The 143,192-nt window shown below is 34.5% G+C and overlaps 13 protein-coding genes and 1 long non-coding RNA gene across 36 annotated transcripts in view; 9 read left to right on the top strand and 5 right to left on the bottom strand.

Annotated features, from left to right (window-relative positions):
* The window catches only part of LOC147390468 (uncharacterized), an 8,008-nt gene extending 4,917 nt beyond the window's left edge, over nt 1–3,091 (bottom strand). The window contains exons 1-2 of the mRNA XM_086459594.1: nt 2,784–3,091; nt 927–964 (exon numbers count right to left, since the gene is read on the bottom strand). Of these exons, the coding sequence (XP_086315720.1) occupies nt 927–964; nt 2,784–2,850 (105 nt within the window). The 5' untranslated portion in view covers nt 2,851–3,091. The remainder of the gene's footprint in view (nt 1–926; nt 965–2,783) is intronic.
* Nucleotides 3,092–23,318: 20,227 nt separating this feature from the next.
* LOC147390466 (deneddylase) lies at nt 23,319–57,507 on the bottom strand. Of its 3 annotated transcripts, none has more exons than XM_086459723.1 (8): nt 56,824–57,507; nt 27,301–27,504; nt 26,670–27,161; nt 25,930–26,040; nt 25,640–25,828; nt 24,025–24,321; nt 23,643–23,763; nt 23,319–23,563 (listed from the first exon to the last, which is right to left on the bottom strand). In XM_086459723.1, the coding sequence occupies exons 1-8, from the start codon at nt 56,995–56,997 to the stop codon at nt 23,451–23,453; spliced, it is 1,701 nt and encodes a 566-aa protein (XP_086315849.1). In that variant the 5' UTR covers nt 56,998–57,507; the 3' UTR covers nt 23,319–23,450. The 3 variants fall into 3 exon arrangements, with proteins under 3 accessions (XP_086315849.1, XP_086315847.1, XP_086315848.1); XM_086459721.1 differs by lacking the exon at nt 56,824–57,507 and adding an exon at nt 29,470–30,112; XM_086459722.1 differs by lacking the exon at nt 56,824–57,507 and adding an exon at nt 29,470–30,112 and having other exon boundaries at nt 26,670–27,158.
* LOC147390467 (uncharacterized) lies at nt 35,112–40,819 on the top strand. The gene is made up of 3 exons (XM_086460088.1): nt 35,112–35,935; nt 38,951–39,084; nt 39,158–40,819. Exons 1-3 carry the CDS (start codon nt 35,112–35,114, stop codon nt 40,690–40,692), a joined length of 2,493 nt encoding a protein of 830 aa, XP_086316214.1. The 3' UTR covers nt 40,693–40,819.
* A 6,739-nt stretch (nt 57,508–64,246) lies between the features above and the next one.
* On the top strand, nt 64,247–67,301 carry LOC147390465 (uncharacterized). Its single transcript, XM_086459720.1, has 2 exons — nt 64,247–65,465; nt 65,540–67,301. The coding sequence occupies exons 1-2, from the start codon at nt 64,397–64,399 to the stop codon at nt 67,066–67,068; spliced, it is 2,598 nt and encodes an 865-aa protein (XP_086315846.1). The 5' UTR covers nt 64,247–64,396; the 3' UTR covers nt 67,069–67,301.
* A 2,034-nt stretch (nt 67,302–69,335) lies between these two features.
* On the bottom strand, nt 69,336–107,002 carry LOC147390460 (uncharacterized). 5 transcript variants are annotated; one of them, XR_015183154.1, is made up of 3 exons: nt 106,396–107,002; nt 70,116–70,318; nt 69,336–70,025 (listed from the first exon to the last, which is right to left on the bottom strand). XR_015183154.1 is itself a non-coding variant. In XM_086459724.1 (3 exons), exons 1-3 carry the CDS (start codon nt 106,567–106,569, stop codon nt 103,640–103,642), a joined length of 963 nt encoding a protein of 320 aa, XP_086315850.1. In that variant the 5' UTR covers nt 106,570–107,002; the 3' UTR covers nt 103,532–103,639. The 5 variants fall into 5 exon arrangements, 3 of the variants coding, with proteins under 3 accessions (XP_086315850.1, XP_086315851.1, XP_086315852.1); XR_015183153.1 differs by lacking the exon at nt 106,396–107,002 and adding an exon at nt 72,180–72,753 and having other exon boundaries at nt 69,337–70,025; XM_086459724.1 differs by lacking the exons at nt 69,336–70,025; nt 70,116–70,318 and adding exons at nt 103,532–104,225; nt 104,316–104,518.
* Nucleotides 73,253–81,529, top strand: LOC147390464 (heme A synthase COX15-like). 4 transcript variants are annotated; one of them, XM_086457271.1, is made up of 5 exons: nt 73,253–73,706; nt 80,096–80,134; nt 80,217–80,462; nt 81,028–81,159; nt 81,264–81,529. In XM_086457271.1, the coding sequence occupies exons 1-5, from the start codon at nt 73,608–73,610 to the stop codon at nt 81,324–81,326; spliced, it is 579 nt and encodes a 192-aa protein (XP_086313397.1). In that variant the 5' UTR covers nt 73,253–73,607; the 3' UTR covers nt 81,327–81,529. The 4 variants fall into 4 exon arrangements, with proteins under 4 accessions (XP_086313397.1, XP_086313395.1, XP_086313398.1 ...); XM_086457269.1 differs by having other exon boundaries at nt 81,028–81,177; XM_086457272.1 differs by lacking the exon at nt 80,096–80,134 and having other exon boundaries at nt 81,028–81,177.
* On the bottom strand, nt 82,644–84,989 carry LOC147390463 (uncharacterized). The gene is made up of 2 exons (XR_015183186.1): nt 84,536–84,989; nt 82,644–82,979 (listed from the first exon to the last, which is right to left on the bottom strand). It is a non-coding gene; the product is annotated as an uncharacterized LOC147390463 (long non-coding RNA).
* On the top strand, nt 96,160–99,361 carry LOC147390462 (heme A synthase COX15-like). 5 transcript variants are annotated; one of them, XM_086458889.1, is made up of 5 exons: nt 96,180–96,615; nt 97,741–97,973; nt 98,056–98,295; nt 98,861–99,010; nt 99,097–99,361. In XM_086458889.1, the coding sequence occupies exons 2-5, from the start codon at nt 97,953–97,955 to the stop codon at nt 99,157–99,159; spliced, it is 474 nt and encodes a 157-aa protein (XP_086315015.1). In that variant the 5' UTR covers nt 96,180–96,615; nt 97,741–97,952; the 3' UTR covers nt 99,160–99,361. The 5 variants fall into 5 exon arrangements, with proteins under 5 accessions (XP_086315014.1, XP_086315013.1, XP_086315012.1 ...); XM_086458888.1 differs by lacking the exon at nt 97,741–97,973 and having other exon boundaries at nt 96,160–96,615; nt 98,056–98,269; nt 98,861–98,992; XM_086458887.1 differs by lacking the exon at nt 97,741–97,973 and having other exon boundaries at nt 96,160–96,615; nt 98,056–98,269.
* LOC147390461 (uncharacterized) lies at nt 100,022–103,143 on the bottom strand. Of its 9 annotated transcripts, none has more exons than XR_015182939.1 (4): nt 102,572–103,140; nt 101,663–101,716; nt 101,393–101,493; nt 100,022–100,801 (listed from the first exon to the last, which is right to left on the bottom strand). XR_015182939.1 is itself a non-coding variant. In XM_086458890.1 (4 exons), the coding sequence occupies exons 2-4, from the start codon at nt 101,779–101,781 to the stop codon at nt 100,623–100,625; spliced, it is 327 nt and encodes a 108-aa protein (XP_086315016.1). In that variant the 5' UTR covers nt 101,782–101,859; nt 102,572–103,143; the 3' UTR covers nt 100,022–100,622. The 9 variants fall into 9 exon arrangements, 1 of the variants encoding a protein (XP_086315016.1); XM_086458890.1 differs by having other exon boundaries at nt 101,465–101,493; nt 101,663–101,859; nt 102,572–103,143; XR_015182937.1 differs by lacking the exon at nt 101,393–101,493 and adding an exon at nt 101,494–101,544 and having other exon boundaries at nt 100,024–100,801; nt 101,663–101,774; nt 102,572–103,142.
* Nucleotides 107,003–113,647: 6,645 nt separating the features above from the next.
* On the top strand, nt 113,648–116,434 carry LOC147390459 (uncharacterized). Of its 2 annotated transcripts, none has more exons than XM_086417373.1 (2): nt 113,648–114,528; nt 114,674–116,434. In XM_086417373.1, exons 1-2 carry the CDS (start codon nt 113,652–113,654, stop codon nt 116,206–116,208), a joined length of 2,412 nt encoding a protein of 803 aa, XP_086273499.1. In that variant the 5' UTR covers nt 113,648–113,651; the 3' UTR covers nt 116,209–116,434. The 2 variants fall into 2 exon arrangements, with proteins under 2 accessions (XP_086273499.1, XP_086273498.1); XM_086417372.1 differs by having other exon boundaries at nt 113,648–114,600; nt 114,674–116,433.
* Nucleotides 116,435–118,618: 2,184 nt separating this feature from the next.
* Nucleotides 118,619–121,875, top strand: LOC147390458 (transcription elongation factor 1 homolog). Its single transcript, XM_086458271.1, has 4 exons — nt 118,619–118,776; nt 120,577–120,720; nt 120,957–121,027; nt 121,364–121,875. Exons 2-4 carry the CDS (start codon nt 120,608–120,610, stop codon nt 121,447–121,449), a joined length of 270 nt encoding a protein of 89 aa, XP_086314397.1. The 5' UTR covers nt 118,619–118,776; nt 120,577–120,607; the 3' UTR covers nt 121,450–121,875.
* A 715-nt stretch (nt 121,876–122,590) lies between these two features.
* On the top strand, nt 122,591–127,874 carry LOC147390457 (GroES-like zinc-binding alcohol dehydrogenase family protein). Its single transcript, XM_086458270.1, has 7 exons — nt 122,591–123,006; nt 124,127–124,354; nt 126,010–126,083; nt 126,300–126,459; nt 126,560–126,679; nt 126,799–126,907; nt 127,471–127,874. Exons 1-7 carry the CDS (start codon nt 122,767–122,769, stop codon nt 127,650–127,652), a joined length of 1,113 nt encoding a protein of 370 aa, XP_086314396.1. The 5' UTR covers nt 122,591–122,766; the 3' UTR covers nt 127,653–127,874.
* A 1,527-nt stretch (nt 127,875–129,401) lies between these two features.
* Nucleotides 129,402–130,042, top strand: LOC147390456 (histone H3.2). The gene has a single exon (XM_086458746.1). It carries the CDS (start codon nt 129,465–129,467, stop codon nt 129,873–129,875), a length of 411 nt encoding a protein of 136 aa, XP_086314872.1. The 5' UTR covers nt 129,402–129,464; the 3' UTR covers nt 129,876–130,042.
* Nucleotides 130,043–137,357: 7,315 nt separating this feature from the next.
* On the top strand, nt 137,358–139,376 carry LOC147390455 (uncharacterized). The gene is made up of 2 exons (XM_086457888.1): nt 137,358–138,555; nt 138,643–139,376. Exons 1-2 carry the CDS (start codon nt 137,358–137,360, stop codon nt 139,374–139,376), a joined length of 1,932 nt encoding a protein of 643 aa, XP_086314014.1.
* Nucleotides 139,377–143,192: the final 3,816 nt, after the last annotated feature.

The following is a 143,192-nucleotide window of genomic DNA, read 5'->3' as shown; positions in this document are numbered from 1 at the left end:
TATCTCTAATTCTTTTGATTATACATACATGACACTTTCGGTTTATATTCATCTTTGTGTCTATGTGATTGACTCAATTTACCTCTAGTTGTTTTTTATGATACATGCATGACATCATTGTGGATCCATTTGTGTACTTACGTCGTCGTTTCTAGATTCTTAGGGGAAGGGGGGGGGGGGCTTCTATGCTTGACAATTTTTATCTGTGTGACACATGCCCATGTCTACATATAAACGAAAAAGAGAAAAAGAACATGATACCGAAGTCATCCTTCAGAATTCACCCCTGCCTTCAGATTCAAAGTCAATATATGAGTTTTCTCAACGCATTGTGCAATCAATGATTTTGGCTTGTCATGAATAGGAACAGTCAACAACAGTGAACCAAAAAAATCAATTTGACGAAAACTAGGATTTTGTTGCACATTCCTCACCCTAAATTTAAGGGCTATAACATTATTATTTAAAATGACAATCTTTCCAACATGCCATCAAGTCACACCAATTCATTCAAATTTTCCAATTGTTCAGTTTCATTTGCCAACACAATAATTTTGCCTTCATTTTTGGTATGTTCAAACAAGCTGTAAACTAATTATGATCCTCACATTCGAGGTTAAGGAAAAGCTTCTTCTCAATGCTAACAAGAGAGGGAATTCAAAAGTTCTGCAAAAGAAATAGATACCATAGACAAAAATTTAAAGGTAAAAAATAAAACAACTAGTGGCACTAAATCGTCATTAATCCTGCACCTTGGATATTGTAAGAAAAATCATTTGTAATTGGATATCAAAATAGAAGAATGCAATAGAGAGGTCTAAATGCCAAGATCAAAAACACATCAGACACATCAAACTATTGAAATGAGCAACCCAAAAGGTAATATTTTTAAAGAATAATTTTATTTATTTATTATTAAGGCATACCTGTCTAAAAGTACGAGGGCGAGCAGAGGTACCAGCAACTGCAATTATTTAAGGCATGAAAAAAAAAAGAGATTAAGTCAGCCATTACTTCATATCATCTATCATAGCATATGTTTGATAAGCTGACTTCAAGAAATACAACATCAACTGCAAACTACAACTTAAAGATGCAAATCAAATGAGGATTCCACATACTATGATTTAATTATAGTACTAAACATTCAGAAAAATGAAAAGCCACGACATAAAATTCAAACAATAAAATAATAAGGAATTAGCGTATGCTAAAAACATATATATATATATATATATATATATATATATATATATATATATATATATATATATATTATATATATATATATCTTTTCTTTCCCTCTTCAAGAAAGTCGATGGAACACCCATAGATCCTGCCTCATTCCTGTATTAATGTTGTAAGTTCAATACTTATCGAAAAAAACAAAAAAGTTGTAAGTTTAAGTATGCTATCTTTCTTTTTTCTTTTCTTTTCTTAAGTATGCTATCTAGCTCTGCACAAAGACAACTTCATATATTTTTAATGGAAGAAGTGCCTACTAGTTTACGGTGTAGGTGCTGTCAATTTTGGATCCTTGAAGACTGAATTGCTGAATCTAACAATCTAAACCTACTCGTGCTCAAAGTCATATCATGTTCTAAATATCATTTTCTTCTTACAACTTCTATTTTTATTTCTTCTGTTTTTTTATAGGTGAAGATTTATTATATTAAGAGAACAAAAATAGGGAAACACCTCTAGTTACAAAAGCATATAGCTACAAATGATGTACAAAAAAGCTACAAAGTCTACAGGGCCATGAAGGCACCTAAAAGAACATTTCCCACGTACAAAACCAACTCCTCACAAGGAAAACCTTTTTAGGATCCATATCTAGTTTTTTTGAATAAAAGTTCAGGATTTTTTTACAAAAGCATACTATTAGGCTATGTTTGGAAACACTTCTAAAGTCTGAAGTCTGGAAACTAGAAATCAGACTTCAGAAGTTTCATCCAGTGTCCCCCCCCCCCAATCGTTGGTTCAAAACTTCTGAATTTCGGTTTTGAAATCTTGAACCAAAATTCTAAATTTAAAAGGTAAACCACCTCCATTCAGACTACAGAAGTGTTACCAAACACACACTTAGTGTCAGGTCATAGTAATGAGTTTCTCATGTGATTTGCAAATCCTGATAGTGTGTTGAACTTGTGTGACTCGCATTATCACATAATAAGCTAGGGATAATACCTAACATATGTTACCTATGTAATATATACATAGTCATACACAAGGTTATAAAAACCAGACCAATAACCAAACAGAAATTTTGCTCAACTAGTCGGAACCTAATTCAATCGGTCGGACAGATTTCTATTTATTAAACAGTATATATACATATATATGAACAAGCAAACAAAACTAGCGAATTGAACCTAAATGGACCAAGAAACAATTTATCTCTGCCTACCCCCCTACAAACCGTGAACTGCAAACCCAAATTCAAACCGAGTGAACCGAACGAACCAGTTAACAATACATGAGTACATCTTAGTAAGAAGTCTACTGGATTCGTAATTTCCGTATTAAATCAAATCCCAATTGTTCAAGTTTCATAGAATTTCTTGATTCCTAGATGACTCAGATAAAAACTCAATTTAATTCAAGGTTGTTGAGTTTGAATATTTAGTTCAACTCAGATTACTTCAACAGAATTTAAAAAAATTAAACAGAATTAAAAAACAGTCATCAATTTAGATCTAAAAGTACACCAGAACTCAAATTAAAAAAGAAAAACCTAAAAATCTCAATCGAAGAAACAATGAGAGAGAGAAAGATCTTACGCATCTCTTCGGGAGTTGAGAAGTGCCTTCGACCCGTAGGTTTTCCCTTGAATTTCCCCCTTCCCATTGTCGAACACGAAAGATTTGAACTCCGGTTCTGAAATCGATCAAAAGAAAGAAGAGATTATATTTTCTTTCGAGCAATCTTTCTTCCTCACTGATTCTCTCTCCACTGTCTCAGTTTGATTCGAGAACCCTAAGCTTTTTCTTTTCTTTTTCGAAATGTCTTTCAGCTTTTCGAAAGTTAGAAAAAGATACGGTCAAATAATGCAGAAAGAGTCGCGATACTTGGCACCCACTGTTTGAGACATCTTCGTAGTTGCACCCCCGGAATTTATAACGAATTTGTCAATATACCCACGTGATATATTATATGCACCGATCAAACGCCGTTTTTGTCAGTCAGGCTCGAACTTCTTTTTCACCAATCAAACACGTTTCGTCCCACAAAGAGTTTCATCTTTGGTTAGGAGTTGTTATGAATCTTGCTAAGCATCAAACTTAAATTCTTTTTTATTTATTTATCATCTTTACTTTGTAATATATTTGTAACTCGAAAAATAAGACAAATGGTAAGAATTGATTTATGTTAGGGTTAAAACTCTAATTAACATTTGAATGTTTAAAAACATTGACAAATATTTCTAGAAAGTATTGATAACAAGAACTTATTGATAATTTATTCGATTTGTAAAAAAAAAAAAAAAAAAATTTATTTGCTTATGCCGATTATGAAAGATCAACATATGTTAAGTCATGTCAATAGGACATGAGTGACATAGCTTAAGCCATGTCGACAAAACATGAGTGACATTAAATAAGTCATGTCAGATGTGTCTTTTCGACATTTTTTTTTTTGTGTACCTAAAAACTTTGTTAACATGGAGTTTTTTTTGTAAAATGTAAAACATGAAAATAAAGATCGATAATACATGGATAGATACAAGTTTTATTTACAACTTTTGAATTATCATATTCATTGTAATTGTGGTCATTTGATTGAGTTATTTTCTTTTTATATTGAGTTCTTGAGAATCATTCATTTGAGTTCAAACAAATGAAATAAATAATAAGAAAATAAAAAAATAGAATGAAATTCAACAATAATCATCTTTTATTACAGTAATCCTCCGTTGAAATAATGATTTTTATTGAACCTTAAAATTAATAGAAAATGGAAGAACTAAGAAGAGTTATCTTCATCCTACCCAATGGCATGAGCAGAAATTTAGGATTTTAGATTTCAAATGTTTAATTATTATTGTGGGTTCAAGTACTAATAGGAATGAAACTCATTCATCATATTTTTAAGTAGGTGCCAATGTCGCGACTCGTGCAGAAAAGTCCACTTGAACAATAGCTATCATCACCCAACTCATGTTAACAATGTAAAATATGACAAAAATTCGATATGTGAAAAATTCGAGTTTTATTCAATTTTGGGTTGTAAAAAGAGTCGAGATACTGGGACCCACTTTTTTAGGCATCTACACCACTTGAAAAAAAGAAAATGACGAATGGGTTTCATTCATATTCGTACTTGGACCCGTCATAATAACTAAGCATTTGAAATCTAAAACCCTAAATTTCTACGCATGCCATTGGGAAAGATGAAGATAACTCCTCTTAGTTCTTCCATTTTCTATTGATTATAGGGTTCAAAAGATTCTAAAAACCATTATTTTGATGGATCAAGATAGTGAAAGATGATTACTATTGAAATCTCATTCTATTATTAGGTTTTCACATTATTTATTTCATTTGTTTGAATTCAAGTGAATGATTCCCAATAACTCAATATAAAAAAGAAATAACTCAATCAAATTATCACAATTACAATGAATATGATAGTTCAAAAATTGTAGATAAAACTTGTATCTTTCTATGTATTTATCGATCTTCGTTTTCAAATTTTACAGAAAAATCTTTGTGACAAATAGGATGTTGTGGTTTGTGGAGCCTGATAGTACTGGTCAACAAGGGTATTTTTGTAATTTTACTAATAATATGTAAAATCCTAGTTAGGTTTCCTGGGGTGTTTATATTTCTCGTTTAGGTAAAAGAGTGTAATTTGTAACTACGAGTTTTTTCTTCATAATGGAAACGATGTGATTCATGCACATACTTCAATCTTGAGAGAACCATGTAAAATCTCTGTGTTTCTATATGTGATTGCATCTTGTATTTATTTTTCGATTTGTTTTCTTGTTTTGATTATACTTATTTTCTTGACACAAGACTCGTCTGACATGGCTTAATTCATGTCAACATTGATTAAGTTATGTTTCTCGTGTCTTATCAACACAGAGATTTTAGGTACAAAAAAAATATGTCGAAAAGACATATCTGACACTACATGAAAACTGGAAAATTCTATAGAAAAAATTGACGGGCCAAGGCCCACTAATTTTAGAAACTAAATTTTGACGATATAGGACCATCGAAATTCTTGATGTTCCTAGATTTAACGACTGAGAGTTGTTGAATTTCTCTCATCCTTCATTAATTTGACAGATTCAACCCATAGAAAAACAAAATTTGACAATGAAAAATTCAATTCTAATTCGACCTCTTGATCCGTCGAATTTTATGAAATTTGACAGCCCAAGGCTGTCAAACTTGGGCTTTTTTCTCATTGTGTGACATGGCTTATTCCATTTCGCTTGTGTCTTATCAATATGACTTAACACATGTCGACCATTCAAGGTCGACATAAGCAAACAAAAAATGACCTTTTTTTTTTGCAAATTTAATGCATTATCAATAAGTTATTGTCATCAACGTTTTCTAAAAATACTTGTCAACGTTTTTAAGCATTCAAATGTTGTACATTAGAGTCTTAATCCTAATCTAAATCAATTCATATAATTTACCCTAATTTTTCTATTATTTTCCCTTATTACAAAGTAGAGATGATAAACAAATAAAAAAAGAACTTAAGTTTGATGCCTTGCAAGCTTCAAAGCAACTCTTAATCAAAGATGAAGTTCTTTGTGGGGCGACAACGTTGTGAGGAAGAAGTTCGAGCGTAATCAAGGAAAATGTGTTGGTTGTTGCATATACTATGTCGGTCTATTGATAAATTCATTATAAATTTTGGGGGTGCAACTACTAAGTGGGTGTAGATGTCTCAAAAGGTGGGTGCTAATATCATGATTCTTGCAAAATTCCAATAAAACATTCACTACATGTTTTACATCAAAAATTCAAAAACAAATAATTCAGTATATTTTGAAAGGGAGTCATTCTATATGTAATATAATTACCATAATCCAATAGTTTTCAAGTTAAGAAATTTTCAATCATGTGAGGTATGAGTCTAAAATCTAAGATAAACGACATACATATAATAAATTATAATTCAAAAAATAAATAATTCATCCTTCACTTAGGCAATTAAGCAAATAATTATGATGATTGTTGTTAAGGAGATTCAAGGCTCGCCACTTGGTGCGGATGTGGCAGGCCATGCGGTGGCGCAAAGCTGGGTGATATAGTCGACATGGAAGACAGCCTCATCGGCAGCTAAAATCACTGGGTATGAAGATGTTCCAACCAATAGCGAGAAGGCCCTATTGAAGGCCATGGCAAATCAGCCTGTGTCTGTGGCTATCGATGCTAGTGGATTTGACTTTCAATTCTACTCGAGCGGTGTTTTCACTGGACAATGTGGCAGTGATCTAGACCATGGTGTCACTGTTGTTGGTTACGGGATGAGTGATGATGGGACCAAATATTGGTAGGTGAAGAATTCGTGGGGCTTGGGATGGGGAGAGGAAGGATACATAAGAATGCAAAGAGATATTGATGCCAAGGAAGGGTTGTGTGGTATTGCCATGGAATCTTCTTACCCTACGGCATGAAAGTAATCGATAAGTACGATGGAAAGAAGATGATTTGAATTCTCAGCTTGTTAATCCCTCCCTCCTAAGTTTCTCCTATATATGTATGACTAATATGTGTGTTAAGAGGCTTACATGTATATTAATTTTGGGTTATTTAGTTTAATTTGCAGCTTGTTTTATTATTATTTTTTTCCTGATTTTTTTAATTATTATTTCGTTTATTGTGATTGGTGAATTAGAGGACTGTGCTATTATTTGTTAAACCTCCAAATTCGACGGTCATACTCTATGGATTTTTTTTAAAATTTTTTTTGAAGCCCATTATTTAATAATTTGATAGTCCACGGCCGTAAAAAAAAAAAAAAAAAAAAAAAAATCTACAAGAGAATATTTGACGGTCATATTTGACAGGAGGTTTGTCAAATTTTGAGAAATTTGACAGGTTAAGACCGTCAAATATGGGCCTTTTTCACATAATGTAAGAAGCTTCTAGATGTAAAGGAAGGTGATAAAAAGAGATAGCAGACTTGTTCGTATGCACTAAAGAGATGAGAGTTGGGAACTTTCATTGAAAATGATGAAAGTTGAAAAAGTCTTTTTTTACACTTAGGATGAGAGTGGGCAAATTGGAACTCGCGAGTGTCGACTCGTCCAAACACACAAAATAACGCAACTCCCCTTAATTTGTTACTCTCACATCGAACTATCGCTTATCAAAGACACCCTAAGAGAGAGAGAGAGAGAGAAGAGAGGAGGGAGAATTGCACATTCTTGTTGTTAAGAGAAAGAAAATGTAAAAAAGAGAATCTATTGAGTTTAGTCCTACATCGGACACAAATTGTCTTATCTCTCTCCTTATAAGCTCTTGAGACTCTCCACTCATTTTCAATTAGTTTTAAATTGGACCCCAAATTTATAATAGTATAAGAGCGGACATTTCTCTCTTCCATATCAATCATTTCATATCTATACGTACTTTGGCCCAGTTTGACTCACATGTGCAGGGGGTGTGTTAAGTTTAGTCTGACATCAGACACAAATTGCCTTGTTTCTAAGAATCGTAGATTTGTACATCTCGAAATACACGATTGCACTTAAATAGAATTTGTGTTTGTAGACAGCCCATAAAAGACTCTTAACATATTGTTTTTTATTATAATGCTTTTCCACCAAATGCCTTTAACATATTGTTTCATTGAACTATATTTAATTTTTGTAGTTGCAGCATCTATTGACTTAAATTAGAGAGATTTACCGGGCAGACCTAGCTGTTAAAATTTTATATTACAAAAACTCCCTTACTTTATTGAGTTTGTAACGGAACAAACCTCACTTTAGGAATCAGGCTAGCATGACTAAATTAGTAAGATTTCAAATCTTACTAAGATTTGTTGGGCCCACATGGATTATCAAATTGGTATTCCAACATCACAGACTTCTGATTTCATGAAAAAAAAAAACTCATATTTAATAGGAAAAAATTCAAAAAACAATACTTTTTGAGCTTGATCAAATGTCTTGAAAATTGATGGCTACCGAACTCTCAAATTTAAAATTGAAATATCATGATGAAAATAATAATAATAATTATTATTATTATTATTTTCAAATTTCTTAGAATTCTTACCTTTATAACCCTGGGCATCATATCAAATTTTTGGATGCCACAAATTGATGCGGTTAGGATCCACTCCAAGGTATGTTAAGTAATAAAATAACCGCATCAGCTTGAATTTTATGACGTTGCTCCGCATTCCAAAGTTGGCTGGGTAAAAACTTGATAAAGAAGTTCATTTGGATTTGTCAGAACTCTAAGGGCGTTTTTTAATAAAATAATAATAATTTTTTTTTTTAAATATATCCTTTCATGCCACACTTGCAATGTAATAGTGTTTGACACAAATTCTGCTTAGTTTCTTTCATGATACACTTGCAATGTTGAAAAACTAGAGAAATTATTTGAAGGAAACCACCCAACCCAACTATGACTTTGACTATGAGTCAATCACTCAATGCATCTTTGAAAATGTAATTAGAGTGGTGAGTAGTACATAACTATATATGGGGGAATGGAAGTTGTAGCCTCTCTAACCGAAGTAGATCAAAAAAAAACCATCAACCATGGCCAAATCACAAACACAACTCCATTTCTCTTCTTCTTACTTGAACATCTTTTTATTCTTCTTTTTCTTCTTCATAAGTACTCTATGTCAATGCTGTCCTGAAGATCATAAACAAGCCCTCCTCCAATTCAAATCCATATTACTTGCAAATCATAAGTACTCCTCCTTCGAATTAGACTCTTGGGTCTCCAATTCCGATTGTTGTAAATGGGAGCGAGTAAAATGCTCCACTCTCTTTTCTTCAAGGCCAGTCGAAGGCCTTGATCTCTCCTTCATTGTTGAGAATTTGACTTCCGCAGCTTTGACACCACTCTTCCATATAAGAAGCTTGATCGATCTAAATATAGTTGGGAATGGAATGTATGGTGAACTTCCCACAAACGGCTTCCTCAATCTGTCCAGGTTGGTTTTTCTCAGGTTGGCCTTTAATAGATTTAAGGGCTCGATTCCATCTCAAATATTTGGCCTTAAAAATCTAGAATTCCTTGATCTAGGATCAAATTCGCTAAGTGGAAATCTAATTAGTGAAGTGGGAGATCTTTCAAACTTGAGAGAGTTGGATGTGTCCTATAACCAACTATTTGGAAAGATCCCTACGGAGATCGGAAACCTCAACCAATTGCAGAAGTTGGACCTCCAAAAGAATGACTTTTCTGGTGGAATCCCAATGTCATTTGGCAACTTTTCGAAACTTGTTTACTTGGACCTCGGTAGCAATAGAATCATAGATGGAATCCCAAAACAAATTGGGCATCTGAGGGAACTGAAGGTCTTGAGCCTTCAAAACAATTCTCTTTCATCGGATATTCCAACAGAAATCGGCAACTTGTCCAACCTTACTAAGTTAGACCTCAGGGACAACAACTTAACTGGTGAAATTCCAACATCATTTGGGAATTTGTCTAACCTTATCGAATTACTCCTCAACGGCAACAAATTATCAGGTAAAATTTCAGTAACTCTTTATTAACTTAACAATCGCATTCTTGATTTAGTAAAAAAAATATTGTTTAACCTTCCAAAAAAAATAAATTATTTTTACAGGTGGAATTCCAATGGAGTTGTTTGAAATTGAGCGATTGGAGGAACTGTCTCTTGGAAGAAACAAACTGAATTTTAGTGGCAACTCAAAGATCAACGTCAAATTTTCGTTGAAGGGATTATACTTGAGATCCTGCGGTATCATAAAAAACTTTCCCAATTGGCTATCGAACCAGAAAGATCTTTCTTGGCTAGATCTAAGTGATAATGAATTGGAAGGGACAATCCCTCAATGGCTTATTGATTTTAATCTCTCGGCGATTTATCTCTACAACAATAAACTCACAGGTTCCCTCCCACCTCGTCTTTTCCAACCTCACCTGGATACGATTGATCTTTCAAACAATAGTTTTATCGGCCAACTTCCAAAGAACATCGGTGATGCAACCAATCTTCAACTCCTTTGGCTAGGTCAAAATAATTTTTTTGGTTCATTGCCACATTCGATGACAAGGATGCAACACTTAGAATATCTAGACTTGTCCAATAACAACTTTTCAGGTGACAAAATTCCTAAATTCCCTTCTTTGAGGTACATAGACCTCTCCTCCAACAAATTCATTGGTGAAGTTCCATTGAATTTTGGAAGGTATCTATCTACACTCAAGTTTGGCGAAAACAGATTCTCAGGCCGCCTACCAGAGAATTTGACGACATTAGAAAACCTCGAATATCTTGATCTCCATAGCAATGAAATTTCAGGTGAGGTACCAAACTTCCTCTCTCGAATCTCAAACTTAAAAATTCTAATCTTAAGGGAAAATTTCTTGCATGGGTCAATCCCCCATCTTCTATCCAATCTAACTTACCTTCAAATCCTCGACCTTTCTGGTAATAATCTCAATGGAGAAATTCCACGGATGTTTGGAAATATCACCGGGATGATTAAAGCCCTTGCCACTTCTGATCCTGTAGTAGGTGCCACTTTTGACTCAAGCTTAATATATTTTATGACGGGAAGTGGAATGAACGTTAATTGGAAGAGCATGGTTCAAAGCCTACCTAGCAAGAGTCTAAGAATGTATAGCTTGCTAGACTTGTCCAGAAATCAGTTGTCCGGTGAGATCCCATCTTCTTTAGGTTTTCTTAGAGGTCTTAAATCACTCAACATTTCATATAACAAACTTTTCGGGAGCATCCCTGCGAGCTTTGGAGAACTTGAAAATCTGGAGAGTTTAGACTTATCGCATAATGAGCTTTATGGTTTAATTCCACAAACATTCAAAAATCTCAAACAGCTTACTAAACTAGATGTTAGCAATAATGAATTTGAGGGTCAAATTCCGGAGGGTGGTCAGATGGACACAATGAACGATCTCAGTTCCTATGCCAACAATAAGGGGTTGTGTGGGAAACAAATCCAGGTCCCATGTCACACAATGAGTCCACCAGCTTATGGAGCAAAGGAGTTGGAGAATGAGCCATGGTTTTTGTGGGAAGGTGCATGGATTGGATTTCTAGTTGGATTCTTTTGGGCAATATTAATCTTCCAGTTACTCAGAATTCTCACCCAAAATCCACGGAGGCGTCGACTGGGCAACCGATGCTTCTAGCAAAAAAAATGAAGGGTTTTTGCAAATCTGTTTAGTGAGTATGAACTATAACATCCTTGTTAATATTACAATGAACGACAAACCGTGACCTTGTGTTGTGTTTGCTACATGTTATAGTACATATATATTGAGATTTGATTGTTATCTTATAATGCAAAAAGTAAAGGGTGGGGTTCCATAGACACATAAAGTTACAATGTTTTTGTCTTATATGGTTAAAAAGGTTTGAAATAGGCTGATTTTTTATGAGGATGATCTCTGTGGTGAGGGTATCATCATTGCAAAAAATCATTACATTCCAAAACTTCTAACCCCATCAAAAGTGATTTACAAAAATTGGACGGCCTAAAATTTTTTAACTTGTAAACATGGGGCTAGAAGTTTTATAATCGGCTGATTTTTGGCAATGATGATCTCCTTACCATAGAGATCATCTTCACAAAAAATCAGCCCAGTCCAAACATTTTTGCCCATATAAGACAAAACACATTATTGCTTTATGAGTAGCTTTATCTGTATACGGATCCTAATCCAAAAGTAAATATAGTGGTCTGTATGCCAAGTTGTGACACTGTCTGCACTATGTGAATGAGGGATCGCAAAAAAAAAAAGTTGTTCTTGTTTTATTATTTGGACTATTCAATTACTCATTCAAATTTAGCAATCAAATAAAGGTTTTTCATAGAACTTATAAATCTCAATATGAGTAAAAAGGGTTTGAAAGTGAGGAACACCAGAGTTGTTGGGAGAATATGCTTTGGTGGGAAGCGAAATATTGTAGGAAATAAACAGTGCAAAATCTACACCATTTAGGTTAACATCGTTCACCGAATGACCATTAATAGGGATGATACATTTCCCTAGACAATAAGGGTTCTTAAACACGTGTCCTTTTGATCATATAGAGTCTTGATTGGGAATTTGATTCACTGATATTTCTAATGCAACCCAACTAAAAAAAATTAATACATAATTGAAGGTTGTATGATCAGTCAGAGATCAATTAAAAATTTTAATTAATTAATATTTTACAATCTCTTTAGTTTTATAAATGAAGGGAAGGAAAATACAAGAGGTAGATCGAGATGACTTACAAAAGACAAAACAAGCAAAAGCAAAAGAAAAAACAAAAGAAAACAAAAAACTACAATAGCGCTAATGCCTAAGATATTACAAACTAACTCCCACCGAACATGGAAGGCTCATTGAAAATCTTACTCCCATGAAAGAGGAGCCCAAGATCGACAAAAATAACTCTTGGGTAGAAGGCTTCCCTTCAAACAATTTCACATTTTTTTCAGCCAAAGACCTCAAGATATTGCGAACGGAGTTAGACACCAACGCAACCTCTTCGATTGGCGGAAGCTCCTCCCCTCCACTCAATTGGGACCATTCGCTAAAATATCTTTCATGATACCTAGCATACAACACTCCACACTGAACAAAAGCAAAAAAGGTGTGGGAAAGTGATCCCACACCTCCTTTGCCACCAAGCAATGCACGAGAAGGTGATTAATCGACTCCTCATTAGCGTAAGAATCATTTCCTTCACTATTGTGCACACAAGAAAAGTCACCTTAGATGGCACCCTTGGACCCACACTGCCACATGGGGAAATGAAGGTTCCCCACTCCTATAATAATCATTATAGAACTTTCTAACAAAGATCAACCCTTTCTTATTAGCCACCCATAATCTTACATCATTTTCCACCAACCCTCCAAAAAAAGTATCAAGACACTCTAACAGCTGTGAAACATCCAGCAACTCTCAATCATTCAACAACGTCCTGAAGCCCAAGGTCACAAAAAGGACCTTTGACACCATGTGAAAGTTAGCAATTGGAAGGTTTCTTTTCCTTGAAATGGCGAACAATGAAGAAATATCTCCTTCAAAGGCCCCTCGTTACACCACGAATCCTCCGAAAACCTTATTTTTACACCCCCTTCCTACCTTAAAAGAAACCCTCTTTTTAAATTAAGGGAGAACCTTCAAGATACATTTCCAAACCCCACATCCAAAAGGATTCTTAGCATCGCCGCTCTCCCACCCAAAGGAATCTTCCTCAAACTTATCTACTATCACCTTATACCACAAACCTTCCTGCTCACCACTGAACCTCCAAAGCCACTTCCCTAACAAAACTTCATTCAATGAGCCCAACTTCCTGAACCCCGGGCCCCCCAAACTCTTAACCGTACAAACATTTCTCCAACTCACCAAGTGAAGCTTATTTTTCCCTTTCCTATCGTGCCACAAAAAGTCTCTAAAGAATTTATCAAATCGCAATTTTTACTTTTAGGAAGTGAGAAAAGAGGGAGTACATTGGAATATTGAAAAGCACACTTTTGATAAGAGTTAGCTTATAGAGAGATACCTTGCTTGCCAAATTATTAAAAGAATACATATATTAATTAATCAATAATATTCACTAAACTTTTATATTAAATTTCTCAACTATTCAATTTCATAAAGTTCGAAAACAATACCAATAATATAACAATACAAATAGTCAAATACTCATTATTTATTCTCAATTTCTTATGGTCTAAAAATTAGAGTTATATATAATTTCAACAATTGGCATAATCACACTAATAATCAAGATTCATGCAAATAAAAAATAAAAAATTAAAAATATTTTCGGTACAAGATAGGTTTGGCTTGACATCCAATTAATCCAATTGGTATTCTCCTTTTTAATTTTTCAAGGTTAAGAATAGCAAATTGAGAATGATCCAAAAATCTGGAGAAAGAAAAAATTGTTATTTTTTTGGATAAACCCATAAATCTGAAAATCTCAATTTGGGTGAAACCTCATAATCTGAAAATCGTTAATTTTGAGTGAAAACCCATAAATATGAATATCATAATTTTTTTCAAGAAAACCTATAAATCTTAAATCGCGATTTTGCATGAAAACTCAATGAGCAATTATGGGTTTAATTTCATATTAATATGCAATAAAATGGTGACTTCTATCAAATCGAAAAGGTTAAATATTATGCATAAATATTTAAGCAAGAGGGCACAACCAAGGAATCATTAAATCCAAGATATATAGATTCTTTAACCTATGCTTTGATACCACATGTTATATATTTCGTTATATACAAAATATCCATGAACATACAAAAAATCTTTGATAGTTTTATCTAAACATATATCTCAAGAATCTTTATCATTGTCATGCTCGTACTATTAAAAGATATTAGAAAGCATACCTTGCGACATTGCAATCCGATATGAACTTGATGACTTGTTATGCAAGTGAATGAGATTCCCCTTTAATGATTCTTCTCTTCTATGACTACTAGACTCACCTTCTCCTCTTTCTCTACCATTTGGATCAATCAATAGTTGTCGTTCTTGATGGATTATCCCAATAACCTAAAGAGTGTCTTCTTGTTTTTGTTTCTTTGATGATTGTTATTGATACCTAATAGGGGTGTTAATCCATTCTTACATAGTAAAGAGTAAAGGGACAAGAGTTCCTCTTTTAGTATGATTCCTTACCATCAATGTTTCCTATTAAAACCCAATATTGAGGATTCTTTCTAATTCCAAAGACTTGTGGGTTTCCATAATATTTGACAACTCTTTAATTAGAATCCAATTTAATTTGTATAAAACATCTAAAATGTTTAGGCCGATTGGGTCACTCTTTAAAGTAAGTCTAACAGAGCGCAACAAAGCAAGTTAATAACACGAGAAAGATAATACAAGCAAAATTATCAACAGAAAAAAAATTAGTACATGATCACTACATCCTTCTATGATAAATTTTGTCAATATAATTTGGAGCAATAGAATTAGATTGAAACAACTTGATATACTTGATAGTATAGTCAAAAAAAGAAAAAGAAAAAAAGTTTTGTTTGTTCCAAAAATATAATTTGAAGGAGAAAAGTTTTCAACATTAGCAGTTCATCCAACTCTGACCAAGCATGTAAGATAATCTATTTCATTATTTACTTCACCATAAATATGAAACAGAAAATGAAAACTACTGCTTGGTAAATATGAAACCAATGTGTAATTAAGAAAAAATGTTTTTCTTTTTTTTCCTTTTTCTGGAAACCACTCAACCAATTTCAGTCAAACACTCCATGCATCTTTTTCTTCTTTATTTTCCTTTTTGAAATTGAAACAAATTGGCCCAAGACGACTTAACTTACCGAAGAAGAAGAAAAAACAAAGAAAATATACGTGGATTCATGTGTTTGTTGGAAGTCAAGCAAGTAAGGGTAATTTTGTAAATTAGGGATGCCATTCAATACACGTGGATACATATAATTGGCGTTACCCGGACTTTTGTAAGCTGTGAGCAAAAAAGAACTTCCCCTTAGGGTTAGTGAGATATCCATGGCCAAGCGAAAGTTTTGAATTCGAATCCACACTAGGAGCCATCTTAGATATTTATCTCAAAAATTACTTCGAGTCCCATGGTCCAAGTATTAATTCTAAGAAAAAAAAAAGAAGAATAAAAAGATTGGGTATAGAAAGGATTTTTATTTGAAGATGCATAAAATAAAATTTTAATATCTTTTTTAAGGTTAAAATGATAAACTAAAATAAAATTTACATGGTCTAGCAAGCAGGGAGTTTGGAGCATCCTGAAGTGATTGTCCATTTTCTAAGCCTCTGATCAAGTATATGTGTTTTTCTTTTCTACAAATTTGATCTAGATCATGAACGTTAGAGGCTTGATGTATTATTTTGCTTTCAACATAACTATATCTCAACCATTAATTAAGCACTATAGAGTATTACATGAAATAACTACTACAAATCGAGGATCCTCTCATCATTGTGTTGACCTTGCAATGTGCAGAGGATCATAAATATTTTTCCTCGTGATACAATGAGGAAAATATATAGTTCTTTGCACACTTCCACGTTTGCACAATATTGAAAGTAGTGTCCAAGGAAGCCAGTTTAGCATTTTTCTTTGGAAAAATGAGTTTTCAACTCAAACGTGATCGAAATTGTATTCTATAAAATTAAATTAAATTAAATTTATTAAAAAAATTGAGTCTATCTAATTTTTTAATTAATTAAAATAGTATTTTTATTAATTAAGAAATTGTAGGAAAGAGAAAAAAATAGTTATATTAAAGTATATAAAAAAAATTAATATAATAAATAAGTATTTTAGTAACTAATAAATTCTGTACAAAGTATATTAATTTATTAAAAAACAAACAAACACTACGTGAAAAATGAATAATTCGACAGAAAAAATTGACAGGCCAAGGCTCACGAATTTTAGAAATCTAATTTTGACGGTTTAGGACCGTCGAAATTCTTGATGTTTTCAAATTTGACGGCTTAAAGTTGTCGAATTTCTCCCATCCTTCACTAATTTGACAGTTTCGACCCGCCGAAAAAAAAAATTGACAATGAAAAATTCGACACCAATTCGACCTTTTGGTCCATCGAATTTTATGAAATTTGACAGTCCAAAGCCATCAAATTTGAGCCTTTTTCACATTGTGCAAGAAACTCTATCAAAAGGAAATAAAATTATTACAATGATTTTAATTTTACTAATATTGATTATTGAATAATTACGAAGCAAACCCCAAATCCAAGTATTATTTACGTAAACTCCTCTAAATTGAACAAACCCAAGATAGGCTAATTTGTTCGTTTTCTTTAACATCAGATTAATATCAAGAAGTTCACGACAAGAAAAATTAATATTTAAGTTAAAAATTATCTCCAATTGCTACCAAACAAATAATTTTGAATAATAATAAAAAAGATCTTAAGACGTACTAAATATACTTACAAGTTGGATAAAAAGATATACATTTCAAAGGTTAGAATAAATATCGTCATTGGAAACTAATCAGAAAAGAATTTCCCTACTTAGGTAAAAAGTTTAATGTAATTTTTAAAGAGTATTGAACAATCCATGTGAATCGCATGTGCATGGGAAAACTATCAGGAAGGGTAGAAATTTTGTCAAATTCCTGTTTCAGTGCACTAATCACTTTAATTTCAAAAATGATAAATTAATATTTTTAAAATTAAAATATTTCACTCGAGGGCAAGAAATTAATATTTTATACAACATTAAATATTTACCATGCTTTAGATCTAGTAAACGGTTAAAAAAATCACTTTATAAAACTCGAATTTTTCCCCACCTTAAGTGAAATATTATAGTTCTAAAAAGGTAATTTATCTTTGGGATATTTATGAAAAAGTGATCAACTTTTGACGAATTTACGATTTTAGCTCACTATTCATTTTAATTACCAAAACGTGAACGATAATGAATTCAAAGGTTTTTATAGTGACTATTTAACAGGTTTAAAGTGACTAATTGGAATAGTTATTTTAAACGTAAAAAATTGTCACTTTAAATCTGTGAAATAGTCACTTTTAAAACCATCAAATTCGTTATCATTCTGAATTTTTTTTTTTTTTTTTTTAACAAAAACATGATCCTCGACGTTTTGATAATTAAAAGGAATAATGAGTCGGAATCGTAAATAACTCATTTTCATATCTCAAAATGGTAATTTACCCTTTATCTTTTGTGAAAATAAAATGAATAGTACGGTGAAATGAGAATTTCACAATTTTCAATGCTTGTTTGATAAGTAAGTCTATTTATTATTATGTATTTTTTTTTCCCACCAAAATGCCAACATTTTTTTCATTAGATTATATTTGATACTAAAATTTCAAGATGAGATTTTATGGTGGTAGCATCTATTATTTTAAACTTTCACTGTTACATTAAGAGAAGCTAGAGTGAAGTGGTTAGCCATCAAAATTTGGAAGACCTAAAATGCCACCACATTTGCATTTAATTTCATTATTATCAACTAGAATGTGGCATGTGCAAAGGACCATGTATTAGAAGGGCTTATTTGTAATTTAAAAATATTAATTAAAAGATAGTAAGAATGATATTTTTGTAATTTTAAAAATAAATACACATATGCTTATAAGACTGATTCCAATTTTCTTTGTTTTTTTTTTACCAAAATAACCATAATTATATCAACTTTAAATGTAAAGTTAGGGATAGTTCTGAAATCCAAATCTTGGTGTCGAATCACTCAGGGGTGGAGCCAAGATTTAGCTCATGTGGGAGCAACCATGAGTAGAAATTTTTTTGTGGGGACAATTAAGATTGAGTGAAACAAAAAAGTTGTTAGGATAATTAAAAGTGAAAAAAAAAAATTGTGAGGACAATCGTGATAGATTTTTTTATCTCTTAAAATCTATCATAATAGCTCGCAAATTCAGACTTTGAAAATTCTTGTGGGGGCAAGTGCCTCCATTATAAATCCGCCTCTGGAACCACTTCTACACCGCCTTCTCTCATTATGAGAGTAAAGACGTCGTTTCTATCAAAACAAATAAAATTATCATCTCACGATTAGTGGAATTACTTTGGTTAATTTTTAACTTTTTTAAAATTACATAAATATCTCTTTTATTATGTTATCTACAAAGTACAAAGTTGCCTTGGAAAATATTTTGTTAAATTAAAAAAAAATCCTTATAATGCAATATATTAAATGATACAAAATTATATTAAAATTTTTAAAATAATTACACAAAATTTAGATCATACATTAATCGTTATAGTTGTAATATATGCCCGTTTGAACTTTGAACATTGATGCCATCTACTATTTATAAATAAAAAAATTATTATTATTATTATTATATTTGAAATATATTTTCAATTGATCATGCAATCGTTGTGTGAACCGATCTCAAAGACACACTTTGCAACGTGGGAAGATGACAGAAATTAATTATTTAAAGTAAAGCCATGCACCCATGCATCTTTCTTTCTTTTTTTCCCTTGTTTGAAATTGAAATTGAAATTTGAAACACATTGACCCAAGGCGACTCGGACTTGTTGAAGAAAAATAGAGAGTGAAAGAAAATGTAGTTCTATAAGAGGGGTGTGGAAACTGTATCCTCTCTTGCCAAAGCAAAAGAGATCAAAAGAAACCCATCAATCAATCCATGGCCAAATCACAACCATCATTATTGCTCTTCTTCTTCTTCTTACTTGGACCTCTCCTCCAACAATTTCTCTGGTGATGTTCCAGTAAATTTTGGAAGGTATGTACATACAGTTAAGTTTGGCAAAAACAGATTCTCAGGCCGCCTACCACAGAATTTGACTACAATGGAAAAACTCCAATATCTTGATCTCCATGACAATGAAATTTCGGGTGAGGTACCAAACTTCATCTCTCGAATCTCGGGTTTAAAAGTTCTAATCTTAAGGGAAAATTACTTGCATGGATCAATATCCCATCTTCTATCCAATCTAATTAATCATCAATACTTGATCTTTCTGGCAACAATCTCCACGGAAAAATCCCACGGACGTTTGGAAATCTTACCGGGATGAAAAAGGCCCTTGATAATTTTGATCCTATGGAAGGATCCTTCATCGACAAGACATTTGAAACATATTTTTTTGGAGTAAGTGGCACAAACATGAATTGAAAGAGCATGTTTCAAAATCTATCTAGCAAGAGCCTAAATTTGTAAAGCTTGCTCGACTTGTCAAGAAATCAATTGTTTGGTGAGATCCCATCTTCTTTAGGTTGTCTTAGAGGTCTTAAATCACTCAACATTTCATATAACAAACTCTCTGGGAGAATCCCCGAGAGCTTTGGAGGCCAGGATTTGAAAATATAGAGCGTTTAGACTTATCAAATAACAAGCTTTATTGTGTAATTCCACAAACATTCAAGGATCTCACACAACTTACTACACTGAATGTAAGCAATAATGGACTTGATGGTCATATTCCGGAGGGTTATCAAATGGATATAATGAACGATATCAATTCTTCTACCAATAACAAGGGGTTGTGTGGGAAACAAATTCATGTTCCATGTCACATACTAAGTCCACCAAATTATATAATGAAGGAGGAGGAGGAACCATGGATTTTGTGGGAAGGCGCATGGATCGGATTTGTAGTTGGGTTCTTTTGAACAAAATCGATCTTCAACTTAATCAAAATTTTCCCCCAAAATCCAAAATCGATCTTCAACTTAGTCAATGTTTCTAGTAACAAAATGAGGTAAGGATTTTCACCAATGTGTTTAGTGAGTGAAGAATAATCTCCATGTTAATGTTATAATGACCTACGAACTGTGAACTTGTGTTTTGTTTGGTATATGATATAAAATTGGCCCGGGGGGGGGGGGGGGGGGGGGGGGGGGGGTCGGATTTTATCCGAAATCCAAAATGATCCGAATCCAATTTTTAGAGGGTTTGGTTCCTTCAAATATATCCGAATGAAAATATGGTTTGATGTCCTTTAACCTGAGACGGATACAAGTCAGATATGGATCCATTCTTATATCCGCTTACCTCCAAATGATATATTATTTTGTTTGTTGTATGTTATATTTTTATATTTTTTAATTTATCATTCATCAACAAATGAGTATTTATGTAGTTGTCAAAGTTTTTTTTTCAAAAGAGGAGAGGTCTTGAATTCAAATCACTTTAAGTCACATTTTTGGATAAATTACTTTAAAATGATTTGAAACTATTCGACAGGACCGACCCGAATCAATTATTTTGATTGGATCAGATCCAGATATGGGTTTTGATGAAGTTAAAAAAAAAAAAAAATTGGATATGGCTTACACTAGTAGGTTCCTAGTCGTATCTGAATATGGGTAGACACATATCTGGCCTGAACCCTACCCGTTTTAAATCCTATGTGTGTGTGTGTGTGTGTAGATTTGAATGTTTTTATCTTATGATCCAAAAATATATTAAGTGGTCCCTATGCCATGGTGTGACGTTGCTTGAGCTACGTGAATGATGGATGACCGAACAAATTTTCTTTTCTTTAGTTTATTAATCACTCATTAAAATTTAACAACCAATTAAAGGTTTTTAGAAAAATTACACTTGAGACATCTTGCAATCTCCCTTTCACACATATATAGGGTTTTATTTTTGGGTCAGGTTCAGGGGACACATGAGAAAACATAGTAAAAATAATGTACACATTAATAAATTTTCAAAATATAGGTTAGATGTTTCGGATTGAGCTGATTTTTTTGTGAGGATGATCTTATGATGGGAAGATCATCTGAAAAAAAAAATCAGTCCAAGCTGAAACTTCTAACCCCATTAAAAAAGTAATTTAGAATGTGGACCGTCGATTTTTTGTTAATTTTTGTTAATAATTTATAATCAGTTTTGATGGATTTAGAAGTTTCTGATTGAGCTGATTTTTTGCGAGGATGATCTTCTCATCATAGTGACCATCCTCGCAAAAAATCAGCTCAATCCAAAACCTCTAACCCATATTTTGAAAAACCATTGTTTTTACATATGCCCTTGACCTGCCCCCTATATTTTTTGCGCTGTTTATGAGTGCTTTAAGATTGAATTGCCAACTCCCTTTCTATCAATTTTTATTTTTTAATAAAAATCGATGTAAAAATATTTTTAAAAAAATTCTATTAGCTTTTTTGAGAAATAATTAAACCTTCTATCAATCAATAATAATTTTTTTGTTTTGTCTTTTCTATGATGTCCAGATAAATACTATAGTTTGATTAAGATTGAAATTAAGCTTTTCTCTAAATTACCTTATTCTATTTATAATAGAAAAAAGTTTAGATCAATACATGAATATATGATTATAAATACTCTTCTCAGGGATTTATATATTGTCTTTCTCAAAATTTCTATCTTAAAAAGTTAAATTTACCAAAAGAATTCCATTTTAAAGTTATTGCCTAATATCTACCTATATTATGGAATGAAGTAGTTTAGTCAGGACAGGTGAGAAGTAGGATAATTAATTACCTAAGAATTTGGTTTAAGTGGGAACATGGTTTTAAAACTTGTCCGAGACCAAGACATATCGCCCAAGTTAACTCGATATCGGAACTGAACAAGAACAACTCACAAGTCACTTTTTTTTACCGAGATTTAATACCTCACGTTCAATTTTTTGATTTTTTTAACGAGACGTCTTAAAAAACTCGTCCTAAACAACTCGGTATTAGGCCTAGAGGAGACGAGATGCGAAACCAAGTTTTAAAACCATGAGTGGGAAAGGTGGGAGATAGGTGTCTTGTACCTGGAATGTGAGTAATTTGGTGGTTTGAGAACTAATTCCTATTTAGTAGGATATTAAATTGTAATGTATAATTAGAACTTTATGCTATTTATCTCTCCAAATTTATATGAGAAAACATTAAGAGAAAGATGACTAGAATCCTATTGGATTTTGGAGGACTAACCATCTTGAATTGATTAATTTAAGTCTGATATCTCTTGAATAAGATCTTTCTGAATATTCTTCCTCTTTTTATTGTTCTCCGCAATATGATCTAGTAGGTATGTATCATTGTCGTTCAAGGAAAATCCATGAGGCTTTCAAGTATAGTACAATTCTATTAGAAGCAAACATACTTCTTGGGAAATACGATCGTTGACAAAATGACTGCAAAAAAATGTATTCATCTTTTGTTATCCTTAGATGCAAATCTCTAATTGAGAAAATATGTGTTAGAGATCTCATGGATCTCCCCCATTTCCTACTCCCTCGTGCAAATAGAGAAATTCACCATCGTGTAAATTTGTAGGGTATGTTTCTCAAACACAAGCACATTTGCACACATATACAAATATATAAAAATTGAGCTATTTTACTCCAATTGTCGCATTTGTTATTATAAGTGATCAAAATTCTCTTTGTTTCATCCACCACTACTCCCTCTCTTTGTGGAATTAAAGCCGTGTATGTGTTTTTGTGTGTTTGATCCCAGTTCATGCTATGAAAACATTCTAGACTCCAAATATAACTAAATACTAGTTACATTGATGTATTTTTCTTGACTTTGTGTAACAACTGCATAAAACTACTCATCAAAATTAAGAAAAAAAAAAACAACTCTCAACACCCTTGGCAAATTGCATGGCAATCATAAGCGTGCATTAGAAAGGCAAACGACCTAAATATGATAAAAATAGCAATATAAAAAGGAAAAAAAACGATGTGGGTAAAAAAAAAAAAAATTGGTATCTACAATAACCATTGTAGTTCATGTTGGCACTATCTCAACATGATCACTGAAATGGCCTAGCCAATACGAACCACGAATCAGGGTTTAACGACATCAACAACTCTACTACAACAATCTCTTCCGGACGAGGGATCTTGAGACCAGGTTCTATAAGACCTGCAGGGGAGAATCTAGTAAATACATCAAGAAACACCAAGTCCTAACCAACAGATTGTGGGAGGCATTTAGGTCTTACCAGGGGAAAGCTTTCGCCCATCGTATAACTCCTTTGCTAAGGGATTGCTTGCCCAATGGTTAACGGCAATACGGCTTGTGGGCTGAAACCCAATTATATTACCGCCCTTCGACAAAACCACCTTAATTTCAATGTGGAACGCAACAAAGCAAGTTAATAACATGAGAAAGGTCATAAATGAAAAATTATCAACGAAAAAAAGTAGTGCATAACTACAACCTTCTATGATAAATTTTGTCAATGTAGAACAATACAATTAAATTGAAACAACTTGACAGGATAGTCAAAAAAAGAAAAAATGTTTTGTTTGATCCAAAAAAATAATCTGGACACATACGTGTATATGTTCGTCCAGAAGTAAATGCACTTTATTTGAATGTACCTGGTAACTAGCTATATCCTGTGCAGATGTTTTCATGTCAGTATTGCTTTCATCTGATACAGACCCAACAAAACTAGAAAAATCTGTTGAAGTTGGTGCATTTCCATCACAGTGTGTTGCAGTATCTTCTCTATGGCTGGAAATGACATCAGGGACTAGATTTGTGTCATGCGACCTCCTCAAGTAATTTGGGAGCTCCCCAGCCCAGGCGCCAAAATCTGATTCTGTTGTTATCTCCCCAGGCCAACCAACCCCATCCTTGATCTTTTTGACAATCGAGATGCACAAATCTTCTAACTATCCACAAACTCTAATATTAGATGACAAAAGATGGTGAAATCAAAACAATGGCAATAACAATAACAATAATAATAATAATGGAGGAAGCTCTAATAGCTAATAACTGCTTTTCATTGGAAGATATGCCCAAAACCCTATGAAGATTCTTCTTCATTCCATTTCCGGGGATTTGTCAATTGATTAGTTTATGATGGAATGACCAAATGAGCAATCATTTTAAAAGAATTCCAAGATATTAATGGAAGACTTTACTAGAAATATGGAATTTGTTATTGATGAGGCTTATAGCTGATATCCAACCTTTAGTCTATTCATGTATGTTTTTGTTTTTTTCATTTTTCAGAAACCACCTTCTTCCATAAATTCACAAGTTTAATTATATTTTGATATAATGTAGTAATTCCACTTTCAATAAAGAAGAAGAAGAGAACTGCTAAAAAGGATGTCAGAAGTTATTTTAACAACTAGTTACAGGTAGAGCGGTAGGGCTGCAAGCTGGGGGAGGGTTAGGCCCAGGCCCAAATCAAGTGGCAGAGCCCTCAAACTGAGCTCAACTCAACCCAAGCATTGAGCTCCTTAACCCGAGTTTGAGCTTAGGTGGTTTTGGGTGGGTTGGACTCAATGAATAAGCCTAATTTTGTTTTGATTGCAAAGCAATTTTATATCTTAAATAAGAAATACAATTAATAAATATAAAAAAAAAATTATATCTTAAACAAGAAAAAATTAAAGATAATATAAAAATATATAATTAATATAAAATATTTATATATTAATATATAGTCTCGGGTTCGGGTTGTGATGGGTTGCCCCGAATCTGCAACCCAAATTAAGGCCGCGTTGAGCTATTCTAACCCAGGCTCAACTCATGTTCTACATAACTCGGCCCAAGCTCGCTCATCAATCGGGTTGAGCTTGGGCCAGTCCGGCCAAGTTGCAGCCCTAGCTCAGGAATACATAATTTGACTTGTCTAGTATAAGATGATATCATTCGCAATGAATGGAGGAAAAGGCTATTCAATATCTAAGTAAATTCATGCTCTCTTTGTTTGCGTTGCAAAATTAGGACATATCATGCAGGAATGTGCTTCATAACTGATGAACAATCAAACAAACCAATCCCATTCAATGATGAAATATTGACGCTTAATAATAATGAACGACACACTTATCAAAAAAAAAAAAAAAAAATTGAACACCACAATGTACATTACAGTATTGTTCAAATGCTACCAACTGCCCTGAAAAATTGGAACTGTGAAAAGTTGACAGATATTTCCTTGTTTAACATAACAATAGGAACATGAATATGTACCTCAGTGGCTTCCAAAGACTCATGCTGAGAGCAGTCAAATTCAGACATTGGAGCTGAAGAACGTCCTGAAGGAACTACTCTGGTCTTGTTGAAGTGAGGCCAATAAATTTGAGAAAGAATACTAATGGAAACAACAAAAACTCCACTAGCAAGGGTGATAGATAGCATTTTCCACAAAGAAGTGCTTCTCTGCAATAAAAGAAACCATGTGGCTCAAGAATCAGGTTTCCTTGACCATATGAAATTACAGTCACCAAAAAAAAACAATAAGTACCAATGCTTTCAAGTACCTTATTCTTTGATAAGTTAGTAAAATCTGCGACCACCCCACTAGAAAACTGTTTATCTGGGAGAGTATATAGATCTTCATAGTACATATCTAGAATGTCAGCCAATCCAACCTGCAAAACTATTGAATTTAATTCATTTGGACAAATATGCACCAAATTATATAAAAGAAAAAAAATCATTAATTAACTTTAAATCCAAGAAATGACATCACAAATACATTCAGCAAACTAAAGTCTCAATGGTAATTTCTCAAAACTCACTATATTCACCAGGAAGGTGCTCCATGATTTTATCCACATATCATAGAATATAGTAATCATAAGAAGAAGAAAAAATGATTTTATCTGAATGGTAAGATTTCTATAGAAAATGTAGAATTTTTATCTTAAGAAAGCCTTATGAGTCAAATTGTTTAGGTTAAGTCTCAATTTGAATTTTAGGATTCAAAACATATTGTTTTTTTAAACATTATGTGATCTGTGTATGTGTGTGCACATGCACAAACCTTCAATCAATGTGTTAAAAAAGCATTGAGAACATTCAAATAGAATGGAGCAAACTTTTTTTTTTTTTTTATCAGTAGCTCAAACTAAAACATATCTCATGAAGACATGAACTGTAACACATGATATAATTAAAATCCTAAAAGTCCAACTAATATTTACCATGAATCATAAAATAGAGTTCTCCATTATACAATACTGGTAGAAGGCCAAGGTTGCCAGGAAAGATTAAATACCATTTGTGAGTGAGTCAAAAGAATTTCCCACAGATTCTCTGCAGACTTCTTCCACCCTTCAAACTTAGAATTATCAAATTTATATGCATCAACTTGAATCCTGTAAGCGGGTACATACTCGCTTGTCCATGTAATGAACTCGGGACCACCAATTCTTTCCAATTTTGAATATGTTGATGAAGTCCACCACCGGTGCTTCCTTTTCGCTTCTCTTGGAATATAATTTTCCTTTGTGTTGAAATTTTCCAAAAACTTCTTAGCATTTTCAACTATCTCATCTTGAGATAATTTATATATGACAACTGACAAGTCCTTCGACACAACCCTTCTGGGCTTCTGAAACCAACGAAAAATATTGTTTGAACTTGTACCTAAGGAGTTCTCACAGAAATCCATTTCAGTGCTGTCGAGAACAGACATGCAAACAGCTTCTGCAAGCACAGAAAGAACTCGGTCATCCGAGGAGCTTAGCGTGGAGATCACCGAGACCTGCTGATATGAAATGCATAAGAGAACTGAACCTATCAGTACCATGTGATCCCTGCAGGATGGACAATATGATATTATGAAAATGAGTGGTAGACATTGAAAAATTAAAAGGAAGCATAATAGATAAGGAAAGGTATGTAACCTCTCTTGGATTTTCAAGATCTTCCATGTTTCGCTCAGCTCCAGGAGCAAATAATTCCAGTTCAAAACTCCAAATACGCTGCAAGACTACTTGTCTAAATGTCAGGGCAAGTATATTTCTAGATGACATGCTGGACAGCATATCTTTAGGGAGAGTATTTCTTAGCTTCCTGGCCTTCTCTTTAACTTTTCTCGCTGGCAAAAACTGCCAAAACAATTAAGTTTAAGCCTTTTAGATAAAAGGTAATCATGTTGCCGATCCCAATATTTTGAATAAAGCAAAACTATGATGATGATAATGATTATGATATGGCTATTTAATTTATGTCAGAAGTGAGGTGAATATTGGAGAATTTTTTTATAAGTAAATATTAGAGAATTGAAGGGGGGGGGGGGGACATCTACCATAGATCGGATTGGGCATATAAAAAGCCTGTCAAGGGATCATTAAAAATCTTGATTCCTTTTGAAAATTAGATGGACTAGCAAACGATGAAATGTCATCCACCATAGTTTTTAGCAATTTTAAGAAGCCCGAATGCGGGCGAAGCAATACCATTGTGATGTGACAGCCTGAGGTGCAGGAAAACTGTGTGGATTTAAGCCTTAAAACTAAACAGCTAAACTAATAGCAGACAGCTGATACAATAAGAGATGGCTGGATTCAGGACATAAATATAACCCAAACACATGGAGGCATACGATATATGTTTTTTACAGGCAATTCAATAACTGATGGGCTTCGATATTCCAACACACAAGCGCACACGCACACACACACCAAAGTCTGGGAGATTTTCAGGACTAAGATATCCAAAGTAGATGTTAACAACTATTGAAAAAATCTCCACTTTCCTGCAACAGTTTCAAACGCCCCTGTTATGACCACCAAGAAATATGTGCTTAACTTCCCGCCCTATTAAACAACGTTCCTTTGGTGCATTAGTTGCAAGTCTTGGGTTCAAACTCACCAGGAGCAACCGGGGAAAGGGCTAGCTGAGAACCCAGAAAGAACGGCACCAAAGTGAAGTTGGGGAAAGGTCACATAGTGGGCACCAAGGGTGTTAGATGAAGGCAGCCTGAGGAAAGGGCTACCAAGGAACTTGAGGAGGGTACCAAAGTGAAAGCCGACAAACAGTGGAACAAAGGCTGCAGAGTGTGTTACCACAACATTAACACCTAGGTGCTTTTGGTGATTGGTTGGGTTCGTCTCAACGTCAAGAAGTTATCATTTGAAACACATTCAATTACTACTTTTTATTAAATGGGTAACCAAAAAATTATGAAATCTGTAAGCCACATCCTTCTCCATTGCGCGACTGCTTCCTTGGTTTGATCTCATTTTTTTCAGTTTGTTTGGAGTCATGGAGCAATTTCTAAGGATGCTTTGGAGCATTTTTGAGTGCTGATCGCGGGGAAGGAGGGGTTGGTTTTTTTTTTTTTTTGGGGGGGGGGGGGGGGGGGGAGAGAGGTTAGGTTTCCAACCTTTCAAAAGAAAGCTCTGGTCCATCCTACCCTTTGCCATTTGTTGGGGTTTGTGGCGTGAAAGAAATGCTAAGGTGTTCAAGAATAAGGAGCAAGAAGTCCATGAGGTTATCATCAACATTCTAGGTCTTTTGTTTCATTGGAGCTCAGTGTTCATTGAAGCAAGAGGGAAATTTTTTGAAGACCACTTGGGGAGCTGGGATTGCGGTTGTAATCGTATGGGTAGTTTTTGTTCCTTGTTCTCTGTTGGTTTGCTTTGTTCCTTCTTTGGGGTTTTAGGTCAGCTCGCCTGTAAATAAAGCTTTTTTATTCACCAATTTTTTTTTAAGAAATTGTTCATCTCAACCAACTTCGAAATTTAAGCAAATTACCATTTGAAACGCAAATACATTTAAATAACCATTTTTTCTTCAATGTGTAACAAAAAAATTATGAAATGGTTCGTCTCACCCAACATTGAAATTTAAGCAAATTACCATTTGAAACATAAATACAAATCAAATAACTATTTTTTCTTCAATGGGTCACCAGAAAATTATGAAATGGTATTGTCTCAACCAACATGGAAATTTAAGCAAATTACCATTTGAAACACAAACACATTAATAAATAAATAATAATAATAAATAAATAAAAACTAATTTTTCTTCAATGGGTAACCAAAAAGGTGTAAAATTTAACTCACCAATCTAGTTGATACTGTGCTGTGTTCGTCCAATGGGCCCGGGAAAACCGTCTCCACCACCATAGTAGAAATGCCGGAAACAATGTGTTCGTCCGCAGCTTCACCTCCATCAGCAGCAGCAGCAGTCAAAGCTTGCTCGAAAGCAACATCTCCAATCAAATTCAGTCGAGCCATGTCGTTCTCGTAAATTCGAATGCCAGGAAGGCTCTTCTTCTCTTTGTCTCCATCAGATTCAATGATAGATTGGAGGATTTCTTGCTCTGTCAAAGGAAGTGCTTTTGGGGCAGAACAAGATGAGATGGAAATCGATTTTCTAGCGATTCTGATGGGTTTTCTGAAGAAAATTATGGGGTTTCTTGCAAAAAAAAGAGATTGGGAAAAAGGGAGAGGCAGTGATGGGGTTGGAGGAGATTGCAGGAGAGGCATGGATGGGTGAAGATGGTGAAGATATTTTGAACTAAAACCCTAATTTCGATTGGGATTTTAGGGTTTCTTCGAAGGTTTTTAGAGGGATTTGCAGCTTCACACTTCCGCCAAAAAAGCTTACAACAAAGAGCATCTCCTATGGGCTATGGAGATGTTAAAAGGTGTCACCTTTAACACACGCACTAATTGGTAATTACAAACAAACTTGTTCTCCTCTCATGGTTTCGATACTCGGTTCGTCGTCTCTTCTCGTTCATACTTCATAGAAATGACCGAGTTGTTTCGGATGAGTCAACTCCTCTCAGCGAGACAATTCATTTGACTCGATTTACATTTGATTGATTTATATATATATTAAAAAATATATAATTTTTTAATAAAATAAGATATAGTAGAAACTATTCAGTCATAAAATAATTTTTTATTTATATAGTAAATATTTAAATTCTAAAAAAAATTATTTTAATCAAAATCTCAGTTACTCGATCAAATTTTTCAAAATATCATCTAAGACATCTAGTTTATTTCACGAGATGATGTGAATTTTGAGACACCATGCACATTTGTATCATTGTTGAACGAGATCGGGATGACTTGGGTGAGTCATCTCGGTCCCTAAAGAAATTTAAAATAATGTCTCATTTTTAATGGACATGTTAAATTTTAAGTTTAACATTCCTTTTTTAAATAAAAATCAGTTGAATTGAGTATTTATGAGGTTTAACGTTGATGTGACTAAACAAAAGCATGGTCACAATTAACATGATTTCTACCTTCTTACATGTCTAACACACATTTTAACAAGTTCATTGGAGAGGTCTGACTAGTTAAATTTAGTGGGATTGATGTTAACAGACCCACTTATATGTATATTGTAGAAGTTATAAGAGCTCTCACGATAGTGTGTAATTCCCATGGTTTTAAAACTCATTTTGACTTCTCATCCATGAACAAGGCGGAGTCATCTCGTTCAACAATGACACAATGGATTGACCTTTATGAAACACATCAGGTTTGAGCATGGTTTTTAAACTTGGTATTATGTCTCGTCTTGTTCAACTCTGATATTGAGTTGACTCGGATGATACGTCTCGTTCGACATTGAGACAATGGTTTTTAACCATTTAAAAAATATAAAAAATTCTTAAAAAATTCAAACATAATTCCTATAAAAAAATGAATTCAAAAAATATAAAATTAAAAAAAAAAATCAATTTGGGAGTGAAAGAATTGAGGGTTGAGGCTTTAACTCGTTTGTATCGATTAATTTGGACGAGATTTTGAAAATCTCATCTGATACGTCTCATTTAACTCGCAAGTTAAACCATTACTTCGTTGTCTTGTTCGTATTGCCCGAGATAATCGAAAATATTGTCCGAGACGACTCACTTATCTCACAATACACGGTCATCTCATAACACTTTGTGAGTTGGTCTTGTTGGACTTCGATACCGAGTTAACTTGGATGATACGTCTTGATCTCGAACAAGTTTAAAAACCATGGGTTTGAGACGATTTGCCAACTCGTCTCCTTTGTGGCCTGTACCGAGACAAATAGGACAAGTCATCTTGGTTTCGGACGAGACTTAAAATCATGGTACTGACTCCATTAACTCCATGGCTTCCATCCAGGTAGGAAAAAATAAAATAAGTCGGACCATTAGAGGCTTCAGGTAATGGAATTAAATTGGATTATACTTGATATAAGGCTATCAATGGTTCAGATATATGTTACTTGGTTTGTCGATTCACTCGATTTGAATTTGGGTTTTGTGGTTCACCAATCTAGAATGGTTTAAAGGTTTAGGTAGAGATAATTTGTTTCTTGGTTTATTTTGGTTTTCTATATCGGTTTGTTTGTTTGATTTGCTTGTGCTTATAATAATTCAAGTATACAAGTTATAAGTACAATTAGGATGTTAAAATTTTCAACTTAAGTAGAAATAAAATAATAAAATTGTAGAGGTAAAATTTTGGATGTCGTTGATTCCTCAAGATTTACCTTTAATAATCTATTTTCATTATTCTTAATGCACATGAACGATGAAAAAATCATACAGAAAAATAATCAAAGAAGAGGAGAAAATGTGGAGAAGACAAAATACAATGTCTACAAAACCTAGCCTTCTCTACTTTTTTCCTCTCCTTGCTTTTACCTAGAAGTTCTCTTTATACAGAAACAAAAGCCAAACCCTAAAAAGGAAAGACAAATTATCCGAGATTCTTTACTAAATATATCATTATCTAGAAATAGATACTCCCTAGTCACTTAGGAGATTTCCTATTTCTAGATAAGATTACAAATAAAATCTAATTCAAAATAGATTAATCAAAATCTCAAGATACACATTAAATCTGACATGTGATTAATATTCGCCATATTTACGTCATGTGTCTAATGCTGATTTTATCCTCTACAAAAATAATTTAAAATTTTAAATATGAACAATGAAAAACATATAATAAATTGGTTGTTGAACTTAATGTTTTGGTTAGCCAAACCCAACCAAAATTTGATGGATTCATGGTTCTCTCTCTCTTAGATTTAAGATTTTATGTGAGCATAGTCCTAATTATAAACAAATGTTGAAGTTGTTTGAATGTGTTATAATTCTTTGTAATGTTAAAGTAATAACTTGAACCAAACTTTTGTAGTGTTGAATGACGTGTTTTATTTTTTTAATAGGGTGTAATAAATAATTTAAGAAATTGAGGTATTATAAGTAATAACATCTCTCTCTTATAATTACAAATATTAATTATTGGGGTGGGGGGGGATGGATTTTGAAGATAAAATTGAAGAAAGGGATGCTTTGTAATTTTAAAATGTATAGGAGTGGTGAGGACTATATGTGGAGATGTGGAAGTTGTAACCTCTCTTGCTAAAGAAGAGAAAAACACCCATCCATGGCCAAATCACAACAACTCCTCCGTTGACGTTCTATTAGTGCATTTGTACCGATTCAGTAGGGTTCAAAATAAAATTCCGCTTAATGTATTTTAGAGTCAACCAATCCTACTCTTTAAATCGTATATGTTGTAGGATTCATAGTTAATATCATTTATTAAATTTTGTTGGGGGAAAGATTTGAACTCAAGACCTTATTTTTTCTTGAGTGTGGTTGGTGTAGGTTTTTTTTTTTTGTTAAATCTGAGTTAAGAACACATTTTCCTTGTTTGTGATAGTTGAAAAACCAAAGATTATTTCTTTTTGTTTCTCTTGAGAGTTGCAAAGATAACTTTCTAAATATTTAGTCCCACATCGGATAAATATAAGACTTGCACTCAACTTATAAATGTTCATACTCTCTTAATTGCTTGAGTTTGAGAGAGCAAGAGATTGGACCTTAGGTGCACATGGGAGCCCAAGGCACCATAGAACTACAACCCATTGTGTTTGGGGCCAACCCAACTAGTGTTTGGCAATCTGACTAGTCAAGTTTTTTTTTAGTTCATAGAATTTTGTCCTCTACATTTATGTGGTATTGGGTCATATTTTTTAATGGCACAAGGTCATATTTTTTACAAGAGAGATCCCGGTGAAGTTGTTTGAAATTGAGGGATTGGAGCAATTGCATCTTTGGAGGAAACAAATTTAATTTGCGTGGCAACTTGAAGATCATCCCAAATTTTTGTTAAAAGGATTATACTTGGGATCCTGCGGCATCAGTGCAAACTTCCCCAATTGGCTGTCCAATTAGATCTATGTGACAATGAATTGGAAGGGACAATCCCTCTATGTCTTCTTGATTTCAATCTCTCACAACATATATCTCAAGGTCTTGAAAAAATAACCATTCCTCCCTCTTTTGTCTTTATGTAGAATTTAAGGGTATTTCAAGGAAGTCACATTTTTCATATCAATGATTTTGTTCTTAGTGCTGTAGGATTCAAATAAAAAATACTAAATTACCTGGAAGTTCTCATGGACCAAATAAAATATTCTCAAAAAAATTAGTCCACATGTTAATCACCCACATCACTATCATCAAGTCTTATTGGGAAGACTAAATAAATCGTGTTCCTCCATTCAAATGATGGTCTAGATAACTACCTCAATCCGCATCGATTTTTGTTTTTTCTCCACATTTAGAATTTTCAACTTGGAAGTTTCTTTAAATTGAGATTATTAATGGTCTTCGTCGCACATGACAGAGGCTTTTCAATCTATTTCCCCATATTTTACTGTTTGCAAGGACTATTCATACATTTTCTGAATACATTCGTTTATACTTTTAATGTTCTCAATTTTTTCAGCTTAACGGGCATTAAAAATTTCTTATTAGGCCTTAACTTTTGCTTCGGCCACTCGTTTAGGATTTTCAATCTAACAGGCTTTCTTTCCTTCTTTATAAGAGATTTTGTTTGGTTGTATATTTTGAATATTTTTACTTTGACCAAGTCAAATGATGTTCAAGACGACTTTGTCGATGGGATTAGGACATGGTTTAAAAAGAAATGGAAAGAAGGCTCAAATTCCCAAAAAGAAATTGATTGGTGGAGGCTTTTCAATCAATTAATTTTCCTTAGTTTATTGTTTGTAAGGATTATTCATACATTTTCTGAATACAGTCGTTTATACTTAACATTCATCCAACTATGTATATCATCATCTAGGGAGCATAGTCACAAAATTCTCCAGATTTTTTAAAAAGTTCTTAAAATTCTTAGAATAAGGGACTAGCCGATCAATTCAACTAATTAATGAATTAGTTGATGAACTATTAATTGATCACGAAATATGGTTTTTTTTAAAAAAAAAATCTTTGTTATTTAAGTTTATAAAGCCATCTCTCTCCCAATTAATGCAAATTAGTTAACAAAGAAGATGGATTGGGATGAGAAATACCTTGATCTGTTCTTGGTCCCATGCGGATTATTGATCATGTTTGGTTACCATCTCTTCCTCTTCTATAGAATCCTAAGGTGTCCTGAAAATACAGCCATTGGATAGGAGAATCACAACAAGAAAGCTTGGGTTGAGAGTTTCATGCAACAGGTCAGTATTTCCATCTTTTTTCATCATTAATTTAGCTAAATTATCTCATTTTATTAATAGTGGGTTTTTTTTGGCAATCCGACTAGCCACGTTCATACTAGAATTGATCATAAAATTAACCCAAGACAAGACAACTTCAATTACTATTAAAGAAAATGTAACAAGAGTGGTGAGCACCATATCTTGCCAAAGCAAATCAATAGAAACCAATCAATCGATGGCCAAGTCACAACCACAACTCCATCGCTCTTCTCCTTACTTCTTCATCTTCTTCTTCTTCTTCTTCACAAGTCTATGTCTATGCTGCCTTGAGGATCATAAACAGGCTCTCCTCCAATTCAAATCCATATTAATTGGAAATCATAACAAGAGCTTCTTGTACAACCCTTTCGATTTGGACTCCTGGGTCTCCAATTCTGATTGTTGTCGATGGAATCGTGTAAACTGTTCTACTCTCCTTTCTTCAAGACTAGTCGAAACCCTTGATCTCTCCCCTATTATCAGGAGTTTCACTGTTGCAGCTTTGACACCACTCTTTCGTATAAGAAGCTTGACAAAGCTGAATATATCTGGGAATGGAATGCATGGTGAAATTCCGACAAACGGCTTTCTCAACTTGACTAGGTTGGTTTTTCTCGACTTGGGTTTTAATAGATTTAATGGCTCTATTCCTTCCCAAATATTTGGTCTTGGAAATCTAAAATTTCTTAATCTGGGTTCAAATTTGCTAAGTGGAAACTTGACTAGTGAAGTGGGACATCTTTTAAGCTTGAGAGAGTTGTTTGTGTCTTATAACCATCTATCTGGAAAGATCCCTACGGAAATCGGAAACCTCAATCAATTGCAGAATTTGGAGCTCCATAATAATGATTTTTCTGGCGGAATCCCAAAATCACTTGGCAACTTGTCGAAGTTCGTTGATTTGGATCTCAGTAGCAATGGAATCACATATGGAATCCCAAGCTCAATTTGGCAGAATCTAAGGGGGCGATTGATTCAGCTTCTTAAAACTGCTGTCTGCTTCTGCTGTCTGAATCTGCTGTCAGAATCTGAAAAGCTGAAAAACTTGTTTGATAGAGCTTTTTAAAACTGCTGTGCTGTTGACTAGAATCTAACTGTGGACTGTTTGATACAGCTTCTAAAATATGCTGTAGTAGGGTAAAATGACCAGAATGCCCTTAAGGTTGATAATGCAACCAGAAGGCATAAAAATTATCAGAATACCCCTATACATATATAATTACACTAAATATATATATATAAATATAATAAAATTATATAAAAAATTAAAAAAATAATTATTTTAATTTTAAAATGTTTATAAATCTATAAAAAATTATAGAAAAATTTATAATTCTATAGAAATTTCGGCAGCATCTCCTCTTAAAAATAGACATATAAAATTTTCCTGATAAATAAAATACCTGCATAATACACAATCCAACATAATGTACGCAGAATGCATCAAAAATTACTAAAATACCCCTATAAATATATAATTACACTAAATATAGATAAATATAATAAAATTCTATAAAAATTTCGACAGCATCTCCTCTTGAAATTGAACATATGAAATTTTCCTGATAAACAAAATACCTGCATAATATTCAATCCAAATTTCACATTTTACATAGCACATCCACATTACATCGTATATACGTAACACATCCACAACCACCACATTTAGATTCTTACATCATTTAAACATAATAATCATAGTTAATATAATAAGTAAAACTGAAATAAATAAAAACATAAAAATATACATTTATCTTAATTTTATTTTATTCCCTTGTCAACTCCCTCTTGTAAGGTTAATGTTCGTTGTGGATGTCAAAACCTCAAAAAGGAGTGGCTATGTCAAGATGTTCAGACAGCATATCGCAACACCGGTTGTGATCCCAAGGAAATCTCAAAAAATCAACATGGAGTTGGTCTACTTCCTTGCAATTCACAATGCGCTAGTAAACTAAAGGTTATAGATTCAGAATTACAGTTGCGTAAAGCTAAAGCTTTAGTTCTTTACTTTTATATTTGAACTTTGAAAGGGACACATCGTCGCAACATGGTCATGTGTTTTTTAAACACATGATTCATATGGTCTATGGATTGCAACTTGTCATAATCTAGGTCCATATGGAGGCCAATTACTAATTGAGTAAACAGTGTCCTCAACAAAACTAGCCCACATGCAGCATATGCTTTTTCTCTATAACTGTGTGAAATCAAGCAACCATAAATGGGAATTTGTTCTCCTAGGTAATCAAAAATTACCCCCAACAATGGATAATGTCGTAATCCAAACCAACCTTGCAATTATATGTACTAAATCAAGCAAACATAAATTGGAACTTGTTCTCCTAGGTAATCTAATTACCTCCAACAATGTACGACGTCTTAATCCCAACCAACATTTTCATAGATCTAGAAATCATATCCCATTTCGGGGTCTTCTAGGTAGTTAAACTGTAGATCATTTATTAGCTAATGTGTCTTAATTAGTGAAATCATTTATTAGTCAGGACCATTCATGTTTTGATAATTAAAATGAACAGTTAGCTGAAATCATAAATAATTCATTTTCAACTCACAAAATGGTAATTCACCCAAAAAAATTAAAGTTCAGCACATAACTCTTTTGTCGACTTTAGGATGATCTAATCAACTCTGCCGAGTTTTTGGAGAAGACTCAAGGAGTTTGTAATATAACATAGCTTCATCCCTTTCACTAATTAAGACACATTAGCTAATAAATGATCTAGTTGGCCGATGAACACTACTTCATATTATTAGTAAAAAAATTAAAAAATCAATATATTTTAATAATTAAAAGTATTATAAAATGGAATCTCTTTACAAGGAGCATTTGCAGCCTCAAGTTTAATTATATTCCAATCCTTGTTGCAGTTGGATTGTATTGGAATAAAAGGATCCGTAAATGTTGGATTAGAATATTAGATAAGTTCGATTCCTAATTCAGGATGAGCCACGAATGTATGACAAAGTTACAATAGTCCACATGGCATGATCTCATTGGTTAAAAGATAGTGGTATTAGTCGACATGGCACTTAGTCATTGGATGACAGAAACATAAGCGTAAGCATCATGAGCAGAAAGAATAATAGAAAAGCTTTGAAATTAAAGCTGTGGACATGGCATGATCTCGCCATTCATGAAAATCCTCCCCAAAGCTGAAATTTTTTCAAAGGTGAGCTACTACTCTCATTGAATTGGGGAGAAATTTCCAAGGTCATATGTAAGAAAATCCTCCCCAAAGCTGAAATCCCAACGTTGTAAAGGCCCAAGTAATTTCAATATCCCAAATGTTTGGATCCTATTCTAACAAATATTGCTTGTTTCCAACAAAAATTCTAAAAGGCGTTAATCGATGCAATTTCTAACAAAAAAATTTCTAAGAGACGTTAATCAACAACAATCATTCACAAATATTTCTAACAAAAATTTATTTTAATAAAAATCAACCAAAAAATTACAACCCTAACAGAATATTTTCTGTTAATATGCAATTTCGTCAACAAAGAGATAATGAAATCGATGAGATAGAGAGAGAGAGAGCTCACAGAGATGAATGGTGTCGATCGACGGTGGGTTTTTCAAGCCGGTGGGTTTCGTTTGACCGAAGCTAGCGTCGTCGTCATTGATGGGTTTCGTTTGAACAAAGAAACCGGCGTCGTCGTCAAAGGGTTAGATCGGTGTTTCTATGGTCGTCGTCGTCGATAAGATCGGTCGGCTGGTCGTCGTCTTCAATGAGATCAGTCGACTATGAAATCGAAGGGTGAAGTGTGAACGAGGTTAAATCGCGGACAGTGATGTAAATGTTAAAAAAGTCGAAGGGAATAATAGTCTTTTCACATCATCGCGTTTTAACGCTGTTCCGCGAAGCTCCTCACATCCGCTTTTCAAAACAGCGGTAAATGTTACAAAATTGCGTTAAAAATTTCAAAACGCAGCGTTTTAACGCTGTATCAAACGCTCAAAAAAAAAAAAATCCCGCGTTTTAACGCAAACGCCGGTAAATTTGCGTTTTGAAGCGCAATCAATCGCACCCTAAGGGATCTACAGTCCTTGAAGCTTCAAAACAATTCTCTCTCATCAAATATTCCAATTGAAATTGGCAACTTGCCCAACCTTCTTCATCTGGACCTCAGTGACAACAACTTATCAGGTAAAATTTCAGTAACTCATTATTAACTTGGAAATCCAATCCATGATTTAACAAATAATTTTATTTTTTACAGGAGGGATCCCGGTGGAGCTGTTTGAAATTGAGGGATTGGAACAATTGCATCTTGGAGGAAACAAACTTAATTTGCGTGGCAACTTGAAGATCAATCCCAAATTTTTGTTGAAAGGATTATATTTGGGATCCTGTGGCATCAGTGGAAACTTTCCCAGTTGGCTGTCCAACCAGAAAGATCTTTCTTCATTGGATCTAAGTGACAATGAATTGGAATGGACAATCCCTCAATGGCTTCTTGATTTCAATCTCTCGAACATTTATCTCAACAACAATAATCTCACAGGTTCCCTCCCACCTCGTCTTTTCAAACGTAACTTGGAAATGATTGATCTTTCAAACAACAATTTTATTGGCCAACTTCCGAAGAACATCGACGATGCGACCAATCTTCGAATCCTATGGCTAAGTCAAAACATTTTTTCTGGTTCATTGCCACATTCCATGACAAGGTTGCACAACTTAGAACAACTAGACTTGTCTAAGAACAACTTTTCAAGTGACAAAATTCCTAAATTCCCGTCTTTGTTGTGCATTGACCTATCCTACCATAAATTCTTTGGTGAAGTTCCAGTGAACTTAGGAAAGAATGTATGTTCACTCGAGTTTGGACAAAATATATTTTCAGGCCGTTTACCAGAGAACTTTTCTAAAATGGAAAACCTAATATACCTTGATCTCCATGGCAATGAAATTTCAGGTGAGATACCAAACTTCTTCTCTCGATTCTCAAGATTAAAAGTTCTAATCTTAAGGGGAAATCACTTCCACGGGTCAATCCCTTATCTTTTATCCAATCTAACTAATCTTCAAATCCTCGACCTTTCCAACAACAATCTCAACGGAGAAATCCCAAAGATGTTTGGTAATCTCACAGGGATGATTAAGGCCCCTGATATTTCTTATACTCAAATGTGTATCGTGCAAAAACATAGAGGAAATGACACGAAAGTACATTGGAAGAGCATAGTTCAAAGTCTCCCTAGTGATGACCTATATATGTACAAGTTGCTGGACTTGTCAAGAAATCATTTGTCTGGCGAGATCCCATCATCTTTAGGTGCTCTTAGAGGTCTTAAATCACTCAATATTTCATATAACAAACTCTCCGGTGGCATCCCTGCGAGTTTTGGAGGATTTGAAAATCTAGGGAGTTTAGACTTGTCACATAACAAGCTTTACGGTATAATTCCACAAACATTCAAGAATATGAAACAGCTTACTAAATTGGATGTAAGCAATAATGAACTTGAGGGTCAGATTCCGGAGGGTAACACGATGGATACAATGAACGATCTCAATTCGTATGCTAACATCAAGGGGTTGTGTGGGAAACAAATTCTGGTTCCATGTCAAACTATGAGTCAACCAAGTTATACAGCGAAGAAGGAGGAGGCGGAGGAGCCATGGTTTTTGTGGGAAGGCGCATGGGTCGGATTTCTAGTTGGATTCTTTTGGACAATATCATTTTTTTACTTAATCAAAATTTTCACTAAAAATCCACAAAAACATCGACTGGGCAACCAATGCTTCTAGTAACAAAATGAGTTAAGGATTTTAGCAAATGTGTTGAGTGAGAATTATGTCTGTGTTAATGTTATAATGTACTACAAACTGAGAATTAATGTTGTATTTGGTATATGATCTAGTATATTTATATTCATATGTGAATGTTTTATCTACTAATCCAAAAATTAATTAAGTGGTCACTATGCCATATTGTCATGGTGTGACATTACCTACGCTACGTGAATATACCACATGACGGATTGCTGAAAGATGCTTTTATTTATTTATTTTTTTTTAGAAAAACTACTTTTTTTTATTGTTTTTCTTAAAGACTAGTATTCAGTTGTCAAATATTCCATGCCAGTGACATTAACACAATTCTCCTAGACAGTAGGGATCATTAAACATTTGTCCTTTTGATCACATAGAATTTTGATTGTGTCCCTACAATTCTATTGCAACCCAACTAACAAAATTCAATTTCTTTTAATATAATTCAATTTTTAAGATAACTTAGAGATTAATTAATTAACATTGTAATTAAATAAGACATCTTAAAATCTCTTTTTGATCACATATAAATTTTTTTTTTTAAATTAGTGTTTTAAGGTTGAGTTGGGACCAAAAACTTATCAAATTAGTTGAACCATGGTCAGATCCTCCTTCAATATGGTAGAAATGATTTCTTTTTATATATACCATGGTTGTATGTATATTTGAGATCTTCTGGATCTCCCTCATATATATATATATATATATATATAAAAAGTTTGGGAGACAAAATTTATCCTATAGGCTTAAAAGTTTCGGATTGGTTTGAATTTTTTTGTGAATGATTTATATGGTGACGAGATTATCCTCACAAAAAATTTGCCCAATCTAAAACTTATAACCCATCAAAAGTGGTTTACAAATTAACGATAAAAAATTGACAATCCACCACTCTAAATCACTTTTGATGGGGTTGAAAGTTTCAGATTGGACTTGTTATTGTGAGATGATCTCCTCACCATAGAGATTGTAGACACCCCATTTTGTTTGGATCAAATCTGAGATATCAAGAAAACACGCGAAAGATGGATTTGGTTTAAGGAAGCACGCACAAGACCCATGGACTTTGCCAAGAAGTCCGTACCCAATTCCTAAGCTTGATTCATCCATAAACCTTTTTTTAAAGATTAAACCCATCCAAATCGTAATCCAAGCCCAAATCCTAAAGTTGAGCCCTAACCCAATTCCTAGGCACATATTCATTTAAGTGGACACATGTCACTACTACAATCAACCTCCCAAACCTAACCTACCTATGCCATATGTTACTACTACAATACACCCACTACCCTAGTCTACACCTTACCTCTACCACCTTGTTCTAAATCCTTATCATCTCTCCATTAAAAAAATACTCATATTATCACAATCAATCTCCTAAAATTCTAAGGTAAATTCCATTTCAACCCTCATACAATTGAAAATTTTAAAAGAATAACAAAACAAAAAGAATGTTACTTTCATTTGTTTTTATGGTTGAATCATTTTACCCCAAACTCTATATAAATTCCCTCCCCTCAACCTAAAACTCTACCAAACTTTCTACTTATCTCTCTCTCTCTCTTCTCAATTATTTTTTTTAACATAAATACATCACCAAGAAGAAAAAAAAATAAAAATTTCAAAAAGAACTTGAAAGAAAAATCAAGCATCAAGATGAGTCAATCTTTTCATGTATTTTAGTCAAAAAAACTTGAAAAATGAAGACGGGTGGAATTTACTAGCGTTAAGCTCAACACTTTCTATTTTTGGGTTCAACATTTTTATTGTCAAGTTTGACATTTTTTTTTAAATTGTTGAACTCAACAATAAAAAGTGGTGAGCTCGACAATAAATAAAATTGGTGAGTTCAACAATAAATAAATTTTGGTGAGGTCGATAATAAATAATATTTGGGAGCTTGACAATAAAAATGTTGAACTCGATAATGAATAAAAAGTGGCAAGCTAACCATTATGTGTGTATGTATATATTTTTTGAATCTCGTTTTCGTTCTTCATTTTTTATTTTAAATCATTGCAATAAATCAAAAAATACATTTAAATATTCAAAATTAGAAGTGTATCATTTTCATTCGTCATTCACGATTAAAAATCGTTGAAAATGATTGGAATCGTGGTTGAAAAATCTAAGCATGTGAAGAAGATGAAAAAGGGTAATTTAGGTATTTCAAAATATTATAACCTGCCATGGGGTTGAAGGACCATTAAGAAAATAAAGTTTTACTAAATGACTTATCAAGCAACCGCCCAAAACTCAGGGAGTAATTAGAAAGAAATCCCGGCTAGGGTCCTTTAGTAATTTTCTATAAATATATATATATATATATGGGTCACGTTATTACGACCCCCTTTGCGACACACCTTTTTGTCTTATATGGGCAAAAATGTTTGGAATGGGCTGATTTTTTATGAGGATGATCTCTATGGTGAGGGGATCATCCTGGCAAAAAATCATCCCATTCCAAAACTTCTAGACCGTCCGATTTTTGTTGAAAAATTATAGACCGTCCAATTTTTGTAAATCAATTTTGATGGGGTTAGAAGTTTTGGAATGGGATGATTTTTTGCCAGGATGATCCCCTCATCACAGAGATCATCCTCAAAAAAAAATCAGCCCATTCCAAACATTTTTGCCCATATAAGACAAAAAGGTGTGTCGCAAAGGGGGTCGTAATAACGCGACCCTATATATATATATATATGGGTCCCGTTCGGCACCCTAAGTTTTACCACACACTTTAACAAACGCGTTTTGTCCTACATGGGTTAGAAGTTTCGGAATGGGCTGATTTTTGGTGAGGATGATCTCTATGGTGAGGAGATCATCCTCACCAAAAATCAGCTCATTTCAAAACTTTTAACCCCATCAAAAATGATTTACAAAAAATGGACGTCCACGATTTTTCAACTTGTAAACATGGGGCTAAATATTTCGGAATGGGCTGATTTTTGGGGAGGATGATCTTCTAATCATAGAGATCATCCTCACCAAAAATCAGCCCATTCCAAAACTTCTAACCCATGTAAGACAAAAAACGTTTGTTAAAGTGTGTGGTAAAACTTAGGGTGCCGAACGGGACCCTATATATAACAAACGCGTTTTGTCTTACATGGGTTAGAAGTTTCGGAATGAGCTGATTTTTGGTGAGGATGATCTCTATGGTGAGGAGATCATCCTCACCAAAAATCAGCTCATTCCAAAACTTCTAGCCCCATCAAAAATGGTTTACAAAAAATTGACGGTATACGATTTTTCAACATGTAAACATGGGGCTAAACATTTCGGAATGGGCTGATTTTTTGGGGAGGATGATCTGCTAATCATAGAGATCATCCTCACCAAAAATCAGCCCATTCCAAAACTTCTAACCCATGTAGGACAAAAAACGTTTGTTAAAGTGTGTGGTAATGCTTAGGGTGCTGAACATTTCCCATATATATATATATATGGGTCCTGTTCAACACCCTAAGCATTACCACACACTTTAACAAACGTGTTTTGTCCTACATGGGTTAGAAGTTTTGGAATGGACTGATTTTTGGTGAGGATGATCTCTATGGTGAGGAGATCATCCTCACCAAAAATCAGCTCATTCCAAAACTTCTAACCCCATTAAAAATGGTTTACAAAAAATGGACGGTCTACGATTTTTCAACGTGTAAACATGGGGCTAAACATTTCAGAATGGGCTGATTTTTGAGGAGGATGATCTTCTAATCATAGAGATCATCCTCACCAAAAATCAGCCCATTCCAAAACTTCTAACCCATGTAGGACAAAAAACGTTTGTTAAAGTGTGTGGTAAAACTTAGGGTGCTGAATATTTCCCTATATATATATGGGAAATGTTCAGCACCCTAAGTTTTACCACACACTTTAACAAACGTTTTTTTTCCTACATGGGTTAGAAGTTTTGGAATGGGCTGATTTTTGGTGAGAATGATCTCTATGATTAGAAGATCATCCTCCCCAAAAATCAGCCCATTCCGAAATGTTTAGCCCCATGTTTACAAGTTGAAAAATCGTGGACCGTCCATTTTTTGTAAATCATTTTTGATGGGGTTAGAAGTTTTGGAATGAGCTGATTTTTGGTGAGGATGATCTCCTCACCATAGAGATCATCCTCACCAAAAAGCAGCCCATTCCGAAACTTCTAACCCATGTAGGACAAACGCGTTTGTTAAAATGTGTGGTAAAACTTAGGGTGCCGAACGGGACCTTATATATATAGGGTCCCGTTCGCCACCCTTAGTTTTACCACACACTTTAACAAACGCGTTTTGTCTTACATGGGTTAGAAGTTTCGGAATGAGCTGATTTTTGGTGAGGATGATCTCTATGGTGAGAAGATCATCCTCACCAAAAATCAGCTCATTCCAAAACTTCTAACCCCATCAAAATTGATACACAAAAAATGGACGGTCCACGATTTTTCAACGTGTAAACATGGGGCTAAACATTTCGGAATGGGCTGATTTTTGGGGAGGATGATCTCTAATCATAGAGATCATCCTCACCAAAAATCAGCTCATTCCAAAACTTCCAACCCATGTAGGACAAAAAACGTTTGTTAAAGTGTGTGGTAAAACTTAGGGTGCTGAACATTTCCCATATATATATATATAGGGGAGCGTTCGCTGGCTAACTTTTTGGCAAACGGATTGGCAAACTTTTTGGGTGCGTTGGATCTAACGACATCGAATGGACGTGATTTAATCTCACACGTTATAATACAAATATACATATTTACAACGCCATCCCTTAACAATTGTTTATTTCGTGCTTCCTCCCTCTCCTCTTTAAACCAGAGAGAACATAACTCTCTGTTCTCTTTCTCTCTTCAAACTCTTCACTCGCTCTCAACCTCTCTCTCATCTGCCTCTCTCTCACTTGCTCTCGCTCTCGCTCTCATCATTCTCTCTCGCTCGCTCTCTCTCTCTCTCTCTCTCTCTCTCTCTCTCTCTCTCTCTCTCTCTCTCTCTCTCTCTCTCTCTCACTCACTCACGCTGAAACCCTCGCACTGAAACCCTCTCTCTCGCTCTTTCATTCTCTCTCGCACGAACACGAACACGAACGGGACCCTCCCACTATCGTTCCAGCCATGATGACAAAGAAAATGGAAACCTGGAGAGTGGCAGCTTGTAACAATCAATAAACAAAGGGGTTTGGTTGATGAGGGCTTTAAATTGTTCGAGAAATTGATGCCCAAGAGGCTCTTAAAGATGTCACAGCTTGAGAGGCCAAGAAGAATATCATAAGCTGAAGGTGTATAGTGTTATTTTATTTTATTTTATTTACTTAATCTTAGAAATATTAATTTTATTAAATCTCATGTAGATGTGAAATTGTGAAGTTTGCATGTTTTCCTACTCCACTTGATTCTTTGTTATCTTTGTTACTTAATCTTAGAAATATTAAATTGATTGAATCTCATGTAGATGTGAAATTGTGAAGTTTGCATGTTATCCTTGTTCTTTAACTCTGATTCAGTTTGAAAATTACAAAAGAAAAATTTTGATGAGTTGGAAATTGGATATATTTTAGGTTCAATGCATAAAAAATGCTGGATTGATTGAAGGATTAGAGGAAGAGACTGGTTTTTGTTGGTGATTCAATTAACAGCGACCAATGGGAATCCATATTGTGTTTATTGAGAGGACCCATCAAGGATCCGAAGTGCGTTTCTGAGTCCCATGGTCGAAGGATCACTAAAGAGAAGGGAAATTACAGTTTCAAATTTGTGGTAGTTCTGTGAAAACTTGTTCATTTCTTAATCGTATATTGGATCTGCACAAATATTTGATTCTCGAGGGGTTTTTTGTAGGACTTTAAGTGTACAGTTGAATACGATGCCACTCATTTCTTAGTTCACGAGAGTAAGGCAAGATTAAGACAGAAGCAAGTACCAACTCTGAGAATTGACACCATTGATAGGAGCACTTCGAGATGGAAAGGAGTTGATATTCTTGTTTTCAACATTGCACATTGGTGGTTTCATTACAAAACAAAAGCTGGGTGAGTATCGTTCTTGAACTATTCTACGTAAAAGCTTCTCTAGTACACTATTTTTCTCATGTACATTCTTGTTTGAAGCTTTGTAGAAGCAAAATGATTCAATCAAACTAAGCTTCTTCAAAGCAATTCCATGAATCTTAGTCAATTTAGTAAATTTAATGTTGAAGCTAAAATGGGTTTGGTTTACATTAGATGTTTAAATAATGTTCCTCCAACTTAGACTTTCAATCCTTGCATACTTAGAAAATATATAGGTTTTGAATGGTGTATTGTATTACATTTCGATGTATTACATTTTCCATCAGTCCAATCAGACTAGCCCCAAAGTAAAAGATATCCCATACTTTAACATGCTTTGTATTACTAGAGAGGATGGACTAAAATGCTTTAATTTTGGCCTCTTACATGGTTAGGATTTCTACTCAACCCACCTTTTATGCGCCATCTATGAATGAGCTCGAGGAAGCATTGAAGCTCTTACAAAAGGCAATGAAATTGTTGGAAGACACATCGGGGCAGCGACGCACGATTGTAGGGATAAAAGTACTGATGGGTGTGATGTTTTACATGGTTGGATGATATGAAGAGGCTCGGAGCTCTTTTGAGAGTGTTGTAGCAAAGCTTAGAGCCATTGGAGAGAGGAAATCAGCATTCTTTGGGGTTGTACTGAATCAGATGGGATTGGCTTGTGTACAAGTGTACAAGATTGATGAGGCTGTTGAGTTGTTTGAAGAAGCAAGGGGGGTACTAGAGCAGGAGTGTGGAACATGTCATCCAGATCAAATGTTTGCAATTGTATGAAGTCTTGTGCTCTTTTGGCCATTGCATGAGTAAAACATGCCTTATGTATTGAATAAGAATTGTAAATGAGACATATTGTATGTACAGGCAACTCTTTTTGTATATTGAATCATTTTTGTAATGTTTTTTCAGGTACCTATTGAATCAAATAAAAATGTTCAACATGAACTTACGAATTCAATCTGTCAATTTTTTTTTTTTTTTTGAGTTCTTGAATCCAAAATCGTCTCTCTAGAGGTTGTGAAGTGCTGCTGCAACCCATACCATACGCCTGGTTCTACTAGATATCTAGCAATTTCATCACCACTTTTAGTATTAAGAAATCATCTCATTCTAAGTGTAGAGCTAGCATACCATGGGAATCTTATTTCTGCTAGGATGAATTGATTTTACTTGAATGTTCTTATGGTGTTGCTTCATTTTGACTTCTTTGCTATTGCATCATGGTGTTTCCTTTTATTAGTATTTTTCGTATTAAGTCTTCTTTTTTCCACCTTTTATATCGCTATTTTATTATATGAAGATAAGATGTTGTTCTTATATACAGCTCAAGTTATCGAGTTTCCAAGATACTTCAGGGCCATGTGAGAGTATCATCAAATAGAAACCCATTTTAGGACTTTCTATACAGAAAAAGATGTGTGATAACTTTTCACTTTCTGAAATCTAATGTTCTAGAGCCAACCACCTTTCCAGCATTGTGCCCTTTGATTTCTTTCTAGATTTTATTGACGAATTTTCTTCAATTTGTTCATATCCTTATTTATAATAAAGCGCAAATTAGAAGTGACCCTACTTAAATAGCTTAACCAAGCCTAGTATACTCAAACATGGCTACAACAAGCATGTAAAATCATTTTTTTTATGGGTATTATCATACCATAGAGTTGGTCTTTTGATAAAGTAGAGATTACTAAAGTTATCAAAGTGTATGCATAATTCTTGGATAGCTGGTGCTAGCATGTGGATAGGAATAAATTGCATATGGTGAATAATTTTGTGACTATGCAAGCAACCACATTAAATGGATTACCTAAAATCCAGGTTCACATCATGAGTACTTGGGAATTCTACATTGTTGGAATCATTTAAATAGTGACTCTCAATCTACTTGATCAAGCATGCATCTATGATTGTCTATTAGTGGACCCTCTTGTGGGTCACTACCAATATTTTCATTAATCCATTAAAAACTACATGCCTTTTATTACAAGAGGAAGAATCATCTATCACCAGACTCAGTTTGTCTATGGTCCTTGGGGAATGAAACATGAAGACTTCTTTCCTATAATAATACAAGCAAAATACTAAGCTTATTACTTAAGTTATAAAGCTTACATTTGCAACTATCACTACTACTTCAAAAGCCAAACCTCCATTAAATTCTTCAAAACCAAGCTATCCAATAGAGAGCACTAAAATGACCAAGAACCATAGCAAAACCCATTTAAAACCCATCACACCTGTAACCTATGCAATGATAAATAAATGAAGAATATCTTGAGAAGAGGGATATCAACACCAACAAGCATAGAACTGGAAATAAGTGAAATTATATACATTTTCACTTGGAATAAAACTAGAAATAAATAATGATTATATATATTTCATGAACATTCCATGTATCAATAAATAAAGTCTAAAGCTCAAACTAACATTTATATTACATTCCAATTCAAAAGCCTCAAGAATCTCAAAATCTGAAGTTCAAATAATTGTTTACACGTCAACTAAAAAACAAAGTACATTCATTCCCATGCATCCCCCAACCTACTTCTAAACAAGAGAAAAAAAAGACCACATACTCTGAACTCCAATGCTGAAAATTTTTATCAAGATTAGCAAACCAAGTGGAGCTACTGGTGGATTAGTTTGCAAAGTTGCCAAATCAACATCTTCCCCCATTGATGCTTTTGAGCACCACTTCGTACATTATTGTGCTAAGAAAATGGATCGATCACCACTATCACAATCACATGCTCCTGTTGTAACTTAATTCTCATTTCACAAATTGTAAAGTAACAGATCACCACACCCTTGGCAATATACATAGCAGATCACCACACCCTTGGCAATATACATAGCAAAGATATTCAAACTAAACGATATTCAAACCAATAGAATCCACAATATACATTGCAAAGATATTCAAACCAATAGAATCCATAAAGTTTATATCTGTGTAGACACCCCATTTTTGCATCCGCCTGATTAATCAACTCGTCAACCCGATCGCAATGATTCCCAATGATGGATGTGTATTCCATTGCTTTATTTTGTTACCAGATATGTTTCAGAAATCCGGATGAGGTATCTCGAACTGACAAAACTTAGAAACCACGCTACGCTAGGTAAATACGACCCCAGAAACATAGAAATCATCATCTTGCAAACCAAAAAGAAGCTTCACGATAAAAATCACTAAAAATTGACCGAATTACCAAATACCCCTAACCTCAAAACAACCCTAGAGCCTACATTACGCTTAGGAAAACCCATTCAAACACATAAAATAATAAATCGAAACCAAATAAATCATTTCACCAATTTTAACAGAATTGACAAAATTACGAAAAATGCCCCTCATAAAGTTCACAATCATTTCACATAAAAATTTTCATAAATGACATAACATTCTCATTGAATTCCTTACGAAAAATCGATTCTAAAACATCCTAGAACATTAAAAACCGACTTAAAACGTGAAAAGTCCTCTCCGGGGGCAAAACGATAATTTCATAATTTTCATAATTAAAAAATTCGAAATTAATAAATAAAATATTAAATAATTAAAGTGAAACATTGATTAAATTAATTTAAAATTTTGAACCAAAGAAATCGATCAATCGGGCTCTCAAGCAAAATTGTTGAGGGTTCGTGAGATATTTCTTTAAGGACCCCTCCATTTGGGGGTCCAAAGAATTAAAGATATTTTAGAGCGGGGTTCTCCAAAATTTTAAAGTCAATCAAGCAAAACTGAAGTCAAGGTATTAAAGTCAATTAGTGAGACTGAAGTCAAAATTAAGTCAATTAAGCAAGACTGAAGTCAAGATATTAAAAGTCAATCAGTTAAGACTAAAGTCAAAATATTAAAGTCAATCAAATAAGACCAAAAGTCATAATAGAACTCTAATTAAATAATAACTCTATCTAATAAGAGAGTTCTAACTTAAAAACAATTCTACCTAAAATAATTTTAATTAAAACACAATTCTACCTAAAATAAGTCTAACTAAAACACAACTCTAATTAAAAGATCTCTAATTAAACACTAACTCTATCCAAATCAACCCCTAAAAACATCTATAAATAGAGGTGCTCACACCCTATTTTCGTATATAATCATAAACCCTAAGAGAAGTAGGTCTAGAAGCTCCCCTAGCCTCCCATAAACCCTAGTTTTGGAGCCCCAACTCCTTACCTAACATCCCCCCTTTAATTTTAGTCTAGAAAACCCCTAAAATCCCTCCAAACACCCCTAAATCCGCAACAAACTTGAAGAGTTCAGATTCAGAAACAAAGAGATACCTTGATCTAGGAGATCCGAAGTCAAATCCGGAGACAGAACGAAGCAAGGGAGTACAGTACAAGGAATTTTTTTTGTCAGATCTGAGGGAGCAAAATCCTTGCTATCGGAAAGGTATGTATTTTTTTATATTTATTTTTATCTAGGTTTTAGCAATGTAATTTACTTGGAAAGTTAGTAGAGACCGGCTTTGGCCGGGCGGGGTTGGTGCCTACACCTTCCAACCCCGTAACTTGATCCCCGAATTCAGATTTTTTATGGTAGATTAGTTCTTTTTATCCATGTTAGAGTCAGTTGGTTCCTAGACCACAATAACTAGGTGGCGACTCCCAAACCTCAAGGGTCAAAAGCGGATCCGCGCACCCCGCGGATCGAGGGCGCTTTCAATCTGCCTTAGCTTTACAAATAATTTTAGCACCAAAATTAAGAATGCTCTTCAAAAGCATCCTCATCTTGAAAAGTTACTGAACACACATGAAGATTTCTCATCCTATGGATCATGGCTAACCGAACCATCATCATCGTCTTCTACACAAGTCTCTCCACTAGTATGTCTAGAAAAATTGTCTTCTTTAGTTGAATTGTTTCTGCACTATCAATGGTATCGCTGCTCTCCACAAGCAAGATGATTGTTTCTGCGATTAAGCTTTCCACATAGATTTGTATCTGAAACAACAGAGAAAAAAAGTTATCTTAAAAGGGCTCAGTTAGGTAAATTTAAACTTAATTTCGAAAGTTCTATAACCAAAACAACATGATCATCAAAATAGGTAAATTTAAACTTCATTTATTACAAGAACATTCATAACAAAGAAGAATTGGAGACCACAATTGAGGGAAAACAGTCATCAAAAGACAACATTCATTGGCTCATCAAAGGTGACAATTTCCATGTTTTCTGTTTTTTGAATACTAATAACTTCCCTACACTTGCCTATGCAAGAAGGGATTCCAAGATACATGCCTGGGCTAAATTCACATATCATGTCTATTGATGGCCTTTATGCAGCTACACCACCCTGCTTAAGCACACCAAGATTGATGCTTTTATTGCTCCATATGGTAGATCATTTTCACAATAGGACGACCATACAAAACCAGCAGCAAAGGTCCTCATACTCATCCCAAAGATTTGCGGTCAGCTAACCAACAATAGAGGTAGTAACCAAAAGTACAATCCTTAAGAAAATTAAAACCAAGATCCGTAAGACTCATTTTAAAATGCAAAACAAAACAAAACTCACCTAGCTTTGTGAACAAGAGCTAAACACATTACCTCAACAAAACCCTAGTGTATGAGCCAAATGTTTCAGAACATTTACTAACCTGACGAAGGCTAAACGAACAGCCGTTCGTGTTCGTGAGATGGAGTTGCAGGGAGGAATAGGGTCCTGTTCGTGTTCGTGTTCGTGCGAGAGATGGAGTTTCACACACAATGATAGAGTGAGAGAGGTAGTCGCAGCGAGGAAGAGAGCGAGAGCGAGAGAGAATGAAAGAGCGAGAGAGAGGGTTTCAGTGAGAGAGAGAGAGGGTTTGATCAGGTTTAAGCGAGAGAGGCAGCATGAGTGAGTGAGAGAGTGAGAGAGGCAGCGTGAGTGAGTGAGTGAGTGAGTGAGAGAGTGAGAGAGAGAGCGAACGAGACAGAATGAGAGAGTAAGAACGAGAACGAGAGCGAGTGAGAAGAGAGAGAGCGAGAGAGAGTTCGAAGAGAAAAGGTTTGGAGTTCTGTTCGAACAGAACAGAGAGTTTTGTCCTGTTTGGTTTAAAGAGAAGAGGGATGTCAAAATAAAATGAATATATTTTGAGGATGGCACTGCAAATATATGTATAAATTTAAGTTTCGCTGAGATTAAATCGCGGCCGTCTGATGGCGTAATATCGAACGACCCATATAAGTTTGCCAATCCGTTTGCCAAAAAGTTAGCCAGCGAACGCTCCCCATATATATATATATATATATGGGTCCCGTTCGGCACCTTAAGTTTTACCACACACTTTAACAAACGCGTTTTGTCCTACATGGGTTAGAAGTTTTGGAATGGGCTGATTTTTGGTGAGGAAGATCTCTATGGTGAGGAGATCATCCTCACCAAAAATCAGCTCATTCCAAAACTTCTAACCCCATCAAAAATGATTTATAAAAAATGGACGGTCCATGATTTTTCAACTTGTAAACATGGGGCTAAACATTTTGGAATGGGCTGATTTTTGGGGAGGATGATCTCTATGATTAGAAGATCATCCTCCCCAAAAATCAGCCCATTATGAAATGTTTAGCCCCATGTTTACAAGTGAAAAATTGTGGACCGTCCATTTTTTGTAAACCATTTTTGAGAGGGTTAGAAGTTTTGGAATGAGCTGATTTTTGGTGAAGATGATCTCCTCACCATAGAGATCATCCTCACCAAAAATCAGCTCATTCCGAAACTTCTAACCCATGTAGGACAAAACGCGTTTGTTAAAGTGTGTGGTAAAACTTCGGGTGCCGAACGGGACCCATATATATATATATAATATATATATATATATATATATATATAGGGTCCCGTTCGCCACCCTAGTTTTACCACACACTTTAACAAACGCGTTTTGTCTTACATGGGTTAGAAGTTTCGGAATGAGCTGATTTTTGGTGAGGATGATCTCTATGGTGAGGAGATCATCCTCACCAAAAATCAGCTCATTCCAAAACTTCTAACCCCATCAAAATTGATTTACAAAAAATGGACGGTCCACGATTTTTCAACGTGTAAACATGGGGCTAAACATTTCGGAATGGGCTGATTTTTGGGGAGGATGATCTTCTAATCATAGAGATCATCCTCACCAAAAATCAACTCATTCCAAAACTTCTAACCCATGTAGGACAAAAAACGTTTGTTAAAGTGTGTGGTAAAACTTAGGGTGCTGAACATTTCCCATATATATATATCTTTGGTCCGTTAAAATGCTTGTTAAAAAGCCAACTGTGAGTCTCTGTCCGCCAATAACTTGTATAAAAGCCCAGTAATATTAACTTGTATAATATTTAACATGAATTAGAGTTCTCCATTATACAATGCTAGTAGAAGGCCAAGGCTGCAAGGAAAGATTAAATACCATTTGTTTGTGAGTCAAAAGAATTTCCCACATATTCTCTGCAGACATCTTCCACCCTTCAAACTTAGAATTATCAAATTTATATGCATCAACTTGAATCCTGTAATGAACTCGGGACCACCAATTCTTTCCCATTTTGAATATGTTGATGAAGTCCACCACCGGTGCTTCCTTTTCTCTTCTCTTGGAATATAATTTTCCTTCGTGTTGAAATTTTCCAAAAACTTCTTAGCACTTTCAATTATCTCATCTTGAGATAATTTATATATGACAACTGAAAAGTCCTTCGACGCAACCGTTCTGGGCTTCTTAAACCAACGAAAAATATTGTTTGAACTTGTACCTAAGGAGTTCTCACAGAAATCCATTTCAGTGCTATCGAGAACAGACATGCAAATATCTTCTGCAAGCACAGAAAGAAATTGTTCATCCGATGAGCTCAGAGTAGAGAACGCCGGGACCTGCTGATATGAAATGCATAAGAGAACTGAACCTATCAGTACCATGTGATCCCTGCAGGTTGGACAATATGATATTATGAAAATGAGTGGTAGACATTGAAAAATTAAAAAGAAGCATAATAGATAAGGAAGGGTATGTAACCTCTCTTGGATTTTCAAGATCTTCCATGCTTCGCTCAGCTCCAGGAGCAAATAATTCCAGTTATAAACTCCAAATACACTGCAAGACTAGTTGTCTAAATGCCAGGGCAAGTATATTTCTAGATGCATGCTGGACAGCATATCTTTAGGGAGAGTATTTCTTAGCTTCCTGGCCTTCTCTTTAACTTTTCTCGCTGGCATAAACTGTCAAGACAATTAAGTTTAGGTATTTTAGATAAAAAGTAATCATGTTACCGAACCCAATATTTTGAATAAAGCAAAACTATGATGATGATTATAAGTAAAATTAGAGACTTGAGGGGGGGGGGGGGGGGGGGGGGGGGGGGGGGGACATCTAACAAAGATCTGATTGGGCATGTAAAAAGCCTGTCAAGGATTCATTAAAAATCTTGATTCCTTTTGAAAATTAGATGGACTAGCAAACGATGAAATGTCATCCACCATAGTTTTTAGCAGTTTTATGAAGCCCGAATGTGGGCGACCCAATACCATTGTGATGTGACAGCCTAAGGTGCAGGAAAACTGCGCGGGTTTAAGCCTTAAAACCAAACAGCAAAACTAATAGCAGACAGCTGATATAATAAGAGATGGCTGGATTCAGGACATGAATATAACCCAAACACATGGAGGCATATGATATATGTTTTTTACGGGCAATTCACCAACTGATGGGCTTCGATATCCCCACACACGCACGCACACACACACCAAACTTTGGGAGATTTTCAGGACTAAGATATCCAAAGTAGATGTTAACAACTATTGAAAAAATCTCCACTTTCCTGCAACAGTTTCGAACACCCATGTTATGACCCCCAAGAAATATGTGCTTAACTTCCCGCCCCATTAACAATGTTCCTTTGGTGCATTAGTTGCAAGTCTTGGGTTCAAACTCACCAGGAGCAACCTGGGAAATGGCAAGCTGAGAACCCAGAAAGAACAGCACCAAAGTGAAAGGTCACATAGTGGGCACAAAGGGTGTTTGTGCAAGGCAGCCTGAGGAAAGGGCTAACCAAGGAACTTGAGGACGGTACCAAAGTGAAAGCCGACAAACAGTGGAACAAAGGCTACAGTGTGTGTTACCACAACATTAACACCTAGGTGCTTTTGGTGATTGGTTGGGTTCGTCTCAACTTCAAGAAATTATCATTTGAAACACATTCAATTACTACTTTTTCTTAAATGGGTAACCAAAAAATTATGAAATCTGTGAGCCACGTCCTTCTCCATTGTGCGACTGCTTCCTTGCTTTGATCTCATTTTTTTTTTCAGTTTGTTTGGAGTTGTGGAGCAAATTCCAAGGATGCTTTGGAGCATTTTTTAGTGTTGGTCACGGGGAGGGGAGGGGGGCTTCCACCCTTCAAAAGAAAGTTATGGTCCATCCTACCCTTTGCCATTTGTTGGGGCTTGTAGCGTGAAAGAAATGCTAAGGTGTTCAAGAATAAGGAGCAAGAAGTCCATGAGGTTATCATCAACATTCTAGGTCTTTTGTTTCATTGGAGCTCAGTGTTCATTGAAGCAAGAGGGAAATTTTTTGAAGACCACTTGGGGAGCTGGGATTGCGGTTGTAATCGTATGGGTAGTTTTTGTTCCTTGTTCTCTGTTGGTTTGCTTTGTTCCTTCTTTGGGGTTTTAGGTCAGCTCGCCTGTAAATAAAGCTTTTTTATTCACCAATTTTTTTTTATGAAATTGTTCATCTCAACCAACTTCGAAATTTAAGCAAATTACCATTTGAAACGCAAATACATTTAAATAACCATTTTTTCTTCAATGTGTAACAAAAAAATTATGAAATGGTTCGTCTCACCCAACATTGAAATTTAAGCAAATTACCATTTGAAACATAAATACAAATCAAATAACTATTTTTTCTTCAATGGGTCACCAGAAAATTATGAAATGGTATTGTCTCAACCAACATGGAAATTTAAGCAAATTACCATTTGAAACACAAACACATTAATAAATAAATAATAATAATAATAAATAAAAACTAATTTTCTTCAATGGGTAACCGCAAAGGTGTAAAATTTAACTCACCAATCTAGTTGAGACTGCGCTGTGCTCGTCCAATGGGCCCCGGAAAACCGTCTCCACCACCATAGTAGAAATGCCGGACACAATGTGTTCGTCCGCAGCTACACCTCCATCAGCAGCAGCAGCAGTCAAAGCTTGCTCGAAAGAAACATCTCCTATCAAATTCAGTCGAGCCATGTCGTTCTCGTAAATTGGAATGCCAGGTAGGCTCTTCTTCTCTTTGTCTCCATCAGATTCAGTGATAGATTGGAGGATTTCTTGCTCTGTCAAAGGAAGTGCTTTTGGGACAGAACAAGATGAGATGGAAATCGATTTTTTGGGAATTCTGATGGGGGGTTTTCTGAATAAAATTATGGGGTTTCTTGGAAAAAAAAAAAAGAGAGAGAGAGAGAGAGATTGGGAGAATGGGAGAGGCAGTGATCGGGTTGGAGGAGATTGCAGGAGAGGCAAGGACGAGTGAAGATGGTGAAGATATTTTGAACTAAAACCCTAAATTCGATTGGGATTTTAGGGCTTCTTCGAAGGTTTTTAGAGGGATTTGCAGCTTCACACTTTCGCAGAAAAAGCTTGCAACAAAGAGCATCTCCTATGGGCTATGGAGATGTTAAGAGGTGTCGCCTTTAACACACGTAGTAATTGGTAACTACAAACAAACAAACTTGTTCTCCTCTCATGATTTCAATACTCGGTTCGTCGTCTCTTCTCGTTCATAGAAAAGACCGAGTTGTTTCGGATGAGTCAACGACACAATTCATTTGACTCGATTTACATTGATTGATTTATATATATATAATTTTTTAATAAAATAAGATATAGAAGAAAATATTTAGTTATAAAATAATGTTTTATTTATATAATAACATTTAAATTCGAAAAAAAAAAATGTTTTTAATCAAAATTTCAGTTTACTCTGTCAAGATTTTCAAAATATCGTTTAAGACATCTCTTTTATCTCGTGAGATGATGTGAATGTTGAAACACCTTGAATATTTGTATCATTGTTGAACAAGATCGAGATGACTTAAGCGAGTCATCTCGATCTCGAAAGAATGTACATGTTAAATGTTAAGTTTAACATTTTTTTTTAATAAAAATTAGTTGAATTGAATATTTATGAGGTTTAACAAGAGGCTGGTCACAATTAACATAATTTCTAACTTCTTACATGTCGAACACACATTTTAACAAGTTCATTGGAGATATATGATTAGTTAAACTTAGTGGGTCTGATGCTAACAGACCCACTTATATGTACATTACGGAAGCTATAAGAGCTCTCACAGTAGTGTCTACTCCTATGGTTTTAAAACTCATTTTGACTTCTCATCCATGAACAAGACCAAGTCATCTCGTTCAAAAATGACACAATGGATTGACCTTTGAGAAACACATCAGGTTTGAGACGATTTGTCAACTTGTCTTATTCCTAACTAGTACTGAGACAAATAGGACAAGTCATCTTGGTCTCAGACGAGATTTAAAATCATGGTACTAGCTCCATTAACTCCATGGCTTCCATCTTAGTAGGAAAAAATAAAACAAGTCAAACTATTAGAGGCTTCGGGTAACGGAATTAAATTGGATTATACTTGATCCAGAGCTAGCAATGGTTCATATATATATATATATATGGGTCCCGTTATTTGGCCAACAGTTTGGCAAACATTTTGGCAAACACTTTTTCAAAACATGGGTTAGAGGTCTTGGAATGGGCTGATTTTTGGTGAGGATGATCTCTACGGTGAGGAGATCATCCTCACCAAAAATCAGCTCATTCCAAAACTTCTAGCCCCAGTTTACAAGTTGAAAAATCGTGAACCGTCCATTTTTTGTAAATCATTTTTGATGGGGTTAGAAGTTTTGGAATGGGCTGATTTTTGGTGATGATGATCTCCTCACCGAGAGATCATCCTCATCAAAAATCAGCCCATTCCAAGACCTCTAACCCATGTTTTGAAAAATGTGTTTGCCAAAATGTTTTGCCAAATTGTTGGCCAAATAACGCTACCCTATATATATATATATATATAATATATTACTTGGTTTGTTGATTCACTCAACTTAGAATAGGCTAATTTTTTGTGAGGATGATCTCCTCATCATAGAGATCATCCTCACAAAAAATCAACTCATTCCAAAGTTTCTAACCCATATTTTGAAAAATGTTTGGCACCAAACTTGACAAACTTTAGGGCTGCTGAACCGTCCCCATATATATATGTATGGGAGCGGTTCGACAGCCCTAAAGTTTACCAAGTTTGGTGCCAAACATTTTTTGTAAATTACTTTTGATGGGGTTAGAAGTTTTGGAATAGGCTGATTTTTTGTGAGGATGATCTCTACGGTGAAGAGATCATCCTCACAAAAAATCAATTCATTTTAAAACTTCTAACCCTAGTTTACAAGTTGAAGAATCGTGAACCATCCAATTTTTGTAAATCACTTTTGATGGGGTTAGAAGTTTTGGAATAGGCTGATTTTTGGTGAGGATGATCTCCTCATCATAGAGATCATCCACACAAAAAATCAGCTCACTCCAAAGCTTCTAACCCATATTTTGAAAAATGTTTGGCACCAAACTAGGCAAACTTTAGGGATGTCGAACTGTCACATATATATATATGGGAAATGTTCAGCAACAAACTAGAGATCATCCTCACCAAAAATCAGCCCATTCCAAAACCTCTAACCCATGTTTTGAAAAATGTTTTGCCAAAATGTTTATTGCTGAACGGGACCCTATATATATAGAGATCATCCTCACCAAAAATCAGCCCATTCCAAAACCTCTAACCCATGTTTTGAAAAATGTTTTGCCAAAATGTTTGTCAAAATGTTTGTTGCTGAACGGGACCCTATATATATATAAGGAGCGGTTCAGCAGCCCTAAAGTTTGCCAAGTTTGGTGTCAAACATTTTTTGTAAATCACTTTTGATGGGGTTAGAAGTTTTGGAATAGGCTGATTTTTTGTGAGGATGATCTCTACGGTGAAGAGATCGTAGAGATCATTCTCACAAAAAATCAGACTCATTTTGAAACTTTTAACCCTAGTTTACAAGTTGAAGAATCGTGGACCGTCCAATTTTTGTAAATCACTTTTGATGGGGTTAGAAGTTTTGTAATAGGCTGATTTTTTGTGAGGATGATCCCCTCATCATAGAGATCATCCTCACAAAAAATCAGCTCGTTCCAAAGTTTCTAACCCATATTTTGAAAAATGTTTGGCACCAAACTTGGCAAACTTTAAGGCTGCTGAACCGTCCAAATATATATATATAGAAGAAAATATTTAGTCATAATAATGTTTTAGTTATATAATAAACATTTAAATTCGAATAAAAATGTATTTTAATCAAAATTTTAGTTTACTCTGTTGAGATTTTCAAAATATCGTTTGAGACATCTCTTTTATCTCGTGAGATGATGTGAATGTTGAAACCCCTTGCATATTTGTATCATTGTTGAACGAGATCAAGATGACTTAAGCAAGTTATCTCGATCTCGGAAGAAATTTAAAATCATGTTTCATCTCCAATGTACATGGTAAATTTTAAGTTTAACATTTTTTTTTTAATAAAAATCAGTTGAATTGATATTTATGAGGTTTAAACAAAAGGCTGGTCACAATTAACATAATTTCTAACTTCTTACATGTTGAACACACATTTTAACAAGTTCATTGGAGATATTTGATTAATTAAACTTAGTGGGTCTGATGCTAACAAACCCACTTATATGTACATTACGGAAGCTATAAGAGCTCTCACAGTAGTGTCTACTCCTATGGTTATAAAACTCATTTTGACTTCTCATCCATGAACAAGACCAAGTCATCTCGTTCAAAAATGACACAATGGATTGACCTTTGAGAAACACATCAGGTTTGAGACAATTTATCAACTTGTCTCATTCGTGACCGGTACTAAGACAAATAGGACAAGTCATCTTGGTCTCAGACGAGATTTAAAATCATGGTACTAGCTCCATTAACTCCATGGCTTCCATCCTAGTAGGAAAAAATAAACAAGTCAAACTATTAGAGGCTTCAGGTAACGGAATTAAATTGGATTATACTTGATCCAGAGCTATCAATGGTTCATATATATATATATATTACTTGGTTTGTTGATTCACTCAATTTAAATTTGGGTTCGTGGTTCACCACTCTAGAATGAACTTGGTTTAGAGGTTTAGGTAGATATAATTCGTTTCTTGGTTTGTTTTGATTTTGTATATCGTTTGTTTTGGTTTTTTATAAATGTTCGTTTGCTTGATTTACTTGTGCGTATATATATAATTCAAGTGTACAAGTTATACATACAATTAGGATGTCAAAAATTTCAACTTAAATATAAATAAAATAATAAAATTACAGAAGTAAAATTTTGGATGTCGTCGATTCCTCAAGATTTACCTTCAATATGATCTTCATTGTTCTTAATGCACATAAACGATAAAAAATCATATAGAAAATATAATATAAAAAAAAGGGAAAAATGGAGAGAAGACAAAACACAAGGTCTACAAAATCTAGCCTTCTCTATTTTTTTTTCCTTTCTTGTTTTTACCTAGAAGTTTTCTTTATACAAATACAAAAGTCAAACCTTAAAAAGGAAAGACAAATCATATAGGATTCTTTACTAAATATATCATTATCTAAAAATAGATACTCCCCAATCAATTAGGAAACTTTCTATTTCTGGATAAGATTACAAATAAAATCAAATTCAAAATAGATTAATCAAAATCTCAAGATACGCATTAAATTTGACATGTGATCAATATTCGCCTTATTTACGTTGTGTCTAATCCCGATTTTACCCTCTACAAAAAAATTTAAATTTAAAATATGAACAATGAAAAACATATAATAAATTGTTTGTCTAACTTAATGTTTTGGTTCGCCAAACCCAACCAAAATTCGGTGGGTTCGTGATTCTCTCTCTTAGATTTAAGATTTTATGTGAGCCCAATCCTACTTATAAACTCTAATGTTGAGGTAATAACGTGAACCAAACTTTTGTAATGTTTGAATGGTGTGTTTTATTCTTTGATAGGGTGTGATAAACAATTTAAGAAATTGGGGTACTATAAGTAAAAATTGGGGTGCCAATAACATCTCTCTTTTATAATTATAAATATTAATTATGGGGGGTGGGGGGGATTTTAAAATGTATAGGAGTGGTGAGGACTATATGTGAAGATGTGGAAGTTGTAACATCTCTTGTCAAAGCAGAGAAAAACACCCATCCATGTCCAAATCACAACAACTCCTTCATTGACCTTCTATTAGTGCATTTGGGTGTGAATCGATTCGGTATGATTCAAAATAAAATGTATAGGAGTGGTGAGGACTATATGTGGAGATGTGAAAGTTGTAGCCTCTCTTGCCAAAGCAGAGACAAACACTCATCCATGTCCAAATTTCTACAACTCCCCATTGACCTTCTATTAGTGCATTTGGGTGTGAATCGAATCGGTATGGTTCAAAATAAAATGTATAGGAGTGGTGAGGACTATATGTGGATCTCTTGCCAAAGCAGAGACAAACACCCATCCATGTCCAAATCACAACAACTCCCCATTAATGCATTTGGGTGTGAATCGATTCGGTATGGTTCAAAATAAAATTCCGTTTAATGCATTGTAGAGCCAACAAATCCTACTCTTTAAATCGTATATGTTGTAGGTTTCATAGTTAATATTATTTATTGAATTTTGTTCGGAAAAAATTTGAACTCAAGACTTTATTTTCTCTTAGAGTGTGGTTGGTGTAAGGTTTTTCCATTTTTAGTAAAACCTTAGTTAATAGAACATTTTCCTTGTTTGTGATAATTGAAAAGTCAAAAAAAATTTCTCTTTAAGTGTTAGAGATAGCTCTATAAATATTTAATCCCACATTGGATAAATATAAGACTTTTGCTCAACTTTTAAATTTTCCTACACTACTAGTTGCTTGAGTGTGAGAGAGAAAAAGAGATTGGGCCTTGCACACACATGCAGGCCCAATGCGCAATAGGACCACAATCATTGTGTTTGAGGTCAACCTGTCTAGTGTTTAGCAATCCAACTAGTCAAGTTTTTTTTTTTTTTTTTTTCGTTCATAAAATTTTGTCCTCTACATTTATGTGGTATCCAGTCATATTTTTTACAAGAGGGATCCTGGTGGGGTTGTTTCAAATTGAGGGATTGGAGCAATTGCATCTTGGAGGAAACAAACTTAATTTGCGTGGCAACCTTAAGATCAATCCCAATTTTTTGTTGAAAGGATTATACTTGGGATCTTGTGGCATCAGTGGAAACTTTCTCATTGGATCTAAGTGACAATGAATTCAAAGGGACAATCGCTGAATGACTTCTTGATTTCAATCTCTCAAACATTTATCTCAAGGTCTTGAAAAAATAACCATTCCTCCCCCTTTAGTCTTTATGTAGAATTTAAGGGTATTTCAAGGAACCCACATTCGAGTTGTTAAGAAATAATTAATTTTCCAGGTCAACGATGTAGTTTTTAGTGCTCTAGAATTCAAATAAAAAATACTAAATCACATATTAATCACTCAAGGGCTTCATGATTTTTTTTTATTTTTTATTTTTTGTTAAATTAAATTACCATGGTATCCATTTTTTGGGTGCATTAGGGGATAAATGCAAGTTGGGTCCTGATGATCCGTACATGTTAGTCACTATTTAGCCACACTGTTTATGAGTTTTAAGTGACGCTCACATGACTCAAATTACAGAATAATACTTGCTTCAATAAATAATGAAACTACGGCCATCTAACGACTATTAAACCAATACCACAAGTCAAGCCATAATTCTCTCCCCAAATTATGGCTGGACTTATTCCTTCTTTATTATGTAATATTCTATAATTACTCTGCAGATATCCTTCTTTATTTTGTAATATTCTGTAAATATTTAGTTAACTTATTTAGATTAGGTTCTTGATTTGTATATACAGCAAACCTGTATAAATGTGACCACTCTTAATGAAGACAAAAAAACATTTTTACATTCAATACTTGTGTAAGATCTTGATGTTAAACCAATACCACAAGTCAAGCCATAATTCTCTCCCCAAATTATGGCTGGACTTATTCCTTCTTTATTGTGTAATATTCTATAATTACTCTGCAGATATCCTTCTTTATTTTGTAATATTCTGTAAATATTTAGTTAACTTATTTAGATTAGGTTCCTGATTTGTATCTATAGCAAACCTGTATAAATGTGATCACTCTTAATGAAGACAAAAAAACATTTTTACATTCAATACTTGTGTAAGATCTTTATAGTATCAGAGCCCTAAGGCATACTCTGCTTCTCTCAATTTCAACCATGCCAGAAACAAATAATGTCACAGTTATGTGTGGAAATACCACCTCCACTCCATCTTCATCTTCAGTCATCGCCTCTTCATCTTAAGTAATCTCTATCAACACTGCCACGTTAATTCCACATTAGCTATCCAAAGGAGAGAATTATGGCTTGACTTGTGGTATTAGTTTAACAACGACTTTAAAGCTCTCTTGTTGACTTCCCCACACCTAACACATACTCTGGGGACCAATGCCAATCTCAAGCCAAAAAAAAAAAAAAAAATTCAAAGAACAAAACCCTTTCAAACTACCCAACGAATTTTTGAAATTGATCCAAGACAAGACAACTTCACTTACTATTAAAGAAAATGTAACAAGAGTGGTGAGCACCATATCTTGCCAAAGTAAATCAATAGAAAGCAATCAATCAATGGCCAAGTCACAACCACAACTCCATCGCTCTTCTCCTTACTTCTTCATCTTCTTCTTCTTCTTCTTCTTCTTCTTCACAAGTCTATGTCTATGCTGCCCTGAGGATCATGAACAGGCTCTCCTCCAATTCAAATCCATATTAATTGGAAATCATGACAAGAGCTTCTTGTACAACCCTTTGGATTTGGACTCTTGGGTCTCCAATTCTGATTGTTGTCGATGGAATCGTGTAAACTGTTCTACTCTCCTTTCTTCAAGACTAGTCGAAAGCCTTGATCTCTCCACTATTATCAGGAGTTCCACTGTTGGAGCTTTGACACCACTCTTTCGTATAAGAAGCTTGACAAATCTGAATATATCTGGGAATGGAATGCATGGAGAAATTCCGACAAACAGCTTTCTCAACCTGACTAGGTTGGTTTTTCTCGACTTGGGTTTTAATAGATTTAATGGCTCTATTCCTTCTCAAATATTTGGTCTTAGAAATCTAAAATTTCTTAATCTGGGTTCAAATTTTCTAAGTGGAAACTTGACTAGTGAAGTGGGACATCTTTTAAGCTTGAGAGAGTTGGTTGTGTCTTACAACCATCTATCTGGAAAGATCCCTACGGAGATCGGAAACCTCAATCAATTGCAGAATTTGGAGCTCCATAATAATGATTTTTCTGGCGGAATCCCGACATCACTTGGCAACTTGTCGAAGCTCGTTGATTTGGATCTCAGTAGCAATGGAATCACAGATGGAATCCCAAGCTCAATTTGGCAGAATCTAAGGGATCTACAGTCCTTGAAGCTTCAAAACAATTCTCTTTCATCAAATATTCCAATTGAAATTGGCAACTTGCCCAACCTTCTTCATCTGGACCTCAGTGACAACAACTTATCAGGTAAAATTTCAGTAACTCATTATTAACTTGGAAATCCAATCCTTGATTTAACAAATAATTTTACTTTTTTACAGGAGGGATCCCGGTGGAGCTGTTTGAAATTGAGGGATTGGAACAATTGCATCTTGGAGGAAACAAACTTAATTTGAGTGGCAACTTGAAGATCAATCCCAAATTTTTGTTGAAAGGATTACACTTGGGATCCTGCGGCATCAGCGGAAACTTTCCCAGTTGGCTGTCCAACCAGAAAGATCTTTCTTCATTGGATCTAAGTGGCAATGAATTAGAAGGGACAATCCCTCAATGGCTTCTTGATTTCAATCTCTCGAACATTTATCTCAACAACAATAATCTCACAGGTTCCCTCCCTCCTCGTCTTTTCAAACCTAACTTGGAAATGATTGATCTTTCAAACAACAATTTTATTGGCCAACTTCCGAAGAACATCGACTATGCGACCAATCTTCGAACCCTATGGCTAGATCAAAATAATTTTTCTGGTTCATTGCCACATTCCATGACAAGGTTGCACAACTTAGAACGACTAGACTTGTCTAAGAACAACTTTTCAGGTGACAAAATTCCTAAATTCCCTTCTTTGTTGTGCGTTGACCTATCCTCCAATAAATTCTTTGGAGAAGTTCCAGTGAACTTTGGAAAGAATGTACGTACACTCGGGTTTGGAGAAAATAGATTCTCAGGCCATTTACCAGAGACTTTTTCTACAATGGAAAACCTAATATACCTTGATCTCCGTGACAATGAAATTTCTGGTGAGGTACCAAACTTCCTCTCTCGATTATCAAGATTAAAAGTTCTAATCTTAAGGGGAAATCACTTCCACGGGTCAATCCCCCATCTTTTATCCAATCTAACTAATCTTCAAATCCTCGACCTTTCCAACAACAATCTCAATGGAGAAATCCCACAGATGTTTGGAAATCTCACAGGGATGATTGATGTTTTTCGTACTCCAATGTGTATCTTGCCAAAACATAGAGGAAGTAGCACAAAAGTACAGTGGAAGAGCATGGTTCAAAGTCTCTCTAGTGATGACCTATATATATACAAGTTGCTAGACTTGTCAAGAAATCAATTGTCGGGCGAGATCCCATCATCTTTAGGTTGTCTTAGAGGTCTTAAATCACTCAATATTTCATATAACAAACTCTTCAGTGGCATCCCTGCGAGTTTTGGAGGATTTGAAAATCTTGAGAGTTTAGACTTGTCACATAACAAGCTTTACGGTATAATTCCACAAACATTCAAAAATATGAAACAACTTACTAAATTGGATGTAAGCAATAATGAACTTGAGGGTCAGATTCCGGAGGGTAGCCAAATGGATACAATGATCGATCTCAATTCTTATGCTAACAACAAGGGGTTGTGTGGGAAACAAATTCAGGTTCCATGTCACACACTGAGTCCACCAAGTTATACAGCGAAGAAGGAGGAGGAGGAGGAGGAGCCATGGTTTTTGTGGGAAGGCGCATGGGTAGGATTTCCAGTTGGATTCTTTTGGACAATATCAATTTTTTACTTAATCAAAATTTTCACTCAAAATCCACAAAAACGTCAACTGGGCAACCAATGCTTCTAGTAACAAAATGAGATAAGGATTTTAGCAAATGCCTTCAGCGAGAATTATGTCTGTGTTAATGTTATAATGAACTACATACTGAGAATTCATGTTGTATTTGGTATAATGATGTAGTATATGTATATTCATATATATGTGAATGTTTTATCTACTAATCCAAAGATTAATTAAGTGGTCAATATGCCATATTGCATGGTGTGACATTATCTACGCTACGTGAATGTAATATATGATGGATTGCTTAAAGCTGTTTTTATTTTTATTTTATTTTTAAAAAAACTTCTTTTTTTTATTGTTTTTCATGAAGACTTGTATTTGGTTGTTAAATCCACGTGATCATTGACATTAACACAGATCTCCTAGACAATAGGGATCATTAAACATTTGTCTTTTTGATCACATAGAATTTTGATTCTCTCTACAATTCTATTGCAACCCAACTAACAAAATTCATTTTTTTTATTTTAATGTAATTCAATTTTTAAGATAACTTAGAGATTAATAAATTAACATTGTAATTGAATAAGACATCTTAAAATCTCTTTTTGATCACACATAGAGTTTTTGTTTTTTTTTTTTAAATAATGTTTTAACGTTGAGTTGGGACCAAAAACTAATCAAATTAGCTGAACCATGGTCAGATCCTCCTTCAATATGGTCGAAATGATTTCTTTTTATATATACTATGGTTGTATGTATATTTGAGATCTTTTGGATCTCCATCATATATATATATAAAAAGCTTGGGAGACAAAATTTGTCCTATATGACTTAAAATTTTGGATTAGTTTGATTTTTTATGTAGATGATCTATATGGTAACGAGATTATCCTCACAAAAACTTTGCCCAATCTAAAACTTATAACCCCATCAAAAGTGATTTACAAATTAACGATAAAAAATTGATAGTCCACCACTTTAAATCACTTTTAATGGGGTTGAAAGTTTCAGATTGGTTTGATTATTGTGAGATGATCTCTTCACCATAGAGATTGTAGACACCCTATTTTGTTCGGATCAAATCTGAGAGATCAAGAAAACACACGAAAGATGGATTTGGTTTAAGGAAGCACGCACAAGACCCATGAACTTTGCCAAAAAGTCCATACCCAACTCCTAAGCACATGTGCATTTAGGTGGACATATGCCACTACCACAATCAACTTCCCAAACCTAACCTACCTATGCCATTTGTTACCACTACAATACACCCACTACCCTACTTTACACCTTACCTCTACCACTCTGTTGCAAATCCTCATCATCTCTCCATTAAAAAAATACTTATATTATCACAATCAATCTCCTAAAATCCTAAGGTAAATTCCATTTCATCCCTCATACAATTGAAAATTTTAAAAGAATAATAAAACAAAAAGAATGTTATTTTCATTTGTTTTTATAGTTGAATCATTTTACCTCATACTCTATATAAATTCCCTCCCCTCGACCTAAAACTCTACCAAACTTTCTACTTATCTCTCTCTCTCTCTTCTCAATTATTTTTTTAACATAAATACATCACCAATAAGAAAAAAAATAAAAATTTCAAAAAGAACTTGAAAGAAAAATCAAGCATCAAGATGAGTCAATCTTTTCATGTATTTTAGTCAAAAAAACTTGAAAAATGAAGACAGGTGGATTTTACTAACGTTAAGCTCAACACTTTCTATTTTTGGGTTCAACATTTTTATTGTCAAATTTGACATTTTTTTTTAAATTGTTGAACTCAACAATAAAAAGTGGTGAGCTCGACAATAAATAAAATTGGTGAGTTCAACAATAAATAAATTTTGGTGAGGTCGATAATAAATAATATTTGGGAGCTTGACAATAAAAATGTTGAGCTCGATAATGAATAAAAAGTGGCAAGCTAACCATTGTATGTATATATTTTTTGAATCTCGATTTCGTTCTTCATTTTTTGTTTTAAATCGTTGCAATAAATCAAAAAATACATCTAAATGTTCAAAATTAGAAGTGTATCATTTTCATTCGTCATTCACGATTAAAAATCGTTGAAAATGATTGGAATCGCGGTTGAAAAATCTAAGCATGTGAAGAAGATGAAAAAAGGTAGATTAGGTATTTCAAAATATTATAACCTGCCATGGGGTTGAGGACCATTAAGAAAAGAAAGTTTTACTAAATGGCTTATCAAGCAACCGCCCAAAACTCAGGGACTAATTAGAAAGAAATCCCTCCGCCTGGGTCCTTCAGTAATTTTCTATAAAAAAAAAATATCTAGTTTTGGTCCGTTAAAATGCTTGTTAGAAAGCCAACTGTGAGTCTCTGTCCGCCAATAACTTGTATAAAAGCCCAGTAATATTAACTTGAATAATATTTAACATGAATTAGAGTTATCCATTATACAATGCTGGTAGAAGGCCAAGGCTGCAAGGAAAGATTAAATACCATTTGTTTGTGAGTCAAAAGAATTTCCCACATATTCTCTGCAGACTTCTTCCACCCTTCAAACTTAGAATTATCAAATTTATATGCATCAACTTGAATCCTGTAAGCGGGTACATACTCGCTTGTCCATGTAATGAACTCGGGACCACCGATTCTTTCCAATTTTGAATATGTTGATGAAGTCCACCACCGGTGCTTACTTTTTGTTTCTCTTGGAATATAATTTTCCTTTGTGTTGAAATTTTCCAAAAACTTCTTTAGCATTTTCAATTATCTCATCTTGAGATAATTTATATATGACAACAGAAAAGTCCTTCGATGCAACCCTTCCGGGCTTCTGAAACCAACGAAAAATATTGTTTGAACTTTTACCTAAGGAGTTCTCACAGAAATCCATTTCAGTGCTATCGAGACAAGACATGCAAATAGGTTCTGCAAGCACAGAAAGAAATCGTTCATCTGATGAGCTCAGAGTGGAGAACGCCGGGACCTGCTGATATGAAATGCATAAGAGAACTGAACCTATCAGTACCATGTGATCCCTGCAGGTTGGACATTATGAGATTATGAAAATGAGTGGCAGACATTGAAATATTAAAAAGAAGCATAATAGATAAGGAAGGGTATGTAACCTCTCTTGGATTTTCAAGATCTTCCATGTTTCGCTCACCTCCAGGAGCAAATAATTCCAGTTCAAAACTCCAAATATGCTGCAAGACTACTTGTCTAAATGTCAGGGCAAGTATATTTCTAGATGACATGCTGGACAGCATATCTTTAGGGAGAGTATTCTTAGCTTCCTGGCCCTCTCTTTAACTTTTCTCGCTGGCATAAACTGTCAAAACAATTAAGTTTAGGTAATCATGTTGCCTAACCCAATATTTTGAATAAAGCAAAACTATGATGATGATTATAAGTAAATATTAGAGACTTGAGGGGGGGGACATCTACCAAAGATCGGATTGGGCATATAAAAAGCCTGTCAATGGATCATTAAAAATCTTGATTCCTTTTGAAAATTAGATGGACTAGCAAATGATGAAATGTCATCCACCATAGTTTTTAGCAATTTTATGAAGCCCGAATGTGGGCGACCCAATACCATTGTGATGTGACAGCCTAAGGTGCAGGAAAACTGTGCGGGTTTAATTAAGCCTTAAAACCAAACAGCAAAACTAATAGCAGACAGCTGATATAATAAGAGATGGATAGACTCAGGACATAAATATAACCCAAAAACATGGAGGCATAGGACATATGTTTTTTACGGGCAATTCACAAACTGATGGGTTTCGATATCCCCACACACGCACGCACACACACCAAACTTTAGGAGATTTTCAGGACTAAGATATCCAAAGTAGATGTTAACAACTATTGAAAAAATACTGATAAAAAAAACAACTATTGAAAAAATCTCCACTTTCCTGCAACAGTCTCTAACACCCATGTTATGACCCCCAAGAAATATGTGCTTAACTTCCCGCCCCATTAACAATGTTCCTTTGGTGCATTAGTTGCAAGTCTTGGGTTCAAACTCACCAGGAGCAACCTGGGAAAGGGCAAGCTGAGAACCCAGAAAGAGCGGCACCAAAGTGAAAGTCGGGGAAAGGTCACATAGTGGGCACAAAGGGTGTTAGTGGAAGGCAGCCCGAGGAAAGGGCTACCAAGGAACTTGAGGAGGGTAACAAAGTGAAAGCCGACAAACAGTGAAACAAAGGCTGCAGAGTGTCACCACAACATTAACACCTAGGTGCTTTTGGTGATTGGTTGGGTTCGTCACAACTTCAAGAAATTATCATTTGAAACACATTCAATTACTACTTTTTCTTAAATGGGTAACCAAAAAATTATGAAATCTGTGAGCCACATCCTTCTCCATTGCGCGACTGCTTCCTTGGTTTGATCTCATTTTTTTTTCCAGTTTGTTTGGAGTTGTGGAGCAAATTCCAAGAATGCTTTAGAGCATTTTTTAGTGTTGGTCACAGGGAGGGGGGGAGGGGGGGCCTTCCAACCCTTCAAAAGAAAGTTACGGTCCATCCTACCCTTTGCCATTTGTTGGGGCTTGTAGCGTGAAAGAAATGCTAGGGTGTTCAAGAATAAGGAGAAAGAAGTCCATGAGGTTATCATCAACGTTCTAGGTCTTTTGTTTCATTGGAGCTCGGTGTTCATTGAAGCAAGAGGGATATTTTTTGAAGACCACTTGGGGAGCTGGGAATGCAGTTGTAATTGTATGGGTAGTTTTTGTTCTTTGTTATCGGTTGGTTTGCTTTGTTCCTTCTTTGGGGTTTTAGGTCAGCTCCCCAGTAAATAAAGCTTTTTTATTCACCAATTTTTTTTAATGAAATTGTTCGTCTCAACCAACATCGAAATTTAAGCAAATTACCATTTGAAACGCAAACACATTCAAATAACCATTTTTTCTTCAATGTGTAACAAAAAAATTATGAAATGGTTCGTCTCACCCAACATCAAAATTTAAGCAAATTACCATTTGAAACATAAACACAAATCAAATAACTATTTTTTTTTCAATGGATCACCAGAAAATTATGAAATGGTATGTCTCAAGCAACATGGAAATTTGAGCAAATTACCATTTGAAACACAAACACATTAATAAAAAATAAAAAATAAAAAATAAAAAAACTAATTTTCTTCAATGGGTAACCGAAAAGGTGTAAAATTTAACTCACCAATCTAGTTGAGACCGTGCTGTGCTTGTCCAATGGGCCCGCGAAAACCGTCTCCACCACCATAGTAGAAATGCCGGACACAATGTGTTCGTCCGCAGGTTCACCTCCATCAGCAACAGCAGCAGTCAAAGCTTGCTCGAAAGAAACATCTCCAATCAAATTCAATCGAGCCATGTCGTTCTCGTAAATTCGAATGCCAGGAAGGCTCTTCTTCTCTTTGTCTCCATCAGATTCAGTGATAGATTAGAGGATTTCTTGCTTAGTCAAAGGAAGTGCTTTTGGGGCAGAACAAGATGAGATGGAAATCGATTTTTTGGGTATTCTGATGGGGGGTTTTCTGAAGAAAATTATGGGGTTTCTTGGGAAAAAAAAAAAAGAGATTGGGAGAAAGGGGGAGGCAGTGATCGGGTTGGAGGAGATTGCAGGAGAGGCATGGACGAGTGAAGATGTTGAAGATATTTTGAACTAAAACCCTAATTTCAATTGGGATTTTAGGGTTTCTTCGAAGGTCTTTAGAGGGATTTGCAGCTTCACACTTTCGCAGAAAAAGCTTGCAACAAAGAGCATCTCCTTGGGCTATGGAGATGTTAGGAGGTGTCGCCTTTAACACACGTAGTAATTGGTTCATAGAAAAGACCGAGTTGTCTCGGATGAGTCAACGAGACAATTCATTTGACTCGATTTAGATTGATTGATTTACGGGAAATGTTCAGCAACAAACATTTTGGCAAAACATAGGTTAGAGGTTTTGGAATGGGCTGATTTTTTGTGAGGATGATCTTTACGGTGAGGAGATCATCATCACTAAAAATCAGCCCATTCCAAAACTTCTAACCCCATCAAAAATGGGCGGTCCACGATTTTTTAACTTGTAAACTGGGGCTAGAAGTTTTGGAATGAGTTGATTTTTGGTGAGGATGATCTCCTCACCGTAGAGATCATCCTCACCAAAAATCAGCTTATTCCAAGACCTCTAACCCATGTTTTGAAAAATATTTTGCCAAAATGTTTGTTGGTGAATGGGACCCTTGATTTATATATATATATATATATATAGAGGGTGACGTTCCTACGACCCCCATCGCGACCCCCGATATCAGCCGTTCGATTCGCACTAGATCTACAGTCCAGATCGGATGTAGTGGTACAATCGATTGTAAAATAACGAATTTTCGTTATTTGCAAACGCCTCCCCGTAAACAAAAGAAAAAAACAGATCTGATTTTTCCATCCATCTTCGTCTTCTTCTTCACTCTCTTCCTCTTCGACTCAGATCTCCTTCTTCCGATCGAAAAACAGATCGGCGTCATCTTCTTCGTTTCACTCTTCGATCTACCAACTATTCCAACCCATCACGACGATTCAAACTGATATTCGAATCACCCAAAAACAGATCTGTTTTTTTTTCGACTTCGTCTGCTAACGACGATGATCTTCTTCCTTCCTCTTTGTTTGCGACGGCGCCGACGAAGGTCGCGGCTTCGTCCTCATCTCTCTCTCTCGCTTTCTCTCCAAAGAAACCCTAAGGTAAGGGTATGTTTGGTAACACTTCTGAAGTCTGAAGTCTGAAGTCTGAAGTCTGAAATCTGAAGTCTGAAATCTGAAATCTGGAATCTTATTCTGGAAAAGTTGTTTGTTTATAACTTTTAAGAGCTTCTGGTTACAAATAGAATTTTAAAACATAATGGTCATTTTGACAACATTACCCTTTTATAATTCTAATAAATTATTTTTACCAAAAATCATAACATGTTACGCATAATGAAACTATCAACATATTTCAAATTAAATAATCCAAAAGTATTGTTTTTAAATTGAATTCATACTTGAGAAATTACATTCTAACAAAGTAATACTCAAACAATAAACAATCACTCATTTTCTAGTTGAATTGCAATTTGATCACGTAAAGTGATCATATCAGCTTGTGCTTGCGATGAGAATATGTCATTATAACATGGTGGATCATGTGATGATTCGGATTCTACTAAAGAATTACTCTCTTCGTCGACATCAACTTCATATTGTCGAAACAACTCATCATGGAGAGAAACACGACGTAAGAAATTGTGTATTGCCATGCATGCAATAACAATGTCCCGTTGAGTGTGATAATCATATGAAGGCATTCTGTTCAAAATTGGGAATCTTTTTTTCCATACACCAAAGGTCCTCTCAATGACATTCCTTAATCGAGCGTGTGCATGATTAAATTTCTCCTTTCTACCCATTGCACGCGTTCCTCGATATGTTCTTAGCCAATAGCGTGTGTTACGATATGGAGTCATAAAACCTCTAGTGTGTGTGTATGCAGCGTCGCATAAATAATACATATCTGCAACAAATATAAAACATATGTAAAATTTATATTATTGATTATAAGATTAATTTCAAAAATATAATTTGAAAATACATACCTAGAGGAGGTATTGGAAAATTGTTAATCGGGTTACGCAGTGTTTCATTTAATACCCTCGAGTCATGTGCAATTCCTTCCCATCCAGCCATCACATATATGAACTTCATATCAAAATCACACACCGCCATTACATTTTGAAAACATTTTCCCTGTCCCCTTCCTCTAAATGGGACTTGTTGATCAAGTGGAATGTGCGCATCAATTAGTGTGCCATCTAATGCACCGACAGCACCCTTAAATGGCCCTTCTCTCAAATGTACATGAGATCGAATTTCTCCCATTGGCTTGTCAAATGCTGGGGGGACTATTATCTCTCGTGCAAACTGTATCATTGCATCCAACACTTCATGAAAATACCTACTTACGGTTTCTCCAGAATGTTGGAATCGATATTTTACTAATCGATTCCGACAATTATGACATATTGTCATCAAAAACATTGCCATTTTCTCTTCTACGTCTATATATCTACTATCATTTAACCAATTTTTATCTCGAAAATATTGACATAATTGTACAAAAGCATTCTTCTCCATCCTAAATATCTCGTACATTTGTGTTGAAGATCCTTCCAAAAGTTCTCGCACATATGCCTTGCCAGAAAGTGATGATGTGCACAACCTTTGTCGAACATTCATACGATTTTTAAGTTTAAGCATAAAAAGTAATGTTACCAATCTCATCAACAACCATTGTTTTGGCGTCATTATCACTAAACACAATGAAAAATTAAAAAAAGTTAGTATTAATTGAAGCTGTAAAAAAAGATTTTTCAAACATGCAATCTATTTAGTAAGTTAAAACATGCATATTCGATTAGGTAACAAGATAATAATTCCAATTAAACAATCAAAAATTTCATAATATCATCAATGATAATAACTCCAAAAAAATCATCTATATTAACTATAAAAAAATATCAAAATTTAAAAATAACCATCCACAGTAACTATCCAAAAATATCAAAATAACCAATACATCATTGGTTTTTATTTAAAAAATGTTTGACTTCAACTAATTATTTACAATAAACTCCAAAAATTGAACCCTCTCTACTTCATTATCCAAGTCCATAAATGCGTATTCCAATTTCGGTAGTTGTGCAAATTTCAATATAGCAACATGATAAGTATGAATACTTATCACTCCTAAGTTCTTCAAATCCTTCATAACTTCATTCACATCTTTAAAACAAGGTCCTTTGTTAGCCTCTTCTTTATTAATCTGTTCTTCGATGACATTAATAAGCCTTTCCAAGTTTTTTTCAATAGTGTCACCACTATTCGAATTCCTACGTTTCTTCTTCATCGGACCTTGTGATGTATTCTCTTCAAGTGGGGTATTAGGGGTGCCTTCCACACTTACACCTTGGAAGTATGTATCCCCTTCTCCTAAAAATGAGTCACCATAAGTGTCTTCAGCGTCCAAATTTGTGTACTCCATAGGTTCAGGACCATTCACATCGCTATCAACAGTAGGGCGTGGGATCGATGAGAAGGGGCTCCATGCTTTATCGCCATTTGAAAGAGTACTTTCAAATACACCCATCATCAATTCAGCATCTACAAGAGGTTTGTTCCTAAACTTCTTAGCTTCGGGAATTCTCTATTTCAAACAATAATATAAAAATAATTAGACTAAGTCTAGTTAATCAAGTTAAAAATATGTACGTAAGATTAGAGACTTGCCTCTAAGACATCATCCCACTTCTGTGGAGGCCAATTTATAGTATTGATATCCGCACTAAGCCCATGCCCGGACAATCCAACAAGTTTTCGCCATATGTTGTAATCAGCCCTCAAGTAATCATATTGATTTTTGAACACTTTATGACTAAAATTCACTCCCCATGCCTTATTGAATTTAGATTCTAATCTTTTCCATGAAGCACTGGTAAGAGATACTCCTCTGTACCCTTCCTTGTTCACCTCACTTAAGCACAACTCAAGAAAGTGTTTCCTTTTCGATTGGTCTGTAGAAAAGTCTGCTCTATCAACACTCTTTTCTTTATATTTATTTTTGTGAGCCATATCTATGAATAACAATGAAATGGAAGTATAAATCAAATGGAGCCAATACCACAACAATATATCTAATGACCGAGCTTTATGCAAGAAGAAAAACAAAAAAAAAAGTATGAAAGATGTTAAAAAGGGTTCGATTTCTACTTTTTATTCGATTTCTCCATAATAGGTTCGGTTGGTTGTTTGAAATTTTGGGATTTTGTTGAAATTTTGATTTTTGTTATTGTTTCATTATTTCACAATTACAAATCTTAGAAGATTTTTATTTTTAATGGATCTTTGTTTTAATTTTTCATCGTAAATTTATATATGTGGGGAGTTCAAACTTTAACATGATGATCTCAACAAATAATAGATATTGGAATATAGGAAGAATCCCAATAATATTCAAATTTCAGGATTAATTTATATATGTGAGGAGTGTAAACTTTAACATGGTGGTCTCAACAAATAATGATATTGGAATATAGGAAGAATCATCATTATATACATGCACATTATCATAGATGATTTTCACCCATATATTAAGAAAACACATATGTTTTCTATGTATGGCACGCAGCCCATACATATGTCAAGCCGTTTTATATGTATGGCACGCAGCCCAATATGTTTGTTTTTCCAATAAACACTGGTTAAAAAATCTAAAACTATGGTTACAAAACCTGAAACTATGGTTATGGTTAAAAAATCTGAAACTATGATTAAAAAATCTGAAATTATGGTTATGGTGAAAAAATCTAAAACTATGGTTAAAAAATCTGAACCAATTCTTTTTGGATTGTTTTCCAATAAATACTGGTTAAAAAATTTAAAACTATGGCTAAAAAATCTGAAATTATGACTAAAAAAATCTAAAACTATGGTTATGGTTAAAAAATCTGAAACTATGGTTAAAAAATTTGAACCAATTCTTTTTGGATTGTTTTCCAATAAATACTGGTTAAAAAATCTAAAACTATGGTTAAAAAATCTGAAACTATGATTAAAAAATCTAAAACTATGGTTATGGTTAAAAAATCTGAAACTATGGTTATGGTTAAAAAAATCTGAAACTATGGTTAAAAAATTTGAATCAATTCTTTTTGGATTGTTTTCCAATAAACACTGGTTAAAAAATTTAAAACTATGGTTACAAAACCTGAAACTATAGTTATGGTTAAAAAATCTGAAACTATGATTAAAAAATCTGAAATTATGGTTATGGTTAAAAAATCTAAAACTATGGTTAAAAAATCTGAACCAATTCTTTTTGGATTGTTTTCCAATAAATACTGGTTAAAAAATCTAAAACTATGGTTAAAAAATCTGAAACTATGATTAAAAAAATCTAAAACTATGGTTATGGTTAAAAATTTTGAAACTATGGTTAAAAAATTTGAACCAATTCTTTTTGGATTGTTTTCCAATAAATACTGGTTAAAAAATCTAAAACTATTGTTAAAAAATCTGAAACTATGATTAAAAAATCTAAAACTATGGTTATGGTTAAAAAATCTGAAACTATGGTTATGGTTAAAAAAATCTGAAACTATGGTTAAAAAATTTGAAACAATACTTTTTAGATTGTTTTCCAATAAACAATGGTTAAAAAATTTGAAACAATATGATTGAAAAATCTGAAACTATGGTTATGGTTAAAAAATATGAAATTATGGTTAAAAAATTTGAATCACTTCTTTTTGAATTGTTTTCCAATAAACATTGATTAAAAAATCTGGAAATATGGTTAAAAAAATCTGAAACTACATGGTAAAAAATCTGAATCAATTCTTTTTTGATTTGGTTTTCTCAATATTAGATTCACATGGTGTGATTAATCAAGAAAGAACAATAGAGTGGTGGTAGATGCACATACCTGCGTAGGTCTTGATGGCCGAGTTGGAGAAGAAGGAGATGAAGAAGAGAGAGGAGGTAAGGGTTTAACGTTTTTTTATAAGGGATAATAAATAGAAATATATTTTTTTTATAAGGGTATTTTAGGTAAAAATATTTTTTTAAGAAATCAGAAGTATCCTCCAGCGACTTTCTATCGCTGAATTTTTTCCGCTGAAATCGACCTCTTTTTCTAAAATCTGAAATTTAACAAACATGTTTAACAAAGCTGAAGTCTGAATTTGAACGGTGGACCACCTCCATTCAGACTTCAGAACTGTTAACAAACACAGTCTAAATCTTAATTTATTTTTATTTTTATTTTATTTTTAGTCTAAAATGGTGAATGGTTTTTTGCTTATGCACATCTTTGTGTTGATGTGAGGTACTAAATGTGGATTCGGTGTCTATTTCAGTTAGCTTCGAAATCAAAACGTTTCATGAAAATGTTTCGATTAGTGTGAAAATTTATACAATTTTCATGGAAATGATGTGAAAATATTAATGAAATTTTTATGAAACTGTAAGAATGATGAAACATATACTAAAACAGACTTGAAAGTCATCGAAATAGAACCAAAGGGTGGTCGTAGATCAAATAGAGAGATGCTGTTTTTTTTCCTTGGAGAGTTTCATGGTTCTCTAGGCTATTAATATCCTTGTTTTTTTGAGTTTCTTTGTGATTGGGATTGTGTGTGTGTGTGTATGTGTTGGTCCATTCTCCTTGTGATTGAGTTATGGACTTCAAATATCTTTCCTCTTTCTACTCACCCACAGTTAAATTCAATTGGATACTGAGGCTCTTGTACGGGGACTCTGCTATGTTTGAGTGTGGCTAGTGTGTTGGAATCTTATTTATGGTTGGTTGTATCTTGGAAAAGCATCTCTGGTCAAACTAAAAAAATTTTATTTAAAACTTTGGTTCTATTTGTTAAATTGGAAAAAAAAATGTGTTGAATTGCTTTTGACATTTGTGTGTTGTATATTAGAGAGTGCTATTATTTGTTGGTGTTATTGCTGCTTAGCTGATATATGGGACATAGTCCTAAAACTTGTTTTTTTTTTGTTGTAATTTCATGTTCTGAATTGTATGTATGAAAAATGTACATGAGTTTTTATAGCTTTATATAAAATTTGTATGTATGAAAACTGTACATGAGTTTTTATAGCACTTATATAATCCTAATTGTTAGGCAGGGAAGTTTAAATTTGTTGTAGTTTTTATATGATTTGCTTTTCTTTTTAATACTTAGTCTCCCCATGTGATTTTCATTTTGAAAATAATCCAACTACTTTCTTTAATTTTCTCATCCTTAAATAAAACTCTTTGATCTTTGCTTTTAATGCATCTAATTTGTGCTAAATTTTTACATGGTTCATGTCATTGACCTTCTATTCATCCAGGCTCAACCATTGGATAACATGGATGAACATTGAAGATTTTAAATTCATATATTGGATGGAATATGCACACCGGATGTGGGGAAGGGGGCTTGGTGTCATGTTTGCACTTCCATTTACATATTTTCTTAGCAAGGGATTTATAACCTTTCGACTTAGTCTGAGACTCTCGTCTCCTTGCACTTGGTGCTGGGCAGGGACTAATTGGCTGGTGGATGGTGAAAAGTGGTTTAGAAGTAAGAAGCACTTTAACATTTTTTTAATGTGTGTTGACTTGTTTTAGTCATGAAATTCACTAATATGGTTCTGCTTTTGTAGGAGCCAATTTCTAAATATGTTCAGCCGAGAGTCCGCCCTTACCGTCTTGCGGCTCATCTTACATCAGCATTTGTTATATACTGTGGCCTTCTTTGGACTGGTCTTTCAATTGTCATGCCTGAACCACCTTCTGAATCTCTTGCTTGGGTTCGTGGGGTATCTAAAGTTCAGAGACTTGCCCTCCCTATAAGCTTCCTTGTTGGCATTACTACTGTGTCAGGAGCTTTTGTCGCAGGAAATGATGCTGTATGAAATTATTCCCATTCTTATTTGTTTCATTATTTTCAAATATTTAGTGGATAGCCTAGGTGGTTGTCACTTGGCACCCAAAAGCAAATTATGATGTAATAGTTGATCACATGCTCGATTACCAGGGTCATGCTTTTAATACTTTTCCAAAGATGCGTTATACATGGATTCCAGATGATATTTTTAGCATGGAACCACTTATGCACAACTTCTTTGAGAATACATCAACCGTACAGGGAACCTTTTCCATGCTAAGTTATTGGGTATACAAATACTTTCATGGTTTTATTTGTCGATTCGACAGTTTAAATTGTAGTTATCTATCAAAATATTTTTTATGATAGTGTTTTCCTAATCTTTACGGTGATTTAGTCTCTCTATTTTTGTGATTGACCATGCTTTTCAAATAAGGCAGACTTGATTTGCTTCCAATTCAGTAAACTATGTGCACTAGCTTAAAATGAGAAATGGCTAATAAAGCCTTTCATACCCAGAAGTTCTTTAAAGAGTATTATTATTTCAGTAGTAATTAAATTATATTCATTTTTTTATTGTTTTATAGCTCGATCATCGTATTCTAGCAACCACCACATTGCTTTCAATCTGTGGTTTGTGGTGGGCGACAAGAAAGTTGGACATACATCCTGCAGTGAAATCTTTAATTGGGAGCACCATGGGCATGGCTGGTCTTCAAGTTGTTTTGTGTTCACGTGTATTTAAAATTTGTCTTTCCTAGTGCCAGTACGTTTTTTAAGTAATTACTTAGTAACTGTTTCCTTAATTTTATCATTATTGCAGGTCACACTGGGAATATCAACACTTCTCTCATTAGGCAGTTATGAACATGGAAAGCCTTTATGATTTTTCGACAAGGTAGTGCTGCTGATCGGCAAGTATTTAAAGGGATGAAAAGGAAACCTATAATCTATTGTTACTTGGTTCATTTGATGTTGTAGTCTTGTCGAAGCCAATTACAGCTACATTAGGCCTTTTTACCAGTTGGATATTTAGTAATTTGTAAGATTTTGATTAATGGAAATGCTTTTATAGAGTTCAATACAGAACTGTTAAATTGGGAACAAGTTGGAACTTCTCAATCTCTTGCAAATTTTCTTTTCTTGATTTAGTTATTTGTTAATTCTTGGGTCTTTGTAACTAACGACGACAAAATTAGAATTTCCACACGTGACTATGGCAGGAAGATAGGGTCTTTGGGGTCTATTTAAATCATTGATGTGCCCTGGTTTCACATAATTACATCACCAATTTTGGGCTCATAGATTATATCCACATTTTCATTATACCTCTGTGGTTTAATTATTACGTTGTAGAAAAAAAATTTGGGTGGCTCATAAGCTTTAGACATCTTAAGAGAGAATATTTCACATGTTGGTTGTTGAAGTATAATCATCATGCTTGAAATCATATCAGCATGAGTTTCCTCAATGAATTTAGGAGATTGGCCCTCTTTAATTAATCATTCTCTTATTTTAGTTATTTTTTATTCATTATAGACGATAGTATTATCAAGTTACAAATCAGGCTGGTAATATTTGATCTCTGAGAGAATTTTGTTTTTAACTTATTCAACCTACCACGGACCAAAATAGAAAATTGGAGCCAAAGTAAGCACCACATTGCCAAATGAAGTTAGGAGAAGTGTTTGTAACTATTAACTTTGACGCTGTTGATTACTCCTTTATTGGTCATGGGTTCAATTTTGAGCAGAGAATATTATTTAGTGTTTGTTTTTTTTTTTCACCTACTTGAACTTGAGTGGTGAGATGGTCAATGGCTATGATGGGTTTGTTATACATATCCATCACTAAGGTCTATAGGTTTCAAAGGTTGGGTAACCAGCACGTTGTTTGATGTTTAGTAAATGAATTCAGCTGACCTTATGCCACAGTGATCATTCCAACAAAATGGTGACAAATATATAGAAAATAAAAGGGAAGAAAATGATGGCATTTCTATTGAAGGACATGGGTTTTGTATGTTATTGAATGGGTCACTTTCGCAACAAACAAAAAGGAGAGAATTACAACTCAGACCACATTGAACTTGATCCAATGTTCACCTTTAGTTACCCTTGCACGTGACCTGCTTCAGATTTATGATCCACTCAACATGACCATTAATATAAACTGAATTCCAAGGTGCAAAATACAAACAAGCTTATTAGTTTAAACATGACGATACATAAATTACAAATGAGAAACATTTTAGACAATGACTTCACGGCCTAAAGAACATAAGTACAACACAAATAGAAGTCTGGACTTAATGGAAAACATTCAACTATGGTTCTAAGCTGATCTAGGAAGAGCTTGAACTACCACACATCTGTAATTGCGACAGTCAAGCAAGTAGAAAGCTTCATTCTAGGACTAACAGCTGCAGAAATGGATGAAAGAATATCTGGTTTTGCCTTGATATCAATCCACTTGTTCCCCACCCAATCCATGGAACTCCATATATTCCTTCTTTGGAAAGTTGAGAACCTATCCTCACCTGACATTAAAAAGAAAAAGATTATTATTCTTCCCATTACCAGTGAAGAAAAGTAAATAGAAGTTGGACAGGAAAATGAATTCCATGGAAAACGCACAATGATTGACCTAAAAAAAATATTTACCATGTGCAATCATAAAGACCCTTAATAATTTTCTTCTCATCGGATTTTACATGAAAGTCCATTCAAAATTACGGTTTTTTCTCTTCTGCGTGGATGACCATATAACAAAACAGATTGATTGTAGCAGATATCAGACAGTCTCCATATTGGAAAAATGTAAACAGAAGTTGGGCCCATAGCTCAATTGGATGTTGATTTCTCTCTCAACATTAAGGTCAATGAACCCATGTAGAAAATAATAGCAAACAAGATGGGGAATAATGGTGTGATATAAGGAAATTATTTGAAATTTAATAACATAGAAAATTAAGAATAAAGTAAAATTTCAATTAGTGTGAGCAATCAAATGTGGGCTGGATACCAACACCAGATTAGATGCATTAAAAGCAGAGTTTTATTTAAGGATGAGAAAATTAAAGAAAGTAGTTGGATTATTTTCAAAATGAAAATCACATGGGGAGACTAAGTATTAAAAAGAAAAGCAAATCATATAAAAACTACAACAAATTTAAACTTCCCTGCCTAACAATTAGGATTATAGAAGTGCTATGAAAACTCATGTACAATTTTCATACATACAAATTTTATATAAAGCTATAAAAACTCCTGTACATTTTTCATACATACAATTCAGAACATGAAATTACAAAAAAAAAAAACAAGTTTTTGGACTATGTCCCATATATCAGCTAAGCAGCAATAACACCAACAAATAATAGCACTCTCTAATATACAACACACAAATGTCAAAAGCAATTCAACACATTTTTTTTTTCCAATTTAACAAATAGAACCAAAGTTTTTAATAAAAATTTTTTAGTCCTGACCAGAGATGCTTTTCCAAGATACAACCAACCATAAATAAGATTCCAACACACTAGCCATACTCAAACATAGTAGAGCCCCCGTACAAGAGCCTCAGTATCCAATTGAATTTAACTGTGGGTCATATTATTAGAGAGTAGAAAGAGGAAAGATATTTGAAGTCCATAACTCAATCACAAGGAGAATGGACCAACACACACACACACACAATCCCAATCACAAAGAAACTCAAAAAAACAAGGATATTAATAGCCTAGAGAACCATGAAACTCTCCAAGGCAAAAGAACAGTATCTCTCTATCTGATCTACGACCACCCTTTGGTTCTATTTCGATGACTTTCAAGTCTGTTTTAGTATATGTTTCATCATTCTTACAGTTTCATAAAAATTTCATTAATATTTTCACATCATTTCCATGAAAATTGTATAAATTTCCACACTAATCGAAACATTTTCATGAAACGTTTTGATTTCAAAGCTAACTGAAATAGAGACCGAATCCACATTTAGTACCTCACATCAACACAAAAATGTGCATAAGCAAAAAAACCATTCACCATTTTAGATTAAAAATAAAATAAAAATAAAAATAAATTAAGGATTTACCTTAGGGTTTCTTTGGAGAGAAAGAGAGAGAGAGAGAGATGAGGACGAAGCCGCGACCTTCGTCGGCGCCGTCGTAAACAAAGAGGAAGGAAGAAGATCATCGTCGTTAGCAGACGAAGTCGAAAAAAAAACAGATCTATTTTTGGGTGATTCGAATATCAGTTTGAATCGTCGTGATGGGTTGGAATAGTTGGCAGATCGAAGAGTGAAACGAAGAAGATGACGCCGATCTGTTTTTCGATCGGAAGAAGGAGATCTGAGTCGAAGAGGAAGAGAGTGAAGAAGAAGACGAAGATGGATGGAGAAATCAGATCTGTTTTTTTTCTTTTCTTTACGGGGAGGCGTTTGCAAATAACGAAAATTCGTTATTTTACAATCGATTGTACCACTACATCCGATCTGGACCGTAGATCTAGTGCGAATCGAACGGCTGACATCGGAGATCGCGATGGGGGTCGTAGGAACGTCACCCATATATATATACGGTCAGGTTCAAGGGCCATATGAGAAAACATATAAGAAAACTTTCGTTTTTCAAAATAAGGGTTAGAGGTTTTGGATTGAGCTGATTTTTTGCAAGGATGGTCACTATGATGAGAAGATCATCCTCACAAAAAATTAGCTCAATCAGAAACTTCTAAATCCATCAAAAGTGATTTACAAATTAGTGATAAAAATTGGTAAAATATCGACGGTCCACATTCTAAATCACTTTTAATGGGGTTAGAAGTTTTAGATTGGACTGATTTTTTTTTTTTTTTTTGGATGATCTTCCAATCATAGAGATCATCCTCACAAAAAATCAGCTCAATCCAAAATTTCTAACCCATATTTTAAAATTTTATTTACCGTCGAAAGTTTTCTTATATGTTTTCTCATATGGCCCTTGAACCTAACCCATATATATATATATATATATATATATATATATATATATATATATATATATATATATATATATATATATATATATATATAGGGAAATGTTCAGCAACAAACATTTTGACAAACATTTTGGCAAAACATTTTTGAAAATATGGGTTACAGGTTTTGGAATGGGCTGATTTTTGGTGAGGATGATCTCTACAGGGAATAGATCATCATCACCAAAAATCAGTCCATTCCAAAACTTCTAACCCAACAAAAATGGTTTACAAAAAATGGACGGTCCACGATTTCTCAACCTGTTAATATGGGGCTAGAAGTTTTGGAATGGGCTGATTTTTGATGAGGATGATCTCCTCACCGTAGAGATCATCCTCACCAAAAATCAGCCCATTCTTAAACCTCTAACCCATGTTTTGAAAAATGTTTTGCCAAAATGTTTGTCAAAATGTTTGTTGCTGAAAGGGACCCATATATATATATATATAAACATATGAGAAAACATATGTAAAAACAATGTAATATTAATAAAATTTTAAAATACGGGTTAGAAATTTCGGATTGAGCTGATTTTTATGAGGATGATCTCTATGATGGAAAGATCATCTGAAAAAAAAATCAGTCCAATCTGAAACTTCTAACCCCATTAAAAGTGATTTAGAATGTGGACCGTTGATTTTTTGTCAATAATTTGTAAATCACTTTTGATGGATTTAGAAGTTTATGATTGAGCTGATTTTTTGTGAGGATGATCTTCTCATCATAGTGACCATTTTTGCAAAAAATCAGCTCAATCCAAAATCTCTAACCCATATTTTGAAAAACCATTGTTTTTTCATATGTTTTTACATCTAGCCCTTGAATGGCCCCATATATATATATATATATATAATTTTTTAATAAAATAAGATATAGAAGAAAATAGTTAGTCATAATAATGTTTTATTTATATAATAAACATTTAAATTCGAAAAAAAATGTATTTTAATCAAAATTTCAGTGTACTTTTTCGAGATTTTCAAAATATGATGTGAATGTTGAAACACCTTGCATATTTGTATCATTGTTGAACGAGATCGAGATGACTTAAGCGAGTCATCCCGATCTCGGAAGAAATTTAAAATCATGTCTCATCTCCAATGTACATGTTAAATTTTAAGTTTAACATTTTTTTAAAATAAAAATCAGTTGAATTGAATATTTATGAGGTTTAACAAAAGGCTGGTCACAATTAACATAATTTCTAACTTCTTACATGTCGAACACACATTTTAACAAATTCATTGGAGATATCTGATTAGTTAAAATTAGTGGGTCTAATGCTAACATACCCACTTATATGTACATTACGGAAGCTATAAGAGCTTTCACAGTAGTGTCTATTCCTATGGTTTTAAAACTCATTTTGACTTCTCATCCATGAACAAGACCAAGTCATCTTGTTCAAAAATGACACAATGGATTGACCTTTGAGAAACACATCAGGTTTGAGACGATTTGTCAACTTGTCTCATTCGTGACCGATACTGAGACAAATAGGACAAGTCATCTTGGTCTCAAACGGGATTTAAAATTATGGTACTAGCTCCATTAACTCCATGGCTTCCATCCTAGTAGGAAAAAATTAAACAAGTCAAACTATTAAAGGCTTCGGGTTACGAAATTAAATTGGATTATACTTGATCCAGAGCTATCAATGGTTCATATATATATATATATTACTTGGTTTGTTGATTCACTAAATTTAAATTTGGGTTCGTGGTTCACCACTCTAGAATGAACTTGGTTTAGAGGTTTAGGTAGATATAATTCATTTCTTGGTTTGTTTTGATTTTGTATATCGTTTGTTTTGGTTTTTTATATATGTTCGTTTGCTTGATTTACTTGTGCGTATATATAATTCAAGTGTACAAGTTATACATACAATTAGGATGTTAAAATTTTCAACTTAAATAGAAATAAAATAATAAAATTACAGAAGTAAAATTTTGGATGTCGTCAATTCCTCAAGATTTACCTTTAATATGATCTTCATTGTTCTTAATGCATATGAACGACAAAAAATAGTATAGAAAATATAATTAAAAAAAAGAGGGAAAAATGGAGAGAAGACAAAACATAAGGTCTACAAAATCTAGCCTTCTCTACTTTTTTTCCTTTCTTGTTTTTACCTAGAAGTTCTCTTTATACAAATACAAAAGTCAAAACCTAAAAAGGAAAGACAAATCATCTAGGATTCTTTATTAAATATATCATTATCTAAAAATAGATACTCCCCAATCAATTAAGAGACTTTCTATTTCTTGATAAGATTACAAGTAAAATCTAATTCAAAATAGATTACAAATAAAATCTAATTCAAAATAGATTAATCAAAATCTCAAGATACACATTAAATCTGACATGTGATCAATATTCGCCTTATTTAAATTGTGTCTAATACCGATTTTACCCTCTACAAAAAAATTTAAATTTAAAATATGAACAATGAAAAACATATAATAAATTGTTTGTCTAACTTAATGTATTGGTTCGCCAAACCCAACCAAAATTCGGTGGGTTCGTGATTTTCTCTCTTAGATTTAAGATTTTATGTGAGCCTAATCCTAATTATAAACTCTAAGGTTGAGGTAATAACGTGAACCAAACTTTTGTAATGTTTGAATGGTGTGTTTTATTCTTTGATAGGGTGTGATAAATAATTTAAGAAATTAGGGTACTATAAGTAAAAATTGGGTGCCAATAACATTTCTCTTTTATAATTATAAATATTAATTATGAGGGGGAGGGAGGGGGGGGGGGGGGGGGGAGGATTTTAAAATGTATAGGAGTGGTGAGGACTATATGTGAAGATGTGGACGTTGTAACATCTCTTGTCAAAGTAAAGAAAAACACCCATCCATGTCCAAATCACAACAACTCCTCCATTGACCTTCTATTAGTGCATTTGGGTGTGAATCGATTCGGTATGGTTAAAAATAAAATGTATAGGAGTGGTGAGGACTATATGTGGAGACGTGAAAGTCATAACCTCTCTTTCCAAAGCAGAGAAAAACACCCATCCACATCCAAATCACAACAACTCCCCGTTAATGCATTTGGGTGTGAAACGATTCGGTATGGTTCAAAATAAAATTCCGTTTAATGCATTTTAGAGCCAACGAATCCTACTCTTTAAATCGTATATGTTGTAGGTTTCATAGTTAATATTATTTATTGAATTTTGTTGGGGAAAAATTTGAACACAAGACTTTATTTTCTCTTAGAATGTGGTTAGTGTAGGGTTTTTTCATTTTTAGTAAAACCTTAGTTAAAAGAGCATTTTCCTTGTTTGTGATAATTGAAAAGTCAAAGATTATTTCTCTTTAAGTGTTAGAGATAGCTCTATAAATATTTAGTCCACATTGGATAAATATAGGACTTTTGCTCATCTTTTAAATATTCCTACGCTCCTAGTTGCTTGAGTGTGAGAGAGAAAAAGAGGTTGGGCCTCGCACGCACATGCAGGCCCAAGGCACAATAGGACTACAACCATTGTGTTTGGAGCCAACCTGTCTAGTGTTTAGCAATCCGACTAGTCAAGTTTTTTTTTTAGTTCATAAAATTTTTCCTCTACATTTATGTGGTATCCGGTCATATTTTTTACAAGAGGGATCACGGTGGGGTTGTTTGAAATTGAGGGATTGGAACAATTGCATCTTGGAGGAAACAAACTTAATTTGCTTGGCAACCTGAAGATCAATCCCAAATTTTTGTTGAAATGATTATACTTGGGATCTTGTGGTATCAATGGAAACTTTCTCAATTGGTTGTCCAACCAAAAAGATCTTTCTTCATTGGATCTAAGTGACAATGAATTCAAAGGGACAATCCCTCAATGGCTTCTTGATTTCAATCTCTCAAATATTTATCTCAAGGTCTAGAAAAAATAACCACTCCTCCCCCTTTGGTCTTTATGTAGAATTTAAGGGTATTTCAAGGAAGCCACATTAAAGTTGTTAAGAAATAATTAATTTTTCAGGTCAATGATTTATTTTTTAGTGCTCTAGAATTCAAATAAAAACTACTAAATCAAGTATTAATCACCCAATGGCTTCATGATTTTTTTTTTTTTTTTTTGTTAAATTAAATTGCCATGGTACCCATTTATTTTTGGGTGCATGTAGGGGATAAATGCAAGTTGGGTCCTGATGATCTGTACATGTTAGCCACTATTTAGCCACGCTGTTTATGAGTTTTAAGAGAGACCCACATGACTCAAATTACAGAATAATAACTACTTCAATAAAATAATGCCAATCTCAAGCCAAAAAAAAAACAAAAAAAAGTCAAAGAACAAAACCCTTTCTAACCACCCAACGACTTTTTGAACTTCAATTACTATTAAAGGAAATGTAACAGGATTGGTGAGCACCATATCTTGCCAAAGCAAATCAATGGCCAAGTCACAACCACAACTCCATTGCTCTTCTCCTTACTTCTTCATCTTCTTCTTCTTCTTCTTCTTCTTCTTCTTCACAAGTCTATGTCAATGCTGCCCTGAGGATCATGAACAGGCTCTCCTCCAATTCAAATCCATATTAATTGGAAATCATGACAAGAGCTTCTTGTACAACCCTTTGGATTTGGACTCTTGGGTCTCCAATTCTGATTGTTGTCGATGGAATCGTGTAAACTGTTCTACTCTCCTTTCTTCAAGACTAGTCGAAAGCCTTGATCTCTCCACTATTATCGGGAGTTCGAATGTTGCAGCTTTGACACCACTCTTTCGTATAAGAAGCTTGACAAATCTGAATATATCTGGGAATGGAATGCATGGAGAAATTCCGACAAACGGCTTTCTCAACCTGACTAGGTTGGTTTTTCTCGACTTGGGTTTTAATGGATTTAATGGCTCTATTCCTTCTCAAATATTTGGTCTTAGAAATCTCAAATTTCTTAGTCTGGGTTCAAATTTTCTAAGTGGAAACTTGACTAGTGAAGTGGGACATCTTTTAAGCTTGAGAGAGTTGGTTGTGTCTTATAACCATCTATCTGGAAAGATCCCTACGGAGATCGGAAACCTCAATCAATTGCAGAATTTGGAGCTCCATAATAATGATTTTTCTGGCGGAATCCCAACATCATTTGGCAACTTGTCGAAGCTTGTTGAATTGGATCTCAGTAGCAACGGAATCACAGATGGAATCCCAAGCTCAATTTGGCAGAATCTAAGGGATCTACAGTCCTTGAAGCTTCAAAACAATTCCCTTTCATCAAATATTCCAATTGAAATTGGCAACCTACCCAGCCTTCTTCATCTGGACCTCAGTGACAACAACTTAACTGGTGGAATTCCAACATCTTTTGGAAATTTGTCTAACCTCGTCAATTTAATCCTGTACAACAACAACTTATCAGGTAAAATTTCAATAACTCATTATTAACTTGGAAATCCAATCTTTGATTTAACAAATAATTTTGTTTTTTACAGGAGGGATCCCGGTGGAGTTGTTTGAAATTGAGGGATTGGAGCAATTGTATCTTGGAGGAAACAAACTTAATTTGCATGGCAACTTGAAGATCAATCCCAAATTTTTGTTGAATGGATTATATTTGGGATTCTGCGGCATCAGTGGAAACTTTCCCAGTTGGCTGTCCAACCAGAAAGATCTTTCTTCATTGGATCTAAGTGGCAATGAATTAGAAGGGACAATCCCGCAATGGCTTCTTGATTTCAATCTCTCGAACATTTATCTCAACAACAATAATCTCACAGGTTCCCTCCCACCTCGTCTTTTCAAACCTGACTTGGATGTGATTGATCTTTCAAACAACAATTTTATTGGCCAACTTCCAAAGAACATCAACGATGCGACCAATCTTCGAATCCTAAGGTTAGGTCAAAATAATTTTTCTGGTTCATTGCCGCATTCCATGACAAGGTTGCACAACTTAGAAGAACTAATCTTGTCTAAGAACAACTTTTCAGGTGACAAAATTCCTAAATTCCCTTCTTTGTTGTGCATTGACCTATCCTCCAATAAATTCTTTGGAGAAGTTCCAGTGAACTTTGGAAATAATCTACGTTCACTCAAGTTTGGAGAAAACAGATTCTCAGGCCGTTTATCAGAGAATTTTTCTACAATGGAAAACCTAACGTACCTTGATCTCCATGACAATGAAATTTCTGGTGAGGTACCAAACTTCCTCTCTCGATTATCAAGATTAAAAGTTCTAATCTTAAGGGGAAATCACTTCCACGGGTCTATCCCCCATCTTTTATCCAATCTAACTAATCTTCACATCCTCGACCTTTCCAACAACAATCTCGATGGAGAAATCCCACAGATGTTTGGAAATCTCACAGGGATGATTGATGGTTTTTATACTCAAATGCATAGCTTGCCAAAACATAGAGGAAGTGGCACGAAAGTACAGTGGAAGAGCATGGTTCAAAGTCTCCCTAGTCATGGCCTATATATGTACAAATTGCTAGACTTGTCAAGAAATCATTTGTCTGGCGAGATCCCATCATCTTTAGGTTGTCTTACAGGTCTTAAATCACTCAATATTTCATATAACAAACTCTCCAGTGGCATCCCTGCGAGTTTTGGAGGATTTGAAAATCTAGAGAGTTTAGACTTGTCACATAACAAGCTTTATGGTATTATTCCACAAACATTCAAGAATATGAAACAGCTTACTAAATTGGATGTAAGCAATAATGAACTTGAGGGTCAGATTCCGGAGGGTAGCGAGATGGATACAATGAACGATCTCAATTCTTATGCTAACAACAAGGGGTTGTGTGGGAAACAAATTCAGGTTCCATGTCAAACTATGAGTCCACGAAGTTATACAGCGAAGAAGGAGGAGGAGGAGGAGGAGGAGCCATGGTTTTTGTGGGAAGGTGCATGGGTCGGGTTTCTAGTTGGATTCTTTTGGACAATATCAATTTTTTACTTAATCAAAATTTTCACTCAAAATCCACAAAAACGTCAACTGGGCAACCAATGCTTCTAGTAACAAAATGAGATAAGGAATTTAGCAAATGTGTTGAGTGAGAATTATGTCTGTGTTAATGTTATAATGAACTACAAACTGAGAATTAATGTTGTATTTGGTATAATGATGTAGTATATGTATATTCATATGTTAAGTTTTTATCTACTAATCCAAAAATTAATTAAGTGGTCACTATGCCATATTGCCATGGTGTGACATTACCTAGGCTACGTGAATGTAATATATGATGGATTGCTGAAAGATGTTTTTATTTTTATTTTATTTTTTTGAAAACTTCTTTTTTTTATTGTTTTTCATAAAGACTTGTATTTGGTTGTTAAATCCACGTGATCAGGGATGTTAACATAGTTCTCCTAAACAATAGGGATCATTAAACATTTTCCCTTTTGATCACATAGAATTTTGATTGTCTCTCTACAATTCTATTGCAACCCAACTAACAAAATTCTTTTTTTTATTATTATTAATATAATTCAATTTTTAAGATAACTTAGAGCTTAATTAATTAACATTGTAATTAAATAAGACATCTTAAAATCTCTTTTTGATCACACATAGAGTGTTTTTTTCTTTTTCTTTTTTTAATCAGTGTTTTAAGGTTGAGTTGGGACCAAAAACTTATCAAATTAGTTGAACCATGGTCAGATCCTCCCTCAATATGGTTGAAATGATTTCTTTTTATATATACTATAATTGTATGTATATTTGAGATCTTTTGGATCTCCCTCATATATATAAAGTTTGGGAGATAAAATTTGTCCTATATGACTTAAAAGTTTCGGATTGATTTGATTTTTTATGTGAATGATCTAGATAATAATGAGATTATCCTCAAAAAAAATTTGCCCAATCTAAAACTTACAACCCCATCAAAAGTGGTTTACAAATTTACGATAAAAAATCAAAAGTCCACCACTATAAATCACTTTTGATGGGATTGAAAGTTTTAGATTGGATTGATTATTGTGAGGATGATCTCATCACCATAGAGATTGTAGACACCTCATTTTATTCGGATTTGATGGGATTGAAAGTTTTAGATTGGATTGATTATTGTGAGGATGATCTCATCACCATAGAGATTGTAGACACCTCATTTTATTCGGATCAAATCCGAGAAATCAAGAAAACACATGAAAGATGGATTTGGTTTAATGAAGCACGCACAAGACCCATGGCCTTTGCTCAGAAGTCCGTACCCAATTCATCCATAAACCCTTTTTAAAAATTAAATCCATTCAAATCCTAATCAAAGCCCAAATCCTAAACCTAAGCCTTAGCTCAACTCCTAAGCACATGTGCATTTAGGTGGACACATGTCACTACCACAATTTATCTCTCAAACCTAACTTACCTATGCCATATGTTACTACTACAATACACCTACTACCCTAATCTACACCTTACCTCTACCACCTTGTGTTGTACATCCTCATCATCTCTCCATTAAAAAAATACTCATATTATCTTCCCCATCACATTATGTAGCCCATGCTTCTCATCTTCCACTCTTATGTCCCTCATACAAGGCATTTTCACAATCAATCTCCTAAAATCCTAAGGTAAATTCCATTTCAATCCTTATACAATTGAAAAATAAAACAAAAAGAATGTTATTTTGATTTGTTTTTAGGGTTGAATCATTTTACCCCAAACTCTATATAAATTCTCTTTTCTCATAAATCCAACATATGCTATCAAGCCACACCCCTCAACTTAAAACTCTACCAAAATTTCTACTTATCTCTCTCCCTCTCTCTCTCTCTCTTCTCAATTATTATTTTTTTAACACAAATACATCACCAAGGACAAAAAATTCAAAAATTCAAAAAGAATAACTAGAAAGAAAAATCAAGCATCAAGATGAGTCAATCTTTTCATTCATTTTAGTCAGAAAAGTTTGAAAAACGAAGACGATTGGATTTTACCAGCATTAAGCTCAATACTTTCTATTTTTAGATTCAACATGTGTACTATCAAGTTTGACATTTTTTTTAAATTGTTGAACTCAACAATAAAAAGTGATGAGCTCAACAATAAATAAAAATTGATGAGCTCAATAAAAATGTTAAACTCGATAATGAATAAAAAGTGGCGAGCTAGCCACTATATATATATAGGGTCGGGTTCCTGCAACACACATTGCGACACACATATAGACAACGTGTTTGTCTTATATGGGCAAAAATGTTTGGAATGGGCTGATTTTTTGTGAGGATGATCTCTGTGATGAGGGGATCATCCTGGCAAAAAATCATCCCATTCCAAAATTTGTAACCCCATCAAAATTGATTTACAAAAATTGGACGGTTTATAATTTTTCAACAAAAATTGGACGGTCTAGAAGTTTCATAATGAGCTGATTTTTGACAAGGATGATCTCCTCACCACAGAGATCATCCTCACAAAAAATCAGCCCATTCCAAACATTTTTGCCCATATAAGACAAAACACGTTGTCTATATGTGTGTTGAAATGGTTGTCGTTTGAACCTGACCCATATATATATATATATGGGTCAGGTTCCTGCAACACACATTGCGACACACATATAGACAACGTGTTTTGTCTTATATGGGCAAAAATGTTTGGAATGGGCTGATTTTTTGTGAGGATGATCTTTGTGATGAGAGGATCATCCTGGTAAAAAATCATCAAATTCCAAAACTTCTAACCCCATCAAAATTGATTTACAAAAATTGGACGGTTTAGAAGTTTCATAATGAACTGATTTTTGGCAAGGATGATCTCCTCACCACAGAGATCATCCTCACAAATTCCAAACATTTTTACCCATATAAGACAAAACACGTTGTCTATATGTGTGTTGAAATGGTTGTCGTTTGAACCTGACCCATATATATATATATATATATATATATATATATATATATATATATATATATATATATATGGGTCAGGTTCCTGCAACACACATTGCGACACACATTTAGACAACGTGTTTTGTCTTATATGGGCAAAAATGTTTGGAATGGGCTGATTTTTTGTGAGGATGATCTTTGTGATGAGAGGATCATCCTGGTAAAAAATCATCAAATTCCAAAACTTCTAACCCCATCAAAATTGATTTACAAAAATTGGACGGTTTAGAAGTTTCATAATGAACTGATTTTTGGCAAGGATGATCTCCTCACCACAGAGATCATCCTCACAAAAAATCAGCCCATTCCAAATATTTTTACCCATATAAGACAAAACACGTTGTCTATATGTGTGTTGAAATGGTTGTCGTTTGAACCTGATCCTATATATATATATATATATATATATATATGGGTCGGGTTCCTGCAACACACATATAGACAACGTGTTTGTCTTATATGGGCAAAAATATTTGGAATGGGCTGATTTTTTGTGAGGATGATCTCTGTGATGAGGGGATCATCCTGGCAAAAAATCATCCCATTCCAAAACTTGTAACCCCATCAAATTAATTTACAAAAATTGGACGGTCTATAATTTTTCAACAAAAATTGAACGGTCTAGAAGTTTCATAATGAGCTGATTTTTGGCAAGGATGATCTCCTCACCACAGAGATCATCCTCACAAAAAATCAGCCCATTCCAAACATTTTTGCCCATATAAGACAAAACACGTTGTCTATATGTGTGTTGAAATGGTTGTCGTTTGAACCTGACCCTATATATATATATATATATATATATATATATATATATATATGGGTCGCGTTCCTACGACCCCCATTTCGACCCCCATCGCGACCCCCGATGTCAGCCATTCGATTTCCGTTAGATCTACGGTCCAGATCAATTATTCGATGGTAAAATAACGAATTTTCGTTATTTGCAAACGCCTCCCCGTAAACATTAAAAAAAAAAAAACAGATCTGATTTCTCCATCCATCTTCGTCTTCTTCTTCACTCTCTTCCTCTTCGACTCAGAGGTCCTTCCGATCGAAAAACAGATCGACGTCATCTTCTTCGTTTCACTCTTCGATCTACCAACTATTCCAACCCATCGCGACGATTCAAACTGATATTCGAATCACCCAAAAATGAAGACCCAAAAACAGATCTGTTTTTTTTCAACTTCGTCTGCTAACGACGACGATCTTCTTCTTCCTCTTTGTTTGCGACGGCGTCGACGAAGGTCGCAGCTTCGTCCTCATCTCTCTCTCTCTCTTTCTCTCCAAAGAAACCCTAAGGTAAACCCTTAATTTATTTTTATTTTTATTTTATTTTTAGTCTAAAATGGTGAATGGTTTTTTGCTTATGCACATCTTTGTGTTGATGTAAGGTACTAAATGTGGATTCGGTGTCTATTTCAGTTAGCTTCGAAATCAAAACGTTTCATGAAAATGTTTCGATTAGTGTGGAAATTTATACAATTTTCATGGAAATGATGTGAAAATATTAATGAAATTTTTATGAAACTGTAAGAATGATGAAACATATACTAAAACAGACTTGAAAGTCATCGAAATAGAACCAAAGGGTGGTCGTAGATCAGATAGAGAGATGCCACTCTTTTGCCTTGGAGAGTTTCATGGTTCTCTAGGCTATTAATATCCTTGTTTTTTGAGTTTCTTTGTGATTGGGATTGTGTGTGTGTGTGTGTGTTGGTCCATTCTCCTTGTGATTGAGTTATGGACTTCAAATATCTTTCCTCTTTCTACTCTCTAATAATATGACCCACAGTTAAATTCAATTGGATACTGAGGCTCTTGTACTGGGGCTCTGCTATGTTTGAGTATGGCTAGTGTGTTGGAATCTTATTTATGGTTGGTTGTATCTTGGAAAAGCATCTCTGGTCAGGACTAAAAAAAATTTATTAAAAACTTTGGTTCTATTTGTTAAATTGGAAAAAAAAAATGTGTTGAATTGCTTTTGACATTTGTGTGTTGTATATTAGAGAGTGTTATTATTTGTTGGTGTTATTGCTGCTTAGCTGATATATGGGACATAGTCCAAAAACTTGTTTTTTTTTTTTTTTTGTAATTTCATGTTCTGAATTGCATGTATGAAAAATGTACATGAGTTTTTATAGCTTTATATAAAATTTGTATGTATGAAAACTGTACATGAGTTTTTATAGCACTTCTATAATCCTAATTGTTAGGCAGGGAAGTTTAAATTTGTTGTAGTTTTTATATGATTTGCTTTTCTTTTTAATACTTAGTCTCCCCATGTGATTTTCATTTTGAAAGTAATCCAACTATTTTCTTTAATTTTCTCATCCTTAAATAAAACTCTTTGATCTTTGCTTTTAATGCATCTAATTTGTGCTGAATTTTTACATGGTTCATGACATTGACCTTCTATTCATCCAGGCTCAACCATTGGATAACATGGATGAGCATTGAAGATTTTAAATTCATATATTGGATGGAATATGCACACCGGATGTGGGGAAGGGGGCTTGGTGTCATGTTTGCTCTTCCATTTACATATTTTCTTAGCAAGGGATTTATAACCTTTCGACTTAGTCTGAGACTCTTGTCTCCTTGCACTTGGTGCTGGGCAGGGACTAATTGGCTGGTGGATGGTGAAAAGTGGTTTAGAAGTAAGAAGCACTTTAACATTTTTTTAATGTGTGTTGACTTGTTTTAGTCATGAAATTCACTAATATGGTTCTGCTTTTGTAGGAGCCAATTTCTGAATATGTTCAGCTGAGAGTCCGCCCTTACCGTCTTGCAGCTCATCTTACATCAGCATTTGTTATATACTGTGGCCTTCTTTGGACTGGTTTTTCAATTGTCATGCCTGAACCACCTTCTGAATCTCTTGCTTCGTGGGTATCTAAAGTTCAGAGACTTGCCCTCCCTATAAGCTTCCTTGTTGGCATTACTGCTGTGTCAGGTGCTTTTGTCGCAGGAAATGATGCTGTATGAAATTATTCCCATTCTCATTTGTTCCATTATTTTCAAATATTTAGTGGATAGGCTAGGTGGTTGTCACTTGTCACCCAAAAGCAAATTATGATGTAATAGTTGATCACATGCTCGGTTACCAGGGTCATGCTTTTAATACTTTTCCAAAGATGGGTTATACATGGATTCTAGATGATATTTTTAGAATGGAACCACTTATGCACAACTTCTTTGAGAATACATCAACCGTACAGGGAACCTTTTCCATGCTAAGTTATTGGGTATACAGATACTTTCATGGTTTTATTTGTCGATTCGACAGTTTAAATTGTAGTTATCTATCAAAATATTTTTTATGACAGTGTTTTCCTAACCTTTACGGTGATTTAGTCTCTCTATTTTTGTGATTGACCATGCTTTTCAAATAAGGCAGACTTGATTTGTTTCCAATTCAGTAAACTATGTGCACTAGCTTAAAATGAGAAATGGCTAATAAGGCCTTTCATACCCAGAAGCTCTTTAAAGAGTATTATTATTTCTGTAGTAATTAAATTATATTCATTTTTTGATTGTTTTACAGCTCGATCATCGTATTCTAGCAACCACCACATTGCTTTCAATCTGTGGTTTGTGGTGGGCGACAAGAAAGTTGGACATACATCCTGCAGTGAAATCTTTAATTGGGAACACCATGGGCATGGCTGGTCTTCAAGTTGTTTTGTGTTCACATGTATTTAAAATGTGTCTTTCCTAGTGCCAGTACGTTTTTTAAGTAATTACTTAGTAACTGTTTCCTTAATTTTATCATTATTGCAGGTCACACTGGGAATATCAACACTTCTCTCATTAGGCAGTTATGAACATGGAAAGCCTCTATGATTTTTCGACAAGGTAATGCTGCTGATCGGCAAGTATTTAAAGAGATGAAAAGGAAACCTGTAATCTATTATTACTTGGTTCATTTGATGTTATAGTCTTGTCGAAGCCTACATTAGGCCTTTTTACCAGTTGGATATTTAGTAATTTGTAAGATTTTGATTAATGGAAATGCTTTTATAGAGTTCAATACAGAACTATTGAATTGGGAACAAGTTGGAACTTCTCAATCTCTTGCAAATTTTCTTTTCTTGATTCGGTTATTTGTTAATTCTTGGGTCTTTGTAACTAACAACGACAAAATTAGAATTTCCACGCGTGACTATGGCAGGAAGATAGGGTCTTTGGGGTCTATTTAAATCATTGATGTGCCCTGGTCTCACATAATTACATCACCAATTTTTGGCTCATAGATTCTATCCACATTTTCATTATGCCTCTGTGGTTTAATTATTATGTTGTAGAAAAAAAATTTGGGTGGCTGAAGCTTCAGACATCTTAAGAGAGAATATTTCACATGTTGGTTGTTGAAGTATAATCATCATGCTTGAAAGCATATCAGCATGAGTTTCCTCAATGAATTTAGGAGATTGGCCCTCTTTAATTAATCATTCTCTTATTTTAGTTATTTTTTATTCATTATAGACGATAGTATTATCAAGTTACAAATCAGGCTGGTAATATTTGGTCTCTGAGAGAATTTTGTTTTTAACTTATTCAACCTACCACATACCAAAATAGAAAATTGGAGCCAAAGTAAGCACCACATTGCCAAATGAAGTTAGGAGAAGTGTTTGTAACTATTAACTTTGACGCTGTTGATTACTCCTTTATTGGTCATGGCTTCAATTTTGAGCAGAGAATATTATTTAGTGTTTGTTTTTTTTTTTCACCTACTTGAACTTGAGTGGTGAGATGGTCAATGGCTATGATGGGTTTGTTATACATATCCATCACTGAGGTCTATAGGTTTCAAAGGTTGGGCAACCAGCACGTTGTTTGATGTTTAGTAAATGAATTCATCTGACCTTATGCCACAGTGATCATTCCAACAAAATGGTGATGAATATATAGAAAATAAAAGGGAAGAAAATGATGGCATTTCTATTGAAGGACATGGGTTTTGTATGTTATTGAATGGGTCACTTTCTCAACAAACAAAAAGGAGAGAATTACAACTCAGACCACATTGAACTTGATCCAATGTTCATCTTTAGTTACCCTTTCACCTGACCTGCTTCAGATTTATGATCCACTCAACATGACCATTAATATAAACTGAATTCCAAGGTGCAAAATACAAACAAGCTGATTAGTTTAAACATGACGATACATAAATTACAAATGAGAAACATTTTAGACAATGACTTCACAGCCTAAAGAACATAAGTACAACACAAATAGAAGTCTGGACTTAATGGAAAACATTCAACTATGGTTCTAAGTTGATCTAGGAAGAGCTTGAACTACCACACATCTGTAATTGTGACAGTCAAGCAAGTAGAAAGCTTCATTCTAGGACTAACAGCTGCAGAAATGGATGAAAGAATATCTGGTTTTGCCTTGATATCAACCCACTCGTTCCCCACCCAATCCATGGAACTCCTTATATCCCTTCTTTGGAAAGTTGAGAACCTATCCTCACCTGACATTAAAGAGAAAAAGATTATTATTCTTCCCATTACCAGTGAAGAAAAGTAAATAGAAGTTGGACAGGAAAATGAATTCCATGGAAAACACACAATCATTGACCTAAAAAACATATTTACCATGTGCAATCATAGAGACCCTTAATAATTTTCTTCTCATTGGATTTTACATGAAAGTCCATTCAAAATTATGGTTTTTTCTCTTCTGCGTGGATGACCATATAACAAAACAGATTGATTGTAGCAGATATCAGACAGTCTCCATATTGGAAAAATGTAAACAGAAGTTGGGCCCATAGCTCAATTGGATGTTGATTTCTCTCTCAACATTGAGGTCAATGAACCCATGTAGAAAATAATAGCAAACAAGATGGGGAATAATGGTTTGATGTAAGGAAATTCTTTGAAATTTAATAACATAGAAAATTAAGAATAAAGTAAAATTTCAATTAGTGTGAGCAATCAAATGTGGGCTGGATACCATCACCAGATTAGATGCATTAAAAGCAAAGATCAAAGAGTTTTATTTAAGGATGAGAAAATTAAAGAAAGTAGTTGGATTATTTTCAAAAACAGCATATAGTAACCAATTCAGCATGAGCAAGGCCTTGGGCTGCCCTGTAATGTTGCAGCCAATTCAGCAACAATTGCATTCTCACTTGAAACGACAAAAACAGCATATAGTAACCTGAAGAAAGGACTTCAAAATATTAGGATTTCTCTGCAAGCATGACATAATCTATCACAGGGAAAAGGGAGGAAAGTTTAGTTAATTTTATCAGCAACTCTACATTGATGTTAAGGAACTAATTCTTCAATAAAAGAATAAAAATAAAAAGTTGAAAAATGAAACTTACTCTTCAATAGGATCTTCATAGGACTGCTCTCTGTTGGAAACAAACCCTTCCAGCCTGGCAACAATAGACAAAGTTTGTAAGGAGGAAGCAAACTCATTTGTTCTTTTTGATCCTGACATTGTAAGGGGTCTTCAGCTCAATTACAACCACCCAATTCACTTAATTAAAATAAAAATATAAAAAATCCATACCCAATCCTGTTGCAGCAAGAACAAGACAATCTCGGTTAGCTAACCAAGCCTCCAAAGCTTCCTTTTGGAAACTCTTCAACTTTAGGTGTCGTTTACAATTAGGATTAAGCTTATATAAAATCCTAAATCTAATAAATAATGAGAGAGTGTTTCTATTGGCACCCCAACTTTTACCTATTCTCAACATTACAAAGTGTTATAACACATTGAAACAACTTCAACAGTTATTTACAATTCGGATTAGGATCATGTTAATGTTAAATCTAACAAATACGAATCTAAAACAAAACAAAAAATTTGAGAGTGTATTTCTAAATTTGTGAAGGTTTTGGATAATAAGCTATTCACAATTTAGTAGATAGAGAAAAATGCAGCTTACATAAGGCAGATTAACATGAACATGAACAATCATAAAATAAAAAAAACGCATAGGAATTTCCATTCGAACCCATTTCTTCGAATTAAACACATAAGGATTGTAAAATTTTCAGTTAAACATATATAAAACTCAGAATAACCGAAGAAATTTAAAATAAAAAGTAATTAAGGGTTTCTGATTTCGTGGATACTTGGATATTTTGAATTTAGACAAACCCATACGTATAATATACCACAACTCAATATCAATGAAACAAAGCAGCTTTGAAAACAAAATTTGTCGATGATTCGTCATAATCGATACATAAAAAAAATAAGAAAAAAAAAATTAAGGGTTTACCTTAGGGTTTCTGTTGGAGAGAGAGAGAGAGAGGGAGAGAGATGAGGACGAAGCCGAGGTTCTGTCTTCGTTTCCAGCAGAGGGAGGGATGACGAGTTGGATTTCTGTCGAGCTGGGGTTCGGCCGAGCTCTTCGTTTCTTCGCAACGACTTAGAGAGAGAGAGAGAGAGATGAGGAAGACGGCGATGGGGGTTGTCGCAAATGTGAGTTTGAAGAGGACGAAGAAGACGAAGAGGAAGAAAGCTTTGGAAGAAGACGAAGAGGAAGAAAGCTTTGGAAAAAATCAGAACTATTTTTTAGAGAGAGATGAGGAAGACGGTGATGGGGGTTGTCGCATATGTGAGTTTGAAGAGAGCTTTGGAAGAAGACGAAGAGGAAGAGAGCTTTGGAAGAAGAGGAAGAGGAAGAAATCTGATCTGTTTTTGAGAGAGAGAAGAGGAAGAGGAAGAGAAAAGAAATCTGAACTGTTTTGTTATTTTTTACGGGGAGGCGTTTGCAAATAACGAATTCTCGTTATTTTACCATCGAATAATTGATCTGGACCGTAGATCTAACGGAAATCGAATAGCTGACATCGGGGGTCGCGATGGGGGTCGAAATGGGGGTCGTGGGAACGCGACCCTATATTATATATATATATTATTTTTTTTTTAATTTCGATTTCGTTCTACATTTTTTATTTTAGTTGTTGCAATAAATCAAAAAATACATCTAAATGTTCAAAATTAAAAGTGTATCATTTTTTTCGTCATTCACGTTTAAAAATCGTTGAAAAAGGGTCATTTAAGTATTTCAAAATATTATAACCTGCGATTGGGTTGAGGGACCATTAAGAAAAGAAAGTTTAACTAAATGGCTTATCAAGCAACCGTCCAAATCTCAGGGACTAATTAGAAAGAAATCCCTGCTAGGGTCCTTTATTAATTTTCTATAATAAAAAAATATCTAGTTTTGGTCCGGTAAAATGCTTGTTAGAAAGCCAACTGTGAGTCTCTGTCCGCCAATAAATTGTATAAAAGCCCAGTAATATTAACTTGTGTAATATTTAACATGAATTAGAGTTCTCCATTATACAATGCTGGTAGAAGGCCAAGGCTGCAAGGAAAGATTAAATACCATTTGTTTGTGAGTCAAAAGAATTTCCCACATATTCTCTGCAGACTTCTTCCACCCTTCAAACTTAGAATTATCAAATTTATATGCATCAACTTGAATCTTGTAAGCGGGTACATACTCGCTTGTCCATGTAATGAACTCGGGACCACCAATTCTTTCCAATTTTGAATATGTTGATGAAGTCCACCACCGGTGCTTCCTTTTCTCTTCTCTTGGAATATAATTTTCCCTGTTGAAATTTTCCAAAAACTTCTTAGCACTTTCAATTATCTCATCTTGAGATAATTTATATATGACAACAGAAAAGTCCTTCGATGCAACCCTTCTGGGCTTCTGAAACCAACAAAAAATATTGTTTGAACTTGTACCTAAGGAGTTGTCACAGAAATCCATTTCAGTGCTATCAAAACAAGACATGCAAATAGCTTCTGCAAGCACAGAAAGAAATCGTTCATCTGATGAGCTCAGAGTGGAGAATGCCGGGACCTGCTGATATGAAATGCATAAGAGAACTGAACCTATCAGTACCATAAGATCCCTGCAGGTTGGACATTATGATATTATGAAAATGAGTGGCAGACATTGAAAATTTAAAAAGAAGCATAATAGATAAGGAAGGGTACGTAACCTCTCTTGGATTTTCAAGATCTTCCTGTTTCGCTCAGCTCCAGGAGCAAATAATTCCAGTTCAAAACTCCAAATACACTGCAAGACTACTTGTCTAAATGTCAGGGCAAGTATATTTCTAGATGACATGCTGGACAGCATATCTTTGGGGAGAGTATTTCTTAGCTTCCTGGCCTTCTCTTTAACTTTTCTCGCTGGCATAAACTGTCAAAACAATTAAGTTTAGGTATTTTAGATAAAAGGTAATCATGTTGCCGAACCCAATATTTTGAATAAAGCAAAACTATGATGATGATTATAAGTAAGTATTAGACAGTTGAAGGGGGGGGGGGGGGGGGGGGACATTAAAAAATCTTGATTCCTTTTGAAAATTAGATGGACTAGCAAACGATGAAATGTCATCCACCATAGTTATTAGCAATTTTATGAAGCCCGAATGTGGGTGACCCAATACCATTGTGATGTGACAACCTAAGGTGCAGGAAAACTGTGTGGGTTTAATTAAGCCTTAAAACCAAACAGCAAACTAATAGCAGACAGCTGATATAATAAGAGATGGCTAGACTCAGGACATAAATATAACCCAAAAACATGGAGGCATATGATATATGTTTTTTACGGGCAATTCACTAACTGATGGGCTTCGATATCCCCACACACGCATGCACACACACCAAAGTTTGGGAGATTTTCAGGACTAAGATATCCAAAGTAGATGTTAACAACTATTGAAAAAATCTCCACTTTCCTGCAACAGTTTCAAACGCCCATGTTATGACCCCCAAGAAATATGTGCTTAACTTCCCGCCCCATTAACAATGTTCCTTTGGTGCATTAGTTGCAAGTCTTGGGTTCAAACTCACCAGGAGCAACCTGGGAAAGGGCAAGCTGAGAACCCAGAAAGAGCGGCACCAAAGTGAAAGTCGGGGAAAGGTCACATAGTGGGCACAAAGGATGTTATTGGAAGGCAGCCCGAGGAAAGGGCTACCAAGGAACTTGAGGAGGGTAACAAAGTGAAAGCCGAAAAACAGTGGAACAAAGGCTGCAGAGTGTGTTACCACAACATTAACACCTAAGTGCTTTTGGTGATTGGTTGGGTTCGTCTCAACTTCAAGAAATTATCCTTTGAAACACATTCAATTACTACATTTTCTTAAATGGGTAACCAAAAAATTATGAAATCTGTAAGCCACATCCTTCTCCATTGCGCAACTGCTTCCTTGGTTTGATCTCATTTTTTTTCAGTTTGTTTGGAGTTGTGGAGCAAATTCCAAGAATGCTTTAGAGCATTTTTTAGTGTTGGTCACAGGGAGAGGGGGAGGGGGAGTGGGAGGGGGAGGGGGGGGGGCGCTTCCAACCCTTCAAAAGAAAGTTATGGTCCATGGGGGGGGGGGGGGGGGGGGGGGGGGGGGCGCTTCCAAACCTTCAAAAGAAAGTTATGGTCCATCCTATCCTTTGCCATTTGTTGGGGCTTGTGGCGTGAAAGAAATGCTAGGGTGTTCAAGAATAAGGAGCAAGAAGTCCATGAGGTTATCATCAACGTTCTAGGTCTTTTGTTTCATTGGAGCTCGTTGTTCATTGAAGCAAGAGGGATATTTTTTGAAGACCACTTGGGGAGCTGGGATTGCAGTTGTAATTGTACGGGTAGTTTTCGTTCTTTGTTCTCTGTTGGTTTGCTTTGGGGTTTTAGGTCAGCTCCCCAGTAAATAAAAGCTTTTTTTATTCACCAATCTTTTTTAATGAAATTGTTCGTCTCAACCAACATCGAAATTTAAGCAAATTACCATTTGAAACGCAAACACATTCAAATAAACATTTTTTCTTCAATGTGTAACAAAAAAATTATGAAAAGGTTCGTCTCACCCAACATCAAAATTTAAGCAAATTACCATTTGAAACATAAACACAAATCAAATAACTATTTTTTTTTTCAATGGATCACCAGAAAATTATGAAATGGTATGCCTCAAGCAACATGGAAATTTAAGCAAATTACCATTTGAAACACAAACACATTAAAAAATAATAATAATAATAATTTTCTTCAATGGGTACCCGAAAAGATGTAAAATTTAACTCACCAATCTAGTTGAGACTGTGCTGTGCTCGACCAATGGGCCCGGGAAAACCGTCTCCACCACCATAGTAGAAATGCCGGACACAATATGTTCGTCCGCAGCTTCACCTCCATCAGCAGCAGCAGCAGCAGCAGCTTGCTCGAAAGAAACATCTCCAATCAAATTCAGTCGAGCCATGTCGTTCTCGTAAATTCGAATGCCAGGAAGGCTCTTCTTCTCTTTGTCTCCATCAGATTCAGTGATAGATTGGAGGATTTCTTGCTCTGTCAAAGGAAGTGCTTTTGGGACAGAACAAGATGAGATGGAAATCGATTTTTTGGGGATTCTGATGGGGGGTTTTCTGAATAAAATTATGGGGTTTCTTGGAAAAAAAAAAGAGATTGGGAGAAAGGGAGAGGCAGTGATCGGGTTGGAGGAGATTGCAGGAGAGGCATGGACGAGTGAAGATGGTGAAGATATTTTGAACTAAAACCCTAATTTCGATTGGGATTTTAGGGTTTCTTCGAAGGTTTTTAGAGGGATTTGCAGCTTCACACTTTCGCAGAAAAAGCTTGCAACAAAGAGCATCTCCTTGGGCTATGGAGATGTTAAGAGGTGTCGCCTTTAACACACGTAGGGGGCGATTGATTGCGCTTCAAAACGCAATTTTACCGGCGTTTGCGTCAAAACGCGGCGTTTTGAAGCTGAATCAAACGGGCCGCAATCATTTGCGTTTTGTGTTTCCGAGTTTGCGTTACCAAATTGCGTTTATAAACGCAAATGTGAAAAGCAGAATTTTAGAGCTTCTTCTATTTGCGTTTGAGGGAGACGCGAATTACCGAAAAACGTCTCATGTGAAAAGACGTTATTGCCCTCCGTTTTTTTTTAACTCATTTCTCTTCGTCTCTTCTTCGATAGAACCCTCACACAGCAACATCGTTCTCGACCGAACCCTTGGACACCGACGTCGTCGTCTTCTCCTCTTCTCCTAAAATCTCTCTCTCTCTCTCTCTGCCATAGAAACCCTCGATTTGGTATGGGTGCTTCTCAATCATTTCACCCATCGATTTCTACAGTCGACGTATCTCATTGAAAACGACAACTAGCCGACTGATTCATGGTGCCAATAGATTTCTCGAGCTTCAATTCATTGTGCCAATAGATTTCTCCGTTTCAATTGCGCTTCAATAATAGATATTCGAAATTGGGATTTTTCTTCTACGAAGATGGGTCACTCGAACTTCTGGAATTCTCATCCGAAAACTTACAGTCTTGGATCTCGTGCCTGGTGTGACGATTTTGTTTCAGTTTCCGTCTCGGTTTGTTTAATTTATTTCACTTTTTTGTTTTTCTTGAATCCATGGATTATCGTCTCGTCTGGTTCTATTCTTGTTAAACCCTAGCACAAAATAGAATTTTTGTTCGATGATCCAACGCTCTGTTATTCTAACACTGAATTTGGATTTATTTTTATTTTTATTTTTTTTGTACTTCGCAAATTCTTATTTATAAATCAGTGCAACTCCCCGGAGAGACGATTTTGTTTCAGTTTTATTCTACATCTGTATTTATTTAATATCTTTCACTTTTTTTAGTTCTCGAATCGATGAATTATCATCTTTTCTGGTTCTGTTCTTGTTATAAATCGATTCGAAAAATAAGGGAATTATAGATTATAATTTTTTTTTTTAAAATAAATTGTCTCGAATGTTTTCAGATATTCAATAATTTATATATATATATTTTTTATAAATTGAATATAATGTTATTGGGTATTCGATAATCAAATTTATAAGGAGAGTTATCGATCTCCAACTCAACTCACCAAGATCTGAAACCCCAAATGAACAATAGATTCATATATTATCAGGTTTTAGTCCCCTCAATTTCAAGAGATAAATAGATTCATATATTTTTTAGGGTTTTATAATGGATAAAAAAAAATCATTTTTGATGCCCCAAAGAAAATGCTCCTCAAATATCCAAAGAAATAATGCATGTATTATTTTTTGTAGTTGGCCATTATGCGGGATGGTTCTATCTTCTCATTTAATTTACTTATGGTGTTACCTTGTACAGCATGCTAGGAATGAGAACTGTGAAACTATGAACTTTTATTATATTTTTCTTTTGATGGGTATAAGAAATTTTTTTATAAGACTTCCATTTATATTTGTTCCGCTAAAATATTGGAGCTGATAACGTTGTCTTATAGGGAAAGTAAGTATGGCAACTATTGTATAGAGGACGATGATTTACATGTTGTAGTTTTGTATCTTTTTTTTGGGGTGAAACGTGTGATAAGTGCAATTCTTGGGGATAGTAAAGGTGAATTCAGTTTATATGTCCTATGTTGAATTTAAAGAATTTATAGCCGAACCTCACGGGCTACTTTGTTTCATACCTTAGTGAAATTTACTCTTTAGGATAGATATTTTTATTAGTTTAACTTGATTATAGATTCAGATATAAAAATAATGGCCTTGTTAAAAACATCTAAAGGTATTTGAAAACCAAGGGTGCATCTCAAATATTCACTTAAATGAAGAGGTGTATGTTTGTCTAAATTACTTTCTTTTTTAAAGTAATTCCTTTAGGATTTTTTTATATTAAATAACAAAAACTCCCCTAGTTGTAATTATTAGAGTCTCTGTGAATATTACTTTGATATCTAACCGTGGGTTCTATTCAAGGGGGGTTGAAAGGTAATTCATTGTCTCCTAACATGTGCCAATTGATTGGTCTTTGGTACTCGTAAGTGCTTATGTACAATGTGAATTTTGGATTGCATACTATGCAGGTATTTTGTTTGTCAGGAAAATTTCATATGTCCATTTTTAAGAGGAGATGCTGCCAAAATTTCTATATAATTATAAATTTTTCTATAATTTTTTTTATAATTATAAATATTTTAAAATTAAAATAATTATATTTTTTAATTTTTATATAATTTTATTATATTTATATATATTTAGTGTAATTATATATTTATAGAGGTATTTTGATAATTTTTAATGCATTCTGGGTGCATTATCAACCTTAAGGGTATTCTGGTCATTTTACCTTAATACAGCAGATTCTTGAAGCTGTATCAAACAGTAATCACCAGATTCTGACAGTAGATTCTGATAGCACAGCACTTTTACAAAAGCTCTATCAAACAAGTTTTTCAGTGTTTTAGATTCTGACAGCAGAAGCTGACAACAGATTCAGGCAACTGAATCAATCGGGCCTGTAGTAATTGGTAATTATAAACAAACAAAACTTGTTCTCCTCTCATGATTTCAATACTCGGTTCGTCGTCTCTTCTCGTTCACAGAAAAAGACCGAGTTGTTTCGAATGAGTCAACGAGACAATTCATTTGACTCGATTTATATTGATTGATTTATATATATATATATATATATATATATATATATATATAATTTTTTAATAAAATAAGATATAGAAGAAAAATATTTAGTCATAAAATAATGTTTTATTTATATAATAAAATTTAAATTCGAAAAAAAAATGTATTTTAATCAAAATTTCAATTTACTCCGACGAGATTTTCAAAATATCGTTTGAGACATCTCTTTTATCTCGTGAGATGATGTGAATGTTGAAACACCTTGCATATTTGTATCATTGTTGAACGTGATCGAGATGACTTAAGCAAGTCATCTCGATCTCAAAAGAAATTTAAAAATCATGTCTCATCTCTAATGTACATGTTAAATTTTAAGTTTAACATTTTTTTATTATTAAAAAATCAGTTGAATTGAATATTTATTAGGTTTAACAAAAGGCTGGTCACAATTAACATAATTCTAACTTCTTACATGTTGAACACACATTTTAACAAGTTCATTGGAGATATTTGATTAATTAAACTTAGTGGGTCTGATGCTAACAAACCCACTTATATGTACATTACGGAAGCTATAAGAGCTCTCACAGTAGTGTCTACTCCTATGGTTATAAAAACTCATTTTGACTTCTCATCCATGAACAAGACCAAGTCATCTCGTTCAAAAATGACACAATGGATTGACCTTTGAGAAACACATCAGGTTTGAGACAATTTATCAACTTGTCTCATTCGTGACCGGTACTAAGACAAATAGGACAAGTCATCTTGGTCTCAGACGAGATTTAAACTCATGGTACTAGCTCCATTAACTCCATGGCTTCCATCCTAGTAGGAAAAAATAAACAAGTCAAACTATTAGAGGCTTCAGGTAACGGAATTAAATTGGATTATACTTGATCCAGAGCTATCAATGGTTCATATATATATATATATTACTTGGTTTTTGATTCACTCAATTAAATTGGGTTCGTGGTTCACCACTCTAGAATGAACTTGGTTTAGAGGTTTAGGTAGATATAATCGTTTCTTGGTTTGTTTTGATTTTGTATATCGTTTGTTTTGGTTTTTTATAAATGTTCGTTTGCTTGATTTACTTGTGCGTATATATATAATTCAAGTGTACAAGTTATACATACAATTAGGATGTCAAAAATTTCAACTTAAATATAAATAAAATAATAAAATTACAGAAGTAAAATTTTGGATGTCGTCGATTCCTCAAGATTTACCTTCAATATGATCTTCATTGTTCTTAATGCACATAAACGATAAAAAATCATATAGAAAATTATAATATAAAAAAAAGGGAAAAATGGAGAGAAGACAAAAACACAAGGTCTACAAAATCTAGCCTTCTCTATTTTTTTTTCCTTTCTTGTTTTTACCTAGAAGTTTTCTTTATACAAATACAAAAGTCAAACCTTAAAAAGGAAAGACAAATCATATAGGATTCTTTACTAAATATATCATTATCTAAAAATAGATACTCCCCAATCAATTAGGAAACTTTCTATTTCTGGATAAGATTACAAATAAAATCAAATTCAAAAATAGATTAATCAAAATCTCAAGATACGCATTAAATTTGACATGTGATCAATATTCGCCTTATTTACGTTGTGTCTAATCCCGATTTTACCCTCTACAAAAAAATTTAAATTTAAAATATGAACAATGAAAAACATATAATAAAATTGTTTGTCTAACTTAATGTTTTGGTTCGCCAAACCCAACCAAAATTCGGTGGGTTCGTGATTCTCTCTCTTAGATTTAAGATTTTATGTGAGCCCATCCTACTTATAAACTCTATGTTGAGGTAATAACGTGAACCAAACTTTTGTAATGTTTGAATGGTGTGTTTTATTCTTTGATAGGGGGTGTGATAAAACAATTTAAGAAATTGGGGTTACTATAAGTAAAAATTGGGTGCCAATAACATCTCTCTTTTATAATTATAAATATTAATTATGGGGGGTGGGGGGGATTTTAAATGTATAGGAGTGGTGAGGACGATATGTGAAGAGTGGAAGTTGTAACATCTCTTGTCAAAGCAGAGAAAAACACCCATCCATGTCCAAATCACAACAACTCCTTCATTGACCTTCTATTAGTGCATTTGGGTGTGAATCGATTCGGTATGATTCAAAATAAAATGTATAGGAGTGGTGAGGACTATATGTGGAGATGTGAAAGTTGTAGCCTCTCTTGCCAAAGCAGAGACAAACACTCATCCATGTCCAAATTTCTACAAACTCCCATTGGACCTTCTATTAGTGCATTTGGGTGTGAATCGAATCGGTATGTTCAAAATAAAATGTATAGGAGTGGTGAGGACTATATGTGGATCTCTTGCCAAAGCAGAGACAAACACCCATCCATGTCCAAATCACAACAACTCCCCATTAATGCATTTGGGTGTGAATCGATTCGGTATGGTTCAAAATAAAATTCCGTTTAATGCATTGTAGAGCCAACAAATCCTACTCTTTAAATCGTATATTGTTGTAGGTTTCATAGTTAATATTATTTATTGAATTTTGTTCGGAAAAATTTGAACTCAAGACTTTATTTTCTCTTAGAGTGTGGTTGGTGTGTAAGGTTTTTCCATTTTTAGTAAAACCTTAGTTAATAGAACATTTTCCTTGTTTGTGATAATTGAAAAGTCAAAAAAAATTTCTCTTTAAGTGTTAGAGATAGCTCTATAAATATTTAATCCCACATTGGATAAATATAAGACTTTTGCTCAACTTTTAAATTTTCCTACACTACTAGTTGCTTGAGTGTGAGAGAGAAAAAGAGATTGGGCCTTGCACACACATGCAGGCCCAATGCGCAATAGGACCACAATCATTGTGTTTGAGGTCAACCTGTCTAGTGTTTAGCAATCCAACTAGTCAAGTTTTTTTTTTTTTTTTTCGTTCATAAAATGTCTAGTGTTTAGCAATCTAGTCAAGTTTTTTTTTTTTTTTTTCGTTCATAAAATTTTGTCCTCTACATTTATGTGGTATCCAGTCATATTTTTTACAAGAGGGATCCTGGTGGGGTTGTTTCAAATTGAGGATTGGAGCAATTGCATCTTGGAGGAAAAAAACTTAATTTGCTTGGCAACCTGAAGATCAATCCCAAATTTTTGTTGAAAGGATTATACTTGGGATCTTGTGGCATCAATGGAAACTTTCTCAATTGGTTGTCCAACCAAAAAGATCTTTCTTCATTAGATCTAAGTGACAATGAATTCAAAGTGACAATCCCTCAATGGCTTCTTGATTTCAATCTCTCAAATATTTATCTCAAGGTCTTGAAAAAATAACTACTCCTCCCCCTTTGGTCTTTATGTAGAATTTAAGGGTATTTCAAGGAAGTCACATTCAAGTTGTTAAGAAATAATTAATTTTTCAGGTCAATGATTTAGTTTTTAGTGCTCTAGAATTCAAATAAAAAATACTAAATCAAGTATTAATCACCAAATGGCTTCATGATTTTTTTTTATTTTTTATTTTTTAATAAATTAAATAACCATGGTACCCATTTTTTTTTTTTTTTTGGGTTCATGTAGGGGATAAATGCAAGTTGGGTCCTGATGATCTGTACATGTTAGCCACTATTTAGCCACGCTGTTTATGAGTTTTAAGTGAGACCCACATGACTCAAATTACAGAATAATACTTACTTCAATAAAACAATGAAACTACGCCATCTAACGACTTCAAAGCTGTCTCTTGTTGACTTCCCCACACCTAACACATACTCTGGAGACCAAAGCCAATCTCAAGCCCAAAAGAAAAAAAAAAAGTCAAAGAACAATCCCTTTCAAACCACCCAACGACTTTTTGAAATTGATCCAAGACAAGACAACTTCAATTACTATTAAAGAAAATGTAACAGAAGTGGTGAGGGCCATATCTTGCCAAAGCAAATCAATCAATGGCCCAGTCACAACCACAACTCCATTGCTCTTCTCCTTACTTCATCATCTTCTTCTTCTTCTTCACAAGTCTATGTCTATGCTGCCCTGAGGATCATAAACAGGCTCTCCTCCAATTCAAATCCATATTAATTGGAAATCATGACAAGAGCTTCTTGTACAACCCTTTGGATTTGAACTCTTGGGTCTCCAATTCTGATTGTTGTCGATGGAATCGTGTAAACTGTTCTACTCTCCTTTCTTCAAGACTAGTCGAAAGCCTCGACCTCTCCACTATTATCGGGAGTTCGAATGTTGCAGCTTTGACACCACTCTTTCGTATAAGAAGCTTGACAAATCTGAATATATCTGGGAATGGAATGCATGGTGAAATTCCGACAAACGGCTTTCTCAACCTGACTAGGTTGGTTTTTCTCGACTTGGGTTTTAATAGATTTAATGGCTCTATTCCTTCTCAAATATTTGGTCTTAGAAATCTAAAATTTCTTAATCTGGGTTCAAATTTGCTAAGTGGAAACTTGCGTAGTGAAGTGGGACATCTTTTAAGCTTGAGAGAGTTGGTTGTGTCTTATAACCAACTATCTGGAAAGATCCCTACGGAGATCGGAAACCTCAATCAATTGCAGAATTTGGAGCTCCATAATAATGATTTTTCTGGCGGAATCCCAACATCATTTGGCAACTTGTCGAAGGTTGTTGAATTGGATCTCAGTAGCAATGGAATCACAGATGGAATCCCAAGCTCAATTTGGCAGAATCTAAGGGATCTACAGTCCTTGAAGCTTCAAAACAATTCTCTTTCATCAAATATTCCAATTGAAATTGGCAACTTGCCCAACCTTCTTCATCTGGACCTCAGTGACAACAACTTAACTGGTGGAATTCCAACATCTTTTGGAAATTTGTCTAACCTTGTCAATTTATTCCTATACAACAACAACTTATCAGGTAAAATTTCAATAACTCATTATTAACTTGGAAATCCAATCCTTGATTTAACAAATAATTTTATTTTTTACAGGAGGGATCCCGGTGGAGTTGTTTGAAATTGAGGGATTGGTGCAATTGCATCTTGGAGGAAACAAACTTAATTTGCGTGGCAAATTAAAGATCAATCCCAAATTTTTGTTGAAAGGATTACACTTGGGATCCTGCGGCATCAGCGGAAACTTTCCCAGTTGGCTGTCCAACCAGAAAGATCTTTCTTCATTGGATCTAAGTGACAATGAATTAGAAGGGACAATCCCTCAATGGCTTCTTGATTTCAATCTCTCAAACATTTATCTCAACAACAATAATCTCACAGGTTCCCTCCCTCCTCGTCTTTTCAATCCTAACTTGGAAATGATTGATCTTTCAAACAACAATTTTATTGGCCAACTTCCAAAGAACATCGACGATGCGACCAATCTTCGAATCCTATGGCTAGGTGAAAACAATTTTTCTGGCTCATTGCCACATTCCATGACAAGGTTGCACAACTTAGAACAACTAGACTTGTCTAAGAACAACTTTTCAGGTGACAAAATTCCGAAATTCCCTTCTTTATTGTGCATTGACCTATCCTCCAATAAATTCTTTGGAGAAGTTCCAGTGAACTTTGGAAATAATGTATGTTCGCTTGAGTTTGGACAAAATAGATTCTCAGGCCATTTACCAGAGAATTTTTCTAAAATGGAAAACCTAATATGCCTTGATCTCAATGGCAATGAAATTTCAGGTGAGATACCAAACTTCTTCTCTCAATTCTCAAGATTAAAAGTTCTAATCTTAAGGGGAAATCACTTCCATGGGTCAATCCCTCATCTTTTATTCAATCTAACTAATCTTCAAATCCTTGACCTTTCCAACAACAATCTTAATGGAGAAATCCCACAAATGTTTGGAAATCTCACAGGGATGATTAGGGCCCCTGATATTTTTTATACTCAAATGTGTGTCTTTCAAAAACATAGTGGAAGTGGCACGGAAGTACATTGGAAGAGCATGGTTCAAAGTCTCCCTAGTGATGACCTACATTTGTACAAGTTGCTGGACTTGTCAAGAAACCATTTCTCTGGCAAGATCCCATCATCTTTAGGTGTTCTTAGAGGTCTTAAATCACTCAATATTTCATATAACAAACTCTCCGGTGGCATCCCTGAGAGTTTTGGAGGATTTGAAAATCTAGAGAGCTTAGACTTGTCTCATAACGAGCTTTATGGTATAATTCCACAAACATTCAAGAATATGAAACAGCTTACTAAATTGGATGTAAGCAATAATGAACTTGAGGGTCAGATTCCGGAGGGTAGCCAGATGGATACAATGAACGATCTCAATTCTTATGCTAACAACAAGGGGTTGTGTGGGAAACAAATTCAGGTTCCATGTCACACACTGAGTCCACCAAGTTATACAGCAAAGGAAGAGGAGGAGGAGGAGCCATGGTTTTTGTGGGAAGGCGCATGGGTCGGATTTCTAGTTGGATTCTTTTGGACAATATCAATTATTTACTTAATCAAAATTTGCACTCAAAATCCACAAAAACGTCGACTGGGAAATCAATGCTTCTAGTAACAAAATGAGGTAAAGATTTTAGCAAATGTGTTCAGTGAGAATTATGTCTGTGTTAATGTTCTAATGAAATACAAACTGAGAATTGATGTCGTATTTGGTATATGATGTAGTATATGTATATTCATATGTGAATGTTTTATCTACTGATCCAAAAATTAATTAAGTGGTCACTATGCCATATTGCAATGGTGTGACATTACCTTCTCTACGTGAATATGATATATGACGGATTATGTTTTTATTTTTATTTTATTTTTTGAAAAACTTCTTTTTTTATTGTTTTTCTTAAAGACTTGTATTTGGTTGTCAAATCGGTGACATTAACACAGTTCTCGTAGATAATAGGGATCATTAAACATTTGTCCTTTTGATCACATAGAATTTTGATTGTCTCACTACAATTCTATTGCAACCCAACTAACAAAATTCAATTTTTAAGATAACTTAGAGATTAATTAATTAATTAACATTGTAATTAAATAAGACATCTTAAAATCTCTTTTTAATTCCAATTAAAGTTTTTTTTTTTTTAATCAGTGTTTTAAGGTTGAGTTGGAACCAAAAACTTATCATATTAAGTGAACCATGGTTAGTTCCTCCTTCAATATGGTCAAAATGATTTCTTTTTATATATACCATGGTTGTATGTATATTTGAAATCTCTTCGATCTCCCTCATATATATAACGTTTTGGAGATAAAATTTGTCCTATATGATTTAAAAGTTTCGGATTAGTTTGATTTATTAGGTGAATGATATATATGATGAAGGGATTATTCTCGCAAAAAATTTGCCCAATCTAAAACTTAAAACCCCATCAAAAGTGGTTTACAAATTAACAATAAAAAATCGACGGTCCACCACTCTAAATCAATCTTGATGGGGTTGAAAGTTTCAAATTGGGCTGATTATTGTGAGGATAATCTCCTCACCATAGAGATTGTAGATATCCCATTTTGTTCGGATCAAATCCGAGAGATCAAGAAAACACGCGAAAGATGGATTTGATCCAAGGAAACACGCAAAAGACCCATGAATTTTGCCAATAAGTCCGTACTCAATTCCTAAGTCTAACTCACTCATAAACCCATTTTAAAGTTCAAATCCTAAACCCAAGCCCTAACCCAGCTCGTAAGCCCATGTGCACCTAGGTGGATACATGTCCCCACCACAATCAACCTTCCAAACCTAACCTAATTATGCCACATATTACTACTACAATACACCCATCACCCTACTTCCACCACTCTATTCTACATCCCCATCATCTCTCCATTAAAAAAAATACTCATATTCTCTTCCCATCACGTTATGACACCCATTCTTCTTATCTCCTACTTTTATTTTCTTATTCTACGTGTTACTATCACAATCAACCTCCTAAAATCCTAAGGTAAATTCTATTCAAACCCTCATACAATTAAAAAATTCAAAAGAAAAATAAAACAAAAAAAAAAAATGTTATTTTCACTTGTTTTTATGGTTGAACTCATTTTACCCTAAATTCTATATAAATTCCCTCTTCTCACAACTCCAACACATGCTATCAAGCCCCTCCTCTCAACTTAAAACTTTATCAAATTTTCTACTTATCTCTATCTCTCTTCTTAGATTTTTTTTTTAACACAAATACATCATCAAGAACAAAAAAATAAAAAATTTAAGAACAAGAACAAGAAAGAAAAATCAAGCATCAAAGTGAGTCGATCTTTTCATGTATTTTAATAATAAAAATTTGAAAAACGAAGACGGGTGGGTTTCATCAATGTTAAGCTCAACACTTTCTATTATTGGATTCAACATTTTTATTGTCGAGTTTGATATTTTTTTTTTAAATTGTTGAACTCAACAATAAAAAGTGGTGAGCTCGACAATAAATAAAATTAGTGAGTTCGACAATAAAAAAAAATTGGTGAGCTCAATAATAAATAAAACTAGTGAGCTCGACAATAAAAATGTTAAACTCGATAATGAATAAAAAGTGGCGAGCAAGCCACTATATAAATATATATATATTTTTTGAATCTCAATTTTGTTCTTCATTTTTTATTTTAAGTCATTGCAATAGATCAAAAAATACATCTAAATGTTTAAAATTAGAAGTGGATCATTTTTATTCGTCTTTCACGATTAAAAATCATCAAAAATGATTGGAATCGCGATTGAAAAATCTAAACATGTGAAGAAGATGAAGAAGGGTAATTTAGGTATTTCAAAATATTATATCCTGCAATAGGGTCGACTGGTCGAGGGACTATTAAGAAAGGAAGTTTTATCAAATGGATTCTCAAGCAACCGCCCAAAACTTAGGGACTAATTAGAAAGAAACCCCTCCGTCAGGGTCCTTTAGTAATTTTCTAAAAAAAAAATATCTAGTTTTGGTCCGTTAAAATGCTTGTTAGAAATCAACTGTGTCTGTGAGTCTCCGTCCACCAATAACTTGTATAAAAGCCCAGTCCTCTCCGTTTTCACTGCCATTAATCAATTTCTAGGGTTTGCTTGTTCGATCAGTTGGAAGGATTTCAATCTCCACGGGTTTCTCATCAGTTCTTTCCAGTAATTGAGGTATGCGTTTCAATCTGTTCATGGTTTAGGTTAGGGTTTTTGTTTGATTATTAGGGTTTTTGTTTTGAGAACAAGTAGAAAGCTACTTCGATCATGTTTGATCTTGATTGTAAGTGTTTCGAGAGAATACCACTGATGCTTTTACCTGCAGTTTGCTTTCTTTTGAGATTAGAGGAGTAATTAAATATTTAGGGTTTGATGTTACTGTTTATCGATTTATTTGGGTTTTGCTGAAGTTTTTTGTTACTTGTTAGGGTTCTTTGATTCGTATTAAGAGTTTACCGATCCAGAAAATAAGTATTGAGCTAGGGTTTTGTTGCTATGCCTGAATATTGGGATCAAATCAATATTATTTTGTACGGAATTTCATCATCGATTTGGTTTTGTAGTTTTAGTTTGCGAAGTAGGAACATTATAATCTGATTTTTGTGGTAATTCTGGTGCATGTTTGTTTGAGCTATTCATTCGATTCATACAGGAAAAAAGAGAGAGAAATCCGATTCCAAAACACCACTGTTTTATTTATTTATTTATTTATCTATCGGCAAAGAGTTAGCAGTAGTGGTTAGCAAGGTTAAGTTGGGTTCAAGGGGATTTGATCCTAAGGCGTGAGATAAAACTGCAAACCTCTTACCAACTTGGCTAAGTTGGCACTTTATAGTTTGTATCAACACCACTGTAGAAGAAAGCAACCCTGTAAACCCTTATTTGCGAAAATTAAAATATCAAACTTGATGGTTTTAACTTCATGTGCTTCACAAGCATGTATATCTATGGATTGAATTAAGAAATTCAGAAATTGAAACCATTAATATTTTTATCTTGAGTGAGCCATACCCAACTTTACCTTATTAAAGCAGCATCCATTTCTTTAAATTAAATTAGGGTTTCTCTATATTGCATTTTGCAAATGAAAATGTTTTTGCAGTACTCCCGGAAAAGCTGGACTTTGTCTCAATCATCTTCTACCAAAAGCACTTTTATGGCTGAAAGCATCTATTTCATCATCTTTGTTATATCTATCACCTTAATGTTGATTATAAATAACTTAACTGAGTTATGCTCCCCTAAGTTGGTATGAAGACATCTTTTCCATAAACAATCATTTATATCCTACCAAAGAACTGTTATTTGTTTAAAATCCAGTTGTTGAAACCTTCATTAATTGTAGTCTTTGAATGATATTGATGGTAAATGAACTTTTAGATTTAGGGAGGAAGAGTTGTGGACAAATCTGAGTGTGATCCATTTTGATGGGAGTGGGGTAAGAATCCCTTATGGGTGTGATGTTTGGAGTGGGAATTCAGAACAGAAAGAGTTCAATAAAAGTATGGTTTAAGAGTGGGAAAGGAAGTAGAATTCAATTTTGGGAGGGCCTTTAGGATTGGGACACACCTTTGACTTCTTAGTTCCCTACATTATTTAGACTAAAGAATTCAAGCGTTTTGTTGGAGTTGGATTTCTTTGCTTTGTCTAATATCTTCAATAAAATCCAAACTTTAGATACCTAATTGTCTGCAGAGGAGTTCTTGCTTTTTAGTATGAACGTGCCATTTAGATACCTATGTGAGATCCATTTTTGTATTTTTCTTTTTAGCCTCTTAAGCGGTCTCCTCGACCATTTATGAGACTATTTTCTCTTTCTCTTTTCTTGTTCAATGAATTTCTAATATTTATTAAAAAAGCAGTTCTAATACGTGGCCAAAATTGCTTTTTAGTATGAACATGCCACTTAGAGAAGAAGACTTGATTTTTGTCTTCACTGCCACTGTTGATCTACTTGTGTATGTATTGAACCAGGTATACTGAAGTACATATCTTGTATTGAACCATGGGGAAGAGGAAGTCAAGGGCGAAGCCACCTCCTAAGAAGCGAATGGACAAGCTGGACACTGTTTTCAGTTGTCCTTTCTGCAACCATGGAAGCAGTGTTGAGTGCCGCATGTAAGTGTTTCCCGTTTTTCCTCCTATTATGTGTGTGCATGTAGTTTGTGACCAACCACTATAATGGATCCTATGATAATGTATTAGTGTGGCCCACCTACTCATTGATTCTGTTGGTGGACCCCTTCTTGGATTGGGAGCACAAACTTAAAATGAGACTTAAATGGACGACACCAAAACCTTCTAATTTCTTATGTATAATATATCTAATAATAGATTGTTTTGTGTGGTTTCAGTGATATGAAGAATTTGATTGGTGAAGTCATATGCGGTATTTGCCAAGAGAGCTTCAGCATGACTATCAATGGTTTGTTCTCAATCCAATGCACATTGGGCAGAAGTTACTATTATATGCAGACTTATCAAAATAGAAGTTATCATCATATGCAGTATTTGATTAAAATCTGCTGAGCATTTTGTGCCATTTAAGACAATTCATCTAATTAAGTTTCTGGTTAGTTGTTGAAATCCTGCCGATGCAGGTGATCTTGGCTAAAAACAGATTCATTAACCTCAATTGAAGGGAGTCTGATTCATATTGAGTTGAAAAATACAGATCCATGGTTCTAATTATTTTGATATCCAATAATGCATTTTCTAGTTATCTGGGCCATTCTAAACTGGTTTTTTGGGATGATTGCAGCATTAACTGAGCCCATAGACGTCTACAGTGAATGGATTGATGAATGTGAGCGGGTTAACAACCTTGAAGAAGACGCTGCTGCATAGTCAGACAATGTTCCAAGATCGAGTTTCACTGTTTGAAGCAAAGAAGTTCAAGAAATGGGTGTAAATCTTTGTCAAGCATATCTACATAGTCCAGAACGGAAGAAAGTAGTTTGTTACTATGTCAGGTAGTTAAGTGGACAGTAGTTCACTTGTATTTTAGGTATAAACATAAAGCGTCCTAACTATCATCATCATCATCATCATCATCATCATCATCATCAAAGCCTTGTCCCTAAAAATTCGAGGTTAGGTGAATGAATGAACTATGATCTAAGGTTCAATTCTGTTATTTTCTATTATTGCAAGTGTGTTTAAGAAAAACAAGTGAACGAGTACGGACTTGGTTGGTGTAACAGTTATATATATGATTTTAATGTGGTTTTAGAGGGTTGTGATAATATGATGATATGAGCTTTGTTTGGACAATCAGGTTCTTTTAATTTTTCACTCCATTTAATACTCAGCCTCGAGGATTGGCACTGCGGCTGACAAGGGGGTTTGCTCCCTCTGGTAGTGAGTTCGAAGGAATGTTGTCTCTTGCACGTTGGGAAATTTCTTTGGGGTCAGGGTGTACGGTCGTAGTAGGGTAATAGTCCCGTCCCCAAAGTGGGGTGTGGGCGGCCAAAAGAAAAAATCGAACTAGAGAGCAAAATGCACTCTGACTGCAGACAAAACATTCTCAAAAATGATCTAAAAGAAAATGGATTTTCTCAAAAAAAAAAATTGTGCGGAAAATGTCAAAATGTTGGGGAATATTTTGAAACAAAAGAATTGCATATTCGAACCGTGGTGGATACTTCTGCTCCATATGAAGTATTGATCAAAGTTCTTTCTCTTTGATTTAAAAACTCAATTACTAAAAAGTTGATTCAGAATTGCAGATAAGTTTAAATATTTAAAAATAATTTTTGCAACTATTCCCTAATATGGCCCTTTAGCTTCTTTAAAGATTAACGATTAAATACAAACATCAAAGAAGAGAAAGCAATGGTTAAGTTATCCAAAAGTTTCTTTTTATCTGAAAATTAATTATTGGATAGTTTATCAGTATCCACTTATGAAATTATCCAAATTCATCATTTCTTGCCACATATACCCTTATAAAAACGGTTAATTTACTCTTGTCCCCTAGTATTTACTACAGAGGGGAGAGAGGAGAGGGTGTCCACGTACCTCTGCAGAATTGCGGATGGGAAGACATACACATGTCTCCATTCTCTGCAACTTCTTCTTATTCACATATTCTCTCTTTATTTGAACTAATTTCTAATTATTGGTGTTAATGCTTTAAATCGTGGATTTACAACAAGAACAAAGATGCGGTTTTGGAGAATCTCTACCTTGGGAAGACCAGTAATCGATTCTCAATTACAGCACCCTTCATTTACAAAACTAGGGTTTCGATTTATTGTCACGAGTTGCAGAGCAGTGGTTTTGCCTCGATTTGGTGGACCTGAAGTTCTCCAAATTCGTTCCAATGTCGATGTTCCTGATCTTAAGCCGAACGATGTACTCGTCCGCACTCGTGCTGTCTCCATCAACCCACTTGATACACGCGTTAGTATAATCTCTCGCTTTTTGTCTCTTTGTTTGATTTTGTTCGTTTATATTGGATTTCTTGATTTAAAAAAATGAAAAATTTCGACAATATTTAATTTTCTTTGCTTTGATCAAAGATGATAATCTTGCGTTTTTAACTAATTTGAGTTTGTTTGATCAATTGGGCTTGTGTTACAAATGTTGAGTTCTCCATTTTAGGATTCTTGATTTTTTTAAAAAACTAAGTTCTTTATGGAGAGCAAGTAAAATATGGCAAATTTGGGAGAAAATGAGAAGATTTATGAATCAATTGTGCATACAAGTGTTTCGTAGATGTTACAACCTAAATATTTTTTAACACAAGCTGGCAGCACATAGTGATCAAGATCGGACTCGGCAATTATTTGGTAGGAGGTCAGTTTGGTTTAAATTGGGATAAATCCAGAAAAGTTTCAGAAAATATTCGGAAAAGTTTAGGGGATTTTACAAATGATGTTCTTGGGTTTCTTCCCCCAACCCATCTAACTTCAACCTTACCTAAAGTACCCATCTTGTTATTGATGTTTGAAAGTTAAAGAAGATAGAATCTTGAGGTTGAAGGGTGGGGGATTTATTGGAAAATTGCTGATTAATTTGTAGATTTAATCGTCATGGGGTGCAATCAGAGCTCACCAATTGGTGCAACCCTGATAATTGAAAAGAGTTATAATGGAGAACCCATTCAGATGTCAATTTATTCTGTTCCAAACAGGGATACCGAGTTGAGTCCCAATTGTAATTGGATGCTAAATTGGGGATCTAGAACCAACATGAATGGTTCTGGTTCTGGTTCTGGTTGGGTATTGCGGACTTGGGTACCCATTCAATATGGTAACTGGAGTAACAACAAAGCTTGATGCATCATTCCATTGTAGAAGACCAGCTGATATGGCAGTAAATCTTTCACTAGGCACAATTATAAGGTGTCTTTAAATCAAGAATTGGTTAGCGCTATTTTTGTTGTATGGTGGGATTCTTTTGTAATTTTTTCTTTTCTAGTTTCCTTGGAAGGCCATCTTCTTTTCCTCTAGAGGGTCTCTTTTTTCATTTTTCCTCCTTATTGCATCCCTTATCATTTTTTTTTCTTCAAATTCTTCAGATGCGATCGGGTTATGGCCGTTCGATATTTGGACCACTTCTTCCACTGATTTTGGGTCGCGATATTAGTGGTGAAGTTGCAGCTGTTGGAGGTTCAGTTCGGTCACTGAGTGTTGGTCAAGAAGTTTTTGGAGCTTTGTATCCAACTGCTGTGAGAGGTACTTATGCCGACTATGCTATTCTTACAGAAGATGAGCTTACACTGAAACCGTCTTCAGTTACACATGTTGTAAGTCTTTTACCTGTTGTATGGCTTTGAGCTAGATAATTTCTTACGTCTTAGATGGCACTTTTTGCATTACTGGATTTTTGTTAATCCTTATGCCGTTGCTATTTTTTAATGTATTTACCTGGTTGGATCAAGAATGGATAATTTTTTATTTTTAAAATTTTACCTCTTCCCCAGCAAAATGGGTAGACAATTCCTTGAAATTGTCTTTCCATTCATAATAGTCCATGCAGCCCTAGATTCAATTTGCTAATAATTGGGTATTTTTTTCCTATCATTAATCAAATCTCATTAGAAAAATAGTGAAACAAAGAGATGTCAAAAGGAAACATAACCATTTTTTTTGGCTGGTGTGTGTGCTGGGGGGTGGGGGACGACGACGACGTAAAACCCAGGAAGATAAATAGAGACAAAATCGCACCAACATCCCTAGGCTATTGTACAATTCAGCCCGAAAAAGTATTCTTTTAAAATGCGTCTCACTAGTCAACCTTGGTATATGAGAAATGGGATGTTTATATTAGAGGTTGAGTCTCAGATTCTTTTTATGATATTGGATAATTTCTTTGTGCTTCTCTTCCTTGCCAATGCCCAACTAAAAGCATTGTTAGAGCCCTCCACCTCCCTTACTACGTGGTATTCCAAAGTTGAAGTCTTAAAATTTTAGGCAGATATCTAAAGCTTCAAAAATAAATTGCTTCACTCTTTTCCAAAGGAACCAAGGGACATGGATTACTTTCCTCTCTTCATCCTGTAAAAAACTCTGAAAACCTAGAAAGTCTCAGTTACTAAGCGAACAATCGTCAAAATTAAGCTTAAGCTCATGATCTAGTAGGGGGTTCTAGTTAAAATTAGATGAGAGGTGGGAGAAGACTCTGCCGATATTCTCTACTCTCTTATACTGTGGCAACACTAGATTTTTTTTTTTGATAGGTATATCACTAGAACTTGTTACTTTATATATCATCGAAATAAGAACCCAAACCGTCACCTCTTTTTTTTTCGGCTGTTTTTGTTATTCCAGAATGATACTGAAAGTGCTAGACGGTTTGCTTTCAACTACTTTTATCTCGCCTTTCGAATTGTCCTACAAGGTAGCTAATGATGAAGATTCCTAAAGAGCAATGTTAGCTGTCCTCAAGGGCTTAGATAGACTTCTTAAAGATGCTTTGATTCCAGATGTCAGAGGTATACCCATTCATGCTCCACGAGGTTAAAAAATTAGATCCATACCACCTTTAGCCACCTCACCAATTCTTTGCATTGGAGTGCTACACATACTTACTGTTCAGAACACAAGCGTACAATATTCCATGTAGTAAAAGAACATAATACTAGTATGAGTAGGATTGGCACTTGGAAGGTGTATATTTTGGTCATTTTATTAGGGTGTATTAGTGACCATTTGATATTGTTGTTGCAAGAAATGGTAATGCTTTCTACATAAGGGATCTTAATTCTTGCTGAGGTATTGTTTGCTCTTTGCTGATGCCATTCTATGTAGTCATTTTCTCTTTGACTTTATTGCTAATTTGCTATGACTGTTATTCATTGTTTCGTGCCTTATAACCTTCAGATCATCAAGTAGTTCCCTTAAAGAAACTTTTCTAAAACTATGGAAAATAATTTTTCCAAAATTTTGTCTGATAATGTAGGATGCAAGTGCCATTCCTTTCGCTGCACTGACTGCATGGCGTGCTCTAAGAAGCACTGCTAGGATTGCTGAGGGGTAAGTTTAAGTCTATAATCTCATGAAATCTTTTGGTTAGTTTTCTTAGCTGTCTTTTTTTTAAACAATTCTCATTTTGACGCCTTGACCAATTGATGCAAATTGATTCTAAGGATTTCTGTAAACGGGTTTTCTCTCGAAGACTCAGTCCTATTTTGAGTTGCAAACTATTTCTTACATTCGCTCATCATCATCCTCTCAATCCCATTTGCATAGACAAAGGCTATTAGTGATTGGAGGAGGTGGAGCAGTAGGCCTATCTGCGATTCAGCTTGCAGTGGCAGTGGGATGCCATGTGGTAACTACATGTGGAAGTCTAAGTGTAGATTGCACTCTCGCAGCTGGTGCTGAGCAGGCTATTGATTATACTGCAGAGGTATTGGGATCGCCTTATGGGTCTGATTTATTTGCCTTTCGCTTGCTTCTTGTATAGAAACCTGGAATAATACCGAACTAACAAGTTAATTGGTTTACAGGATATCGAATTAGCAATTGAAGGACAATTTGATGCTGTTTTAGATACTATAGGTGTAGCAGAAACAGAAAGAGCAGGTATCAACCTTCTGAAGAGAGGTGGTCACTATATGACACTGCAGGTAGGACTTATGAGATGTAGGCATTTTTTGAGTTATATTTCTCGTTAGGAAATTTCAGATTCTTGTTTCTTGAACGCTTACATCTGAATGTTTGAAGCTTTGTTCTTCTTTTGTTGTAGGGAGAAGCAGCATCCCTGGCTGATAGATATGGACTTGCTGTTGGACTTCCTGCGGCTACGGCCATTTTATTGAAGAAACAAGTTCAATATCGCTATTCTCATGGAGTAGGTATGAAAATGTGAAGCATTAATATGGGGAGTTTATCACATTCAAACTATGAAATTATACATTTCTTACTTGATCATAAGGAAAATGATTTGTTCAGCTGACCCCCACTTTTTTGGTATAAGGTTTTGACAATGATGTTGAACCTTCCCAAGGAGATATCCTTTGGCATACTTCCTTGTGCTTAGCTGTAACATTAGCTTTGGCAACATGCCTCGGGAAGGAGAGAATGATCTCACCTTTTACAATATCTCCTCCAAGTGAGAAAATTTGTAATTTGTCAAAAAATCATACTTTTCTTTGCACCACTTCAGGGGCAAAATTTCATAGTTTTATCACAATTGGCACTGTAATCTTTTTCTCATAAAGTTTATGAAGTTTGGCGTATATGTCTTGTAAGGAGGAAGGTTCCTTCAAAGTCGGACTCATTTCTTTCTCTGCTATTATAATGCAAATTTCCATCATTTCACGTCATTGTAATTATTACATTAAAGTTCCACACTCCTCCCTAATATTTTCCTGAACGACACAGACTCCCTTTAAACTGATACTTTTTTATGTTGCAGAGTATTGGTGGACCTACATGAGAGCTGATTCTGAGGGGTTAGATGAGATTCGTAGGTTATTGGAAGCTGGGAAGCTAAAGTTGCCTGTGGAGAAGACATTTCCGATCACCCAAGTGAGAGAGGCTCATGAGGCAAAAGACAGGAGGCTCATTGCTGGTAAGGTTGTGCTGGAAGTGGACTAAGACAAATCCAGGAACTCTACTGACACTATCTGTGATTAGAATCATTGAGAATTTTGCTCTTGCTTTTCTGTAAAGTGTAAATGTTTCAATGAGGCAGCATCATTATTTCCATCCCATTGTAAACAAATGCAGAAGATGCGCGTGGTAAAATAAAAGTGGGCTATGAACTTGACGATACTATGAATTAACTTCATATATTTTCTGAAGGATTTGGTTTGTTCATCTGTTAGTTTGGCTATCAAATATATTTTCTTTGTGCAATATATGCTACCATTGTAAATAGAAGCAATGTTAAGGTGTGCTCTGGGTGTCTTGCGTTCATGGAGGTTTTGAGTGACGAAGTGTCATTCTGAACAATTTCGAATGGTCACCCAAAGGGGTGTTTGGAGGGGTTTATGTTTGGCTAGCCACACCTAACTCAGTATATATTCCCATGGGGGTTTCAGGTCAATTGGGCAATTTTTGTTCAAGTCAACTCGGTTGAGTCAGCTAAAAATGCACCTAGTCTGGTCAGAATCTTTATCGAGTTATTCAATTATACATAGTATTTTCGCAAAGAATAAAAAATAAAATATTTTATTTATTTAAAATTTTTAAAAATTATTTTTAATATTTTTTAAATTTAACATATTTTTATTTGACTCAGTTGAGTCAACTCATGAGTTTAAATTTAGTTTTGCTCATGGATTTAATCGTGAGAGAATGATACTAGGGAACGCTAGGCGGGAATACATATTTTCATCATTAAGTAAAATAATTACTTTGGATGAGAAATTGAATTCTAGAGAAAGCACTTAGAAGAGAATCCATTTTACTACTAGTAAAGGATAAAATTGATATTTCATTAGGATCTTACACGTGTTTTGATGAAAGTGAACTGCCGAGTACAAGTGGTACTTGGAGCAGGTCGGAATCCAGTCTAAGCCAATAGAAGGGCAAAACATAGATAGAGATTTGCCTTGTTGGTATTAAATTAATATATTCGCACGATCAAGCTCATCAAGTTTCAAGATTCTAGGTGAAATCCCAAGAATCTTGGAGCACGACAAAACGATTGCTTTGACCGTGGGATCCCCCATGATCAAATCCTGAATAAAGAGGAAAACTTGGTCGGATGGAAATCCTATATATTGAAGGGATGACCTAGAGCTATGAATCCTTTTTTGGCTACCTCTAGATTCGAGTGAACACATGTTAATCCCTTATGCAACTCTAATTTGATTGTCAGAAGGTTATTAACAAGTATTACATCGGTGCTAACACGGAGGAGCGAGTGGTATTTTTTCAGAGTAGCATGGCAGAGTAATTGGAGGTAAGACTCAAATTTTCCTTTACACTATCCATTTTTCATAGACAATCAAATAGACCCTTAATTTTTTTTATTTATAAAAATCTGTCAATCTTGAAGCTCTTCTTAAAAGTTGAACTGTTGAAGCGAGGACTTCTTTTCTTTAAGCCTGATTGACAATGAAAAATTCAAGGGTTCTTAGTTAAAGATGGAAGATAATGACATTTTGGTCATTTTCTCTTTAGTCTCTAAGAGAAGACCAATTTCAAGGGTAAGTCATCCATTAGTAAACACAGCAAATCTATGACATGAGCCAGGTCAGCAATCCACGATCCGTGTGAAGCCCATGAAATCAATTACAGCCGCCAATACCATCCACCTAATTTACGGTCAAGATCTATTCTCTCCCCCGCCAAAAATTTGAACTCTCATTATAAATATCCACCAATATTCCGCCTAAATTACAAACCCAAATCTCTCTCTCTCTTTCTCTCGCCAAGTTTCAAACCTTTACCACATCTCTAATGGCGCGAACGAAGCAGACAGCAAGGAAATCCACCGGAGGAAAAGCTCCGAGAAAGCAATTAGCAACAAAAGCCGCGAGAAAATCAGCTCCGGCGACCGGAGGAGTGAAGAAACCCCATAGGTTCCGGCCAGGAACAGTAGCTTTGAGAGAGATCAGGAAGTATCAGAAGAGTACAGAGCTTCTGATCCGTAAGCTTCCTTTCCAACGTTTGGTTCGCGAAATCGCTCAAGATTTCAAAACAGATCTGAGGTTTCAAAGCTCAGCAGTTGCAGCGCTTCAAGAGGCTGCAGAGGCGTATTTGGTTGGTCTGTTTGAGGATACTAATCTCTGTGCGATTCATGCTAAGAGGGTTACGATCATGCCTAAGGATATTCAATTGGCTCGTCGGATCAGAGGAGAGCGCGCTTGAAGCCTTTTGTATATGTTGATTGTTGAATTAGGGTTAGGGTTTTGTTGTTTTATCTTTGTTAAGTGGTTTATTTTGAATGTCAGTTGTAATTTTGTTAAATGAAATCGGGTTTTAGATCTCATTTTGTATCTGTTTTCTAAAGGAAGGAAATCACTATTTTCGTTAAATTTTCTCTAATTTAACTTTTTGTGTGATTTAGGTTTCCACTTGTTCGTGAACGTTTGGTTAATATTGCTGAAATTACCTAACAAGATAATTTAAAAAATATTTACCAAAATGGTCGTCTACACATATGGACTTACTAAACCAATGGAGTCATGGTCTAGATGACCAATCTGATAAAAATGCAAATACAAAGGAATTGTCAAGCCCTTGGCAACAGTGCAAGTACATCTCATGTTGTAACGTTCTGTAAGCGTTCCAGTTTATTCATACAACATTAATTCTATTTGCAAGAAAATTCTTACAAATTGAAACTTCCAAACATATAATGTTAGATGTGAATTGTATATGAAATCAGAACACAATTGTGGTCATCGCCCAACAACTTTTTGTTGCACAATCTTATTGAGGACTTTTATGATCCCTAGACTTTGATTCAAAAATCAAGACATTTTGAAGTGGACACGTGCATTGATGTATTTACTTTCAAGGAGTTTTTTTTTTTTTTTTTTGGTTTATAGTAATTACCATGTCAAACATACAAGGGTAGTTCTGTAACTAATAAGGGTATTTTTATAAATTAGAAATATCATTCAATACACGTGAGTACATGTGATTGGTGGATCTCAATCAACACCTCAACATTTGCCACCACATAAGTTACATTCTAAGGAAATTTTTAAAAGAGATTTTAGGCATTAATTTTCTAGATTGTAATTTATGTGGCACGTGTTGACGTGTGAAAAGAGGGTTTCAATCCTCTACCTTGGGTGCAGGGGCGGAGTTAGGATTTTCTTGTAGTGAGGGTAAATTATGATTAATTGTATAATTAAAGAACTTAAATGAAAGGAGGTGAGGGTATGGGGGCAAAAATTGGAGGGAGATGAGGGTGTGGGGGCAAATGGGGAGAGAGGTGAGGGAGTGGAGACAAATGGGGTATGTAATTAGTTGAAAATATAGGAGTGTCTTAAAGGTCTATGGGGGCAGTTGCCCCCACAAGCTCCTTACTAACTTTGCCTTTGCTTTGGTGTATACAATCTAGTTTCAAACTAAAAATAAAAATGAGTCATGATAATTTAACACTTTTTTTCGATTGCCTTCTGTACGCCTCTCATCACAAAATCATAAATCCTTTATTTCGAGATACACAAGAAAAAGATTTATGGTTATACAATTGTCAAGTTGAGAAGTGTATAGAGTGTGTAAAAAAAGAGTGTTAAATTATCAGTAGTAAAAAAAATGAAAGATAGAAAATGAAACGGAGAAAGAATAGGTGCATTTATGAAAAGAAATTACTCACAAAATTCAGGATCAACCAATCATGTGAGCCCGCGTGTATTATATGATCACTAATTTACCAAATTACCCTTGTTAAGATGACGTGGCACCCGTTAGGGAACTTTGAGTAATGTGACAAGAAATTCTTTGAGAAAAAAATTACTGGTGTATTTATATCATTAGAAAAGGGTATTTAGGTCAATTTATTTATATGGAGTACGATTACCGCTACGACGTCGATATCAATTTTAAATAGTAAAACATCGTTTTCTCCCCCACTCGTCCGCGTGCGGATGCGCAGTAGAAATTCTAGTCAAACGGTCAAAGCTTTGAAAGTTTGACTACTTATTATGTTGGTTATTGAGCTGGTTTCTTTCGAAGTTGGCGATATTTTAACGGGTTGAATCTTTTGTGGATTTGTTGTCAGCCTAGTGGACCGTCGTCCTATAGCCCAAATCATTTTAGTGAGAATTACTTAAAAGGACCCTGGTGGAGGGGTTTTTTTATAAATAACTCTTAAGTTTTGGGTCAACCTAATAATCCATTTAATACAAAATTTCTTCCTTAATAGTCCATAATTGTCGAGCTCATCACTTTTTATTGTCAAACTCGACAATAATTAATCATAACTTAAAAGTGTCGAGATCATAAATAATTATAGTCCAACTCAAAATAATAATATTACGAATTCGACGATATTTATTATATTATTGAGAAGCCAATACTTTTAAGTCAAGTTTAATTGCTGTCGAGTTAGACAATATTTTCTTAAAAAAATTGTCAAACTCAACAATAAAAAGTGTTGAACTAGACAATAAAAAGTGGTGAACTCAACATTGTAAATGTGATCCAAATTTTTCATTTTTTCCTTTTTTTACTTTTATATTGGATAAATATCTTCAACATTTAAAATGCATATATCATAATCATGAAATAAATATTTGAGCGAAAAGTTATGATGTAATCCAAGAAAAATTTAAGGGTCTCAATTTTGTTCATTTTTTTATATATAAAATACATCTAAATGTTTAAAATTATGAGTATATTATTCTCCATTCGTCATTCACCATAAAAAAATTATTGTTGGAAAACCTAATTATGTGAAGAAGATGAGAAAATAGTAGTTTAGGTATTTCAAAATCAGTATATTAAGAGATGAGGTTCATGGGAAATTAAGAAAGATTTTTTTTTCCTAAATGGACTACTAAGATACCATCCAAAACATAAGGACTATTTAGAAAGAAACTCCTTCACCAAGGTCTTTTAAGTTATTTTCCCATCATTTTGTGATGCAAAACACCTTAATCGGATCAAAACCAAAATTGAATTCGTTAACCACGAGCCTAGGACAAGGATTCCAGTTCTCATAAGAGTTTGATTAAATCTGCTTATTAGGAAGCGATTAATAAAGACTTTTCTACTATTGATGATGGAAGATGTGTTCCTCAAGAATTGGAGAGACTTTTAATCGATGATGTATCTTGTAACTTTATTTATGACAAATAATATTGGTGGAGGCACATTCAATTCCAACTTACCAATAAAAAAAACTTATCATATCGATTTTTTATCAACCATCTTCCAATTTGATAAGCATCTGACTCACGATATGTTTGAAATATATTAGTGATGTATAATATATAAGGGTTTTACTCTAAAAAAAAAAGGTGAAAGATAAAATATAGTAAAATTGGAGGTATATTATTAAAAAATAATGGGGATGTGAGGAAAGACAATAAATTTGGAAGGATAAAGAGGAAAGATAATAAAATGGGATAGTGCGGATCCCACTACATTGTAATTGGAGTTGGATCTTGGATTTAATGTTATAATTTATCATATAAATGTGATGCATATACATAGGATGACATTCAAGGCCTTAAAGAGAGTCAAAAATTGTGCCAAACATTTTTTCAATGTATGGGTTAGACGTTTCAGAATGGGCTGATTTTTTGTAAGGATGATATCTATGACGAGGAGATCATCCTCACAAAAAATCAACCCATTCCGAAAAAATTCTAACCCCATCAAAGTTCATTTACAAAAATTGGATGGTCCATAATACTTTAACTTGTAAAATAGGGTTAGAAGTTTTGGAATGAGCTTATTTTTGTTGAGGATGATCTCTTCACCATAGAGATCACCTTCACCATATATATATATATATATTAAATATAGGATCATGATTGACATCCAATGGGATGGTTATTTTTTTTTTGATGATCTCTATGGTGAGGAGGTCATCCTCACAAAAAATCCCATTCTAAAACTTCTAACCCCATTAAAATTGGTTTACAAATTAACAATAAAAATCGACAATCCATAATTCTTCAACTTGTAAATCACTTTGACGAGGTTAGAAATTTTAGACCAGGCTAATATTTTGAGGTTGATCTCCTCGCCAAAGAGACCATCCTCGCAAAAAACCAATATGAACTGAAACTTTAATCTATATAGGACAAATTTTGGCTTCCAACGTTGGTTGATGAACGAGACCGGACATTAGGGAGCCAACGCCTTTGTCCTATATGGGTTAAAAGTTTTGAAATATACTGGTTTTTGTGAAAATGATCTTTAGGTTTAGAATTGTGGACCATTGATTTTTTATCGTTAATCTGTAAATCACTTTTGATGGGGGTTAGATGTTTCAAATTAAACTGATTTTTTGTGAAGATGATCTCCTCACAGCCCAATCTAGAACTTAAAAGATATATAGACAAATTTGATCTCCCAATGTTTGTTGTCAAAGTGTTTTGTCATATCTGGGCTAAAACTTTTGAAATGGGCTGATTGTTTGGGAGGATGGTCTCTATGGTGAGAAGATCACCCTCACAAAAAAATCAATCCATTTTAAAACTTCTAACCCCAGTTTATAAGTTGAATAATAGAAGACCGTCAATTTTTATCGTTAATTTGTAAATGACTTTTGATGAGATTAGAAGTTTCGGAATAAGCTAAATTTTTGTGAGGATGATATCTTCACCATAGAGATCACCCTCACAAAAAATCAGTCCATTCTGAAACTTTTATTCATAAAGGACTAAACTTTAACTACAATTTTGGTTACAGAACGTTGTCCTTATATATATTGTTCTATTAAGTACTAGGATTGATTATCGAAACAAAACTAATTTGGCACCAATTAGATCAAAATTTGAACCATTGATACTTGAATCGAGAAGCCCCCCCACCCAACTCAAGGATTAGAACATGTGATTATGAACCATGGTATTTCCATTTGAATCCCTTGCCAACAATCAATGGCCCAAAAGGGATTTCCTTTTCTTTGCCTCGTAGAATAAGTTGTTGTTTATAAGATCATAAGCTTTAATTGATTTAGAAGTGGTTATACCCAAAAAAATATCTATCAAGTACCATTTACATATTCACTCTCTAAGGTTCATAAACTCTTTCAACAAGATATTTTCTTGATTATAAATTGATAATAATTTATCCAATTGAGAATAATTTGCAAAAGGATATATTATTCAATAATGATAAACATAAACTATATATCAAATCTCATTTTTAGGAATTGGATGGGAAAAAGCACGGAATTCAAAACTTCGGATTCTGAAGAGGAAAAGGCAAAAGAAAAGGAGCAAAAAACGGAGGATAAAAACGGGGAAAATAAAGAGACAGCAATACCAGAAACTTGGGATACTATTATATTTGCTCAAGCAGTAAGAAGTTCTATATTAATAATCCAATCGATTCTTAGAAAATATATTATATAACATCAAAGTGACGACTATCTTTTAAAAGAAAAAAATTATTCTCATTTATATTCCGATGTACGAGGGAGATTCACAGAATAAAATACAAAAGTTTTGGACACAAAAAGGGTTCATCATTATTAAGATGTTTTCATACGTATTCGAAAATTAGAAATCATGGTTGGTTATCTTTTAATTCATATTTAATCCATTTCAAGTGAAGTGTTTTTCTTCTATTAACAAATATTTTAGCGATGGAAGCATTTGTAATGAAATTAACAAAAATTTTAAGAGAGTTTTCTCAATCTTGGGAGAGAATATATAAATAGTACTTGGATTTGGAGTATGCCTCTTAAAAATGTTTTATAAGAGTGGAGTATATTTTAACATCTAACCCTAAATCACTCAATTGTACCATGGGTTTCCAATTATCATTCTAGTTAAATTATTTCTCTTATGACAGTAAAGTTTTGATTTAAGGTCTCAAATATCATTTATTGACTATATGAATCCGTGGACCCATGATTTTCTACTTAATGTGTTAAGGCCTTCCATTTGGACTTTTGGATGATCTAAGAGTTTGATGAAGTATTTTGCCACTTATCTTACATCATAAATCATCGCACTTTTGTTTCAAACAATTGGGAGATAATTAATCCTAAGGGTTGGTTCAATGGTAATTTTGAATCAATAAGCGGTGAAAGTCCATAGGTCGTGAGTTCGATATACAATATGAGCATTAATTCCTCGAGGTCATCTGTGAGGGCACACCCTCACTTGGTCGATATGTGTGAGTATTGAACGTGCTTGGGGGAAGGGAATCGCGCGCCTTGGCCCAGTTGCTGGCTTTAGTTCTTTCAGTCTCACTAGTCAGACATAAGTTTGGATATCCCGTCATAAATAAAAAATAAAAAACAAAACAATAATTGGGAGATAATTAATTAAGTTTTTTTTTCTTTTTTTTTTTTTGAGTGAAAATAACTCTGATTTTTTTTTTTTTTTCTTTTAAAGAACTTCCCATTTGGAATCATTACTTACTTGAGATACCAAATTAGGAATTTTTGCAAGAGATTGAAAATGAGGGTATTTCCGTCATTTTATTGTGTTCACCAAAACCCTAAAAAATATTTACATTATGAATATTTAAAGGAGTTTGTGGCCCTACTAATCAAAAGAGAATTTTGGATTCACTCTAAGAATCATGATTGATATCATCAACTCTCATGTGTACAAGTCTCGTCTGGTTTTCACTTTTTGGATTTTTCTGCTTCCAACCTGCCCAACCTATATTCCCATGTGATCTCACTTCACAAACTCACCCTTATTCCTCCCCTCTTATTACAAAACTGCCATTCTTGTCGTGGTCCCTCAAATCTCTGAAGCCAAATAATTGCACCTATCGGGTTGTTCTTAATGTCTGATCAAATGCTTCAATCATTATCAAAACGAGCAACCAACCTTGGGCCCACAAACTTATTTGTTTGGGGCCCACCATTAATTAGACCTATACACCAATAGTGATCCACGTGGGAAAAAGCCATTTGATCTAGGATTGTCAATGGATCGGGTCTGGATACGATTGGATCAGGAAGTAATAGATTCGATAAGCATTGATAACTCTTCTCCAAAGGATTTTTTATTGGATTCAATATTTCCTCCCAATCTCGATCCAATAACGATAAATAAAAAAATTTATCAAATAATTATTGGTATAAATTAAATTTAGATACTTTCTTATATTTTGATCCAAATATACTCGATTAAGATGTTAGACCAGAACCTTATTGGATCGGATCATTATTGGAATCCAAATCTTCCACTAGATATGATAGGTTTTCGGGTTTAATTTGATCCATTGACAGCTCGAACTCTTCCTTTCTTATTTTCATTTTGTCCAGGAGTCCAATAGAAATGAGACACGGAAGGTACCACAGAATCTTCAGTACAGAATACAGTATTGGATTATTTCCCATCCGTTACGAACGGATATCCACGTGGCCGACCCCTGAGTGTCTCAACAGTGAGCGACAGGAACAAGTGTCTTCTTGTTCTAGAGGGTAATTTTGTCATATTAGCGAATTAGGTGAATATAACGGCTACGAACAGGGACATTTTCGTCATATCAAGTGAAAAATTATTATATCGCTTCCTTTCCTCTTCACATCTTCATCTTGGTTTTTGCAACTCAAGCTCTGAAACAGAAGCCCCACCACCCACTCAAGAAAAATCAGATCTTTGTTCAAAAAGGTTAATTTTTTCGTCTTTTATGCTTATTTTTTCTCGATTTTTTCATTTTTCTTTTTTCCTTTGATGGGGAAAGTAGATGATGGATTTCGATAACGAGCTCTTCATTTGCTTCGCTTCAAGACCATCTTCTTCTTCTTCGATGAAGATCTCTTCGAAACCCATTATCAGTCCTGGCCGTACAGACAAGTTAAGAGAACCCACAACCACGATAGCCCTTTCTTCGTCTCTGAGCAGGAGACTTAGAAGCAATGGAAGCATGAGAGGTGGGCAGTCTTCACCTATGTTTCCAACAGGAAACAAGAAGAGAGGTTGTGCGTTCGAGAACCCAGAACCATCTTCCCCTAAGGTCACCTGCATTGGCCAAGTTCGTGTTAAATCGAAGAAACAGGGGAAGAAAATGGGAGCCAGATCGAGATCAAGTAGAGACTCGAGTTTCAGAAAAACAGAGCATCACGAAGAAGGGATTTTGGCACAGAAGAGTGAGCAAGAGTGCTTGCCTCATAGAAATCAAAGATGGGTTCATCTTCCTTTGTCGATTTGTGAGGCGTTGAGGGGATTTGGAGCTGAATTCAACTGTTTCCTCCCGTGTGGTGGACGGTCTACCTGTTCTTCGACGAATGAGAGAGAAAAGGAGGAGAAGAGGAGAACGACGACAAGTTCCTGTGGGGCAGTTTTCGCGAGATGGTTGATGGCTTTGCAGGATGGGGAGGAGGAGAAGAGGAGGGAGATGGCATTGGTGGTTGGAGAAGAAGAGAGAAGACGAGAGAAAAGAGCAGATTTGTTTGGTGAGATAGAGATTGAGATTGAAGAAGAGAAAGGAGAATCAAAGGGGGAGGTGGAAGATGAAGAGGAGAGGGTAAGTATCTGCATTCCCCCTAGAAATGCTCTGTTGTTGATGAGATGCAGATCCGAACCTTTGAGGATGTCTGCTCTTGCTAATCGATTATGGGATTCTTCCAACACAAACATCGAAGATGACGAAGAAGAAGACAGTGAAGATGAGGAAGAAGAGAGAGAAGAAGATGATATTTCAGTAGCTGAAGCTGTCGAAAAATCACAGAAAGAAGAAAACCCAGAAGATCTTTTGAAAGAAGAAGAACAAGTAAACACAGTGAAGGAAGAACAACAAGAAGAACAAGAGGTGGAGCTTAAAGAAGAAGAAATGTTAAATGGGTCTTCTTTTGAAGCTGTGAATCAACTCGAAAATACAGAAATAAAAGAGAAAGAAGAACCCAAGTTGGAAGATAAACTAGTTGAGAAGGAAGAGAAGAGATCAAGCTCTTCTTCTTCTTCTTCTCTTGAAGAAGAAGAAATCATATTAAATGGGTCTTCTTTTGAATCTCTTGATCAACATGAAAATCCAGAATTAGAAGAAGAAAAAGAAGAATCCATTTTACTGGAGGCGGAGATATTAGTAGAGAAGGAAGAGAGGAGAGCAAGCTTTTCTTCTTCTACTTCATACTGTGAAGTATCCGTACAGTTTGAAGGAGTATCAGTAGCAGTAGCTTCGGATGAGAGAGTTGAAGAAAAGTCAACCGAAGAAGAGAAAGAGACCCAAGAGAGAGATTCAGAAGTAGAAGCGATAGAGACCCAAGAGAAATCTTCAACCATAACAGAGCAAGATATCCATGTAGAAAAGTCAAAAGCAAGAGAAAGTCAAGATGAAGAAGATGAGTTGCCGAATTGTTTGTTGTTGATGATGTATGAGCCGAAGCTATCAATGGAGGTCTCGAAGGAGACTTGGGTCTGTAAAACGGACTTCATCAGATCAAGGCCTGATAAAAAAGTCGTCTTAATCAACGGTAGAGATGAGTGGAAGAACAGAGTCAGTACAGACTTCAATCCTGCTCCACCACAACAGCGTAGTCGATCATCTTGTTCTAATCCCGCACAGGTGATGGGCCCACCATCAATGGCGACCATGATTGAGCAGAAGCTAGTTAATGCCGTTGCGTACGAACCCTTCGTGCTCACTCGCTGTAAGTCTGAGCCATTGAGGTCATCGGCTAAGCTGGTCCCTGACCCTTCTTGCTTCTGGATTAACCAGAAGCTTGAACCTCATCGATTAGGTGTCGGCGCGACTGGAGTCGGCTTATGAGCTGAGCCGAGATAGAAGGACTTGTTTGTTTGTTTGTCGCTTTTCATCCTCTTTTCTGTACCAGAACGTGAAGCTGACATGTTTTCATAAATTTTTGTACATCCTTTCTTAGTAGAAAATTTTCCTTCATTTATTTAAATTTTAAACCTACTTGGCTTCATCATAGGCCTTTTTAATTTTTTTTATTTAGTGGGTGTAGAGGTAAATCACATATTACCATAAGCTACTCAACTCTCTGCTCCGACGGAGTGCTCCTTACTCTTGTGTGATAGCACCGATGTAGTATCTACCAATAACCCTCTAACGATCAAGGTAGAATAGCAGAAAAGTTTCTTAAGTTATAACTTGAGTCAGAGGGAAGCCCAAAAGGATCCCCAACTCTTGATCCTCTTACTTTAAATAAGATACCCTTGGGGGATATGATTTCCTCTTTGGTTCCTCAAAATCAAGGATTTTTTCATCGGATATCCCATGATCACCATGATCCTAACCAAATTAGAACTATCATTATCGTGTCTCTGGATTCTTGGGATTCTCCGTACGCATATACTGATTTACTCTGCCCTGCCATCAGGGCAGGCATCCATCTTTGTCCTGTCCTTCTATTGAGTAGGCCTAGATTATTGCCTAATTTGAGTACCACTTGCCTCCAGCAATTGCTTCTCTACTTTATAATCTATGACTTCATTAGGACACATGTAGGGTCTTGATGAAATATCGATTTTACCGTCTACAATTGGTAAAAAATCCACACACGTCAAGATTTGTATTGATCTATTGAGATGCTCTTCCAAAGTTTTCCTCATCTTAGTTTAACACACCATTCACCCAGGGGCGGAGTTAGTAAGGAATTGGCGGAGGCAATTGCCCCCACAAAACTTTAAGACACCCTTATATTTTCAACTAATTACATGCTTCATTTATCCCTACTCCCTCACCTCTCTCTCTCTCTCTCTCTATTTGCCCCCACACCCTCACCTCCCTCCAATTTTTGCCCCCATAAAACTTTGAGACACCCCTATAGTTGCAACTAATTAAATGCCCTATTTGTTCCCATTCCCTCTCTCCCCATTTGCCCTCATAGAACTTTGAGACGCCCCTCTATTTTCAACTAATTACATACCCATTTGTCCCCACTCCCTCACTTCTCAATTTTTTGTTAATGACGTTGCCCCTTGACCCGGACTTCTCAAATATTAATTGGGAATTACCTAAATATCATTTTCTTCAACTTCTAACTAAAAACCTCTTAATTTCTCCCTAAAACCATTCATCTTCACTGTACAACTAACCATAATTTGCCCCCACTACAAGAAAAGCTAGGCTTTGCCCCTATCTCTATCTAATTAATGTTTCATAAGCTTCACTAGAATACTTTTTTAATCAGTTGGATAATTCGAATCAAACCACACATCCAAAAATGCATCTAATGTCTTGGACTATAACTCACTAATCTGCCTATGGACAATTACATCACTTTCATTTTATTATTTTTGAAAATGCTAGATTCCAACTCCATCATCAAACAAATAATTGAGATAAGAGGAATAACGAATATTTCCTAAAAATCAATACTTATCGCCTAGGAACCAATACAATTTTTTTTTTTTCTTGGGGTACATTTTTCTTGAAAACCTATATTATCTCAACCGTTTGTTTGATGGAGAGTATCAACGTGAAGCTAAAGTTTTATTTGAAAATATGAGTAACATGCCCCATTTGTTCCCACAGAACTTTGAGACACCCTTATATTTTCAACTAATTACATACCCATTTGTCCCTACTTCCTCACCTGTTCAATTTTTTATTGATGACATTGTCTCTTGAACGGGACTTCTCAAATATTAATTGAAAATGACCTAAGTATCATTTTCTTCAACTTCTAACTAAAAGCCTCTTAATTTCTCCTTAAAACCATTCATTTTCATCATACAACTAACCATAGTTTGCCCCCACTACAAGAAAATCTTGGCCCCACCCCTGCATTCACCCAAAAAAGATTTTATTCATCAAAATAATTCTATAATCAAAATGATCCGTATTTTGATCTAAATTAGGGATCTAGGTAAGGATGTTCATTTAAAAAGGAAAAAGATATTCAGCACCTCTATCTTTCCAATCTTTCAATGATAATTTTAGACTTCCTCATCTTGAAATACTTACAATATTATGAGAAGAGTGGTAATTTTCTGACTTGAAAATTTTTACTCGATCTATACGTAATTGACATGGCAAGGGCACATAATAATAGATCTTTTTCTTTAGGATACACAAGGAAAACGATCAACGGTCTTTTGCCATTGCCACATCACCTAAGTACAGATGGAGTGAAAATTTTCGAGTAAAAAAATCATTAGCGTTATGAGAAATCTAGTCCCCTTCGTAACCTACGATTATATTGTCCAATTTTTATGAATAATCTCTAGTCACATTCTGATTTTGAGGGGACCAAGACTTTTGATCTCTTGGCTATGTCCGGAGGTTTATTTCATATCTATGAGTGTGTTAGAGAGGCTAAGAAAATACGGATGTTCGAGATCATGCCTATGTATCTTCTTCATCGATAGGATTCCCATCATTTGCAGGCTCCAACGAAGGACACAAAGGAGAGGCACCGAAATTCATTTAAAATATGAAAATTTTGAAATTCATTCTTGATTTGATAGGCCAAGTTGAATTTTGGTAGCAAAAAAATCCTACCTAGAAAACTTAAATGGAGCTAAAATTTAAGGAGTATAACATGTCTCAGGAGGAGTAAATTCTCATCTTACTAAGATATTTGATGGTATTATAAGATTGTTTTGTTCCACTAGGAAATGTTGTTCTAAGGTTGGGTTGGCTTATAATAACATCACTCGACTCTAAGCTAAGGCACATCCTAATTTCGAAGTCCATGCAAAACATTTCTCTTTAACATCCGATTTCCTAGGCTGTGTTACTGACTAAATTTTGTTTTAACAATTTTGCTAGTTCAAGTGGGCATGGCTTAAAATTTTGTTTCGTTTCAAAATAGTTTTATTGAAATGTTTCATTTTTTTTATTATTAATAATATCAAAAATTAAGTAAGTTAATGGAGGTGCGGGTAATTGAATCTCATGCCTCTTGTATGTGAAGCGAGCGTCGATATTTTTTAATGTTTTGAGATGAAACAAGAGTGAATCAAAATAGTGGAAGTTTTTTGCCTTTTTGGTGGTTTTACTTAGATCCAAGGAGAGAAACCTTGGTGGTTCTGGGTCGTCTTCTCCTCTTCTTCTCTCTTTCTTTCTTTCTTCTTTTTGTGAGTGTATGCGATCTTTTTCGACTACTCAACTCGATCAAAGCCTTTGAACTTGGTCTTTTAGATAAGACCTTCACATTTTCCAAAATATTTTAGGCACCCCAATGCTTTTAAAGTGATGACATGCCCCTTAACCATAGTCTCCTATGAAAGAATAATTTAAATGTTAATTGAATGTGCAAGGATATTTCAATATCATTATGAGTTTTGAAAAAATCCAATATCTAATCAAAACAAGATTTTAAATCTTGCAGGTGAGCATGACATTTTATAGATTCTAGCACAGAAGAAGTGGCATGTTTGGCTTTTAACACCAATTACAACATATGTACAACATGCCAAACCCAACAAATTAGGTAAATATAAATCTTCGAAATTATTATTTTTGGTACCCTTAGATGAGGTACAATTCATCTTTATTTGTCTTTCTTTCTTTTTCTTTCCTCTTTTACTTTAGGACTGGTACATTGCTTGCTTCTTCCATTCATCCTATTCCTTGGAATATGGAAATCTTGAAGTTTCAGTGTTTAGAACCATT

The sequence above is a fragment of the Akebia trifoliata genome, chromosome 11 (assembly GCF_017979445.1).
Source record: "Akebia trifoliata isolate Shusen 1 chromosome 11, ASM1797944v1, whole genome shotgun sequence".
In the NCBI taxonomy this organism is placed as follows: Eukaryota; Viridiplantae; Streptophyta; class Magnoliopsida; order Ranunculales; family Lardizabalaceae; genus Akebia; species Akebia trifoliata.
The sequence above is the reverse complement of the archived record's forward strand: the minus strand, read 5'-3'. Positions and strand labels throughout refer to the sequence as shown.

Coding starts and splice junctions, on each gene's coding strand:
- LOC147390465 (XM_086459720.1), top strand. CDS start 64,397: ATGCCAATCTCAAGCCAAAAAAAAAAAAAAAAATTCAAAGAACAAAAC. Junction 65,466..65,539: donor CAGTGACAACAACTTATCAG/GTAAAATTTCAG, acceptor ACTTTTTTACAG/GAGGGATCCCGGTGGAGCTG.
- LOC147390456 (XM_086458746.1), top strand. CDS start 129,465: ATGGCGCGAACGAAGCAGACAGCAAGGAAATCCACCGGAGGAAAAGCT.
- LOC147390457 (XM_086458270.1), top strand. CDS start 122,767: ATGCGGTTTTGGAGAATCTCTACCTTGGGAAGACCAGTAATCGATTCT. Junction 124,355..126,009: donor CGTCTTCAGTTACACATGTT/GTAAGTCTTTTA, acceptor CTGATAATGTAG/GATGCAAGTGCCATTCCTTT. Junction 126,084..126,299: donor ACTGCTAGGATTGCTGAGGG/GTAAGTTTAAGT, acceptor CCATTTGCATAG/ACAAAGGCTATTAGTGATTG.
- LOC147390461 (XM_086458890.1), bottom strand. CDS start 101,781: ATGTCAGGATCAAAAAGAACAAATGAGTTTGCTTCCTCCTTACAAACT. Junction 101,494..101,662: donor TATGAAGATCCTATTGAAGA/GTAAGTTTCATT, acceptor TCCTTTCTTCAG/GTTACTATATGCTGTTTTTG. Junction 100,802..101,464: donor TGCTGTTTTTGTCGTTTCAA/GTGAGAATGCAA, acceptor CTTTAATGTCAG/GTGAGGATAGGTTCTCAACT.
- LOC147390455 (XM_086457888.1), top strand. CDS start 137,358: ATGGATTTCGATAACGAGCTCTTCATTTGCTTCGCTTCAAGACCATCT. Junction 138,556..138,642: donor GAAGGAAGAGAAGAGATCAA/GCTCTTCTTCTT, acceptor ATGAAAATCCAG/AATTAGAAGAAGAAAAAGAA.
- LOC147390460 (XM_086459724.1), bottom strand. CDS start 106,569: ATGGCTCGACTGAATTTGATTGGAGATGTTTCTTTCGAGCAAGCTGCT. Junction 104,519..106,395: donor GCACAGTCTCAACTAGATTG/GTGAGTTAAATT, acceptor TTGTTTTGACAG/TTTATGCCAGCGAGAAAAGT. Junction 104,226..104,315: donor ATCTTGAAAATCCAAGAGAG/GTTACGTACCCT, acceptor TCCAACCTGCAG/GGATCTTATGGTACTGATAG.
- LOC147390462 (XM_086458885.1), top strand. CDS start 96,466: ATGAAGACCCAAAAACAGATCTGTTTTTTTTCAACTTCGTCTGCTAAC. Junction 98,296..98,860: donor TTGTCGCAGGAAATGATGCT/GTATGAAATTAT, acceptor ATTGTTTTACAG/CTCGATCATCGTATTCTAGC. Junction 99,011..99,096: donor AAGTTGTTTTGTGTTCACAT/GTATTTAAAATG, acceptor TCATTATTGCAG/GTCACACTGGGAATATCAAC.
- LOC147390467 (XM_086460088.1), top strand. CDS start 35,112: ATGGCCAAGTCACAACCACAACTCCATCGCTCTTCTCCTTACTTCTTC. Junction 35,936..38,950: donor TTCTGCTGTCTGAATCTGCT/GTCAGAATCTGA, acceptor TGCGTTTTGAAG/CGCAATCAATCGCACCCTAA. Junction 39,085..39,157: donor CAGTGACAACAACTTATCAG/GTAAAATTTCAG, acceptor TATTTTTTACAG/GAGGGATCCCGGTGGAGCTG.
- LOC147390458 (XM_086458271.1), top strand. CDS start 120,608: ATGGGGAAGAGGAAGTCAAGGGCGAAGCCACCTCCTAAGAAGCGAATG. Junction 120,721..120,956: donor AGCAGTGTTGAGTGCCGCAT/GTAAGTGTTTCC, acceptor GTGTGGTTTCAG/TGATATGAAGAATTTGATTG. Junction 121,028..121,363: donor CTTCAGCATGACTATCAATG/GTTTGTTCTCAA, acceptor GGATGATTGCAG/CATTAACTGAGCCCATAGAC.
- LOC147390459 (XM_086417372.1), top strand. CDS start 113,652: ATGGCCCAGTCACAACCACAACTCCATTGCTCTTCTCCTTACTTCATC. Junction 114,601..114,673: donor ATACAACAACAACTTATCAG/GTAAAATTTCAA, acceptor TATTTTTTACAG/GAGGGATCCCGGTGGAGTTG.
- LOC147390464 (XM_086457269.1), top strand. CDS start 73,608: ATGATCTTCTTCCTTCCTCTTTGTTTGCGACGGCGCCGACGAAGGTCG. Junction 80,463..81,027: donor TTGTCGCAGGAAATGATGCT/GTATGAAATTAT, acceptor ATTGTTTTATAG/CTCGATCATCGTATTCTAGC. Junction 81,178..81,263: donor AAGTTGTTTTGTGTTCACGT/GTATTTAAAATT, acceptor TCATTATTGCAG/GTCACACTGGGAATATCAAC.
- LOC147390466 (XM_086459721.1), bottom strand. CDS start 29,895: ATGCCTCTCCTGCAATCTCCTCCAACCCCATCACTGCCTCTCCCTTTT. Junction 27,505..29,469: donor GCACAGTATCAACTAGATTG/GTGAGTTAAATT, acceptor TTGTTTTGGCAG/TTTTTGCCAGCGAGAAAAGT. Junction 26,041..26,669: donor TTTTGACTCACTCACAAATG/GTATTTAATCTT, acceptor ATAGTTTTGCAG/GTTGGATTGGCTGACATTCT.